This window comes from Erigeron canadensis, chromosome 6 (assembly GCF_010389155.1).
Source record: "Erigeron canadensis isolate Cc75 chromosome 6, C_canadensis_v1, whole genome shotgun sequence".
In the NCBI taxonomy this organism is placed as follows: domain Eukaryota; kingdom Viridiplantae; phylum Streptophyta; class Magnoliopsida; order Asterales; family Asteraceae; genus Erigeron; species Erigeron canadensis.
In genome coordinates this window covers 37,295,423-37,439,601 of record NC_057766.1, presented here as the reverse complement: position 1 = coordinate 37,439,601, position 144,179 = coordinate 37,295,423, and the positions used below count along the sequence as shown (strand labels likewise).

The 144,179-nt window shown below is 31.7% G+C and overlaps 11 protein-coding genes, 5 long non-coding RNA genes and 1 pseudogene across 19 annotated transcripts; 14 read left to right on the top strand and 3 right to left on the bottom strand.

The window, feature by feature from the left end:
- Positions 1-248: 248 nt before the first annotated feature.
- Positions 249-1,476, top strand: LOC122604816. Its single transcript, XM_043777681.1, has 3 exons — positions 249-366; positions 565-1,172; positions 1,279-1,476. The coding sequence occupies exons 1-3, from the start codon at positions 249-251 to the stop codon at positions 1,474-1,476; spliced, it is 924 nt and encodes a 307-aa protein (XP_043633616.1).
- Positions 1,477-34,446: 32,970 nt separating this feature from the next.
- On the top strand, positions 34,447-39,691 carry LOC122603808 (phosphoglycerate kinase, cytosolic-like). Its single transcript, XM_043776625.1, has 13 exons — positions 34,447-34,733; positions 34,824-34,891; positions 35,647-35,917; positions 36,036-36,379; positions 36,511-36,793; positions 36,945-37,012; positions 37,406-37,657; positions 37,834-37,909; positions 38,225-38,301; positions 38,394-38,443; positions 38,662-38,746; positions 38,842-38,940; positions 39,314-39,691. The coding sequence occupies exons 1-13, from the start codon at positions 34,598-34,600 to the stop codon at positions 39,515-39,517; spliced, it is 2,013 nt and encodes a 670-aa protein (XP_043632560.1). The 5' UTR covers positions 34,447-34,597; the 3' UTR covers positions 39,518-39,691.
- A 1,192-nt stretch (positions 39,692-40,883) lies between these two features.
- Positions 40,884-45,048, top strand: LOC122603639 (TSL-kinase interacting protein 1-like). The gene is made up of 13 exons (XM_043776403.1): positions 40,884-40,981; positions 41,553-41,763; positions 41,879-41,961; positions 42,068-42,225; positions 42,299-42,383; positions 42,455-42,734; positions 42,824-42,958; positions 43,047-43,198; positions 43,276-43,514; positions 43,600-43,678; positions 43,765-44,124; positions 44,241-44,372; positions 44,570-45,048. Exons 2-13 carry the CDS (start codon positions 41,652-41,654, stop codon positions 44,771-44,773), a joined length of 2,019 nt encoding a protein of 672 aa, XP_043632338.1. The 5' UTR covers positions 40,884-40,981; positions 41,553-41,651; the 3' UTR covers positions 44,774-45,048.
- An 821-nt stretch (positions 45,049-45,869) lies between these two features.
- Positions 45,870-48,203, bottom strand: LOC122603640 (protein ARV 2-like). Of its 2 annotated transcripts, none has more exons than XM_043776404.1 (10): positions 48,013-48,203; positions 47,433-47,642; positions 47,280-47,327; positions 47,085-47,174; positions 46,957-47,002; positions 46,781-46,863; positions 46,583-46,677; positions 46,384-46,450; positions 46,233-46,308; positions 45,870-46,159 (listed from the first exon to the last, which is right to left on the bottom strand). In XM_043776404.1, exons 2-10 carry the CDS (start codon positions 47,517-47,519, stop codon positions 46,032-46,034), a joined length of 720 nt encoding a protein of 239 aa, XP_043632339.1. In that variant the 5' UTR covers positions 47,520-47,642; positions 48,013-48,203; the 3' UTR covers positions 45,870-46,031. The 2 variants fall into 2 exon arrangements, with proteins under 2 accessions (XP_043632339.1, XP_043632340.1); XM_043776405.1 differs by having other exon boundaries at positions 47,433-47,569; positions 48,013-48,027.
- A 3,030-nt stretch (positions 48,204-51,233) lies between these two features.
- Positions 51,234-56,401, top strand: LOC122603329. 2 transcript variants are annotated; one of them, XR_006324445.1, is made up of 5 exons: positions 51,239-51,553; positions 52,283-52,506; positions 55,776-55,926; positions 56,002-56,077; positions 56,146-56,401. It is a non-coding gene; the product is annotated as an uncharacterized LOC122603329 (long non-coding RNA). The 2 variants fall into 2 exon arrangements; XR_006324444.1 differs by lacking the exons at positions 55,776-55,926; positions 56,002-56,077; positions 56,146-56,401 and having other exon boundaries at positions 51,234-51,553; positions 52,283-53,735.
- Positions 56,402-62,150: 5,749 nt separating this feature from the next.
- LOC122603330 lies at positions 62,151-62,873 on the top strand. Its single transcript, XR_006324446.1, has 2 exons — positions 62,151-62,190; positions 62,305-62,873. It is a non-coding gene; the product is annotated as an uncharacterized LOC122603330 (long non-coding RNA).
- A 3,334-nt stretch (positions 62,874-66,207) lies between these two features.
- On the top strand, positions 66,208-68,479 carry LOC122603889 (annotated as a pseudogene).
- Positions 68,480-72,445: 3,966 nt separating this feature from the next.
- On the top strand, positions 72,446-74,266 carry LOC122602948 (UDP-glycosyltransferase 86A1-like). The gene is made up of 2 exons (XM_043775561.1): positions 72,446-73,039; positions 73,211-74,266. The coding sequence occupies exons 1-2, from the start codon at positions 72,520-72,522 to the stop codon at positions 74,116-74,118; spliced, it is 1,428 nt and encodes a 475-aa protein (XP_043631496.1). The 5' UTR covers positions 72,446-72,519; the 3' UTR covers positions 74,119-74,266.
- Positions 74,267-75,576: 1,310 nt separating this feature from the next.
- Positions 75,577-78,023, top strand: LOC122602949 (UDP-glycosyltransferase 86A1-like). The gene is made up of 2 exons (XM_043775562.1): positions 75,577-76,237; positions 77,001-78,023. Exons 1-2 carry the CDS (start codon positions 75,706-75,708, stop codon positions 77,921-77,923), a joined length of 1,455 nt encoding a protein of 484 aa, XP_043631497.1. The 5' UTR covers positions 75,577-75,705; the 3' UTR covers positions 77,924-78,023.
- Positions 78,024-79,838: 1,815 nt separating this feature from the next.
- LOC122602947 (cell division cycle protein 48 homolog) lies at positions 79,839-83,038 on the top strand. The gene is made up of 7 exons (XM_043775560.1): positions 79,839-79,948; positions 80,053-80,218; positions 80,324-80,552; positions 80,664-81,724; positions 81,821-82,102; positions 82,199-82,558; positions 82,631-83,038. Exons 1-7 carry the CDS (start codon positions 79,914-79,916, stop codon positions 82,919-82,921), a joined length of 2,424 nt encoding a protein of 807 aa, XP_043631495.1. The 5' UTR covers positions 79,839-79,913; the 3' UTR covers positions 82,922-83,038.
- Positions 83,039-97,507: 14,469 nt separating this feature from the next.
- LOC122606311 (small polypeptide DEVIL 10-like) lies at positions 97,508-98,017 on the top strand. The gene has a single exon (XM_043779268.1). It carries the CDS (start codon positions 97,752-97,754, stop codon positions 97,956-97,958), a length of 207 nt encoding a protein of 68 aa, XP_043635203.1. The 5' UTR covers positions 97,508-97,751; the 3' UTR covers positions 97,959-98,017.
- A 4,171-nt stretch (positions 98,018-102,188) lies between these two features.
- LOC122602523 lies at positions 102,189-103,511 on the top strand. Its single transcript, XR_006324295.1, has 3 exons — positions 102,189-102,489; positions 102,703-102,748; positions 103,207-103,511. It is a non-coding gene; the product is annotated as an uncharacterized LOC122602523 (long non-coding RNA).
- Positions 103,512-106,119: 2,608 nt separating this feature from the next.
- Positions 106,120-108,145, top strand: LOC122605109 (pentatricopeptide repeat-containing protein At2g32630). Its single transcript, XM_043777989.1, has one exon. It carries the CDS (start codon positions 106,176-106,178, stop codon positions 108,018-108,020), a length of 1,845 nt encoding a protein of 614 aa, XP_043633924.1. The 5' UTR covers positions 106,120-106,175; the 3' UTR covers positions 108,021-108,145.
- Positions 108,146-109,354: 1,209 nt separating this feature from the next.
- On the top strand, positions 109,355-111,259 carry LOC122605784. 2 transcript variants are annotated; one of them, XR_006324718.1, is made up of 3 exons: positions 109,367-109,572; positions 110,307-110,858; positions 110,946-111,259. It is a non-coding gene; the product is annotated as an uncharacterized LOC122605784 (long non-coding RNA). The 2 variants fall into 2 exon arrangements; XR_006324717.1 differs by having other exon boundaries at positions 109,355-110,858.
- A 1,343-nt stretch (positions 111,260-112,602) lies between these two features.
- LOC122604815 (OVARIAN TUMOR DOMAIN-containing deubiquitinating enzyme 10-like) lies at positions 112,603-115,392 on the bottom strand. Its single transcript, XM_043777680.1, has 10 exons — positions 114,972-115,392; positions 114,723-114,886; positions 114,486-114,562; positions 114,323-114,377; positions 114,120-114,194; positions 113,924-113,997; positions 113,791-113,839; positions 113,610-113,694; positions 113,149-113,205; positions 112,603-112,688 (listed from the first exon to the last, which is right to left on the bottom strand). The coding sequence occupies exons 1-10, from the start codon at positions 115,390-115,392 to the stop codon at positions 112,603-112,605; spliced, it is 1,143 nt and encodes a 380-aa protein (XP_043633615.1).
- A 4,173-nt stretch (positions 115,393-119,565) lies between these two features.
- LOC122603695 (serine/threonine-protein kinase PCRK1-like) lies at positions 119,566-122,542 on the bottom strand. The gene is made up of 5 exons (XM_043776469.1): positions 122,433-122,542; positions 121,126-121,528; positions 120,760-121,020; positions 120,522-120,644; positions 119,566-120,424 (listed from the first exon to the last, which is right to left on the bottom strand). The coding sequence occupies exons 2-5, from the start codon at positions 121,501-121,503 to the stop codon at positions 119,897-119,899; spliced, it is 1,290 nt and encodes a 429-aa protein (XP_043632404.1). The 5' UTR covers positions 121,504-121,528; positions 122,433-122,542; the 3' UTR covers positions 119,566-119,896.
- Positions 122,543-136,608: 14,066 nt separating this feature from the next.
- LOC122602797 lies at positions 136,609-138,338 on the top strand. The gene is made up of 3 exons (XR_006324402.1): positions 136,609-136,658; positions 136,930-137,109; positions 138,294-138,338. It is a non-coding gene; the product is annotated as an uncharacterized LOC122602797 (long non-coding RNA).
- Positions 138,339-144,179: the final 5,841 nt, after the last annotated feature.

The window sequence follows — 144,179 nt, the reverse complement described above, 5'->3', positions numbered from 1 at the left end:
TTATAATATAGATATAGATATGTGGCATATCTCGACAACTTAGAAACAAAATATAATATAACAATAATCGAAACTTTACTAATCTAGTTTCCGTACATATTGGAACAGAGTGAATGATGGGTAAAAAGTAAATTCCATACATCATTGTAGGTAGCACAAACCTTTGACCAACATTCAAGGGTCGTAGTTGACCTTTTTATTTGTATAAGGGGGAGAGGAGTGGCAATGGCTTGCCCGGCAGGTTGAGCATGCCGTCGAAGAACACCACCGCCATCCAAACGGCTTGTAGGCGGGTTGAATGTGGGCGGGATAAAAGCCAGCGGAGGGATGGGTATTTTGGAACGTTAGGGGAGTGTGTGGAGTGGGGTCCATCCCTCTTTTGTGACCGTTGAACACCAATGAAAAAAATTAAATTTCCCAATCTCTATATCTATATATACACTTCATTTTTAACCAAAGAATTCACCAAACAAAAACATATCTTCACATTTTCACAAAAAGAAAAAACACCGCATTACTAAAAAATGGATTTCTCTTCCTCATCTTCTTCATTTTGTGTTCCAGCAGAGTTAGACGATTCGTTTACGGGGAGTACTTTTCAGTTTATTAATCAAGTGTACGTTGAGCTTGAAGATACCGACACCTCTTCCGACACTCGTAGGTATATTGATCGAGACCGAGAAGAAGCTCACGCGATACTAATGCGTGACTACTTCGTTGAAGACTCAAAGTCTGATGAACCATTTTTTCGTCATCGTTTTCGCATGAGCAAAAGGTTATTTTTGAAGATTGTTGGTGATATTGAAGCTAAATTTAGTTATTTTCAAGAGGGGTACGACGCACGGGGTAAAAAAAGTTGCACCGCTCTTCAAAAGTGCACATCGACGATCAAGCAACCGTCTACGGGTGAACCTCCAGACGCATATGACGAGTATTTATGTATGGCTGCAAGAACGGGACAGGAGAGCATGGAGTACTTTTGTGATGCGGTCATCAATTTATATCAAAAGGAGTTCTTACGTAGGCCGACATCTCATGACGTTGCTCTCATCAAACAAGCTCATGAAGAAAGACACCACATTCCAGGAATGCTTGGTCTTGATTGTACACACATCGAATGGAGGATGTGCCCTAAACACTTAAAAGGGCAATACACGATGGGTGATCACAAGGTACCTACTATTATGATTGAATGTGTTGCTTTCCTGTGACTTATGGATTTGGCATTCGTTTTTCGGTCCTGCTAGATCGAACAACGATGTCAACGTTTTGCAGTAGTCGCCGTTGTTTCAAAACGAGCGTCATGGATCCGCGCTAGACAGTTCATTTAGTGTAAATGGACATGATTACAAGCGCGGTTACTACCTTACCGATGGAATCTATCCAGTGGAACAAGATGAAAAGAAATTTAAAAGACTACAAAAGACTGCAAGAAAGGATGTTGAGCGGGCATTTGGTGTTCTCAAGGGAAAATGAAAGATTTTGGACCGTCCCCTCTGGCTATGGACAAAGGAGAAGATCGGAAATGTCGTCGCTGCGTGTACTATACTACACAACATGATCATCAAAGACAACGGACGTACAATATCACCGGTTCATATTATGGATCCAACAGTGCCAAATGTTTATAACCCGGAAGCAAACCGGGAGTTACAGGACGAGGACGTGCATCATCGGCTCCGATATAATCTCACGGCGCATGTATCGGCTTTAGACTTATCATACCTTGACGATCCAGCGATGCAGCCACCATCACTTGCGAGCTTGATTTAGTTGTCTTCATTAGAAATGTAGAATTTAAATTTATGTACTTTAATTTATGTTTATGTAATGTTTAGTTTAAGTTTAATGAAATATTTAAGTTTTTATTAAAATAGAAGAACTTTGATTAAGTTAAATGACAAGGAAAAAAATAAAATTTGGAAGGGTTGAGAAAGTCATGAATGCCATTGAAAATAGTTGGGAGAGTTGACAAAAAAAAAATTGAGTTTAAGGTATTTGATTCGTGAATTTTGAGAGGGATGGTACTCTCCCCTTAAGAGGATGTTTGGTACATATGAATGGTAGAGAATGAAATTAAAGTAAAGAATAAAAAAAGACTGGAATAAAAAAAATATAATGATTCACATGTTTGGTATAATTTAAAGAATCAATATTGGAAACAAAAATTAATTACTTCTCTTGTTTGGTTATGTTATATTATTATGGAATGGAAATGCCTTTTTTATATACATTTTTATTATTTATGATAATTAACTTGATTTATGTAAAATTATAGACTTTTACAATTTACCCAATAATTTTCTATTCTACCATCATCTTCTTTAAAACTGCAAATAAGGCATATAGTATTGATATGAACAAAAACCAACACTGGCTGTACACATAAAAAAGTTGAAACATCATAACTAATAAAGCGACGTGGATGCAAAAGATTATTTTCCATATGTTTTAAAGTTTGTTACTTTCAAGAAGAACAAGAACAAGCAACTATGATATACAATTATTAAACCAAAAAAATACATGATATTCTAATCATACTTTTTGCCTACATATATGCGTTATTTATATAATCCATATAAAGAGACGAAGTTGACTTCTAGCAATTTAAATATCTCATTGAGATCAATTAATTAGGAATGAAAATTTGGATTAAAGCAAACAACAAAAGAAATCGTTGGTGTGTTAATTAGGTTTAAAAACATGTATAGATGGCTCGAAAAAACCTGAAGACCGGGGTAATAAACTAAAGAAGCAGTAAAGATGATGACGAGAACAACTGAATGAAGAAATCTTTAAAACCATCAAAGAGAAATATGGTATTGGGGTTCAAACAATTTACAAATCTAAAAAACATGTGCAATGCACATGATAGTTTGTATTTATACCCCATTATTTATTGCCACCATCAAATTCCATGTGTGAATGAAAAAAACACACGGCCTCTTTTAGCTTTTCTTTCCCTCCATTCTTTAGGTTTTTAAATGGAAACAAAAAGGTGGAAAGAGAATGGCTTTTTGATTCTTTATATCGATCCATTCTATACTTGAAACAAACAAGGGATAAGGAAAGATTTCTCATTCTCACCTTTCCATTCACCTTTACCAAACACTCCTTAAGAGAAATGATAAATGTATCACATAAATGGATAAATCTACCACAATGTATAAATTATATTGCATTTTGTATAAATATATAATGCACAATTGTAATAGATTTATTAATTACTGAGTATTGTGGTATAAATATCAGAACGATCTTGGACATATATCAAGAGTACTGTTTGCTTGAAAAAAAATCAAAGCAACATACAAGAAGTGCAAACGATTTTCCAAGTGCATAGTATTTCTATCCGCACCTCCACGTGTAACGTGTTTACTTGGCTAACTTTCAACATTAAAGCGTATAGAGTAAGACATATCTACGTTTTAACTTTTAAGTTCTACAAATTTAAAAAGTTAACAACAGTTGCTAATGTGACGTCTTAAGGTAACTGGAAATAAAATTATTAGAAATTTTAGTGAACACGGGTATATCCAAGACTTAGGGATGAGTAAAAACTGAACCTGAAAAACCAATACCGAACCAAACGGATTGATTTGGTTTTAGTTTTTAAAAACTGAATGGATAGGTTCGGGTTTTGGTTACCGATCACTAAAACCGAACCGAACCGAAATAACATAAATGTATACATATTTACATAAATTAAGAATGTCTCAATTTAATAATGTGAGGTTTGGGAACTCATATAGATACGAGACTAGTTATATGGAGATAAGGAGATGTATACTTGATATAATCATGGTTTCTAAAATCAGATGGACAAAAGTTGCGTTATATTAGTCGGAGAATTACAATTTAACTATATTGGGGATACATAAGTCAAGTTATACAAGTATTACAATTTTATTTATATAAATATATATATATATATATATATAGACTAACCATGATTATCACTAGCTTTGTAAAATATTAATACCTTTGGGACTATAATAATAAGCATGGATGGAGTCAAAAATCAGATGACATTTCTTCTGAATCTAACTAAAAAAAAAACTTGAGTCAAACCGAAAACTAACCCAAACCGAATAAAAACCGAATTCAACGGTTCTTGGTTTTCGAAAACCGAAACATTCGGTTTGAGTTTCGGTTTTAGACAAAAACCGATCCAAAGACCCATACTCAGCCCTAATCCTAGTTACGTTGTGTATATCTGAATCAAAAAGATTTGTCCGCCTTAAAATAATCTACAACGCATCACCCATTTTGGAATGTGACACTCCATAACATATGTGAGTGGAATCAAGTAGCGGGAGTCTTCTTAAATACGCTCTAAAAGACTAAAGGAGGACATGACGTCATTAATTAGAAGAAAGCATGTTTATTATTGATCTTTAAACTGTACAAATTGAAATATAACCAGATTTTATCAAATCGACTATATAACCAGATTTTATCAAATCGACTATAAAAGCATGATCTAGTATCCAAAAATATATCTTCTTTTTAAGTTCGGATATGCAATTTCCAGATTCCCGACTTTGAACACCCTAGATGTGAAATTATATTTTCATTTAGAGATTTGTACGAACCAGCTAACCAATTTAGAAGGGGAAACCTACCATTCAAGTATTCAACTAATTAACCCGTGATTCTCTCGTGTTTGCCTAAAAAGTACTCCCTCCGTCCCATATTAAGTGTCCAATTTTAACTTATTGAGTCTTTTTCTTTCAACTTTGATCGTAAATATTTTTGTTTGTGTTATATAACACTTGATATAACATATATGAATTGATTGAGTTTCACATGTACTTTTCATTGATATAACTTTCATCAACTAATATATAACACAAACAAAGATATTTACGGTCAAAGTTGGAAGAAAAAGACTTAACTAGTCAAAATTGAACAATTAAATTGGGACGGAGAGTATAACATAAGGAGTGTTGTTTAGTGTCTAATGATCTGTATGTTTATGGAATATTCATTTCTTGACACGACACGATTTCAAAAAGTAAACTTATCTCGATAACGTACTTTTCCTAAATTATTGGATGCATACGTACATCATATTATACCTTTTGTATAAAATAACAAAAGTATTTTAAGTGATTGTTTGTGAAGAAGTAGAATTGAAGATGATGAGAGCTACAACTTAGAAGAAATTTCAATCATTGTATACAAAAGGCCAATAAAGAAGGACTACTTGTAATATCACTAACATATCTATCGGCCAATCTTATCCACATTATACATGTATGATTATTTATACTACTATACGTATCTAACAATTTGCAATGAAACAAATTATTGTAAAATAATGAAAACGATGATCATTGTTATATATCATGGTTTCTTTATGTAATTGATGCATGCTTTACGTACATTGATTAGATTGTCCTATCTATGTATTTTTAAGTAGAAATTGAAGAATATGATCAGATGACATTTAAAACATGCCCTATATATGCCAAATATGAACAGACACTACCCGATTAAGACAATGCATGCTAGACCTCTCGCTGTTGAATCGCGACACAAAGTTTTCAACGAAATTCACCTTTCAAAAAAAATATATACATAATTAACTACATCTTTATTGCAGGTGAGTTAATCGTTAATTAGCAATTGATCACTCATCGTATAATTGGCGATCTGTAAATGTCAAAATGTGAATATTATAGCTGGCTTTGAAATTAACAAAGAGAGTTAAAAAGAAGCAAATATTAATGATTGCCTAAGGCACAAGTAATAATTATCATGAAAAGACATGTAAACAAAACGTTAAATATTACTAGAAAGGTAATTACAAAATGCGGTTATGATGATAGTGTTAAAGTGATGCAAGTATTTGATGAATATATATTTAAAGGGGTAGTTGATATATTATAGATCGAAGATAGAGAATGTATGGTGATTGAAGAGTCTGATCAATTCGCATATTTCACAAGTATAATACTCCGTATTCAACAAAGAGGTGGCATATGATATTATAGATGGTACGAGTAATTTATTAAAAAAGACAGCTCAACGCTGGTAAATGCATCCATGATATTTCCTATAGATTTTGGGTTCTAACTTTTAGGAGTTCTGTATGGTTTTTTTCCTAAATCACCTATAACGGTTTATGGTCTAACATCTCGTAGTATGTGCAGAGTTTAACCATTATACGGTGAGGTGTTTTCTGAAATCGAATACCGACTAACTGTTTAAAAAAAAATCATAAATATCTAAATTTAATAGTCATGAATTCATAACCAAATAATTATTATTTGATAAAGTCACCCTCCCAACAATATGTCTATAGTTGCTATTAATTACAAATTCATTAATGGTTAGACTATTTTATAAAGGTTCTTGCCTTTTGAAATAAAAATAAACTTCAATCCTTGATATGTGATGATATAAACATTCCACATCGGTCTAGAGAGAAGAACGAAAGCTTCTTTATAAGGGCGGAAGGGCCTGACAACCTTTTCTATCAAACTCTTTTTGGGAGCAAAACCGTGAGCGGAGACCAAAGTAATCAATAATTGATACGGTGACTTGGAATGTTAGTTTACCATTCAAAATATAAAAAAAATTACAAAGTAATTAAGACACTATGGACACAAATCAAGAATTGATTTTGAATTATATATCTCCGAATCAAATCAAAGGGTTGATAGATACGTGCATGATGCAAGTCCTTTTAGTGAAACTTTAAAATCTATTGACAAAATTGCGAAGACTCGGTATATATGAACAGGATTTGTTGCGAAGATCCAAGACTTGTAAACAAAGGCAATATAATGTGTGGTAACAAGAGCATATATATTATTCAAACTTTCAAAGATGAAATGATGAATGTCCTAGGATGATGACTTATATAAAATTTGAGCTAGTAATGAATATTATTGATGGTCCAAGATGTTGCCTCCTTGAGCAATCGATCCGGGCCATTTTGTGATGACTTTTATTATCAAGGTTAGAGAGTGATTTTAAAAGATGATGGGAAATATATAGAAAATAAATGTATGCTTTATGATTATAAAATGTATAATCAAATACGAACTTTCTCTTGGTTTGATGTATTATTAGTACGGATCGTTATTCTAAAATTTGCTTATTTTCTTACTAGAACAAGATATCATTTTATTCACATTTTATTTCACATTTTTAAATGTATGAAATCTTATTTTATCTTAATTTATATTAAAAGGCAACTGACCTAACGTTAATTAACTGACCAATCACAGCCCTCAATTTTTCTCAAAATTAACTAAATCAACACTTGTCTAAATTAATTTACATTTTTTTGTTTTTCATCACCAATTTACACTTTAATCCAATTTAAAATAATTAATTTACATTTTTTGATTTTTCATCATCAATTTACACTTTAACCCAATCTAAAAATTACTCGTATTAATTTACATTTTTCGATTTTCCATCACCAATTTACACTTTAACCCAATTTAAAAATTACTAATTTACACCTTTTGTTTTTTTATCATCAATTTACACTTTAACCTAATTTAAAAATAATTAATACTAGTACCTTATTACATAAGAGAAATGATATTAGTACCATGATTTTTTATTATTCTACCATACAGTACTAGCATTACAGCATACTGTACAAGTTGATAATGCATAAATGTGGTGCATGAATAAAAAGTTATGGTACTAATGTCATTGCCTATTACATAATGTCTATATAATAACGAAATATTGTTAAAAGCTAGAGAGCTCACATCATTTGGATTAATACGAATTAATTATATTCATATTTTATTTTATATTATCTTTATTGTAACACTTATTGACAATAAGGATGTGAATAAGACCGGTTTCCATCCGTACTGGTTCCAGTACCGAAAATCTCAAAAAGTGGTACCGATAATCATTAAAACTAATCTCCTTTTGTATATGCGATTACGAATGCCTACATAAAAGAAAGTCTGTTACACCATCTAGCCTTGATATGAAACATTTACATTTGAATATATTTCAATTTTTCTTTAAGTATATTTTTACATTTTAACGTACAAGTATTCTTTTTGTTCATGTACTAATTATTATATTGATAATGTTGTAAAACCCGTGTATTTGTCACGGGTTTCAAATCTAATAACTTACCAATTTGTTCTCTCTTAAAATTGATTTCAGATTTTTTGTGTTTATAACATTATAATAAAGCAAACATAATTAATTACGACGTACACTTAAATATGTGATAAAAAAAAATTCACAACATATTTCGATTGTTTAAAAAAATATATTCATGTTAAAAATGTGTGAAAATCATCGATTGATAGCACAAAATTTTTTTACACTCGACATGAAAAAATTAAAGTTACAAACTAATGCTCTTATGCTCAAGTCATCAAGTGATATATAAATTTGATATTTATATATTTTTCTAACACATAAAATTTATAAGAAAAGATAATAATACCATCACTTTTTATTAGTTTACCACAAAATACAGGTTTTTTAACATATAATCTAAACTAGTATACCACTTCCCATAATTTATACTATACTTTGACTTTTTAAAAATGCATAACTTGTTGATATTTTTTTATTTATATGTTCTAAAATCAGTTGGTAATTAAAAAAAAAAGGTTCTTAATGCTTTTATATGCTCAGATCATTAAATATGTGGATAAATTTAATTTTTTTAACAATTAAAAGTGTAATTAATCATTACGCTTTTACAATTAATATTATAAATGTAAATTTGTTGTATGCTTTCAAAAAAAAGTTTTACATTAAGTTGTTATCGTTAGAAACTTTTTCTACGTTTTTAATTGTGAACGAATTAACAAAAATATTTTTGCTTATAAAAAATATAAATAAATAAATGTGACCTAGTCTTTTTACGAGTTTGGTCTCTACTTTGATGAATACTAGTCTAGATTCTGCAATTTGTATTTTATTTTGTCAAACGTAGTACAGTAAATACTATGAGGGGAGATTTTTCCAAGTTTCCTGACTAATCATATGTAAGAAAAATATAAATCCTTGAATTAATTTTAATATAAATCCTTGAATTAAAATCAAATATTAAGATTAAAATATTGTCTTTAAATATTCACATTTAATTTTAAGCCTAAGAGTCTAGATGTTTAATTTCACGGGATCCCCTCTCAAAAAAATATATATATCAACTAAGTGAAACTCGTGCTTTGCATCGGGATATTTTTTTTTTTTACATAATTCATCGTAAATGACATGCAATAAAAAAAATATAAACTTCAAGTAAAAAGTTATGCACATAATAAAATACATATTCATACGGAATCAAAAATAAAATATCAACAAAACTAAAGGTGTTAAAATTTAAAGCATTTTTAGATAAGAGACTGTTAAGAAGTAAAAAACGATCCTCATGAAATCTATCTTCATTACTTGATATTGACATAAATTACTGGATAAACATATAACCTTAAATAGTCTTCGATTTTCATTACTAAATGGCGTTTTTGCACCATACTAACTTTTTAGAATAAAGGGAGAAAATGATGTCTTTAGGTTTTGTAAAAAAGTATTGTCAAAATAGTTGTATATCCATGAACACTTTTTGCACTTTAGTTCCTACGCATATACATCATATGATATGGTTCTAATAACTAAGATATCGATAATCCATAAGTAACAAAAAAAAAGAGACAATAACTTAACCGTCGCCTTATCACGAAGATAATCAAATATGAATTAGAGTGACAAGCTAGAAGATATTTAAATGTTAATATTTTTTGGCATATAGAAACATAATAAATTAAATTATAATCAAAACTACATTGTATATGATAAGATATTTGTCATTTTTTACAAAACACTACATCGTTTAACACCTATAGGCCCTTGTTAAAAGTAAATTTTAGTTGCAACAAAAAATAAAATTTTTTATTATTATTTTATAAACACAACTCGTCATTTGTCTAACATTTTTCAGCCCATATTAATATGTCTACATGCCTCTACATATTGGACACGTATAAATACTTAACAACCGTTCACTAACCAACACTTGCTCCAAGGCTAGTCAAGGCTATATATTTATCTGGTAATTCAGGTCCATATCAAGTAATGAAGTAAATATAATGAGGTTTGTCTTAGACTAACTTTTTCCACTTACTATTAGTTTTAGAATAAATTGAGAAAATGATGTCTGTATGTTTTGCTAAAAGTCTCTTATCAAAGTATTTGTGTATCGATAAAAAAAAATGCATTTCAGTTCCTATGTGTATACCTCATTATGATATATGGTTCCAATAACTAACATATCAATAATCCATAAGTGACATGATAAATGAAGACAATAACTAATTAGTTGGCTCATTGCAAAGATAATTTGCATCAAATATGAATTAGAGTGACCTAGCTACACGATATTGAAATATTAAGTTTTTTTGACTTATATAAACATATGAAATTACATTACAATTAAATGTATATGTTAAAATAATTGTCCCCTTTCACTAAACACTACCTCGTTAAAACACATATAGGCCCTTGTTGAAAGCAAATTATAGCTGAAACAAATAATAAATCTTTTTTTTATGATTTTTTGAACACAAGCTCGTAATATGCCTAACCTTTTCCATCCCGTATTTATATGCCTACATGCATGAACATATTGGACACTTACACACGTACACTAACTAAAACCTACTCCAAATAGACATAGTGAATCACCATTATAAAAATACCACCACATTATTGTTTTGGTCAAAAATTTACCTAAGATAATCTACGTTGAAGACCTAGATTAATTATGTAACCAAACTTTTGTTTGTGAGGTTGTGTGCTTAAAGATCTTGAAGGGTCGGTACACTGAGATGTCAAAATAATTGTGAAAATGTAGCGTATTTGCTAGATATTGAATAATCATGTAAAATAATGCTTAAAGGAATGTTTTTATCAAGATAGGATTGTAAAAGTAAAGATCTACTTGTAAAATCTAAAAATGAACATTTAAAGTGCAAAGATCTTGAGTAAAAAACGTTAAAACGTGATCATTCTTAAGAATTCGTTAAGAAATAGTATAAAAGCATAAAATATGATTAATCAAAATACTTGAACGTAAATAAAAAGATTACTTTGTAAAAGTTGATCAGAAGTACTCAAAATGGTAAGATATTAGCGATAATCGTAAGTAAAACGTTATATAAAATAGAAATAAAGTAGAATGCATAAAAGGAGTAAGAACACCGTGATTTGTTGATGAGGAAAAGCCCTTAATCCTTCTGGATTGCCGGCATAAAAACCCCGGGAGGAAGCAATCGTCCCTGCCTTTGTTCTCTTATTAATTATGTTTAAAATGATTACAATGAGGAAGCAGGTTGATCGATCTTTCTAAGTGAATAAATGTAAAAGAATGAGAGTTGTGTGTGTTTTTTGTGAGTAGAAGTGATAATGAATACTTGATGCCTATTGATCGATCAGCCCCTTCGTTTATATAGAGTTAGGAGCTAACTAACTCTCCGAAAAATCTGGGATCTTGGAGCTGACTATCCTGAAAATCTGGGATCCTGAGCAGATTCTTCTCTTTGACTTGATTACTTGGTAAATGAACGTTGTGGAGTCATTTCTACACGTTTTCAACCATAAATTCCGACTTTGGGGGCAAGTCTTCCGTTTTACCTGTTCCTGTACTACTAAGTCAAAGTAATAACGGTCAGACATCTTAGAGCCCCAAGATCTTGGAACCTGAAGATCTTGGAGGTGAAAATCTCAGGCATAACAGTTATATGAACACGCAACTATGTTAGGATGCATAAAGCAATCAACTGGTTGACCTTATTCAAACACTTGATCGCTCATAACTCATTGATCTTATTACTATTTAGTCACAATTCTCACAGAAAAGTTGAACCAAAAATCTATATAAATGGAACCCGGGGGGGGGGGGGTTGCAAGTGAGTCAACAAAACAGGTTTAGGTATGTCTCATCTCATATGACTTTCTTTCAGAAAAGGCCATTAAATTGATTTTATAAAAATAATTTGTAGAATTTTTAAATATGCCTTCATGTGAAACGCATAAAGTGTACAATCAAAAAACTTAAAGTATAAAATATTGGATCTCATGACAAGTATCCAATATAGGGAAGGTACTTAATATTTATTACAAAGAAAGTGTTGCTTAGTTAATTTAAACTAAAAAAAAGATTAAATATAAAATAAATTATAGATAAAAAAAAAATCCTTGAAAATAACATATTTTCGAGGAATTTGTAGTTTTGTCATTATTGTCATCAAAAATCAAAACATTCAGTTCTTGCATTTTTTGTTTACTATTGAAACGACAATATAAAGCTGACTATAACTAAAGATGATATTTCTAAAGTAAAAACCAATTTGGGCAAACTCTATCTTTGACTTTTTTCAAATAGTCATTTCAAAACAAACAGATTCGGGAATTGGTTTCTTTGAATACAAAAAGGTATTTTTCTATCCGACGAAATAAGTTGAATGCTAGGTTATACCTCTTCTTTTGACAAAATAATATTAGATACTAATTAAAAAAAACTTAGTGCTATTGTTAACGATTGTAAGCTAAGAATATGATGAATTAATGTTAAAGTTAAATATTCAATGATTAATGAAGTATGTATATATCTTTTTATATGCACAATCATGTAAATAGAAAATTATGAATAAATTCATCACATACAAATGAGTTTTGAAATAGTAAAACTAAAACGATGAATGGTGTGTCGAGCAATCAAGGCTTAAAAAGTTTTAAAACTAACAATCTTATAGTTTTATAGTAGTTATTAAGTGTGAACAGTTTTATAGTAGTTATGATACACTAATCATAATTAAAGTATCATCTTTATTTTTTATTTGTATTAACGGAAAAAGGTTCTCAACTATTAATTTTAATAAAAGCTAACAAATATTAAATAAACAAGAAACCTACGGATTATATTCATTGTGAGTTATTATTTCATAAAATAAGAGTAAAATTATTTACGTGTGGATCCAAACACTATTTATTAATTTCATAGGACATTACAGGAGTTAAGGTTGTTTATTAATTATGGATCTCAAAAAATAAACAAAACATCATGTGGTTTAAATGGCAAATAAGCCTCCCTCCCAACTTGGAGGTTGTGGGTTCTGCTCTCACCTCTAACATTTTTGAACAAATTTTCATAAAATATGACTATAACTTTAAAATACTTATGTGGTAGCTGACTAAGCAAAATAGGTTATTACGTGGATACTGACATGTCTCTAGGATCGATTTGGTGATGCCACATAGGAAAATGCTGACGTGGCGTGCTCAAAGAGTGCCACGTGAGCACTTTCTGATAACCTTATATATATATATATATATATATAGAACCCTTTTTTTGAGAGAACCTTATATATATATATAGATAACCTTATATAGTGAAAAGTTATTTTGAGAACCCTTTTTTTTTGCAAGAACCTTTGAGAACTTTTCAAATTAATCCCAACCGATGATTATTCTTTACATGAAAATTGTTTTTTGATTGTTTTCTGAATAACTTATGTGTAATTTTGAAGTTTATAATTGTGTGAAGGCATGGATGATCATCCGTTATACAATTATGTGGAGATTTGGATTCTTGATCACATGTGCACGAATATTGCTATGATTACATGTGATCGACTTGCATACATGTGATCATAGCAATATTCGTGCGCATGTGATCAAGAATCCACATCTCCACATAATTGTATAACGAATAATAATCTATGCTCCACACAATTATAAACTTCAAAATTACACATAAGTTATTTAGAAAACAATCAAAAAATAATTTTCATGTAAAGAACAATCATCAGTTGGGCTTGATTTGAAAAGTTCTCGCAAAAAAAAAAGTTCTCAAAATAACTTTACCATATATATATATATATAGAGAGAGAGAGAGAAAGAGATAGAGATAGAAATTAGCTGATTAGGAACTTAGACATTTAGGTATGATTTTTTGTAAATAAGTTTAAAGTGATTTGACATATCTTGAAAAAGGGTTTAGGGAAAGTTTAATTTGACTTGAAAAGTACTCATGTACTGTGACATTATCTACTAGTCATGTATTGTGACATTATCTACTAGTCTACTATAGTACAGTAAATTGTTTTATTTTGTCATTTTAACATCAATGAAACAATTTATTGGGAAAATAACAGTATATAATTTTGTTAGAGAGACTATTTCTTATAAAAGAAATATTTATTCAGTATTTTTATTTCTACAACATTATAAAATATTTGTTTTCTGTATTTTTCAACCATGTAGTTGATAACAACAAAATACTTCTTTATTTTATTCACTAATTTTAACATTTTCATTTAAGATTTCTATAATAACTTTAAAAAAATTATTTACAATATACATTCCTCAAACTTTAAAATATCTATACATCAATCACTTTAACACTTATATCGCTACCACCACTGCTGCCACCACGGCACCACCACCACCTGTCGCCGCCGTCACCACCACCACCCGTTGTCACCGTCATCACACCGTCAAATTGCGTGAGAATTTGTCTAATTAATACTCGTATTAACGTACCTTGAACATTATATATAATAATAAAAAAAAATGTTTGAAAAACATAGTAAGATATGATTATTAAACAAACTACTTTAATGAAGTTAAACCATGCATATACGTTATATGTATATAGTGATATACTGCTTGGATTCTTGATTTTGTATCTTTCCTAGCTAGCTTGGATTCTTTTATCGAAAATTGTTTCGGGTTTCAAATACTACGTTACCAAACTTCGACCAATAAGATTGAATGTCAATTAGCGCGAGTACAGAAAATAAAATAAAATCGAACACCAAATCTTTTATCGTCTTCGAAACGATGAATTAAAGTACGCACAAACCGAGATAAAGAATTCTGGATTATATGCCTAACTAGTACAAATATTTACACTTGGTATAAACCACAAAACTACGCAGGATAGTACTTTATTTAGATGTAAAATTAGTGTATTAAAATCAAAGGTTGCTATATGGCTATATCTAATATCTAATACTCGTACTATATTATAAAGAAGACCCTTTTTTGAAATTCTCAAAAGATAAATTAAAGTACATAAATTGTCTCTCTTTTTTATTCATAAATTTAAAAATCTATATTTAATAATAATATCCTTAAATCTCAACTACTCATTTTTCTCTCTCTTCTCAAATCTCAACTACTCATTTTTTCTCTCTCCTGCATAAATCATTTTATTCCTCTAATTTATTCAAGATCTTTTATCTCAAAAACCGTATATCGATAATTTATAAAAATTGTATGGGTGTTCTTAAAATTTCGTACTCTTTCATTAGAAATGTCATTCGATATACTTTTGACGAATTTCCAAATTCGAGGGAGTACGACTAAGATATTTGGCTATCACACTCTATGTCTAATTATCACCTCCTATTACCTACCACCCTACCATTTTATCGATGTAACGCGCGAACACTATCTCTCGTAGGTTAAAAAAGAAGTTGTAGTCGCATGACATATGAATAAGTACAAAAAGTTATATCACCTCCTATTACCTACCACCCTACCATTTCGAAGATGATCGATCTTCGAAAGGTATATATAGCCATACTGATAATATTCTATATTCTATATATAAACATGTATTGACATTGGACCAAATACACAATCTACCAATATATATATAACAAGGTGCTAAATTCATTCATAAACAAACAAGAACCCTTGGATGAATTCCATCTTTATTTTGAAATCATTAGATCAAATTTAATTATTTCATCTTTATTAAATGACAATATTAGTACTTATACTTTTTATAACTATACAAAAAAATCCCTCTTTATATTTAATTTACACTTTTTGATTTTCTATCACAAATTTACACTTTTTACCCAATAATTTTAGTATAAAATATTCAATAGATTAATAGCTAATATATATTCTAATAATAGAATAATAGTTAATATCATATGAAAAAAATAAAACATATTTTAATTTGAAATATTTAATAAATGTTTCATATAAAATATATAGATCAGTTCTTTATTAATAAAAATAATAAGCTATATTTTAAACAATAGCAAAATAAAATTGAATATTAATAATGTCGTAACAATCTATATCTACAATATATATATATATATATATAATGTCGGGTTTAGAAATTATCAACGACAGTGTTGAGAAGACAGAGTTTAGCTTAGGTGAGTGACAACTTTAGAAACGTCAACCTTTAACATTGATCTGCAATTTTTGGAGCATGTGGTGACGGAAAAGTTGCTCTCTATTAAAAAACATAAAATAAATTATTGAAATTAATGATATATAATTTAGCTTCTAAATATGCATGACTATTGTGATTACTATTATAAAAAAATTTGAAAACCATTTCACGAAGTATGTGTCCGGATAGTCCAAAGTCTCGATAGTTAGCTCTTCGCCTTCCTGTTGAAAAACAACGTCGATGAAGGCGTGTAGGTGCACTATTCCGCGGTGGGGATTGTAACTTTCCAAAATATAACGTTTTTACATACAATTATATTATCAATGTAGTGTACATTTACCCAAACAAAAAAAACCTTTTTTCCAACCCTTTTTTTTCTATTCTATTAAAAATAAAAACAACTTAAAATTTTTACTCTACCAATAGAGGAGTTTATCTCAAAAATAATGTTTCCAACCAAGTGATGTACTTTCAAATGAGAGTCCTATGACAACAAAGTCAATGATTGTATGTATTCTTTATTTATTAATACTTTGTAGGAACAAATTACAAAAATACCCTTAAAAAAGTTTACATTGTACCAAAATTGGAGTGGGGACTCCATCCATGGTTATACTTCATAAATTTTGCAAAGTTATTATATAATAAAATCTAAACTCAATACCAATGCGTTGTTTATGATGAATTCTAACTCGGCAATTTAAAGTATTTAGGATATATTATTTTTCTGTATTTCGATTGATAAAGATCACAACTTCAATTTTTTTTTTTGGTAGAAGGGGTAAGGGAAGAGGGGGGGTCGAACTCGGAAAATGAAATGTAATAGATCTATTGGAAAGCGATTGTCAGGTAAAAAAGTGGGTGGTTTAGGTTTTGGTGGTTTAGATAATCTTAATTTGGCATTAATAAGTACAAATGGATATGACATGTGGTTCAAAATCTGAATTACGTTAGGTTTAAAATCATCAATGTGATTCATGGTTCTGAGTTTGCGTTCTTGTGTAAAACAAATAGTAATAATATGTAGGCAGATATATGTTCCTCATTCTCGGAGGCACACTCGATTGCTAGCCCCTTAAGATGTTATTAAAGAACAGTTGGGAGTGAAAATAAGACAATATTCACCAAATTGGAGTAGGGACTCCATCCATGGTTATATTTCATAAATTTTGCAAAGTTATTACAGAATAAAATCTAAACTCAATACTAATGCGTTGTCTATGATAGATTCTAACATGGTAATTCAAAGTATTTAGGATATATTATTTTTTCTCTATTTCCAATGATAAAGATCACAACTTCATTTTTTTTGGTTGAAGGGGTAAGGGAGGAGGAGGGGGGTCGAACTCGGAAAATGAAATGTAATGGATCTACTAGAAGACAATTATCAAGTAAAAAAGTGGGTGGTTTAGGTTTTCGTGGTCTGGATACTCTTAATTTAGCATTGATATTGTACAAATGGATATGACATGTGGTTCAAAATCTGAATTATGTTAGGTTTAAAATTATCGATGTGATTCATGGTTCTGAGTATGTGTTCTTGTGTAAACAAATGTTAATAATATATGGAACCTCATTCTCTGAGGCACACTCAATTGCTAGCACCCTTAATATGTTATTAAAGAACAGTTGGGAGTGAAAATAAGACAAGATTCACCAAATTGGAGTGGAGACTCCATCCATGGTTATATTTTATAAATTTTGTAAAGTTATTGTAGAATAAAATCTAATCTCAATACTAATGCGTTGTTTATGATGGATTCTAACTGCGTAATTCAAAGTATTTAGGATATATTATTATTCTCTATTTCGATCGATTGATAAAGATCACAACTTCATTTTTTTGGTGGAAGGGGTAAGGGAGGAGAAGGGGGCGTCGAACTCGTAAAATGAAATGTAACGGATCTACTAGAAGGCAATTGATATGTACAAATGAATATGACATGCTGGTTCAAAATATGAATTACATTAGGTTTAAAATCATCAATGTGATTCGTGGTTCTGAGTCTGTGTTCCTGTGTAAAACAAATGGTAATAATATATAAGCTAATATATGTTCCTCATTCTTTGAGACACACACTCAATTGCTAGCCTCCTTAAGATATTATTAAATAACAGTTAGGAGTGAAAATAAGACAAGATTTTGGAATAATCATTTGCTTGATGGTGGCAAGCTCGCAACTCGGTTTAGAAGGTTGTATGCCTTGGCACAATCTAAAGAATGTGTCATGATTGATATTTTTTATGATATGACATGAAAATCTGAATGACAACGAGATATTTGTGATGACATGGATAAACAATAACTTTTAGCATTGAAAAATTTGTTTAATCAGTAAGACTTAATGAGCAACACAACAAGTGTTGTGAAATTATCAAGGTCAAAAAAACAAATGTTAATAAAGTGAAATTGAATATTTTAATTTGTTAACTATTAATTAAGAAAATAGTATTTTAGATATATATAAGTATAAAAATATATTTACTCGCGTATTACGCGGGACAATAATCTAGTTTCATATATAATTAATAAATAATAATACTACTACAATACATTTGTTTACAAACTCTATGCATTTTTATGAAGATAAAACAGATATACGATGCCTAGCCTACCAATTAAACAAAAATATTGGTAAAATTCGATCTAAAACCTACCATTCACTAATCAATGAAGAGATATATATATATATATATATATAGAGAGAGGGGAATGGTTATTTAAGAACTCACAAATAAAAAAGAACGCGAGAACAATTCTAGACCACTCATTTTCTTATATTTTCCCTCTCTTCCATTAAATAAGAAAATTGACCAAAATCATTTAAAATGTTTTATTTCACAAACCGTAAATCGTTAGACGAAACAAAAAGCATGAGTAGTCTTAAAATTTCGTCCTCTTTCATTAGAGAACCAATTCGATATAATTTTGACGACTTTTTAATTTTCGTTTTTTTTTTCCCATCGCGTTCATCCTACACATGTGTAAGATCATTGTTTTCACATGTAAATTAGTAAATGAACATATGTACACAACAATGAAGGTCAAGGGTGAAGCCCGTCAATCCATGGCAGAGCCATGGTAGCCAAGGACGGAGCCTGTCAGTCCATGGCGGAGGAATAGCGGCTAAGGGCGGAGCCCGTTAGGTAGATCACCCTCACTGGTCACCCCCTATGACCTATCACCCTCTATGACCTATCACCCTATGACCTATCACCCTCTATGACCTATCACCCCCACTAGCTTTGGTTTATGAATATCCTTAAGGGCGAAGCCCGTTCCGAATCATAATTTTTGTTCAATCTACACATGTGTAAGTTCAACCTACACATGTGTAAGTTATGTGTAACTATCAAAAAGAAAACGAAAATTAAAAAGTCGTCAAAAGTATATCGAATTGTATCTCTAATGAAAGAGAACGAAATTTTAAGACTACTCATGTTTTTTGTTTCGTCTAACGATTTACGGTTTGTGAGTTAGAACATTTTGAATGATTTGGGTGAATTTTGTTATTTAATTGAAGAGAATTGAAGAGAGAGAAATAGGAAAAGAATGTGTGGTCCAAAATAGTTCTTGAGTTTTTTTTTTAGGATTTTCTCAAAATAACTTACCCCTATATATATATATATATATATATGATACGTACGTACAAAATTATACTATTACCAACATATATAAATGAAAGAAATCCAAATGTTTAATTATAGGTGGATTCATTCATATCCTACCATCTCATATATATGCATATTGCTTTATAGAGAATACATAACAAACGTGTGCTAACAATATTTAATCTTGATAGGAAAGGGCCAGAGGTTTCGGCTCGATTGAATTATACTAGAATACCAGATTCTTGAAGATCGAGAAATCGAATTCCACTTCTTTATCCATATATTAATGTTGTCTGCTAAAAGACTTGCAATGGTTCATATTGTTCAAACATCCAACAGCTACCTTGGCAAAATCTTCTTATCAATACCAATTCTTTGTCCCTTACATACGTAGAATAAATATATAATGTTCTACGGAGTAGTAGCTAGTGGAGATCATTTGGAAAAACCAAATTGCCTTCAACTTACAACCATAGAGCAATTAGGAGACAAAGTCAAAATATTACTTATCCTTTGGATATTACGATCGACTAGAGCCAGATGTGTACATTTAAAGTGTATAAATATATAGGATTTTCAATCTCAAATGCACAATTGACAAATGGATGTTAAGGGTGTTTGTTGTAAAATAAATTACCTATACCTGTATCTATCTATATCTATACTCCTCTATAAAGGATATTAGCTTTTTTATTTTTAGAAATTAAGCATTATATACCATATTTTCTCCTATTTTCTCTAATCATTATTCATTACACGCTCTCATCGATTTTTTATCACCTATGCCCCCCCCCCCTTATCCACTGCCTCCCTCAATCTCAACCACCGCCTCCCTTTTATATTGTCCTCACCTTTTAGCCGACACAACGTGCAGATACTATGCTCGTTCTTATAAAAGCATTTATAAAAAAACAAGTCCCAATTTTATTAATTATTCAAAACACATATAATTAATTGTTTTGTTAAATATTTCTTTATTATCTGCATTATGCAAGCAAAAGTAATAATCAGATCACAGTACCATCACAAAGATCATTTTTAACAATATTGGAGTTAAATAGTGTAGGGGTTGTGTATTATAAAACAATTGTATTAAAATAAAATAAATAAGACAAAATCTTGACCTTTAGATCATGCACGAAGATTCACGAAGCAATTGTTGTACGATAATGTTCATGATGCGCGGTGATCTTCAGTGAAAAAATCCTATATGTTTTATTTGTTTTGCTTTAATACTTGTTTTAATTTACCTAAAACTTATTTCTATATATATAGTTCATGAAATTTCTTTAGTAAACTTTAAACATATATGCAGTTAGAAAATAATTTAATGATCAACCAAAGAGATGTAGGATATATACGAATGTGTAAATTGTATATACTACGGAGTAATATAATAATTAGACTATATCCATATGTATGTTCATCATGGATGACTCATTTTTTTTTATACATGTCTGCCTGATTGCAGCATTTGACCGAACAAACAAAAGAGGTAGATGATGGTGTAGGGTATTCAGTTTGACCTTCGAGTTAATCTGACTCGGCTCTGACTATATATGAGGAGGAACTATGATATCCTCTATACTAGCATCTTTCATGTATATGTTTGTATATATATATGCATGTATGTATACATATGACATCCACACATCATACATGGCATGATACCCATCATACCTCTTTCCGTTAATAGCATGCATACATGAATATTCTACTCGTATTTTTAAAATATATACTACTAGTATTTTTTATCTTCTGTTTTTTGTGATGATGTATACATGAATAATGAATTGTTTTTTTTAATGAATTGACCAACATATTTCACATGAACTTTGTAATGATAAACTTTTGTGTCTCAACAGGTGGTATAATGCCCATTTCATTTTTGTGAATTTTATTTATTCTTGTTGGCAATGAAAAACTTACGTATATAACTTTATAAAATTATGATAAACTTCTAACTTCTCTTTTTTTAAATTACGAGTAACCTTTCAAATCCATCATCTAAGGCTAACGTCACTTAGCGCAGAGACGGTATCAGGCAAAAATTTTAAAAGGGGCAAACTTAGAAAACTTATGAAAAATAAATCTAAAAGGGACAAAATGTTAAAAACCTATTAAAATTTTTTTAAAAATTTATGAAAAATTTAAAAATACATGATAAAATTTAAATTTGAAGGGGGGCCCCCCTTTAGCACCGCCCTTGACTTAGCGTATGTACGTAGACCACATTGTATCAACACTACCCTCGGCCTTAAGCAAGTGCAATAGGCACATATATATGAGCGTATGTACGTAGACCACATTGTATCAACACTACCCTCAGCCTTAAGCAAGTGCAATAGGCACATATATATGAGCAGGGCACCAAATTTTTGAGAGGATAAGTTAATATCTGATATATGTACACAAGTCCAATTGTAGTCGAATTTAATAATTATATATATTATTTTAATTTGATTCGTTTTTTTTATTAAGTATTTATTTTTACCGTTTTATCTTTATATAAATATATTAGTACTGTATTATTTTAGATTAAGAAAGATTATAGTTAAAGAATTTTGCTAATTTTTTTTAATTTTAACAACTTTATTGCGATAGTTGTTTTGATACTTTTATAAATACCTACTATCTCTTATACTTTAGATTTTTTTTTTGTTGTTGTTTAGTGGGCACTATTTATATTATCGAACAAGGTATCTAAAATCTACGGGACGACCTGGTCTGTTTATCAACCGGAATTGCACTGGAATAGAATAGACTCAAAAAAGAAAAAAAACCTTTTTAGAATGCTTTAGCCAAGACTCGACCCCGAGTTTAGAAAGAAAACTTCAAAACTCAACCAGCCATTCTGAAATCATTGTGTGATAAACTTTCGAACTTGTGTTTTGTTTTCTATAATACTCAACCAGCCATTATAAGTTATTTGCATGTCGTATTGGTCTTAAATGGATATATTGAAAATACAAATTTTTGAGCAAAGATAATGTGATGAAGTAGTTTTCAATCCAGATTATCAATACCATTTAAAGAAAATTTAAACGAGTGTAAAGCACGTTCTAAAGTTTCTTTAGGTTATTTTTGGTGATAAAATTAAGTCAAAATCCGTCGACACTTTTTGGACAAAGTTAGGAATGCCTTAATTACCACTACTTTCATCAATATTGATTTAATTTGCTGAAAACTATTCATGACATTCAACTTATAAAATTTATTTAAGATAAAAATATCGCAACTAAAAATTATATACAATAAAATCAACCTAAAATTTATAAATGTTTAGAAAGGAAGTGGCACTTTGTAACTTTTTGGAAAGTATTATCATGTTTTTATATATTAACATGTTTTAATGGGTACATAAGCACACATTCATACAATTAAAATGACATGACATTCATTCGAGTCGTGATTAAACTTAATTAACATGAAATAGTTTATGTGGACACATGCTTTTATGGAAATAGTTACATGTTCCCATATATGTGTACTTCTATACTATATTATAAAAGCAAATAAGGTTTCAATTTTTAATTTTCAATCTCAACAATGTACATGATATATTATACATCAATGCTTCACGACTTTCAACTTTCATTTTTATCTCACTCCCTAAATCTCAACCACTCATTTTTTCTCTCCCATCCATAAATCATTTTATTCCTCTAATTCATTCAAAAACTTTTTATCTTAAAAACTATGCATCGATAAATTATAAAAATTATATAAATGTTCTTAAAATTTCGTTTTCTTTCATTAGAGATGTCACTCGATATACTTTCGACGAATTTTTAAATTTAAGGATGAAGCCCGTACGGCTAAGACATCTGGCTATCATATTCTATGACTTACTCTCGTACATTCTAATATATGGAAAGTGAGTCCACATGTTGCCATATATATATATGGGAAAAGGGAATATAAAGCTGTCCGGCACCTAAGCTTAGGTATGGAACCCCCTCACATACTAATATTTTATTATTTCTTGTTTAATGAATAAATGCATGGGCCCCCATGATTTTTATGGATTAGAAAAACAATATGTGAGTGTTCCACACCTAAGCTTAGATATCTGTCAGCCTTATATTTTCATCCCATATATATATATATATATATGTTGAGTTTATACCACGTCATACATGTCAAGTCATTTTACTTGTAAATCGTGTGCGTCTACTTAAGCGTATAAAAAACGATCGTATCTACAATCCCTTTTAAAATAACTTGGCTTATCAATTTTAAAAAATTCAGCAACTTTTTCAATATTCATAAACTACTTCTAAATAACCCTAATAAATATATTTAAAATGGTTAATTTTTGCACCTTAATATTTTTTCATCTAATCATCGATTTATATTTAGAATGATAACCCCGTTTAGATGTCTCATCACCGCATCTCATGAAAGTACCCTAAACAACTTGTATTACCGTTACGACGTCTCACGCGTTTTAAACCGTTGTCGCTGCAATGCGTGTGAACCAATCTAGTATGAAAAAATGATAATATTTGTCTGAAAGTTATAAATTGGATTTCAGATTATTTTTTTTTTAATTTTCTTTTTTCTAATATTTATAGGTTTTAAGTTATTTTTATTATCAAAAGTTGAATTTTTAATTTGACCAATGAGATTTGAACACATGACTTTTGAGTTAAAGGGAAAAATATGTACCAACTCTCTTAATTAAAAGTCAGATCAAAAGTTAAAATTTTAAGTTACCATAATCTTTAGTTTATTTATAATTAATTAACCACTCTAAAATTTAAACCTACTTATAGAAAGTAGAAACAATAATGGGCGGATATCGGGTATGAAATCGGTTTGGGTTTAGGAAGAAAAAATGGGCACCAAAAGCCCACCAAATGTACTACGTATCTCATTCAACTTGATATTGTGTACTGGATAGTTAGTGGACAAAGTTGGTGGGTACGGCATATTTGTCGTGTACCACGTCAGCACAGGATGGGGTCCTGTTCTTTTGTCGCATTAAACGTCATCGTGATGTGTTGGATGTTGAATCTATATGCCACCCGTGGGTATTGGGTATACGGATTTAACTTATCTAAAACGAGACGGGGTGCCCGCGCGATGCAGCGGTGATGGTGGTAACGACAAAGGTGTGGCTGCGGCAATTGTGGCGATGATGTGCGGCGGTAAGGGTTAATATGGTTATTTAAGAATTGGAGAATCTATATTGTAGTTTATTTTATTAAGAGTATTATAGGTATATAGGTAAAAATGTTTAAATTAGTGAATAAATAAGAAGGATAATATGGTCATTTCAGGTTCTTAATTACTTAAAGGGGAATGACAGTTTGCTTTATATAGTAGTATATATTTGTTTTTTTAATTGAATTCTCTGCTAATATAAATAGAGTACATTATTGGGTATTGGTGTGCATATTTTTTTTGTTGCTTTGGCATGAAGCATGACTTCATTGCTGCAAACAAAGTTCAAGAAGGCATCCAACCCCTGATGATTATTGGCTCAGATAATACCTACTTAACGTACTACTAAAAGTAATTGAGTTATTAAATAAGATAAAATTAATACTGTGCATATATAGTGTAATTAAACAATTAACTGGATATCTATAACATATGCTACAAATGATTTAGTTACTTCCAGTTTTGTTGTCTACGATTATGTAAACGTGTGTAATCTATATCCCTTTATAATGCATATTGGATTCCTATTTTAAGTAATTAAGCATTTTTCTTAATATTCCTAAAATACTCCTCCCTAACTCTTGTATATCTACCTACTTCTTTAGCCCCTTATAAAGGGAATTGAACTAAGACTTTAAGCATATTTTTTATTTCCAAAATACCCCTTTCAACATATTTATAGTTTTCAAAATGTCATCCACACACTACAACACTATTTAGTGTATGTATAAATATTATATTGGTTCGTTTTCTGTTTTATTATATTAGTTCACTATTTTTGTTATCAATTTGTAATTGATTATAATTTAATTAACATTAATCTTTTTAAATGGTTTGAAAACAATCGGCAAAATCTCATAATTTATATTTTTGATACACTCTGTAACTAACGCATTTATCAAAAAAATAATTATAAAATTTTGTCGCAACGCGCGGGTACTATGCTCGTATATATAAAGTATTTGTCTTTTGAAAAATTAATAATAGAAGTATCTATCATAAGTTCATAACAAGTGTTGTGTTGCATGTGATGGATAGTAATTTATTTCTTTTTAATTTTACCGCTGGGTGATGATAAATTCTAACAATCTAATGCCATATATATAATCAGTATGTTAATGTTAATACATAATATACAGCTGTTTAAAGTCACTATTAATTAAAGATTATATATCGCATAAAGTCTGTTATGAATTTATCAAAATCATTTACAGTTAATAATGTTACATATATACTCAGTTACTGATCACTACTTAATTATTTATATATAACAATTTTAGTAGTAAAAACTACAATAAAGTTTTTCTTTTTTTAAATGTTACCACAAAACTTTAAGGATATTCTTTTTTTCATTACAAACTTTAGCTTTGTTCATATTTGGCCCTTAAATATACAAATAGGGATACATAAGGTACAATAACAAAACTTGGACTGTTTCACAAATTTTTCACGAACTTTTAACCTTTTTACCTTTTATCACATAACTTTAATTTCGTTTGCTTTCAGCACGAAAGTTTTGTTTTATTTAGTTTTTAAACTTTCGTTTTTTTAACTTCTACCACGAAAGTTTTATTCTCTTTACTTTCTATCACAAAAACTTTTAACCTTTTACTTTTTGTCACATAATTCTAATTTCTTTTACTTTTGGCACGGGATTTTTGTTTTTTTTTTTACTTTTTAAACTTTCGTTTTTCAAACCTTTGCCACGGAAGTTTCATTCTCTTTACTTTTTATCACATAAATTTACTAAAGTTTTCGCCCTTCTACATTTTGCCACATCATTTTCATTTCTTATACTTTTCTCATGAAATTTTTGTTTTATTTAATTTTTATACTTTTATTTTTTTAAGTTTTGCCACGAAAGTTTCATTCTCTTACTTTTTACCACATATTTTTCTTCCTAACTTTTGTCAACAATTCTACCAAATAACTTTCGATTTTTAAATTTTTACCACATAACTTTTGTCAACAATTCACTTCTTTATATTTTTTCTTTTCTAACTTTCGACACGAATGTTTCATTTTCTTTAATTTTTCCCATATAACTTTTCGAATTTTAAATTTTGTCAACGACATTTCATTTTTTTAACTTTTTACCACATAGCTTTAAGTATTTCAAGTTCGGTCACCAAACTTTCATTTTCTTACTTTATATCATATAACTTTGAGTTTTCGCCACATAACTTTCAATTTTGTAACTTTTGTCACGAAAGTTTTATTTTCCTTACTTTTCACCACATAACTTTTGGATTTTTTTATTTTGTCAACAAAGTTTCATATTCTTACTCTATTACCACATGGCTTTAACTTTTAAACTTCAACTACCAAATTCATTTTCCTTACTTTTTACCTTATAACTTTTCACTTTTTTAACCTTTGCCCCGAAAGTATCGTTTTATATAATTTTTACCACATGTGTAGATGTTACGTTATATCTCGGGGCAACGCCCAGGAATAAAAACTAGTTATAAACATTCTAGTTATTGGGGGGGGGGGGGGAATGGTCATTCCGTTAAATACATTGGTGATCCTTAGTTTATACGTACATTTATAGAAAAAGAGTGAAAATTCAAGAGGGGCATGCATTTTTTTAAAGAGCAAACAATACGGAGAATGTTATGGATTAAAAAAAAACAATATGTGAGTTTCCTTATTTTATTATTTATTGTTTAATGAATAAATGCATATGTCTTCATGATTTTTATGGATTAAAAAAAACAATATGCGATTTTCCTTATTTTGATATATATATATATATATATATGAGAGAGATCAAATAAGAAGGTGTCTTAAGCAGAGAAGGGATAGAAGGTCTTATGAACCAATCAGAACGCGACATGTGGATTTAAAAAAAAAAGAACGCGGTGGCATTTTTGTAAATAAATCAAACTTTTGTCAGCTTGGTTTTGGGTCAGCTTGAGTTATGATCAGCTTGGTTGATCAGCTTGGTTGGGTCAGATTGGCCAGCTTGGGTTATGGGTCAGCTTGGTCAGTCTGGAATCTGGGTCAGCTTGGGATCTACATTTGTGTAGATTATGTGTAGTTTTGTTTCAAGCTGACCCAACCCACGCTAACCAAGCTGACCCAACCTGACCCAGACCCCAAGCGAACCCAACCCCAACCTGACCCAACCTGACCCCAAGCTGACCCAAAACTTATAATCTACATTTGTGTAGATTAATCTACATTTGTGTCAAGCAGACTCAACCCAAGTTAACCAAGCTCACCCAACCTGACCCAGACCCCAAGCTGACCCAACCCAACCCAAGTTGACCCAACCTAACCCCAAGCTGACCCAAAACCCATAATCTACATCTGTGTAGATTGTGTCAAGCTGACCCAACCTGACCCAGACCCCAAGCTGACCCAACCCAACCCCAAGCTGACCCAACCTGACCCTAAGCTGACCCAACCCCAAGCTAATCCAACCTGACCCCAAGCTGACCCAATCAGACCGTGACCCAAATCTGACCAAACTGATCATGCTGACCAACCAAGCTGATCAGCACCCAAGCTGACCCAGACCAAGCTGACCACCCAACCTGACCCAGAACTCATGCTGACCAAACCAAGCTGACCTACCAAGCTGATCATAACCGAAGCTAACCCAGACCCAAGCTGACCCAAAACCAGGCTGACAAAAGTTTGATTTATTTACAAAAATGTCACTGCGCATTTTTTTTCATTTTGACACATATCGCGTTCTAATTGGCCTATAGGACCTTCTTTCCTTAAGACACTTTCTTTCAGGATCTCTACCCTATATATATATATAGGGGAAAGATAATTTGAGACCAACTAAAAAAAGTCTAAAAAATGACCATTGATTTTCGTAACTTACACACCACCATCATCATCTACTACGATATACAAGACTTTTTTATAAAAACACTAAGACTTTTCGGCGACGGGCCCACCAGAAAATCATGTGTAAGTTAACTTACACATGCACAATGTGTAAGTTAACTTACACATGATTTTCTGGTGGGCCCGTCGCCGAAAAGTCTTAGTGTTTTTACAAAAAAGTCTTGTATATCGTAGTAGATGATGATGGTGTACAAAAATCAATGGTCCTAGTTGGTCCTAAAATAAGAGGTGGTCTCAAAATATCTCATATATATATATATATAGTGAAAAGTTATTTTGAGAACTTTTTTTTTTGCGAGAACCTTTGAGAACTTTTCAAATCAAGCCTAACCGATGATTATTCTTTACATGAAAATTATTTTAAAGTTTATAATTATGTGGAGGCATGGATTATCATCTGTTATACAATTATGTGGAAATTTGGATTCTTGATCACATATGCAAGAATATTGCTATGATTACATGTGATCGACTTGCATATTATAGCAATATTCGTGCACATGTGATCAAGAATGAAAATCTTCACATAATTGTATAACGGATGATAATCAATTCCTCCACACAAGTATAAACTTCAAAATTACACATAAGGTATTTAGAAAACAATAAAAAAACAATTTTCATGTAAAGAACAATCATCGGTTGGGTTTGATTTAAAAAGTCTTCAAAGGTTCTCGAAAAAAAAAAGTTCTCAAAATAACTTTACTTTATATATATATTATCTCGAGCCATTTATGTGTCAATTATAGAAATAATACCTATAAGTATCACTAAACTATATATATGCTGGGAAAACGTAAGTAATCAGATGAAAAGATGCTCATGGTTCATGAAAGTTTTAAGTAAGAATATTAATGATCATTCTTATATTCTTAAGAGATTTGGAGCAAACTTGTAAATTATTATTTATTGATATTGCACGAATCATGACACGTTAGATTTTTTTATTTTTTTTTAATGTATCTAATTTTAACCAAAGACATAATATATGATTTAGAATTGAAGTAACAAGTTAGTCGGTCCAGTAGAATTCAATGCCAACATTATTAAAAAAAGAAACTTTAGTACGAAATGACACAAGGTGACGTGGAGGATAAATATTTGTAGTTTTAGAGAAAGACAAAAAAATCTTAAAAAATACAGACAATCAAGTCAATGTTTTAAAAATGTCTTCTTAAAAAATTAAGGCAATATAATATAGCCAAACATTGTAGGGGTGAGAAAAAACGAACCGAAAACCGAAAAAACCATATAAACCGAAAAATCCGAACCGAAAACCATTGGTTTTGGTTTTTTAAAAACCGAAAATTATGATTCGGTTTTGGTTTCTAATAAAAAACTAAACCATAAAAATCGAACCGAACCAAAAATATATATTGTTTACTTTATTTTATATTTATATCATTTTATTATTAGTTTTTGGTGAATATGTTAAATTATTTGTATTTTTAGGTGTATATAATAATATCATTTATATGTTTAAGTAAAAATACACAACAAAACTGATTTAATTGCTTTAATAAATGTATAATTAAACAACGTATAAAAGATATAAATAGTTATATATAAAATTATTTTGAAGTCTGTACAATTTACTTTTATGGATTTGTTGTCATTGTTGTAGTGTTATTGTTGCTAATATTGTTTTGAAAACTTGTTGAAATTAATTATGGTATAATTATAGGGTATAAATTTTTTAAGCTCAATTTGACCCAAACCACAAGTGGTTAAAAACCGACTAAAACCGAAAAACCGAACCGAAATAAACTCAAACCGAAAAAACCGAAAACCAATGGTTTTAGTTTTTAAAAACTGAATTATAACGGTTCGATTTCGGTTTTAGTCAAAAACCGACCCAAACCAAATCGTACTCACCCCTGCCAGACAGCATGCCAAATGCCCAAACCCAAGCTGGTTTTGTTTTTCTTAATTCGTGCAATAAAAATTAGGTATACATTGCCTTTTGCCGTGGTGAATTTTTGGTTAAGCTCAAAGATATAAGAAATATACATTAATTTGGGGTTTTGAAAAGAAAGAAAAAGTTATATACTATTTTGGTAAAAGTTATATGCTGTTTTGGTATATAACTTATTTAGCGAATTAATTAGTAGAGGGTTTTTCCGACCGGGTAGACAATTCTACTTCGAGAGATCTTTCCAGCGCGGAACCAGTTAAGACAACGTATTTTAGACCTCCCGTTGTCAAATCGCGAAACGAAGTTTCAAACAAAATTCACCTTTAAAAATAAAAATAAAAAAGAGATAAGTTTGATTATAAACTCTCTCGACAATTATTCTAACTCAGATTCTATATTAATCTTCTAGCTAGCTAGCTCTCCGTTTTTATGGCCGGCAACAAAATTTACTAATACAATGCAAAAACATCTAACAAGATTCTAGAAGAAAAAAAATACTACAAATCTAGAATACATAGAAGAACACAATTTAGATATCCCAAAACTTTAACTGAAAACGTTAACAGTAAACGGGCCAAGTAAAGAAAGTCTTGCCATTTACGGAAGCTTTGGACAGAAGAACACATTCTAGCTAGCTAGCTAGCTCTCCTGTCATTTCAAGTATTCATTTGGTTTTGTGTTTTCGAATTATAAACTACAATAGAAAAATTATTGATCAAGTTGACAAGATTAGAGAAACTGTTCGTACGTAATAGATCGAATAGTAGATACTAAGATACACTAAAACATTCTAACGTCGACTTTCTCGAATTTTGACTTTGGGGCTTGTGGATAAGTATCTTTTATTTTTAAAATTTTATTATATATGTATATACAGTAAAATAAATTCAGATTTAAGTAAAATAAATTCAAGCCTGGGTGGTGGTGTACTCATAATATATATTACTGAATTTGTGTTGAATAACGATCTAGAATTGGCTTGGAATATTTCTCTTACGCACACAATTGATTAAAATTACCCAAACCTCATTTGTTAATTAAGCACCTAAATCATAATTTTTCTAGAAGCTGATAATATCAAATCTAATTTATAGCCATGTGAGAGATACCTTTATATTTTTTACATATATTTCTTCTAGAAAAATCAAAAGAAAAAAAAAATCAAGAATTCCAAAATTCAAATTTTGGGTTGGTTGTTAATAGCAAAAATTTATATTAATCATGCCTCACAAGAAACAAACAAATATAGTATGTCTATTGAATATCATATTCTCGAATTACAAATTTTTTTTTTTCCTATTGAACAATTATATAAAAATGCATGAAGTATAATAATCTCCTATCTCTCGAAGAACATATATACGTCCACAACAAGCCAAAGAAGAAAAGAACATACATGACATTAGCAACAAAAACAGTCCGGAAAACTTAAATCTATTTGACCAAGTAAACAAGGCCAGGTTCTGTCTTTTGTAAATAGTTAGACGGCTCCCAACGAGCTTTTAGGTTGAAATCAAAGAGCTAGCTCATCACTTTGTGACTCTGTTGGCACCATTTCATCAATGACCTTGTCAATTTGCATGGGTTTTTTTCGGTTTAAGCGTCAAGGAATTGAAGTGAAGAGACCGGTGTGGGCCATCGTGTAAAGTAAAGTGATGAAGAAAGTTAAAATGTGTTCTTGGCCGGCAAGCTAGTTGAAGTCCTGATGTGGTGTACCTGTTGGGAATTAATGCACGGTCTTAAAATCCAACAACAAAGTTGGATCTTTCTTGAACAAGTTATGAGGAATCAAGATAATTGATCGAATGGGATGAAAGCTACATATCACATGATCGACACATATATATATTCCCTTTACATTCGTAAAATATTGATGGCTTCCATGAGTACAAAATGCAAATGCAAGTGCTATGAAATGAAATGAAATAAACAACATATATGCACCAAAATCAACAAAAACAGATTGCTTGTAATTGAACCTTTTTATGAAATTAGTCACTATATACTACTCTTACTTATATATATATATATATATATATATATGGGTGAGTTATTTTGAGAACTCCTAAAAAAAAAAAACCTCAAGAATCATTCTGGACCACACATTCTTTTCCTCTTTCTCTCTCTTCAATTAAATAATAAAATTCATCCAAATCATTCAAAATGTTCTAACTCACAAATTGTAAATCGTTAGACAAAACAAAAAGCATGGGTAGTCTTAAAATTTCGATCTTTCATTAGAGATCCAATTCGATATACTTTTAACAACTTTTTAATTTTCGTTTTCTTTATGGTAGTTACACATAACTTACACATGTGTAGGTTGAACAAAAATTATGATTCGGAACGGGCTTCGCCCTTAAGGATATTCATAAAACAAAGCTAGTAGGGTGATAGGTAATAGAGGGTGATAGGTCATAGAGGGTGATAGGTCATAGGGGGTAACCAGTGAGGGTTGATCTACCTAACGGGCTCCACCCTTAGCCGCTATTCCTCCGCCATGGATTGACGGGCTCCGTCCTTGGCTACCATAGCTCTGCCATGGATTGACGGGCTCCACCTTTGACCTTCATTGTTGTGTACATATGTTCATTTACTAATTTACATGTGAAAACAATGATTTTACACATGTGTAGGATGAACGCAATGGGAAAAAAAACGAAAATTAAAAAGTCGTCAAAATTATATCAAATTGGATCTCTAATGAAAGAGGACGAAATTTTAAGACTACTCATGCTTTTTGTTTCGTCTAACGATTTACGGTTTGTGAGATAAAGCATTTTAAATGATTTGGGTGAATTTTCTTATTTAATGGAAGAGAGAGAAAATATAAGAAAATGAGTGGTCCAAAATTGTTCTCGCGTTTTTTATTTATTTGTGGGTTCTCAAATAACCCTTCCTCTATATATATATATATATATATATTGACATGCATTAAAGTGACGTGTGATCGATGATGCTATTTGGATCTTATTATGTGTTTTAATCTGTTTTCTTCTATCTAATACGATCGACTACTAACAAAAGTTAAAGGGGAAGTTTTAATAGCTGGTGCCTGGTGGGCATACATAGAAGTATATTGTTGTTAATAATTTCAATTAGGCCCAGTCAGTGGGCCTCAACCGGCCTTTTATACAAACGGACTAGTCTTATTTTTCTCAAGTGTGATTCAATTTAAATATGGGCTTAACTTGACATCAATATTTTAGTGAGAATGAAAATAAAATAGAGGAATTAAATACAAAGCAATTAAAGTAACTGAGAATTTTAATATTTTCAACTGTTTATTAATAAAAAAAGAAATTAACCTTAGAAATAATTAATCTTGACATTGGCATATATGGGGTAGCTTTTTGAGTGATATTTTAAAAGTTAAATTCATTATAAAAAAAAGTTAAGTTTAACTATATAAAAGTGATTAGATTTTATTATGTGTTTTTTTTTTCCTTTCTAAATTTTAATGAAGTATATAAAAGTGTATTTGGAATTACTTATCTATAAATGTTTTTCTCTGTTATCTTATTTTTCCAAATTCTATATTTAAGAATGGATTTGGGATTTACTTATTCTACAAATGTAAAAGTAAAATAAAACCACACCTATATTCCAGTAAAAATAAACAAATATAAAAGTGGAGAATTGTTTTGTCAGTGCTGGAATTCGATTGTTGCTCCTTTATCGTCTTTCCTCTTCCTCTTCTGTTGTATTTGTATCTATTCTTCACTATTTGAAGTGACGAGCTATACAGTATACACCCACACAACACCCGGTTGAATACTTGCCACGTCACCCTAATATATATCTTTGCAATATTCTTGCTGCTGCATATGAGCCGAATTGTTGATATTACACACAACTATTTTTATTCTTCTTCATTAACATTATTATTCAAATCAAAACCACCTTGTTATCACTATCCTCATGTTACATTTAACAATCCAGCACTTAAATCCTCATTACAAGGTCTGCTCTACTACCATACTTTTATTTCAATTTCATATTCATTTTTACTATTTCTTGGATTTCATATTGTTGAAATTGATTGAATTGCAGTTAATACTTCAGAGGTGGTGGGATTAAATCATGTAGTTACTGATACTACATGTTCACGTTCACTCAAGGTAACTTTAATCTACTTTTATGCTGATAATTTGTCCCTTTTTGTTTTTTGTTTTTTCATGTGTAATGTAAATTGTGCTGTTTTTTAAAGATTAATGGGAAATTCGGAAAACATGAATATATAACATAAAGTATTAATCTTGACAATGTAACAACAACAACAACAACTGTACCCAATCCTTGAGCGGGGTATGAGGGAGGTGAGCTGTAGACAGTCTTACCTCTACCCAGAGGTAGAGAGACTGCTTCCATAAGGACCTCCGGCCAAGAATATGTAAAAGCCATACAAGGGTAAAGTGTTTATACCCGTCTGTCGAGAAAATGCTAAGACGATATACCTGTCAGCTGTGTTCGCTGGATGTGGCTACCTGACGAGTAGGGAAGAGTAGCAAACGTACGGCCTAAAAAACCTTAGCATAGTACATAAGATCTAGCAACCATAATATGCAAATAACAACATAAAATGTAGGAGCATAATAAACCTTAGCAACCATTAATCTTGACAATGTGATCATGTAAATTTGCAGTTTTTTGGTCTATGTTTACTTAGATGTAAGAAACTGGAATGTTATTTATGATTGATAAAATTCGCACTTATGTTACTTTTTTAGCAAATTTACCAAGATTAGAGTAATAGTATTAATTTTGAAGTTGAAATGAAAACTTTTGATATTAGAATGACATTAAAGTATATCCCTCCACAACATTGAAGGATTTTTAGACATGTTTTTGTAGATTCAAATTTAGTATTTTTCAGGCGAAAGAAGACAATGTGAAGGGTTTTGATGCACTTCCATATGTGAGATGTCTTAGTGAATTTCAAAATGATGAACTTATGGGGAAAGTAGTCATGGTTAGGTTCGATTCGAACGTCTTACTTGCAGAAAAGCAGGACCAACATGCTCAAGTATTTGTGACCGCTGTTTCGACCATTAAGTACTTGCACGAAGCTGGTGCAAAGGTGGTTTTAGTGAGTAGTTGGTCTCTGAAAACCAATTCAAAGCTTCATTCGGTAGATTCTGTTTCAGGTATGCGGTATGCCACTGCTATTTAGAATATGCATGAAGCATGAATATATGTGACATTGTTATTTTTGTTTAACGATATGTTTAATGAAGATGATAATGATTATGTTTATGTTTCCAGCATATATATCATCCATTCTTAAACTAAGAGTTGTACCAATGAAGTTTATTCGTGAATGTGACCAGCATAAGATGGAAGACTCCTTGGAAGGAAGTATATTTCTTCTCGAAAATCTTTCCCAATTTAAAGGTGAGAAAGCAAATTGTTCAAGATTCGCAGAACAGTTATGCTCGGGGGTTGATATCTTCATAAACGATGCGTTTTTCCAGTCACATAAGGTTCTTGCATCAACTGTTGGTGTGACATCTTTCTGCTATGCATCTCTTGCTGGTTTCCAGTTTGAGGAGGGTCTGTTACAGCTCAAGAAAGCATTTGGGACACAAAAGAAGCCGTATATTATGATGGTACCATTTTATGACATTTAATTGTTTAAATTAAGCATTTGGGACACAAAAGAAGCGATATTTAATTGTTTAAATATAGTAAGTATTTTTATATTTTCAACTTAACATAATCTCACGGCATATTAGTGTAGGTTGGGGGAGGTAACCTTGTAGAAAAAGCAGCTGCTGTGCATTATTTAGTTTCTAGCGCTGATGGTTTGATATTTGTTGGAAATATGGCATTTCAAATAATGCATGCTCTTGGATTATCGGTACCTAGAAATTTGGTGGAGGCTGGAGCGTTTAAAGAAGCTATTAGGATAATACAATTTGCAAATTCCAGGAATATTCCAATCTTATTACCAAAAGATTTTTGGTGCCTCAATGATCATCTTAAGAAGCCGGAGATAGTTCCTGCTCATGGCATCCTTGAAGGTAAGATTTTACAAAGCATACCCAAATAAGTCACAGTCCACCTCAATGTTGACTAGTTAAAGATTTTTCTTGGAACTATATCATTTTGTTAAATTTTCTTCACAATGAAGAGTGCTTAGTGATGCTTACTTGTAATGTTTGGCTCTCTTAGGTTGGTCCCCTGTTGCTCTCGGGCCAAATTCATTGGATGAAATAACCACCTTCCTTTCAAAGTCCAAGGTGATCATTTCTACTTCTGAAGTTTAGTTTGATAGAAAAATTTCACTCCATGCATCCAATCAAAATAACTTTAGAATGATGGTGAAGTGTTTAATTGTTTGGTAACTATCTCAAGTATTCTTTATAAAGATAAAAATAAAGAAACTTTTTGGATCAAGATCACTAGAATCAGTTTTTTGTAACTCTAATAATAAAGAACTTTTAAGAAGGGAAACTGCTTCAGTTTCTATGGGATAGAGGGGAAAATGGTTACTGGACTATGAATCTTTCTAACTCACAAAGACACAAACACAACATGTTTTCAACATTTGCATGAATAAATTAGCTTTGACTTTTGATTTAATGTGCTTTGTCAACCTCTTTCTCAATTTATTTAATGGCAATGTACTACAGAAAATTTTGTGGATTGGTCCTGTTAAGTTTGGCTTGTCAATTCAAGATAGCAACGGGACCTCCATATTGGCAAAACTGCTTGGAAGATTGAGTGAAGGAAATTGCGATATTACAGTTGTTGGTAATATGGCATGTCAAGCTTTAACAGTGGAATCAATGGTTTCTTCATCTTGCAACATCATTGGTAATGCTTCGGTTGTATGGGAGTTTCTCAAGGGAAGAAAGCTTCCTGGGCTTATGGCTTTAGATAAAGTATGATTTGCTTCTTGTTCTTTTAGTTGTTTATTTCTATATATGGCTACATATACACACACATTGATAAATTTACAACATAGCTGATTTCAATTGCTAAGTAAAAAAAGTTCTAGTTTAGGAAGGATAAGGGCTGTGAAAGGATTGTAATTTTGATTGCATTTTATTGTGTGCAGGGATACCCATATAGTATTGATTGGCATGAAATTTATGATGATCCAACACGGCCTTTGCTAGTTGATATAGGAAGTGGTATAGACATTATCTTTCGATTTGAGGTGCAAGTGTGCAACTAAAAGAAATTTTCTGCACATAAAGCATTTTCTTGCAAAAATGAAAAGTGGAAAACAATGAAAAAAAAAAAAGAGATTATACATGGAGAGAATAGGTATTTTCAGCAAAAAAATGTGAAGTATGATGGTCGCCTTTTTCATTTACATTTTCGTAGTTAATCAATAATAACCCATAAACCCATTCAATAAACATGATTAAAAGTTTCTTAGCAACAAAAGTTTATGTACGACTGTTGAAAAGGCCAATCACTCTATTCAAAACTACAAATTCCAGGTAATGGATTGTTTCTCTTTGGAATGATGAGAAAGAAGAAAGATATGAATTTTCTTGGACTGGAGATGAATGGGAAGGTTGTCAGTTTTTTTCTTTTTTTGGTCTTTTTACTTTTTGATCTTCCAAGTGTTGAACTTGATCTGTTTTTCTGGATATTGTTACTATGCAGCTTGTAAAGCGTTGTCTGGATGCTGTTCACCAATCTGCCTTGAAAAACGGGTATAACTTTGGTTGCCTTTATATAACCTGCAGAGACTTGATAAAACATTATTAAGTTACGAGTAATTTAGTATTTAATCAGATGTGAAATCTTTTAGAATGGTCGTTAAATTATTCCTAGATAATAACGTGGAGTGTGGACTTCTTTATGAGACAATATAGTATCTGTGTCTTACCTCGTTAACGGTTGCTGTATTTTTGGAAAAATCAACTGCCAGCTACTTCATTGAAACAAATGCAACATCAACATTTCGTTCAATTGTTTCGGGTTATCCTGGGGAACTAGTTCTTGCATCAATACAGGTAATGGCATTTGCACGTTTAAAATAGTCTTTCGGTTGTATATTGAATGTGGTTCCTGTCCCGATGAACTAAAAATAAGACCTGTTAATATGCAGTGTCCAAACCCCGACTTCAATAAACCAGAACACAGGTGGAAAATGGTGCAACGTTCGCTTATTGAAGCTATCGAGGATCTTTTGTCCTCCGAGGGAAAGGTAACTGCTGTTATATGGGATAGTTCTATTTGGTGAATTGCTTAGTAGCTTTTCGGAAAATGACTTTCTGCTTTTTATATTTTTGGATAATGCCTAAATGATGAAATCTAAATCGTGGCCATGTGAACTTGGATGGTTGGTCTTGGATGATAGATGATATGATAGTATTTCAATGAAACAAATAGAGGCAAAGTAATAAACACAAATAGAGTACTGAAATTACAGGTTTATCATTAACATTAACATAGTTACACTATAATTTGAATTATCATCTTTCTCTACGGCTGTAATTATATATTATTAACATATATTATCAATGCAAGTTAAGAATTAGCCTCTATGTCAAATGATTTGTGTGTTATTGGAAATCCAGGTTTTTCTTCAATCTGATATAGAAGCTGTTGCATTGAGGATGAAACAACAATTTTTGATGTATGGCAATGGGAAGTTCACCATCGACCACCAAGAAGAATGGCTGATGGAAAACCCATTTGGGGTCGAGTCAGATTGGGAACAACATGTTCTGCGACGTGGAGTTACCATGTACAGATTAATGCTCTCGAAATCAATAAGATAATAGAAGTATCAAATGTGATACCCCCAATTCTAATTTAATTAGATTCATGTGGCGACCACTTCAATGTATTTAAGGTTATACTACTAACTAAACACGAGAGTATATGGCTAAGCCAAAAATATTGATCCAACACTTAAAGACTTAACATGAATCGATGCTTCACCCTGTTGACAAGTCACCTGCCTTTTGTTTGAAGCATATTTGAAATAGCTTTTTGATTACTATACGAGACTAGTGATGAGATTGTATCTTCAACAAAGCTCTTCTTTCAAAATAAGGTTGGACTGATCCCACATTTTAATACTTTATCTGCAAATGTCTTAATTTTGCAATATTACCCTTGTAAGCATTTGGTTGATGTCAAGTACGATATTAATCTAGCAATTGTATGGAGAATTTTTATTTAAGCATGATTACTCGTATTGTTTGAGGTCAACGAGATAAACGGGGCATATGCTTACACGTTAGACTTAGGTTGTAGATGGTGTATGTAGAGATAACCGTTAATGCTTGTCAACTCATTCCACATTCGCTAGGAGAATACCAACACGAAACACACAATGTTGCGCTATGCGGAAGCCGGAATGTTTAGCAAAAAAACTAATGGTTATGAAGTTCTACTATGATGTTACCCAACTTTCATATAATGATTGACAGATCAAATTTGGGTTTTATGAGGAGGCGTAATAAGGGCAGGTTGGCCCTGTTATAATTTTGACTCATACAAGTGGTCAATGGTCATGTGTGATATGATTCGACAATATATTAATTTAATTTAACTTTTAATTAAAGCTCGAAAAAGATTTAACTTTTAACTAAAAAAATATTTTTGTAAATAGTACTAGTAATTGATATTGATACTAGTGATAATAAAATGAACAAAAAAAAATATTAAAAAAATGGAAACTGAGAAAATTACTCGTATAAAGTTTGTTTAACATTCTTTTTTGAAAACTTGTTCAATATTGTTCGTCTCATATCCACAAACTAATAAAATTAACCGACATAAAATAATAATAATAAATATATTACATAAATTTAATCTTATACTCATTTAAAAACTTATAAGGGATTTGCTAACTAGTGTCCCTAGTACACTAGTTAAGAAACATTTAATGAACTTGTTATTTCCTTATTAATCAAAAATTTTATTTAATGTGTATTAATTTAACTCAATAATTTCTATTTTTAATTGAATAGTTAATACATATTTTTATATTTTAGGAAAGTTAGACTTCAATAAATACTTCATTAAATGCTTCTTAATTAGTGCACTAGGGCACTAGTTAGCAAATCCCAACTTATAATAATATAACTATAAATTCTAGAAAAGGAAAATAAAAAAAAAAAGAAGCAAAAACTGAAGTAAAAAAAAATACGTACATTATACGTAGAGTAAAATTCTTGGTCGGAATTTCATATCCTGCAGCATCACCGTCATCGCGCGCTCTCTCTCTCTCCCCGGTAAACAAATCTCCCAATTCATCTCAATTCAATTCAGTTTCCTATATATATATATATATATGTATGTATATTTGCATACATGTCTTTCCTGTATATTCATATATATCTATATTTTCTTGTGAGTATAATTTTAGGTTTAATTTTGTACTTGATTGAATTTACGAACGGATTTCCGTAGCTAGGGTTTATTTTCGATTATTGAATAGGTGCCTTTTTGTTGATCTCAATTATAATAACTAAGTTTGTGTACGTATATCCGATTTGTATATATGAGATGAATTTAGGTGCAAATTTGTGATTATGTATTCGTTTTTACCCCAATTTTGACCATCTTTATACTACCAAAGGTTTGTTGTGCTTTTACGGTTTATACGCGGCACTTAAAGAAACATTATGTTTGGCTATTAGTAGAAACAAGTTATATACACGATTCGTATAATGTCACATTGTCGGAATTTAGTTGTTTGGAGAAGTGATGTGTCTAGTGGTCATTCGTGTGATTAACTTGAACATTTTGATTCTTTGTTGTTGTTTGAATGCTAAATTATTTTCTCTTTGTGGTTTGAATTAGTTGTTGCTTCTGGATTCATATTTATTGAGATTGAAACGAAGCACTTTACGAGAATTGAAGGTTTTTATGAAATTTTCGGTATTTCATTGACAACTTTACATGAATATGGAATCGCTAGTGACGTTGCAAGAGGTGGCTGATGGACCTGAAAATGTGTTTATTAAGGATGTAATCACGTCTGAAACACACCATGTTGTACCTACCTCTCCTGGTACTTTTTATGGAAGATTTTGATATGGTGTTTTAATTGTTGGCTAGTTATTTGTAACTTATAGTTGGGTACCGAGGTTTAGCATTAATCTGATAGGGTTTTTAATTTAATTCAGCAAAGAAACAAACAAGACAATGGGCTGCTTGGACGCGTCAGGAAGAGGAAAGATTCTTTAATGCTCTACGTCAAGTTGGAAAGGCAAGTTTTCATGTTATGTATATGTCGCTTGACTTGTTAAGTTTTATGGTTCTTCCTACCTGTTGATATGAAAAACAAAATCTTATGAACGTAATGCGTGTTGCAGAATTTTGAGAAGATAACTTATCGTGTTCAGAGTAAAAATAAGGATCAAGTTCGGCACTATTATTATCGTCTCGTGAGGCGTATGAACAAGTTGCTGGGGCCTGAACTTTTTCTTGATGCCAAAAACTCCAAAGATACAAATGCTGCCATGCTTCGATGGTAGGTTATCATGAATAAAGTGAGTTTTATCTGGAAGTTTATATCTTCTTTCATTGACTCATTTCTTCTGCAGGTGGTCGTTACTTCAAAAGCATAGTTGTAAAGCCTCAAAGCTTCACTTGAAGCCTCGAAGATTCAAGATTTTTTTGGAGGCATTGGTGAGTTGATTCTCAAGGCTTGGCTTTTGGCTTTTCATTTACCAAACTGATTTTGTTTTTCTGTCATTCAGGAACATCAGCTATTGAAAGACCAAAAAAAGAAAAATAAAAAACGACCTCTTCAAGAGGAAAGCTGTTCTATGACACCATCAAATTCTGTCTCGAATCAGGGTAAAGCCTGCACACATGATGCTTGTGTCAACCCTGTTCTTGTTGACGGTCAAACCACACAAAATGTGGGTTCTGGAAAAGGAGCTTCGCTAAAGCGCAATGCAAGCACATGTATAGATCGGAACAACTGCAAAGGAGGCTCGTCATCTGTTAAACAAGCAAGGCAGAGGCGAAGATCAGGTGAATCTCTATTTTATATCTTCTTTTTTTATTTGTAATCTCATCTGTACCTTTACATTGAGATGCTTTTTATTTATTGTGCTATAAAGGTAGTGCATCTACTGCTGCATATAAAAAATGGGAGAAGGCTGCAATAGCCGGGGTGTCATTAGTTGCTGATGCTGCTGCACACTTGGAGCAGACAGCCTTGGATAGATTAGTTGATAGTGTACAATCTATGAACAGTGAGTTTCTGCCTTAGCAAAACCTGTAAGGTCTATTTCTGTTTTCTCTCGAATCTGACAAAAATCCGAGTAACTTTACTGCTTTCAGGAGACAAGGGTTCAAACACTGTTGCAAGAGATATACCCCCTGTGCCGTCTTTTCATCAAACAATATCTATTGTCAACAATGTACAACCTTTGACCAAACTGAAATTGCAGCTCTTTCCAATTAATGAAAGCATACGCAGAGCATTGGAAATGGTATGAATGTATGGACGAGCGTTGTTATCTCTTTATTGAGTTTCTTACTCTAATACGTGAGTTTAATAAATTGTCAGGACAATCACAACCCTCATTTGGAGCTCACATTAAGTTCTAGAAAGAAAATATCTTCAGTTTTGGAACGCCTGAATCATAAATGGGGAAGCTGTAAAATAGCATCTGGAGAACTAATGCTTCTGCCTTACTTTGCTGAAAGTTCAAATCTTGTGAAATGTCAGAGATGGACGCAACATTCAGTTTTAAGTGCAGCAGATGTATATACTGCAGTTGGAAGTCCTTCTGTTTTCCGCTTAAGGTCTTGATTCTCTCACATATATTTTAGCCTAATGCCTACTTCTATATGCTCCAGAAATCTCTAATGTTTCAGTTTGTGTTTGAAGGTATGGTTGGTTTGTGAGTACACCCCAAGAACCTCTATCAACTGGTGCTGCCCTAAGGTGCAACGTGAATGCTGTAGAGGTTCGTAATGTCAACCCTAAGAGTACTTTGAACGTATAAGTACTGATTAAAAAAATATTATGATGTTGGATTGATACTAATTGCAGGATAAGGGTTCTCATAAGAATACAGCTGTGTCGGTATTTGAATGGGCAGACAGCCTTACTAATGTAAGTGTTGGTGATCTGCTTGCGGATGCATCTCGTAGTGCAAATGGCAACTGCATTCCATCTGGCTCTCAGATTCCATTCAGCTGTGATTCTTTTGATGCTGCTATTGCGGCTCATATAAGAAAAAATCTTGGCAATAGTGTAGTCCAGCCTACTGTTGTATCATCTTCTATCTGGGATGCTGAAGATACGTGTGATGCATTCACGTTTCATAAGAATAATGCAGCACATACTCTTAAAAAAACCTGCAACCAAGACACTTCCATAAATCGACTTCCGCTAGGCTCTGCCATTGAGGTTTGAAATTTTCTTTTAGTAGATAGTGCTCTTACTTCTGGTCAGTTAGTTTATCTTCAGAATCAGATTACTGCCTGATATATATTGATATACTGTGCTTCCTTTATTCTCTTCAGAAACTAGCTGAAGCAGAGGAACCCATGGAGAATCATCCTGCAGAAGTAGAGTCAATAGACAGGGATCATTCTGAAAGGAATGTCGTGGATGGTTCTGCTAAAGATCTACGTGCTCTTACTGATATTTACTGGGTACGTCTGTTCTTTATTTGGGATTGATTAGAGTTTTCTTTATTTGATCCTGATTAATGGAATTTTTGCCATCTGTTCAATAATCAAACATATTTTGACAATTTTGCTAAAGCCAATGTTACATCCTTTTGGGATAAAGGAATTACTAGTTTTCATGAGGCGAGCTAACTTTTTTTTTTTTCTTTCTTTTTCTGCAGCCCGACTCCTTAGGACCTTTAGAAGTGGAAATGCTTCCTTGTAGATATCAAAGCAATGACCTTATATTGAGCGAGTCTCTTGGTGGATTGACTCGTATTCTAACTAGCAGCATTGATGCCTTCCAAAATTCTTCTTTCTTCTTGGAGCGAAGAGATCCGCCTGCAATAGGAGATAGGGAATCTGATCCTAAGATCGGTAGTTAAGTTGGAGCTGGTTTTTCACCCATTCCGGGCTCACGGGTATCCAGGCTATGACTGGGTGACGTTTCCGTGTGTATATACTTTTCCTAACACCACTATCTGACCTTACCACATCTTTGTACAACTTTTAGAGCTCCTTGTGTCAAATTCACAATTAAGGTACAACTTTTACTGCATCTAGTATAAGTTGTGACTGCTCCGGATGTTGCTCCTTTTGGCTCCTGGATAGTTTTACATGTAAAGTAATTCAATTCCATATTGACGTGGACCTTTTTTAATGATGTTTTTGTAATCTGCTGCATGTTCCAATAAAAGTTGAATGACAAGTGCAACATACTCAAAAAAACAGAAGAAATATGGCATTTGGATGTTTAAATGCTTAAATTCTTGTAATCGTAAGGTGCTTGTAATTAGTCGCTAATACTTGCAGGTTGAACTGAAAATCAAGGGAATTCTATTGCTTAGTAAATCGAAAGAAGTGGCATTGTTTTGTACTCTTTTTCAAACTTAAAGTTGCATTAAACATAACTGAAAAAACATTGATGTAGTTGCTAACGTAAATAAACGTATGCTGCAATCTGGCTCAGAGTATATGACCAAATGAACGATTATGGGAAAGTCCCCTAGAAAGCATTCCCTATGATAATGTAAGTGGGAGCTGAATGTTCTATTTGGCATGTTATTAAAAGTCAGACAAGGTTGAAAACTTGCAATCTACAGAAGAGTCAAACTGGAACAGACCAAACCAGTACCAGCTAGGCAGCTATATCTGGTTCTTGGTTCTGACTTGAGAGTTGGAACTGAGCCAGTGTTTTGTTTTGTTTTATTCCTTACAGAAATCTTTATATATTATAGTGAAAACTGACACCATTCTATCTATGCAATTTTAGAGTTTTAGGACCAAATCACTTTTAAACTGGAACAATTGTGGTTTAGATTCATCAACTTCAATTCTGGTTTGATCATGAGATATATTTTATCATTTGCTGAAATTAAAAGTTAAAGGCCCAGTCAATCACCATTTAGTCTTTTCTTCCAAGAATACAAGAGACACATTAAATATACTTAAAAATTGAAATTGTAATTTTGGGAAATGATAAAACAATAAAGCAAAGTTGATTATATCATTAAGGCAGAATTTATAGTAAGATGTGTTACAGTAAAAGAAAAGTATAATCTCAAATGTACAACAAATGATAGAAACAGTTAAAATACATTCATCACAGTTACATTAAGCACTTGTGATGTTGCATGTTCTAGTTTAGAGTACAAACAATCTAGTGATTAGGTTTGGAAGGTGAACATTGAGGGTTAAACTGAAGAGGAACTTGACAATATGTGCACACAAGCAAACTCCAAAGCATTTACCCATCGCTGACTCGCTCATCACTGAAAAAGTAAAGGCAGTTAGCTACAGAACTACCATTTATGAAACAAATTATAGGGGCAGTCCTTATATTACCTTTTAAAGCTAACGTGTTGGATGACAAAACAAATATGTCAATTATGAAAATCACCGATGAAGGAAACTCCCACACCTGAACAGATTATAGCCTAGTCTCAGAATAATATGGCCTGCATACAATCAGCAAAATATAGCATCAAAAACTTACCATCATTGCTATAAGAAACAATTTTAAGTAGCTTGAGGCAAGGATCCCGAGCCATATGTCTTTGTACCTGAAAATATTTTATAGGCATAGACTCTGTAGTAAGTAAAGGATCCCATCACCAGTATGAAGTTCAGACCCCATAGCTTAAAACGAATTCTTTATCAACAATAAAAATATAACAAAACGGAAATCTACTTACGAAGAGGCTTCAGAGGACACATTCAATAAAGATTTTGTTCCAAAAAGTAATATACCAGTGAATAAAATATTTCCGACAATGGTATCCAATAATATCTACAAGAACAATGCAATGCTTCATTACAACACGGATCTTGAATCCTATATATAATATATATAATAGATATGTAAGCAACAAACAGAAGTTTTATATATATACCTTTCCACCAGCCCAAATTAATGAATCTAAGCCTGGATTTGCACCCCATCCCTCTTCATTTGTGATTAATATAGAGATTCTGTCTAGTTAGGTAATTAAGGGTAACAATACAGAAACTGTGATTAATAGATTACTCAACGAATGAGATTGTAATGTAAATGTTACAAAATGGATACAAGCATCCAAGAGAAGAAACCCAAAAGTCAACTTCCACATCAGTCCCTAAAATAATTATGATAAGTTCAACCATTGATAAAACATTTAATGGAGTGTCATAGCAGTGAGTGTAAGAAACAGTGTGCACCTCAAAGTTCATAGCTTCCCGGTCAAACATGTTATAGAACAGATGTCTATACGCCTTTGCCTTGTGAAGAATCAAATCAATTAGAAGAATCTAAACAGCATCAAAATAAAATGTTTCAGAACTATAACGAAAACCAATTGATACGAGCATCATTAAGATCTAAAAGGTGTATTAATAAGTAAGGATTATTTATACCATGATCTCACATTCAATGTACTCATCAGCAACTGCTCTGCAATTTTGCTGTTTTCAAATTTTTAACAATTCTTAGTATATCTATATATTAGCTTTCGGAGAAAAATTAGTTGTGACATAAACCCTAAAACCCAAAAACAACAAGGAGCTTACACATTTCATGAGGCGGATATTTCCTGGCGAATATTGCACATAGAGAGTCTCTAGATAATGTCCACATTGGACACACCGGTACCTCATTTCTTTCAACCAATTGACCGCCGCCTACCGTTTTTGCAAAACCCCTATATCTAATAAGACTAACAACTGCTGGTAAAATCTTCTAACTAAGAGACTATCCAAATTATGTGGTTTCGGACGGTCCTACAAACAACTTTAAGTAATCAAGCACTATATCTAAAGCAAAATAAGATATAGCCACCTTATTACATATACGGATATACCAGTAATAATAACATACATTTTTTGTTTTCTTAGTTTCTTCAATATTATATGATATATTTTCAAGATCGCCAAATATAAAAAGGAAATCTATATGTATATCTCTATCAATCAGAATAGATTTAGGCTTATACTTCTAATTATTTCAATTATAAGGTTAAGCAATTTAATGTTTTATTTATATGATATACAAACAGAAAGTCGCCCTATAATAACAAAACTTTGTTCAGTTTGCACTCAACTATCATCATCTTTAACACATAGTTAAAGCACAAAATAACAACATACTTACTTTCTGTTTCTTTTTTTCTTTTTCTTCCTTCGTGTCAAATAATCATATGGCTTCCAGAAAACTAAACAATTGCACACGACAAAGACTCAGATGTCATGTAGCTTTGTGTTGGGCCAGACAGGATCCAAATTTAAAACCCATGTTATATGGTCGGCCCCAAGCCCATTTGCTTTTTTATATGGAATAACTTGAAATCTTTTGTGTAATTTCATTGAAGATTATCATTTGGTTATTTTTGAACCAATAATAATCATGTGGTTGAAAATCGATTTACATAATAAAAAACACGAATTATAATGAATGAGGGTGATTTTTAATAAATTTTTATTTATTTTTAAGTGTTTTAAACGAAATAATCTAGAATGAATGACTTGATTAATCACCCGAGAAAAAAGACAGAAACACAGGCCAATCAATATGTTCATTTCTTTAAAGTATGAAGAGAATCTATTTATTATTACGAGATGGCTACCCGTACAATGCAGCAGCGGTGACGGTAACGGGTGTTAGTGGTGATGGTGGTGGTAACGATGTGGTTATTAATCTAAAACTAATTGATGTAAATGGTAGTGTAGTTATTTTATGGTTAAGTTGTGTATCTTTTGTAAATAATTTTAATTAAAAGCATTATATGGATATTAGGTTGAAGTATTCAAATTAATGAATAAAAGAGAATAGTTTGGATAAATATAGTTGAAAAATATTTTAGAAATCTTTTAGGTAGATTTAGTGTGTGAGTTGAGAATGTTTTGAAAATTAAAGGTATTTTAGATATTTTAAAGATAAAATGTTAAAAAGATGGGAGAGTTAATTTGTTTTATAATGGTGTATAGATTATAATTTAAAAAAAGTGTACATATGCAAAATCAAGTTAGAATTTCATATATACCCAATATTAACACCCTAATTACATATATACCCAACTAAACTTAATAATTACAAATTTCCCTAATTTTAAGTAAGATTTTATCATATCTACTCAAATAATCAATTATGTTGTCTTTGAAACAGTTTGTTCTCCTTTCTTGATAACTTGGTAGAATTAGAGATGTACTTTAATAGTTGGGTTTTGTTTGCATAATAGACAGTTTGAAATAATGATAGTTGGTAAAGCTTCCATTGAAGATGTATTTTAGTGTTTATTTATTTATTTTTTTTCTTTTTGAACGGCAAAACATTGAAGATGTATAATAGCTGTAGTTTGTGAGTTTTACTTTTGTTTCAGAAACTTAAATCCAAAGTTATCTAAATTTGGTTTAACACATCATCGCGAACTTGCATTAACCCGTTTTAAGAGCACCCATCTTGTTTAATGATAGTTTATATGCTTTAATGTTTTATTCTTGTTTAATGTGTTTCATGGTCGATTACTCTGTTTGTGATTAATTTTATCTCCACCTGTTTATAGCTAATGTTGATCACTGAGTAGTGAGACACCATGAGGTTAGACTCAGATTTTGGAGCGTTGTTGAGTCTGTGTACTAATATAATGGTTTAGAGAACTTGTGGATAGATATGATAGAATCTTATTTAAAGTTGGAGAAATATGTAATTATACGTTTTGATTGGATATATATGTAATTAAGGTGTTAATATTGGGTATATATGAAATTCTCCCTAATTATAACCATGTGTAGAAGTTGATAAAAAATATTTATGGAAATGATATGTCACAAAGTCACAAATAAAGATGGTAAAATTGACAACCCGGTTACGTTATGGGTCAGAATGGATTATCACTCTGAATAATGTGGTATATGGAACTGTACAAGTTTTATACTCACTATCACATGTACACCTTATAATCTTATATGTGGCTAGTTGAACAGAGAATCGCAGGTTTGTATTAAAGTTTTGGTACAATTTCGACAGTCTCTCTATTTTAATGTTTGTTTTTTTGTTGACAATACATTAAATTCATTCGGTATAAATTGAGGACACTTTTTCATTTTGTTTATCTATACTTCTATACTAAATTATATACTTCTATAATAAATAATAAAACAAATTCATTTTTCAACTTTTAACTTTCAATTTCAACAATATATACATGATAATGTATGATGTACTATACATCAATGCCTACAATTTTCTCTCTCCTCCATAAATCATTTCATTCCTCTAATTTTTTCAAAATTTTTATTCTCAAAAACCGCACATCGATAAATTATAAAAATTATATGGATGTTCTTAAAGTTTCATGCTCTTTCATTAGAGATGTCATTTGATATACTTTCGACTAATTTTTAAATCCGAAGGCGGAGCCCATACGGCTAAGGCGTTTGGCTATGACACTCTATGACGTGTCACACTTTATGATCTATCACCCCCACCATCTCACCGCCGCAACGCGTGAGTACTTGCTCTCGTTATTCTTAATAAAAGAAAATTAACTTCAATTTCTTTGCTCCATGGTGTCATTGGAATACGTTGTATGCTTAATGAAAGAGCAATAATAGAATCGATACAATGGTACTCTATATCACAATTAAAGATTACTTATATGTTGTTTTTATGAAAACTAAAGCAAATATTTCAATGCACTGGCAAGCTAATCTCTTCACTACATTATTAAATAAAACAGTAATAACCAATTCAATAGAAAAAGAAATCTTGCAACATCGTTGTCTTCATTTCACAAAAGAGGCAGAACCCATCACAATATCCTTTTTTCCCGTCTTTATGACAACACCACTTTCTGAATTTGGAGAGACCACGAGTCATATTAATGATGTTTTTCAGAGAACACCACCATTAGGAGAGCCCTAAGCTCATATTGTTACAGTGATATAAACTTTGGACAACTTTTAAATAATTTGACTCATTCTTTATAAAGTTAAGATTTGAAACATAGATACTGCATTATCTTTACAAACCTTGTCAAATCGAACTGCATTCAAAATAGAGTGGTCATATTCCTGGATGTTAGTACCAAAAGTATTGATAAATTTACCACATAGCACAAATTACATAACATATTGTACAAGTGTTTAACGTATATAAATGGTATCTTTTTCAACTTTTTTGTACAAATATCACTGCCCTTTAAAATACTGTAGAACATACAAAATCAACCTTAAAATAGTATAATTTCTTTAATTTCAATTTTTATATATGTATATATTATAGATATATTATTGAATTCATTTTTGTCTTCCCCAACTACCTACATAAATAAGGGAGAATTCATTTTTGTCTTCCCTAACTACCGACATAAATAAGTGACTGGTCACACAAATTTAAAACACATAGTTTGATACAATTTAATTCATTTTTAAACCCCCAACTTCTTCTCCTTAGATACACTTCACATATATTCATAAAACATTTCCTTTTCATCTTCCTCGCAAAGATTTTAGAAAAACTTGTGAAAAACTTGTTTTTGGCTATAGATTTATCACCGTTATGCAGAGGTGGAGGTGGTGTTGAAGCGGTGGTAGTGACGGAAGCGGTAGCCGGTGTAAAGGTTATGCGGTGTAAAGGTTATGCGACAGAGTAAAAGTTGTAGTGTTGTAGAAGCATTACAATAAATAAAGTACAGGTGAAAAAGACTCTTTTTTCCCTGGGTTTGTTTATGTCTTTGGCTTGGAATTTTTTCTTCATTCGTAAACTACAGTTATTTATTTTTTTGTTTATACTTCTTTAAAAAATAAGAGACTTTAAGGGGTTTTTGGTCTAGTTTTTAAATTTTTGTTAAGTTTATACTTCTTTTGATAATATCTTTTCAGTATAATAAGGCTTCTAGCTTTAGCTTAACATAAGCTTGTATGCTCACTCAAACACTTTACTCTAAAATGTTATAAGCACCTAATATAAAAGCTAAAAGAAACACCCCTAATTATAATCATCATCTTCATCACTAGTAAAGTATGTTGAAGTTAAGCTATCAGCTGATTATTTTTCTTTTTTTAGAACGACATAAAGTATATTATAACTACTATAACAACTAATTATATTTTAAGTTATAACGAAAAGTTAATATGTAAACATCCTAACTCGCCATGGGCAAAACTGCCTTGAGTTTGGGAACGTTAACACTAGAGATGACATTGGGTAATAAGTAATCGGCTATTTACGATTACAACAACTCTATTGACTGTATACATTTGAAAAATTTGAATTAAGTGATTTAGGATGTTGTATTCATTAAAATTATATTTGGGGAGTGTTCAACCCATTATCCCCAAGTTCTTGTGTAACCATAAAATGACGTCTTTTATACTTTAACAACGGCTTTGTTTTCATTCATCAAATTAACTGTATTGTGCAGGCTGAGAAGACTACGGTTAAGGAGAAAAAACAGCCCGAAGATGTAGAATTAGATGCACCAAGGAATGTGAACGAGAAATGTAGTTAGAAATTTCAGAATTAAACAAAAATTGGAAGTCACTAAACCGTTGTCAAAAGCTTGAAACACTTGCTACAGAAATTAAATCTAAGCTAGAGAAGAAGATGCAGGATCTTGAGAATCTACTCGCTGATTCAAGGAAGAAGGTAAAAGAACATGAAAAGTCAAGAAATACATCTCTAAGTTGTGCACAATGAGTGGATCATGTTTAGGCTAAAATGGGTAATAATTTTTGTCAAAACTAGAATGAAATAACCTAAATCTTTAGATCTTAAGTATTGGTATGTATTAACAAAGAAATTAAATAACTTTCACCATTTCACTTATTCCCTGTTTAGCAAACTTTTATTTGACCCATTCAACCTAAGTATACAGTCTTAATCATCGTTCATAACTAATTGAACAAAAATTGCCACCTCTAAGTCATATGGTTATCTAAGAAATAATACACAACATGTATAAGAAACCAATGGGGTTAAAGAAAGCTAGAGTTAAGAGATATTTTTTTTGAGAAATAGTTCTTGATTTTAAATCACGAACTTGCTCGTTATATATCTCAACCATTTGCACACCAAGTTCATACTTAAAAGAGCTTCTTCGGATTTGGGAGAGAAGAAATAGATTGTTAAACGCCCGATAGTTGATCCCCCAGCCCTCTGGAGATGATACATTGGGACCAGTCTAATAAAAACACATAAAATAAGTATACGATGAAATCAACATTCTAATGTTTGAATATACTTGTGTGAACCACAATGCTTACCATAGTAAGTCTTACCAGACGTCGTTGGACAATATGCAAATATGCATACATTATAGTGGTTGAGTGTCAACAAACATGTCCTCTACAACCACAATATGTTAAAATAAATGAATAATACGGAGTAAATCTTAACAAAAGTTTATACATAGCAACACAAAAATGAGGATAGAGGAAACACCTTGTGTTGCTGTAGGGCTAAACACTTTATTGAATTTGAAAACTTGAACTTTAATTTTTTTTTTACTATTTTCGAGGGGTTTGTAACAACCAATTTACCATTATCATCAATATCAACAATGTATACATATTTGCATATGGTCTAACGGGTTCATGTAAAACTTACACAATGGTAAGCATTGTGGTTCGCACAAGTATATTCAAATATAGATTGTTGATTTGAGTGTGTACTTATGTGTTTTTATTAGACTGGTCTCTATCTTGTCCAGAGGACTTGGGGGGTCAACTATCGGGCATTAAATGATCTATTTCTTCTCTCCCAAATCAGGATGAGCTCTTTTAAGTATAAAATTGGTGTGCAGGTGGTTTGATCTATAACGAGCAAGTTAATAATTTATTATCAAGCAATAGTACTCAAAAAAAGATATCCTTTAACTTTATCTTTTTTTTAACCCTATTTGTTTCTTCTACATATTGAGTATTATTTCTTAGATAACCATATCAATTAGAGGTGGCAATCTTTATTCAATTAGTTATGAACGATGATTCAGACTGTGTACTTAAGCTGAACGGGTCACATAGAAGTTTGCTAAAAAGGGAATAAGTGAAATGGAGGTGAAAGTTATTTAATTTCTTCGTTAATACATACGACCACCTAAGATCGAAAGATTTAGGCAATTTCATACTAATAAAGCTTTCTTAATCATTTTTAACACATCTTTATCTATGCTATATTATAAAGCAGATCTCTCATGTCTATATTTTAAGTTTCAACATTTACTTCCTTAAAATGTCCATATATCAACTCTATATTTACTTAACTCTCATCAAATCTCAACCAATCAAATTTTTTTCTTTCTCATCCATAAATCATTTATTCTTCCAATTCATTCAAAATCTTTTATCTCAAAAACCATACATCGATAAATTCTAAAAATTATATGGGTGTTCTTAAAATTTCATGCTCTTTCATTAGAGACGTCATTCGATATACTTTCGACGACTTTTTTAAATCTGAGGGCAGAGCCCGTACAGCTAAGTCATTTGGTATCACACTCTATAACCTATCACCCCCACCATCTCACCGCCGTAACGCGCGGGTACTTGCTCTTGTTAATTCAAAAATGAATGAACAGACTTTGTTGGTCAACCGAACCCAACTTGTCTAGTTTTGACAAAAGTTATTACCCATTTCAGCCCGAACCTGATCCACTCATTTTACTCGCCTTAGAGATGTATTTCTTGACTTTTACACTCTTAAGACATGGAATTCTACCCAACCGAATGAGTTAGTTGTCCCTGATGCTAGCATGCATCATGTTACATCAACTAGAGATGTCCAGTGTTAATATAACAAATTATCTAATTAAATCACAAAGTACGTAGCGGAAAATTAAACTATGTAGTTAATTAATTAACCAAGAGAGAAAACATATACCTTTAATCGAAGATGATAAAGTAAGAAACTTTATGATAAGGTTTAAAGTAAAACCTCTCTACGTTTGCACACACAACACTCGAATGTATGCGTGTTAGCACTTGATCACGAACCGACAACGATTGGCTTCTCCTTTTGCTTGCTTTGGTCGAAACCACCAAGAACCCTAAAAGGGTTTATGATTTTCGGCCTATGACCGAAAATAAGAGAGAGAGAGAGAGAGAGATTTAGGGTTTTAGAAAACCTTTAGAATTGAATTGAATAAAACAATTAGCTTAGGCCTCTATTTATAGGATTAGGTATCTTGATGACCAAGTTAAGGGTTTTGCAAAACCCTTTTCCTACTTGTGGCCGTCCCCCTCTAGAGAACATTCTAGAGGGTTTCCTAATTGTTTTCTTAATTACAATTATCTCCTCCGTTAAGTTCGTCAGTTAAGTAACGTTAACCATTTAACATTTAACGAACGACCGTTAGATTCTCGTGATCTTTAATTAACTAATAAATTACATTGAAGATATTAATTAATTATAATTACATTTGTGTCGAGACGTGTGACCCCGTAGGTTTAAATAATTTCCGGACATACGTTCATTTTACGTGATCATATACTAACAGCTCCCACTTGAGCATGTAATAATGAAGGTAATAACATTGGTTAGCATCTAGCAACACGCCAATGTTCCCGGAAAAATTTAAGTATAGTTTCTTAAAGTATATTTAAATGGTTTAAGACATTTATTTATCCCTTTGTTTTAGATACCTTGTTAAATATGAATATAGATCAATATCATTTCATAATTTAACAATTCTGTTTCTCATTCCATAACTAATTAATGATTACCAAATATAATTGAGAACCATTTGGATTTATTTGGGCACAATCATGCAAACATCTAAATTAGTCCTAATGAGGGCGCCAATGGTATCATACTTCAACTTTCAAGTCGAAGGAACAAATCCTGTATTGACTACACGTGTCCAGTCATATACTTCACTACACTTACTGAAAATAGCCCTTTTGTACTACTTTATTCAGGATAGTTAGAACTATATCAAGCAAATGCAATTCGTACATCATGACCTGCAGAGTATACGCTCATGGCGCATAATATCTTTCCAAGTGCAAAAACATATGGCTCGGGATCCTTGCCTCAAGCTACTTAAAATTGTTTCTTATAGCAATGATGGTAGGTTTTGGTGTTTATATTTTGCTGATTAACTATGCAGGCCATTATTCTGAAACTAAGCTATAAGCTGTTCAGGTGCGAGAGTTTCCTTCATCGGTGATTTTCATAATTGACATATTTGTTTTGTCATCCAACACGTTAGCTTTAAAAGGTAAGGACCGCAGCTATAATTTGTTTCATAAATATTAGCTCTGTCGCTAACTAGCTTTACGTTTTCAGTGATGAGTGAGTCAGCAATGGGTAACCCTCAATATTCAGTTTAACCCTCAATATTCACCTTCCAAACCTAATCACTGGATTGTTCGTAATCTAAACTAAAACGTGCAAAATCACAAGTGCTTAATTAATGGAATTGTGATGGTGTAATTGTTTCTATTGTTTGTTGTACATTTGAGATTATACTTTTCTCTGGTTGTAACACATTTTACTATAAATTTTTCCTTCTATGATATAATCAACTATGATTTTTAGTAAATTAGAGTGATTTTTAGTGAGTTTTTACTTATTTCAAGTGTTTTATATGCAATAACTTACAATTATTTTATGTCACTTTACTGAATATTATCATCTAGAAGGTATATTGGGCCTATTCTTGAACTAATAACAATCATGTGGTCGAAAATCGATATATGTAATATAAAACGTGGAATTAGAGTGATTTTTAGTTGTTTTTTTACTTATTTTTAAATGTTTTATATGCAATAACTTGAAATTTTTTGGGTCAATTCATTATATATAACAAAATTAATATGGTGACTACCTAAAGAACTTTACAAAACCTAAGTTTACTGTTCCTATATGGCACATGTTTACTCTTTTGTGCATGTCCACTCTATCTTCTGTGCATATCCACCCTTTTTTACAAGTAATAACTTGAAATGTTTTACGGCACGGTTCATTAACCCAACATTCATTAACTCTAGGACATCTCTAGTTGATGTAACATGATGCATGCTAGCATCAGGGACAACTAACCCATTCGGTTGGGTAGAATTCCATGTCTTAAGAGTGTAAAAGTCAAGACATACATCTCCTAAAATACTCAATATAATAGTCCTAATATCCATACGATATACGGTAAATATATAGATTATATCATAAAGAAATTCGAATATGACTCATACATGATTCATGAGTATGAAATACTTTGTGGTTAAAGTAAACCGATGATCGAAGCTAAATTATAAAAAAAACACTAATGATATATAATATATGTTTAGTAAGAGTTTTAGATTTACCTTAAATTTTTACAATCACATCAAAATCAGAACTTATAAGCATAGTGGATATATAACAGCAAATAGCCTTGTGATTTCGGATCGTAAAGTCAATAACTAAACAACTATAATTCCGAGACTATGATTAACAACACTAAATTTAAAAATCATCATGTATTAACTAGTCTTCCAAATAGTTTGGGCCTCAACATGTATTATAAAGTTATAGATGATATTGCAAATTGGACCTTGGTTCATACACGGATTCTGGTCCAATTTCAAATACATCACGATATGTAAGTAATTTTTTCACTTTTTTATCTAGTTCAGAATCTAAAAAATGGAATGGTGTCAATGATGTCTAACCTAGCTGGTCAGAGGCATTCCCGGTTTTACCCAATGTCTCGAGTTCGATCCTTAAGGATGACAAACTTTGGGGTTTTTTCCCTCTAAATACTTGTAACGGCTCATAGTCAATGTCTCGTTCTTTAGGTACGTGCAAGACTTCATAATTATACGGTGAGGTTTCCCTGATGTCGTATACCGGCTGAATGTTCTGAAAAAAGAAAAATGGAATGGTGAAGAAATCGAATTTTTAAATTTGAACAAGCTTTGTGATCGTAAACGGCAATAGGTTAAAGTTGTTAGTTAAACCGAGATAATCAGAAACATTAAACTTATACATACAATTGTCATATCAAACAATTATCGTCTAATTTTTACATATCCACATTATATTAAACAAATGAATAAAAACACTAGTATAATCTATGTTTAATAATACAAACAATAATATAGATAAGATTAAAACTCAGCATATACCCTTTATAGAAAATATTTAGATACAAAAATCATTTATAAAACCCATTCTATTGAAAAGCCTGAAAATACCGGCCAACATGTTTGAACCATAGCTTCTCTACTAGAGAACTACTTAAAAATTAAACCGGTCGATCACCCTTAGACCGGTTTTACTAGAAAACCACTTACAATTAAACCGATCGACCAATCGAAACGTTTAGACATGCTGCTCTTTAAATCAATTTAAAAACTACTTGTGTTGTTAAGTTTTAAATATATTCCTTCCAAATCACTTCAATTTTGAAAGAAAAAAAAGACAAAAAATACCTATCTATACTGTCTTATAATAATTATCACTTTCTCTCTTATAAAAGTATTAGATGTAAAATTACCACTTTACCCTTGATAAATTAATTTACATCAATTACATTAAATCAATTACTTACACCCGCCACCAACATGTCGTCACCACCACGACCGCCATCACCACCACCAGTCGTCGTCACCACCAAACGGCCGTCGAATCGCGCGAGTACAATGCTAGTTACAGTATAACTTTTCCTTCTTATTATCTCTCCTTTCATTGTCTTGTTTTACTTAAAAATATATTTTATAATTTTTTCTTTTCCGTTCCTCTCTTTTCTCTTTATAAAAAAACTTATACCGAAGAGAATGAAATGAATAACTAAAGGGCTAAAATACGAAAACAACATTCAAAAGTGTAATGAATATAAATACAGATGATGACAGAGATGAGATGAAGAAAACAAATTAAATGCAACTACTAATAAAGTAATAAGGATAAGATATCGGGTATACTATAGTCGATAGATTGGTTTTCATTCCGATGCATGTATGTTAATTAGTTCTGCTGCTATATCAACAAGGACACACTTTACAATGGCGACACCTATTAACATAGCATGTGACGATCGAGTTATATAAGTCAACCTAAACCCACTCACTCCATGTAAAGATTCAATGATTCGATCCCTTTTGTATATAAAACTAGTTTTAATACCTTTATATAAGTTTTAGGTAAAATAAAAATAAATATTAAGTAAAAAGGATTAATCACGGGAAGACCAACGTACTTTCTCATTTGTACACGGTTGCCTATTATACTGTTTTATTGAGTAGGTTTATCAACATACTTTTCTTTTTTGTACACGGTTGACCAATATTACCGACTATCACTGGTAAACCGGTCAACTTTGGGTTAACCATGTACAAAAAAAAAAGTATGTGGGTAAACCTCATCAATAAAAAGTATGATGGGAAACCGTGTACAAATGGAAAAATACGTTGGTCTTTTCGTGATTAATCAAAAAAAAAAAGTAGTGATGTATGGCTAAAAAAAATATCTTATGGATGATCCGCATACTTAATACATGCGAATCTTTCTTACTAAAAAAGGAATAACAACCAAATATTTCATACGAAACCCAAAATACAAAAATTTTGAACATTTTGACGTTGTATATGTTGCATATCATTGCAACTCAATAATAATGAATGTTGGTGCCCAACCTCAAACTTGTTTTTTCTTTGTAACGAGGTCTTAAGACCCATGCGTTGTACGTCCGAGATGAATTATATTATTTTCATTTTTAACGTGTGGTTTAAAAATGATCTATATTAGAACGATGTTGAGTTGTGTGTAAGAGTATAGTTATAATATGGACATAATTATGAAGATAGAATGTAAAGAAACAATTGACAATATAATATATAATTATGTTGATTAAAAAGTACATGTTTACAAATGTTGATTAAAATTGGATTAATCACGAGAAGACCGACGTACTTTCCCATTTGTACACGGTTGCCCATTATACTTTTTTATTGATAAGGTTTACCCACATACTTTTTTTTTGTACACGATTGACCCAAAGTTGACCGGTTTACCTGTGATAGTCGGTAATATTGGTCAACAGTGTACAAAAAAAAAATATGTGGGTAAACCTTATTAATAAAAAAGTATAATGGGCAACCGTGTACAAATAAGAAAGTACGTTGGTCTTCCCGTGATTATTCCCTAAGTAAAACAAATAAAATAATAGGTTTTTCTTCATTAAAAATCACTGTGCATCATGAAAATCATCGTGCATCAATTGGTTTGTAAATATTCGTGCATCAGTTTAACCATAATCTAAGGGTCAAGATCTTGTCCAATTTGTTTTATCTTAATACTTTTTTTACAATAATCAACCTCCCATTATATATTGTCATTGGATTTATATGTGGGGAAGAGAATATGAGGCTTATAGGCATCGAAGTTAAGTGAAAAACCCCACATACCATTTTCTAAGGAAGCAGCTATATACACACATCAACTATTCTCAGAAAACAAATCCGAAACGCCCTGTTTTATGTAAAATGTCGCGTTTATTGCCCTGTTTTATATAAAATGCAGCGTTTGGTCGGTGTGTAAATTGTAAAAGTTATAGGAGAACTACACGTGGTCTGACACACATGTCAGTCATTCCCTCGTTTTAGGTACCGTTTAACCTAATACGCAGCGTTTTATTTAAAACGGTACCTAAAACGGTGGAATGACTGACATGTGTGTCAGACCACGTGTAATTCTCCTTATAGCTTTTACATTCTACACACCGGTCAAATGTGGAATTTTATATAAAACGGGGCGATAAACGTGACGTTTTACATAAAATGGGACGTTTCAGATGTGTTTATATGAGCAGTTGACGGTGTATCTATAGTATTACCCTTTTATAAAACATAAAAAACATGAGGGCCCAAACATTTATTCAACATATTAAAAAATTGTGATGTGAGAGGTTTTTCACCCAAGTTAGATGCATAACAGTTGCATACTCACTTTTACCTCTATATATTATGCATAAACACTCCGGTGAGAACACTTTTAAAATAAGAACGGTGAAAACACTTAAAACATCATTTTGATGCATTAAAAATCCATAAAACTAACATAGTCCAGAACTAATTATCATTATTAAAGTGTTTAACAACACATTGAGCCGTCAAAATCGAAAAAATCAAGTTTTTTGTTGGATGCATCATTTTAAAGAATATGCATCCAAGATGGATGCACAAAAAAAAACCCATGATTTTCTTGATTTTGATATGCCAATGTGCTGTTAAACAATTAAATAATGATAATTAGTTATACACTATGTTAGTTTTATGGACTATTAATGAATCAAAATGTAGTTTTTAAGTGTTATTATTTGTTCTTATTTTAATTTAGTTCTCATTTGACGATCACCATATATATATAGGGGAAGGGAATATGAGGCTGTTAGGCACATAAGTTGGGTGAAAAACCTCTCACATACCTTTTTTTAAAGCATAAAAATCATGGGGGGACAAGCATTTATTCAAAATATTAAAATATTGGTATGTGAGAGGTTTTTCATCCAAGTTGGGTGCATAACAGCCCCATACTTACTTTTTTTTCTCTCTCTCTATATATATATATATATTGTTTGATCAGATTACCCTTTATTAGAACATGAACGTATAGTCGTATATATATATCGTATAAATTTTATTTTATAGATTGGCTTCAGAAAAAAATAAAATAAATTATGGGATCAAAAATTTTAATTTCATTAAAATAAATTCTGGGCTCAAAATTTTTAATTTCGTTATTATCTAGTGGGTTTATATCTATAATGGTGTTCGTAGATGGTAACCTATAACCGGTCAACCATTTACTGTTTAATTAAATTTTAGACCCGTGTTAAATACACGAGATTTAAAATATTATTATTATAAGAATTAATATATGAAAAAAATATACTTATACGTTAAAAGTAAAAATATACTTAAAAAAAGAATTGATATATTAAAATTTAATACTGAATGTTAAATAGAAGATTTTGTATCCTAGATATAGTTTGATTCCAATTACTAATAACAACAATGATTATCCTAATTATAGTTTGATTATAATTGTTAATAACAACCATGATTATCCTAATTATAGTTTGTTTACAATTAATAATAACAACAACGGTTATCCTAATTATAGTTTGATTACAATTATTAATAGGGATAATGGCATGTGATTGTACCCAACTATTACCAAAAGATTATGTAATGTACCCAACTACAAGATTAGCTATGTAATGTAACCACGTTTGTTTTTCCGGTTATGTAATGTGTGTTACCGGTAATATCAGGTAACCTCTAGATGGTAACCTGTAAGAGCCATGTCAATTGACTCCACTATCCACATTTAATGCCACGTGGCCCATAAGTACGTATTTTTCATTTTTTGTTTACTTGTTTGATTTACATTCTCTTTCTTTAGTTTTTGCATATTACGATAAATATCCAAAATAATTTCACATTGGAAAAATGGTTTTTGCAGACGAAGGATTGGAAGAATAAATAATACCACCACCACCATCAGTTAATTATTTATTTCTCATCTCAACTACCATCAATCAATTATACAAGATCTATGTTTAGATCGATATGTAGATCTAAAGATACATGGTTTATATGTACATATATGTGAAAAGAGGTTTTTGTGGTGATGGTATGATGTTGTTGTCGGCGGAATGGAAGGAGGTGGGGAGAGAGTGAGAGAGAAAAAAAAAAACTGAGTGTCGCCGGAATCTACAGTGGCTGCTGCCGTTGAAGCCCACCCCTAAATTCAACCACCGTCCACCACTACTTGAAACTTAGAAAAAGAAAATTGGAAATCTTGTGATATAGCGCTCGCTTGCTCTTTATTTTTCTGTCAGCAACAATTTCTTTTGTTATCATTTCCCTACAATCTTGTGATCTCCTTTTTTTTCTCAGATTGTTCCTCACCACATATATGTATATTAGTATATCTTTACTTATATTTGTTTGTGTATCTGGTTGTTAATTTTGTTGTTGTAAAAGAATGGTAAAAAAAATCATTTATAGATCTTGATGTAATTACTTGAATTATCTGCCTTATATATATATATATATATATATTTTTTGTAACACGTGGCCACTCTTTAATTTAAAAAAAAATCGTGTTGATAACCGGCAACTTGTTTCATAGCCGATTGCTTGCATTACATAACCGAAAAAACAAACTTGGTTACATTACATAGCTAATCGTGTAGTTGGGTACATTCCCATGCCATTATCCCTTATTAATAACAACAATATTACACTTAATTTGATTACAATTAACAATATAAAGTAAAATACTGATATAAGTATTAATTAAATGTTAGGTAAAACATGCAGTACCTATCTTAGGTAAAGCAGGGAGGAATTATGTAAAATTCAAGGGGAGATTATGTAAAATTCAGGGGAAGCTATGTATATTTTTCAAATTCAAAGGTTTAATTTGTAATTTTTTTAAAAGTGACAAAACCTAAGCTTAAGTAAAGTTTGCAGTACGGATCATTTTCCCATGTTGTAACCTCTCTAACTTATAGTTATATTTTATTATTAGAAAAACATTATGCAAGAAAATATTAATTATTTTTGAATTGGGTTAAGTAATGGAAATCAAAAAGTGTAAATTAATTTAGACATGTATTAATTTAATTAATTTTGAAAAATTAAAGGCTGTGATTTGTTTAGTATATATTAAGATTAAGATTGAATACGAACATAAGCCTAACACAAATTTTTATTTTAAACCTTAGATAATTATCATGTTTATAAATAGTTATATTGATTTGATGTATATTGTTAATAACTTTTTAACGTACCTACATAAACGTAGTTATAATACTTCTAATTATTAACCAAGAGTTACATATGAATTAATAAAACGATGTACTATTGTGCAATTATTCAAGACTTAGAAGACTTGTAAAAAAAGTTGGAAAATTAATTATTACTCCGGGCTGACAATGGGTCGGGTATAGGCTAAGTTTAAATGATCTCGAACCCAGAACAAATTATATATCCTCGTCCTTTACCCGGACCTGACAGCCCCTATTTTTTATTAACCGTCGAGTAATGAGTTTTTCTCACGGGCAATTGGAGAACCATTAACTTAATTTATTAATTTTTAAGTTTGTTTAAAAGCGACTTAGTCAAAAAGGTTGGGATGCATCATTTTGATAATAACATCCTGATCTCCTAAACATGACATGTATATGCTAGTATGCTATTACATTGTATCATGCGCAATATGGTAGAGTCCGCAAAATTGAATAACTTGGGTAGCTATAAGTTTAAGAATAAAGAAAGAATATATGCAATGATCCTTACACAATCAATTTTAATCATACACAACATTGTATATATTATACAGTTGTACAGTACAATCATATAATACATACATTGTTGTGTATGGCAAAAACATGTTGTGCAAACTCTATGCCAGATTGTACACAAAATCAAAGACATTCAAGCTAAAACAAAATAAGGAATGATAAATAGTTTTGATCGCTATTACTAACATATGAGAAATGATATTCATACCACATAACTTGATTAATTTACCACAACTATGCATTAACTGTCTGTACAGTCTGTTGTAATACTTGTATCGTATGGCAATTTAATCAAATTATGTGGTACAAATATCACTTCCCCTAACATATATTAACACAATTATCATTTTATACTTTTAAATATATATTGCTAATTAAACCTCCTAAAAATCCTTCTAATTATAAGATCATGACATGTGGCAAGAGTTGAGATTGGGAAAGAGAGCTAGTGAAATCCAATTGTCATGATTTGGAGGTTTTAGGAGGATTATTAGAAGGATCTTTAAGAGGATTAATCATTTTCCTTTATGTTTTGCAAATATATATGAGTCAGGTAATTGGGTTCAAGATGGGTTTCGGGTATACGGGTCGTGACCTACAAAAATTAAATATTATCCCCATATCTGGCCCGATACCCGCATACCCAAGCATAAACCCGGCCCAAAAACGTTGGATTTCAGATTCCTCATCGGCTACGGGTTCTTTTGTCATTCCTACTCCGCATTTTAGTGCATCGACTTTACAAGATGTGATATGTTTTGCAGAGCAACAACTGCCATCGATACTGCAAGAATCTGATCCTTTTGATATATCTGGAGTTGTAGCATGTTCACCAATACCTTTAACGGTGACAATAAGCCAATAAACCTACCAAAACCAGCTAAGTACCATCTATATATAAATTTGAAAGTTTGGTAGACATATAAGGCAATAGAAGAAAGGGGATTATTACCTGTGAATGTAACTAAGTATGACAAAATGTCTATGTTATGTAAAGATCTTGTAAAATGTCTATGTAATGTAATGAACTTTTGAATCTCAATTATTGAATGTAATCAACTTCCAGATCTCGATTATTGGATGTACCTGACCAATTAAAAAAGTTACACGTGGCTAGGGATGGCAACGGACGAGAAAAAAACTGTAACCTGCGGATACCCATCCGTCATGGATGGGTAATTTCAAAATTTTTTTACCGTGGATACATAACGGATATAAATATGTACCCGTTTGCGGATTGCATATGGATAATGGATATATCATATCCGTCATGGATATATCCGTTTGGTGAACCCGCCATACTTATAAGTAAAACCCACATATTTATTCATAATATAACCCGTCAAACCCGCATGATATTATTTATATATGATAAATATTAATATTTAAATCAAATTTGTTCCACTTATAAAAGTTTGTTCAAAATTCCGATTATTATGTTAAAGATATGTTTTCAAATTCTAATTCCAATCTACATAACATTATCATTAACACATAACATTCTCACAACCTAAATGTGATGGTTATTATATATTAGATTTCTAATGACAACCGTGGATCTATCCGCGAGCTTTTATACCCGCAGATGATGGACGTGAATTAAATATTTAATCCGTTTGCGGATACCTGTGAATTAGCGGATAAAAAAAAAACCCACGTGGATGGTAACGGGAAAAGGATATCCGCATCCGTTACCCGCGGGTGCCATCCCTACACGTGACAGCTTATATGTTGCCACGTGGCAGCTTATATGGTTGCCACATTTTATAAGATCTTTACATAACATAGACATTTTGTCATAGTTACTTAATAATCTTTAGAAGAATTTATGATGCAACTTATGTATATGTAGAATATAATTTGGTATTTCGGTTTATTCTACAATTTGAAACATTCTTTCAGCTAACTTTCTTATCTGCTTTTCAAAGCAAAATAGTAATAAAAAAGAGATAAAAGCCTCAAATACAATACTCCGTAGACGATTGTCTATCTTATGGGAGTAGCTCGCAAACTACTCTATGTATACGTAGCCAGACCCCTATAAAACACTCGTACAACCAGCTTCTAGCTTCAGTGTCCAAGAAAAACCATTCTTCCGAAACAACATGTCAACCACCAAAAATCCACATCATGCCATATTCATACCAATTCCTCTCCAAGGTCACTTGATCCCTTCAGTAGCCCTTGCCATGAAACTAGCATCAAATGGATTCACCATCACTTTCATCAACACTCAAGTTATTCACCACAGCATCATGAAATCGTCGTCTACTCCCAATGATGACATTTTTGAGAAAGCACGCGAATCCGGTCTAGATATTAGGTACACCACTGTGAATGATGGTCTTCCAATAAGCTTTGATAGATCCTTGAATCAAGAACAGTTCGAGGAGTGTGTTCTCCATGTGTTTTCAGCCCATGTGAATGAACTGGTAGGAAATTTGGTGAAAGATGATCCGTCTATCAGCTGTTTGATCGCGGATAGTTTTCATGTGTGGACATTCATGATCTCAAACAAGTATAATTTGGTCAATATTTCATTTTGGACTGAACCTGCTTTGGTGTTGAATTTGTATTATCACTTGGATTTGCTCAAGAAAAATGGACACTATGGTCTACTTGGTATGGACATATATTACCTTCAATCCCTATCTCCCTGTTTTAACAAATTAACTAGATAATTAAGTTGAGTCTTCTATACACTAGTAATAAAGTATCAAATCACACAATATATATATATATATATATATAGTACGAGTATATATTTTTTTTAACCTACTCACGATGGAGTAGTTTTTTCTTTTTTTTATATTTTTTTTATCTATATTATGATATATTGTTTATACATACTATATGTTACCCTTTATAGCAGGGGAAGCCTATAGGGGGCAACCCAGATTCCCGGTCAGGCATTATTTTGAAGGCGACATAAATTTTCAAAAATTTTTATACATATCTTATACATATAATGTATAATACACTAAAAAGATGTGTTACTCGTATAATATAAATTTATCTTTCAATTCATTTTAATTAAATGTCTATTATGGTTTGTATTTATAAAATTATGATCTTAGTAAACATATATAATATCTTTGTCATAATGTTAGTTATTATTTATAAAAAGTTGTTTATATATTTGAATTATATAGGAATTAGGGACAATTTTTTCTGCTCGGTTGGGGTGTTTGAATTCTCAGGGATGCCGCTGCTTTATAGCGACATTCAGTTTTCTAGCGATATGACACATTTCTTTAATGATTATCAGATAAATATGACGATGTAATAGATTATATACCAGGCGTTGAGTCAATCAAACCAAGAGACTTGACATCATATCTCCAAGCCCCCAATACAAACACTGTATCACATCGCATCATACACAAGGCATTGTTCGAGGATGCCAAGAAAGCTGATTTTGTCTTATGTAACACAATACAAGAGCTTGAACCTCACACACTTTTAACACTCAACCAAACACAACCATTCTATGCCATCGGTCCTATCTTCCCTGATAAGTTTACTCAAAATCTCGTGTCCACAAGCTTATGGTCTGAGCTAGATTGTACTCATTGGCTCGATAAAAAGCTCCCAAATCAGTCTTGTATGTCTCATTTGGTAGCTATGCTCACATTAACAAACATGATCTTGGAGAGATAGCTTACGGGCTCTTACAAAGCGGGGTCAGTTTTGTTTGGGCACTTCGCCCTGGTATGGTAAGCTCTGATGAACCGGACGCTTTGCCTTTTGGATTTGAAGACCAAGCTAAAGATCAAGGGTTGATTGTGCCATGGTGTAATCAAAAGACCGTTATTTCTCACAAGTCTACAGCGGGGTTTCTTACACATTGTGGATGGAACTCGATTTTGGAAAGTATATGGTGTGAGATACCCTTGATTTGTTTTCCTCTATATACCGATCAATTCACTAATAGGAAATTAGTGGTAGATGATTGGAAAATCGGGATTAATCTATGTGAGCGGAATTTGGTTGAAAGAGCGGAAGTTGCGAGGAACATAAAGTATTTGATGATGGGAGAAACCCCAAATGAAGTAAGGCTTAACACCAAGAAACTTAAAAGGACACTAGAAGATGCATTGGCCGTTGGTGGATCATCTCAAAGGAATTTTGACAAATTCCTTGGTGAGGTTAACGTAAAAATTGACCAAATGAAAGGAACCATTTGATGGTTGGGGAAGTCCTCAATGTTACAACAATATGTATAAAATCTGAAAATATATGAAAGGCTGTTGTTATTATAGCTCTATGAAATCAAATAAATGGCTAGGTTCAAAAAATTGCAATAGCAAGTTATTGATTTATTCAGTTGATCCATATAACTTTTATAATTTATCGATGTATGGTTTTTGAGATATAAAATTTTGAATTATTTAGGATAATAGAATGATTTATGGAAAAGAGAGATTAAAATAAGTAGTTGAGATTCAGAAGAGAAAAAGAGTATTATAATTATTTTAGATAAATATTGAATAGATATGAGAGATATTTTGAAAAAATAAATGTTAGAAAGTTAAAATTTTAGACAAGGCCGACTATTTGCTTTATAATATAATATAGATATATTGATTTTATCACTTAATCTCATATTTTCATTCATCCAAATTAATACTTGTTTATAACATCTATTTATTACAATATAAACCTTAATTATAATTTCTTAAAGAATTTACATTTTTAATTTAAATCAACAATTTACCCTTTTTAATTTTCATAAAAAATATCACAAACTGATTAATTTTATAATATACTTATTACGCTTTGTAGCTCTTAATTTTGAGAATAATTTTTATTATATATCTTAGTTATGTTGAAATGACATTGTCAGTATATTTAATTTTGGTTTTCTTCTTGACATGTTTATTATCTATCAAACATATTCAATTATTTAATTTCTTTTTTAATTATCCAAAATCCAAATACCTTGAAGTATAAAGAACAAGTTGTGTATAACATACTATCAACTATATTGATCCTGGATGAATTTTGTTACGAAAACTTAAGTTTGAAGTGAAAGCTGGTTCATCAAACCGGTTCAGGATCCAACCTGCAGATATTGAATTAGAAATCATAAAAATATTGGTTCAACCGTGATCCGACTAGTTGGACCAGCCGGTTCAAAAACAATTCCAAAATATTGAAAACCAAAAAAATTAGTTTAAATATAATTTTCCCTAACTTTACTTTAAACTATTTGTGTATAAAAACGTTAATCTTAGTAAAGATATTACATTGACAAAATTATAGACCTTTTCAAATAATTCACGCCGACAATATTCTAATAATGCAAGAGATACAAGTAAATTAAAAGGAAAGAAATGAAAATGTAATTTAAAGAAGATTTAAATGAATAAAAAAAAATTAAACAAATATTGTCATTTTTTAATGGGTTTTATGTTACCATATTATTTACATGGTACATATAGAGGTTGAAATATTTACCACTTAATTCATCTTGATAAGTTAAGATGAATAAGTGAAGAGTTAAAATAGAAGATAGTAAATATAAATGACTTGATCCAGTTGATGTAAGTAGACATTTCAAAAATAAATAAAACGAGGATAACAGGATCATTAAAAGTGGTATAGATAAGGTGGAAAATTATGTGGTGGTGTTAATTATTAGATAGATTGGTGTGGTGGTGGGCTGCGGGGTGGACAAGATGAGTGTGTCCACTTTAGGAAGGTTTGGTATGGGTTGGTTTTTATTGTTTTTTATAAATTTTTGATTGATTATCGAGATATTATGGGTTTAATTTTTGAGATTATTCTTATGAAGACGATGGTTATAATCTGGTGATAATATGACACTACAATCTTAATGTAATATTACTACTGTAAGGGTGGATGGAGCGCCGTGAGGAGAAGACCGGTACCCATCTGGTATCGAATTGAACACCGCGCCGACCTCCCGGTACCGGTAGGATGGGGAGCGAATTGGTGACCATGGTGCCGGTTGTGGTGCCTATTGATTCGGCCGTTTGAGAATTTAAAAAAAAAAAAAAAGAAACCAATGGGACCCACATCAACGGTTACATCTCCCCTCCTTCTTTTCTTTCTTTCTATCTTTCTTTTCTTCCTTTCTTTCCTGTGTTCTTTTCGGCCGATTCTTTCTACTTTTTTTTCTTTTTTTTTTTCATTCAAACAATCAAAACAATCACAAAACTGAATAGAGGAAAGGGTAATTCAAAACAAAAAAGATACACTTTACTCTCAACTACCAAAACGTCGCAAAAACCAACTACCTCCAAACAATCGCGAAGTTATGCCACATCCTCCTTCGCAAAAAAACACCAACGAAGATGCTTATAGACCACAGTCTGTTGATGAATTCTTGAGTGGGATGGATCCCTTGTTTTTCGAACCCAACCCGGGTTTGAATAAAAGATTATGTGTTTTAGTTTATGTTGTTTAAGTTGTATTTTTAATTTTAAATAAAATAAATAGAAACTAAATAAAATAGAAAACGTGAGGAGGGATAGTGAGGCATTCCTAACATTAAGCAGCGGACGGAAAGGAGAAGCAAAACTGAGGAGAGGAAGGAAGGGGTGGCGAGGCGCTTTCCCCACCCTAAATGCTCTAGATATGAGGCTAAAGTTTTGGTCCATGTTTTTGGCACTATGGTTTTGTCGTTATTAATTATATGCAAATTATATGTTCGTCAGTCGTCATTTTCATTACTTTTTTCTTTTACTTTTACGGCTCTCTTTTATTCCTTGGTCTTTTAAGGGAAGACATTTATCATATGGAGTAACACTTAACGTCAAAAACATGAGATAATGAAAGTTTCATGTGGGTTGATTACCTGATTTATATATAGAAGTGTCTTGTTTGCAGATTTCTGTAAGAGTATATATGAGACACTTAACCCATATTGATTGAAAATTGCCAAAATTTAAGTAGGTAAGTTGGCTCGTAAATATTATGTACAAGATGGATCGGTGGAAAAAAAAGGAATATAAATATTTTACATATCTTAAATCATGCATACTTTTCTGTTCAAATTTAACTTGTTGAGTCTTTTTTCTTTAACTTTGATCATAAGTATATATGTTTGTATAATATAATATCTAGTGAAAGTTATATGAATAAAAAATACATCCAAAACTCAATCTATCCATATATTTTATATCAATTATTGTATAACACATTCAAAACATTTTATGTTAAAGTTGTGAAAAAAAACTTTAAAAATTAAAATAAACCATTTAAAATGGAACGAGTGCGGTAATTAATTACGACCGGTTGATATAGATAGAATTTAGTAGCCATCCATCTTTGACGACTATTTTTCCTTTTAGATTATAAAACTTTTTTTTCTTTTTTCTTTTTCCTTTCTCCAGTCACAACAAACAACGTCACACATATTGACAAAACTTGTCTAGCCGTCACTTTCAATTAGGTTCCCACTAACTGATTCAGTTTCATTAACTAAGTTTTAAGGAGTTTCCGTAATACTAGTAATTAATTACATAAAAGTTTGGGGTTTGCTAAGCTATGTTTAAGATGTATAAATTGTTTATACATTTATCATGAAAATCAAGGACATGCTTTTAATACGAAAGTTACAAGGTTTTTTATATACGCATTTCCCTAAAAGTTTTTATAGTTTGGGATATATCGTTTTAAACGACCATATCATTTATCACATTCATATGAACATGTAAACTACGAGTACTAAACTAGCTAGCTTCATGTAAGGCGGGTATTTGGCCTAGAGTTAAGGATTATAGCCTTTACGTTCGTGTTTATCACCCAGAAAAAGAAAAAAAAAAATTCTAAAACAAAACAATCTAGCATCTTTGAGAACTACCACAAATTGTATGATAAATTCTTACAACAATATTTTCTCTGTATATTTGGTATATCTATCATGATCGAAAATAATCGAGTTCTAGAAACATTACTCATTCATCGACTTTCATGTATATTAATGGACTTTCAACTTTTATTAGTTGATCGACATGCACACACTACAAGAAAATAATTAAGCCTTAACTAACGACGCCAAAAGCTCAAAAATTCGCCCCTAAAACATACCTTTGGCGACGTCAGACAATTTACGACCACAAATATCGTCGACATAAAGCTTTGCATCCTTACGTATTTAACGACGATGTTTGCAGGACCCACCGTAAGCTAAAAAAAAAAAAAGAAGAGATAAATGAAATTCTTACCATTTTAATAGCTAGGAATATATATATATACTACAAGTACTATTTTAACTACTATTTTTAAGTTAAAGATTTTATAGATATTCTTATCAGCTCTAGCTATATATGAGCTCCTATATAACTAAGGAGCTCGAAAAATCATCAAAATCTTAGAAACATTGTCTTCGAGCCACAATGGCTGCTCGAAGAAGTGAAAATCCTCACGCGATATTCATACCGTTCCCTCTCCAAGGCCACCTCATTCCTTCGGTTCTTCTAGCAACCAAACTAGCATCAAAGGGATTCACTATCACCTTCGTTAACACCGAATCCATCCACCATAGCATCGCCAAATCCTTAGCCACCCCCGACGATGATATCTTTACCAAGGCACGAAAAGCCGGGTTGGATATAAGGTACACCACAGTGAGTGATGGACTTCCAGTAGGTTTTGATAGATCCTTGAATCATGACCAATTCATGGAGTGCCTTCTCCATGTATCTTCAGCTCATGTTGATGAACTTGTTGGGAATTTAATAAAGCATGATCCCTCGATTAGCTGTTTAATCACGGATAGTTTTCATGTGTGGCCATTGATGATCTCAGAGAAGTATAAGTTGGTTAATATTTCGTTCTGGACTGAACCGGCTTTGATTCTGAATTTATATTATCACTTGGACTTGCTCAAGAAAAATGGACACTATGATCCACTTGGTACACATATATATATCTTTCCCTATATATCCTACTTGATATATACACACAACATTTGCTAATATGATGGTTCTGTTTTTGTGTATTTTATTGCATACATATTGTCTTAATTACTATTAAGACAAAAAACATCTTTCACTAATCATATTAACTGATTTTTATGATTATCAGATAAATGTGACGACATCATCGACTACATACCAGGGGTAAAATCAATCAAACCAAAAGACACGATGTCATATATTCAAGCCACTGACACAGACACCGTGTCTCATCGCATCATACACAAGGCATTGTTTGGGGGTACAAAGAGTGCTGATTTCGTGGTATGTAACACGATACAAGAGCTTGAACCTCATACACTTTTATCACTCAATCAAACCCAACCATTCTATGCCATCGGTCCTATCTTCCCTAACGAGTTTACTCAAGAACTAGTGTCCACAAGCCTGTGGTCTCAGCAAGATTGTAGTAGTTGGCTTGATAATAAACCTATCAAGTCGGTCTTGTATGTCTCTTTTGGTAGCTATGCTCACACTACTAAACATGTTCTCTCGGAAATTGCTTGTGGGCTTTTAGAAAGTGGGATTAGTTTCGTTTGGGCACTTCGTCCTGATATAGTAAGTTCTAATGACACTGCTCTGCCTCTTGGGTTTGAAGAGCAAGTAAAGGATCAAGGGTTGATTGTGCCTTGGTGTAATCAAAAGGCCGTTCTTTCACACCCGTCGATAGGAGGGTTTCTGACACATTGTGGATGGAACTCGGTTTTGGAAAGTATATGGTGTGAGGTACCAATGATTTGTTTTCCGCTTTTGACCGATCAATTCACTAACAGGAAGTTAGTAGTTGATGATTGGAAAATTGGGATTAACTTATGTGAGGGGGATTTAGTTAAAAGAGAGGAAGTGACAAACAAATTTAAAGATTTGATGAACGGAGAAAAGTCACAGGAAATGAGGATTGAGATAAAAAAAACTAAAAGAACATTAGAAAATGCTCTGGCTAAGGGTGGATCATCTCAAAGAAATTTTGATCAGTTCGTGGATGAAGTTAAAGTAAAAATTGATCAAATGAAATGAATTAGTCATTTCATGGTATCCCTTTCTAGCCCCCACCCCCCACTAGGTGTGTTTATATTTTCTACTATATCTTTGTATCTATATCTATGTCTGTAATACATAAAGTAGTACTCGTAATAATAATAATGGATGTGGAAAGTTAAACTTATGTTGGGCAGAAGATACATTATTGTTTAAAAGTTCTGAGTCTCGTGACTTTCGGCCCCCTTGATTATTTTTCTCAGTGTTTTATTTTGTTCGTGTGAATTTTGGCCCCAGCTGTTTATTACCTCAAGCTTTGTCAATGTCCACATACAATTGTGTGCTCTATGTACGAGAATAAACAGCTGATCATAGTCCTCACGATTCATTCCACGCTAAGCGGTTTTAAAAGGCCAAATAAAAACGAAGTCAAAGAGTAATTAAAAAGGAAATAAGCAAATATTGGAACGTCAAAATGAAAAAAAATTCAAATGAGTGAGGAGTGAGGACCTAAATTAATCTCTTCGATCTTGTGGATACTTTTCGTAGTGCAAATGGAGACTGAATTCTACTTGGCTTTAAGATTCCATTCAGCTGTGATTCTTTTGATGCTGCTATTGCGGCTCATATAAGGAAGTGTGATGCATTCACGTTCCGAAAGAATAATGCAGCACATTATCTTATTAGAGACCTGAAAAGAAGACACTTCCATGAATCGAGTTCTGCCAGGCTCTGCCTTGAGGTTTGAAATTTTCATTTTAGTAATGTTTTCATTTGGTCATAGATCCAGTGACCATCTAGGGCCCTCTTTGGGGGAACTGGCCTAGGGGATGTTGGTTTGGAGACCCAGAATCGAATTGTGATTCCCCCGGTTTCAGGCATTTACCTCTTGAGCGTGTGGGCATTCGTGTTATCACTCCTGTTTTGCAGGAGTGCGCGGGTTCCAACTTAGATGTCAGTGTTGGGGGTTCAAATCATTAACATAACTTGTCATTCTAGAAAAAAAAAGATGGTGCTCTTGCTTTCACATTACTGCCATGTACATATTGATATGACGTGCTACATTATTCTCTGCAGAAACTAGCTGAAGCAGAGGAACCCATGGAGGAGGATCATCCTGCAGAAGTAGAGTCAATGGACTAGGATCATTCTGATTGCAATGCCTAGGATGGTTCTTTATCTGGGATTGGTCAGAGTTTTCTTTATTTTATCCTAATTATTAATGGAATTCTTGTCATCTGCACAATAATCAAATACTAGTATTACTATTCCAACGAATAAATATAATTACTAGTTGGCTAAATGAACTGACAAGGACTAACGTTTAACAGAGTATATAATAGAAAACAAGTATATACAATTCATTAACCTTAAACATGTAAAAAGTCAGTAATAGTTTATTCTACAAACTGAAACTTTCTTTCAGCTAACTTTCTTATCTGCTTTTCAAAGCAAATAAAGAAGGGATAAAAGGTTCAAATATATGATTGTCATCATGTAGATTAATCTTAAATTACTCGTATACTACTGTATGTATACGTATGTAGCCAGACCCCTATAAATTAAACACTTGTAAAACAGCCTCTTGATCAGTGTCCAAGAAAAACCATTCTATCCAAAACAATCATGTCCAACCCTAGCCCGATAAAAGTGGTCGATGGGACAACCAAAAATCCACATGCCATATTCATACCAATCCCTCTCCAAGGTCACTTGATTCCTTCAGTTGCCCTCACCATGAAACTAGCATCAAATGGATTCACCATCACTTTCATCAACACTCAAGTAATTCACCATAGCATCATGAAATCGTCATCTACACCTAATGATGACATTTTTGAGAAAGCACGAGAGTCCGGTCTAGATATAAGGTACACCACTGTGAGTGATGGTCTTCCAATAAGCTTTGATAGATCATTGAATCAAGAACAATTCGAGGAATGTGTTTTCCATGTGTTCTCAGCCCATGTGGATGAGCTTGTAGGGAATTTGGTGAAAGGTGACCCATCTATTAGCTGTTTGATCGCGGATAGTTGTCATGTGTGGCCATCGATGATCTCAAAGAAGTATAAGTTGGTTAATATATCATTTTGGACTGAATCTGCTTTGGTCTTAAATTTGTATTATCACTGGGATTTGCTCAAGAAAAATGGACATTGTGGTCTACTTGGTATGTATTCCTCAAGCGCCTATTTATTCTTTTTGAATCAGTCGTGAATGTCGGGAGATATAACATATGTAATCTTAACCAAGTTCGCGCTAGAAAGCCTATGTGACGAGCAAAAACCCATATAAACCCCCAAGGAAGAAAATACCAAGGCTCAAATGACCTTGGAGAATAAAACTTATCTCCCTGACGTAGAAGCCAAACTACCTAAGTGAGTTAATTGGTTCACTCTCTGATTTAATGAACTAAAAAAAGTTGAGTCTTTTATACATCAGTAAAAAAGTATTCAATCTCACAATATATGTTTTTTAGTGTTTTCTTGATTTTGGGTTATGCTAAACTAAATATTTGTCAAAACTAGTACTCCGTAATATATAAACTAAACACTTTTGGACTCGACTCGATTGGCTAATACATTAAACTCAAGGAAATAGAAAAAGTTCAAGGATACAAATATAAAATAGCACAAGCTCGATTAAGCTGGCGAGCTTTTCATGTCATGCTTTATTATGCTCAAGCTTGACTAATTCGTTAGTAGTCTTGACTCAATTACAACCTTCTTCAATAGATGGTTTTCTTATGTAATGAACATTAGCAATGCACTATCAATAACCTACATATTTAACCTACTCAAAATATTTAGTTTTGCTTGCCTTATGTATATCAAGGTATTGTGTATGCATACTATGTTAACGTTTATAGGCATTTACTTTTTACTAGCGATCTGATACACTGCTTTTTCTATGATCACCAGATACTACTTGTGACGATGTAATAGATTACATACCAGGCATCAAATCAATCAAACCAAAAGACTTGACGTCATATCTCCAAGCCACCAATACAAACACTGTATCAAATCGCATCATGTACAAGGCATTGTTCGAGGATGCAAAGCATGCTGATATTGTCATATGTAACACAATACAAGAGCTTGAACCTCGTACACTTTTAATGCTCAACAAAACACAACCATTCTATGCAATTGGTCCTCTTTTCCATAATAAGTTTACTCAAAGTCTTGTATCCACAAACTTATGGTCCGAGTTAGAATGTAGTCACTGGCTTGATAAAAAAGCTCCCAAATCAGTCTTGTATGTCTCATTTGGTAGCTATGCTCACATTAACAAACATGATCTTGGAGAGATAGCTTACGGGCTCTTACAAAGCGGGGTCAGTTTTGTTTGGGCACTTCGCCCTGGTATGGTAAGTTCTAATGAACCGGACGCTTTGCCTCTCGGATTTGAAGACCAAACTAAAGATCAAGGCTTGATTGTGCCATGGTGTAATCAAAAGGCTGTTATTTCACACGCGTCCATAGGGGGGTTTCTTACACATTGTGGATGGAACTCGATTTTGGAAAGTATATGGTGTGAGTTACCCTTGATTTGTTTTCCCCTCTATACCGATCAATTCACTAATAGGAAATTAGTGGTTGATGATTGGAAAACTGGGGTTAATCTATGTGAGCGAAATTTGGTTGAAAGAGCGGAAGTTGCCAAGAACATAAAGTATTTGATGATGGGAGAGACCTCCAATGAACTAAGGCTTAACACCAAGAAACTTAAAAGGACACTAGAAGATGCATTGGCCGTTGGTGGATCATCTCAAAGGAATTTTGACAAATTCCTTGGTGAGGTTAACGTAAAAATTGACCAAATGAAAGGAGCCATTTGATGCATGGTTGGGAAAGTCCTCAATGTTACAACTATATGTATAAAATCTGAAAATGTATGAAAGGCTGTTGTTATTATATCTCTATGAAATCAAATAAATGGTTAGGTTAAAAAAATTGCAATAACAAGTTATTGAAATTTTTTTTTTTTTTTTTAACAGGAGTTGTGATTGCAATAGCAAGTTATTAATTTATTCGGATTGTTTTATTCAAATATAAATACATGGTAATGGTAATTGGGTACTTATTAAACCAGTAATCTTGATTTATTCGGATTTTTTTTAGAATATTATAATATAAACAACTTTACACAAATTATTATAGTATGTATTTAACTTCAATACTATGCATTGTATGAATAAACTTTTAAAACTTGTACATTGCATGTATTTGAGTATATGTGTCAATCATATTATCTGTCACTTGTAAGTTTTTGATTGGCCGAATACATACAATACATAGAATTTGAAAGTTCATTACATACAATGCACAAGATTGAAGTTCAATATACACTATGACAATTCATGTAAAGTTGTTTGCATTATGAGGTACTAATCCCTTGATTATATGGCATTTTCACTTAGTTTATGTGTCATTTTAGTGATGAGGTAATAATATTTTCTATACAATAGTATATATGCATTATATGGCTATATGTGATGTATATATTTTTGTATAGGACTAAAATATTTTGTGTGAAAATCACCTCTTCTTAGTTTTTGACCTAAAAAATTTTAATTATTTTTCTGAAATAATCATTTTATTTAAAAATATTTATTTTTCAATATACTAAGAGCATTAGTAAAAGTAGGTGAAACCTATTAGTGAAATGACTAAACAAGAAGGTTAATGGTTATGAGGATATGTGAAAGCTTAATGTAAAAGGAGGTAGGATAAACTCTTCGCCTAGGTAAAAAGGAGAGTGTGAGTCCATTTCTTTTGTTTGTATATTAGATTAGATATTTTATTTTGATTGGATATTTTGTATTGTATTATGGGGTATAGTTGGGTATTCAATTTAAAAGTGAATGGTTAAAGGAAAAAAAAATGAAGATAATGAGAAGTTGTTGATGTGGCGGAAAAAGTGTAGGTGAAAGGTGAATGATTAAGGATGGTCAAATGTTATTGACATAGAAAATAAACTTCAATGATAACTGATAAGTTTTAGTTTTTTTTTTTTTGTAACGTGAGTTTCGATTCAGACATGTTGGAAGCAATTTTAATCAGTGATTTTCTAGACCTCCAACTCCCTCTTCATGCAAAATTCTTTTGAGATAAGAACCCCAAAACTCAAACCTGATACCTTGGGTAAACTCACCTCGGAACCCACATAGTAGATTTAGAAAATAACCTTGACCACTGAGGTTTGAGTAAGTGGTTTGATAAATTATAGTTATAGATGTACATAAACGTTTATAGTTTATAATCTACAATTGTATCAAATAATAAATACTGATACGTTAAATACAGATTTTAAATTTAATAGTTTTAAAAAGATTAAAATCTAAACAAATTAGAATCTATCGGTTGTTAAAAAAATGAACGATAAATACTTTTTTTTTTTTTTTAATGGAAACAAATATAATCGTTTGGGTATTGTATACAGAGTAATTTATAGACGAAACGTTATCACTTAATTGGTTAGTATAGTTGTACGGTGCCTTAAGGCGTCGCAAGTTTAAATTGTTGATAAAATATATATATGCCTAACCCGAAAAATGTCAATCGACAGCCCATTAAGTTAAGCACAATTAAGTTAAACAAATTGATATCTTCCTCTATAGCCGATTTTGTGCGAGATTATTCTAGAATTTTCTTTTTAGTATTCTAGAAGATTAACACATAAAAATCCAATATTTCACACCTTAAACATAAAGCTTTCTTTGGAAACAAGAAAAGCATTATATATACAATCGCACCGTCATTCCCAATTTATAAAACCCTCTCTCTCCATATACTACCCCCAAATCGATTTCTTTCTTTTACACAAATATGACTGATCAACCCGAATCATCATCGTCCGATCCGTAAGTAACCATCTTTATTTCTTCCAATTAACCATCAATTACTATTATTTAGTTTTTTAATTAATTGTAAAATTAATCATGTGATTTTATTTATGTGGGTGCAGTAAGGGAACTAAACGTGATTTTAGTACTGCAATCTTGGAACGAAAAAAAGCTGCAAATCGTCTTGTTGTTGATGAAGCAATCAACGATGACAACTCCGTTGTTTCTATGCACCCTGAAACCATGGAAAAACTTCAACTTTTTAGAGGCGATACTATCTTACTCAAGGTTCTCCCTTTTTTTTCCATTAATATCTCTATATCTATATATCGTTATTTGATGATTTATTAGTATTGTTTGTGTTATAATATGTATCTATATGAATTTATTTAGGGTAAGAAAAGAAAAGATACCATATGTATAGCACTTGCTGATGATACATGTGAAGAACCTAAGATTAGGATGAATAAGGTTGTCCGGTCTAACCTACGTGTTCGCCTTGGTGACGTCATCTCTGTTCATCAATGTGCTGATGTTAAATATGGTAAACGTGTTCATATTTTACCAATTGATGATACCATTGAAGGCGTTACCGGGAATCTTTTCGACGCCTACCTTAAACGTAATTTAGTCTTTTCCCCCTTTTTTTTAGTTCATACTTTTTTGTTTTTTTAGTAAATAGTTAAAATGGGTAATTTTGTGGATTGAGGTGTGTTATTTGTTTGATCTGCAGCGTATTTTCTTGAAGCGTATCGTCCTGTTAGGAAAGGTGATTTCTTTTTAGTGAGGGGAGGGATGAGGAGTGTTGAGTTTAAGGTTATTGAGACCGAACCCGCGGAGTATTGTGTGGTGGCCCCTGATACTGAGATATTTTGTGAGGGTGAGCCTGTGAAGAGGGAGGATGAGGATAAGTTAGATGAGATTGGTTATGATGACGTTGGTGGTGTTCGTAAACAAATGGCGCAGATTCGTGAGTTGGTGGAGTTGCCTTTAAGGCACCCACAGTTGTTTAAGTCTATTGGTGTTAAGCCGCCAAAGGGTATTCTGCTTTACGGGCCTCCTGGTTCCGGAAAGACTTTGATTGCTCGGGCTGTTGCCAACGAGACTGGTGCTTTCTTCTTTTGTATTAATGGGCCAGAGATTATGTCTAAGATGGCCGGTGAGAGTGAGAGCAACCTTAGGAAAGCTTTTGAGGAAGCAGAGAAAAACGCACCGTCGATTATCTTTATTGATGAGATTGATTCAATTGCTCCCAAGCGTGAAAAGACACATGGTGAGGTTGAGAGGAGGATTGTTTCCCAGCTGTTGACTCTTATGGATGGGCTGAAATCGCGTGCCCATGTTATAGTTATGGGTGCAACTAATCGTCCGAATAGTATTGATGCTGCCCTGAGGAGGTTTGGTAGGTTTGACAGGGAAATTGATATCGGTGTTCCTGATGAAGTAGGCCGTCTCGAGGTTCTTAGAATACATACTAGGAACATGAAGCTCGCTGAGAATGTTAATTTGGAGAAGGTTGGTAAAGAGACACATGGATATGTTGGTGCTGATTTGGCTGCTTTATGTACTGAGGCTGCACTTCAGTGCATTAGAGAGAAGATGGATGTGATTGATTTGGAAGATGAATCAATTGATGCTGAGATTCTGAATTCCATGGCAGTGACGGATGAGCACTTTCAGACCGCCCTTGGCACTAGCAATCCATCTGCTCTTCGTGAGACCGTTGTGGAAGTGCCCAATGTCAGCTGGGAAGACATTGGTGGTCTCGATAATGTCAAAAGAGAGCTGCAGGAGGTATTAATTTTAGTAGATTTCATTTTTTTTTATTCGCCACTATATGATATAGATATATTAGATTGTTTGGTTTACCCACATTAAATTGTTATGCAGACTGTTCAATATCCAGTGGAACATCCCGAGAAATTTGAGAAGTTTGGCATGGCCCCATCCAAAGGGGTTTTGTTCTATGGTCCACCTGGATGTGGTAAAACTCTTCTTGCCAAGGCTATCGCTAGTGAATGCCAGGCCAACTTCATCAGCATCAAGGGTCCAGAGTTGCTCACTATGTGGTTCGGTGAAAGTGAAGCCAATGTTCGTGAAATATTTGACAAGGCTCGTGGATCTGCTCCATGCGTCCTCTTTTTCGATGAATTGGATTCCATTGCTACCCAGGTCTGTTTTGTTACTTGACTGTACTAGTTGCTTGACTTGTTGCTATTGTATGGTTACTTTACAGTTAGCACTTACTTTTCCTTAATATTTGCACAGAGAGGAAGCAGTCAGGGTGATGCTGGAGGTGCAGCTGATAGAGTTCTGAACCAACTTTTGACTGAAATGGACGGAATGTCTGCCAAGAAAACCGTCTTCATCATTGGTGCAACCAACAGGCCTGATATAATTGATCCTGCACTTTTAAGGCCTGGCCGTCTTGACCAGTTGATATACATTCCTCTCCCAGATGAGGAGTCCCGCTATCAGATCTTCAAATCTGCTTTAAGGAAGTCCCCTGTATCTAAAGATGTTGACCTACGAGCTCTTGCTCAGTACACCCAGGGTTTCAGTGGGGCTGATATCACTGAAATCTGCCAGCGGGCTTGCAAGTATGCTATTCGTGAGAACATAGAGAAGGTGAGTATTTTTCTATTGATAATTCCTAATTCATGAATGTCACAGATGCTAATCTGGGATTTCTTTCTGCAGGATATTGAGAAGGAAAAGAGAATCAGTGAGAATCCGGAGGCAATGGAGGAGGATGTGGAAGATGAGGTAGCCGAGATCAAGGCTGCTCACTTCGAAGAATCCATGAAATTTGCTCGAAGGAGTGTTAGTGATGCTGACATCCGCAAATACCAGGCGTTTGCTCAAACACTACAGCAGTCGAGGGGGATCGGTTCTGAGTTCAGGTTCTCTGAGACTAGCGGTCAAGCTGCTGCAAGTGATCCTTTTGCTGCCCCTGCTGGTGCAGCTGACGAAGATGACCTTTATAGTTGAGCTTTTATTTTTTTGTACCTGAATAAGTCTGTCGTCTCGTTCTTGTTAATGGATGTTCTTAGTGTAATATATTAAATTGATGGTTTTTTTTTTATATGAAAGCATGGACTTATGTTACTGGTTAGTCTAATTTCATTTTGGTGCATTGCTTGAGAAATTTGATATGTTGATGTATAATTAGATGAATAAATGACAAGGTTTTCGGCTTTTCGCTGCATAGGTTACATTTGAAAGGAGAGTCCTTTACTCTGATTCGCGCAGTTTAACGTGGGTATCCCGTGACTCATTTTGCTAACATTTTTGTAGCTGGTTGTAGGCTTGTAGCTTAGATCTCTTGTGGTTGATGTATGAAATGGTGAAAAGGGAAGTTATAAGCTGGCCTGCGCTGACTTGAGGTTTTTTGTAAAATTTGGTTTACTATATGGTTTCAACTTTTAATTGCGACAATGGGCTACTTTACATGTTCGTAAAAAGTTTACCTTTGACATGTCACATCGAAGTTTCATAGGAGGCCCTTTTAAGTATAAAAATGTATTAATACCATAGAGGTTGTTTAACAGGGAAGTTTAATAAAAAAAAATAAATGAACCAAAAAATGTAGAGTAGTATAAAAGAATTGGAAATTGAACGCTTTAAAAGATATGAATTTCATTGTTCGGCAATGTATAAGTGAAAAAATAAAGTGAATTCCAATTTCTTAAAATGCGGTCAATTTATTCTCATTTGATAACGTTTTAGGCTTTTTTATTATTATTATTTAATTTATCTCATTTTTATGCTTCTTTAATTTAAAGGTTTTGTCTAATGTTAGACTTTTTAAAAAAATTAAGGTAATGTTTTTATTTTTATTGATGTATCTGTATTATCTTTTTTAGTAATAAAATGTATTTTTTTTTTAGTTTATTAAAATGTATTTTTTTTAATCAACTAACGATGATGTGGTGGTTTAAAATTTAGTTATATTGTGAACGATTGATCAAGATAAAATGATCGGGGGACATTGGTCTCTCTTATCCCTTTGATATCGCCCATTCGTACAGGCTCACCGTTCACATAAGAAGATTTTGTAGTTTCATTTGTAAATGAGAATAACATTTAGAAATAAAAAGGTACTGTTGCTACTTTTTAAGAAGTATGTCTCGTTATAGAACAGCCACATCAAGTTTAGACTAGAACATGTAGTCTATCAACATATTCACTGCTGCAGCATTTGACTGTAGATACAGCACAATTGAGTCATTTGACATTATATCGACGTACAGTTTTGTATGTATTCATTAAAGAAAACAATCCATATGGACATTTGCTTTTTTGTATTTTTATTTTAAGGGAAAATTACACTTTTGGTCCCTGAACTTAACACATTTTTCACTTTTAGTCACTAAACTTCAAAAATTGCAAATTATACACTGAACTTGTCACTTTTTTTCACTTTTGGTCACTGCGTCAACTTTGTTAGTTTTTCCCCGTTAACTTGCCCAAATTCGTTAATTTTCATTCACTTTTCATCCTTCCCATTATTCCATAACTAAAATCGATAATCGGTCCTACTTCAGGTTTTATATATTGTTTTGGCCGATTAGTGAAAATACATATTCATTTATTATGTTTTGAAACAAATTTTTTATGTTTACAGTTACTATCTATTTGTTATACAGTAGTTTGATTAGATGAAATAATTGTTTTTTTTTAACGACGATGAAATAATTGTTATTGAAATTTTTATTTATAAAGATAGATTTATTTAGTGACTATGTTTGAATTTCAAGTCTTCTTATGTCTACTTTAACCGTAATTTTTTTTTGTGTTATATAAACTTATATAGTTTTTGTTAATTCATTTTATTAATTATTAATAAACGAAAATAAAAATAAGATATTGTAATGTTTATCTGAAGTAACGTGTTGTAGGTTTTTCTAATAATCTATAACGCCTTATGATTTAACCATAAATATTTTTGTCTATGTTATATAAATTTGTTATAAAACATATAACAATGAACTAATTTTTAAATATATTTTTCATTGATAAAATTTACACCAACTACTATATGTTATGAATAAAAATATTTAGAGTCAAAGTTAAAAGTAAAAATATTAAGAAAAAATCAAAATAATAACATTTAAAATTGGACGAATGAGGTATATATATATAAAAAAATTAGGTAAATTACACTTTTCATCACTGAAGTTTGTCGACTATCGATTTTAGTTATGGAATAACTGGAAAGACGAAAAGTGAAAAAAAAACTAACGAATCTGTGCAACTTAACGGAGCAAAACTAACAAAACTGGGCGCAGTGACCAAAAGTGAAAAAAAGTGACAAGTTCAGCGTATAATTTGCAATTTTTGAAGTTTAGTGACTAAAAGTAAAAAACGTGTCAAGTTCAATGACCAAAAGTGTAATTTTCCCTTATTTTAAAGTAAACCATGAGCAATTGCAACAAGCAGATACGTGCGGTATATGTTACACCCGCTACAACATAAGAACCACACCATATTATTATATATTTTAAAAACCATGAATCGTTTTGTGTGTTTTTTTTATTTTAACTTCTATTGTTTCACACTTTTACACCAAACTTTCATATTTTCTATTGCTAACACAAACTTAGTTTATTTAAAAAATTAGGTTTTTTAATTTTTGCCACATAACTTTAACCTTTTAACTTTTTGTCGCATAACTTTAATTTCTTTTACTTTTGGAACGAAAGTTTTGTTTTATTTAGTTTTTAAAGTTTAGTTTTTTTAAGTTTTGCCACAAAAGTTTCAATATCCTTACTTTTTATCACATAAACTTTTAACCTTTTATTTTTTGTCATATAACTTTAGTTTCACTTACTTTTAGCATGAAAGTTTTGTTTTATTTTGTTTTTAAACTTTTGTTTTTCTAACTTTTGCCACAAAATTTTCATTATTTTTACTTTTTATCACATAAAATTTTAAACTTTTAGTTTTTGTCTCATAAGTTTTATTTCTTTTACTTTTGGCACGAGATTTTCGTTTTATTTACTTTTTAAACTTTCATTTTTCTAACTTTTGCCATGAAAGTTCCATTATCTTTAATTTTTATCACATAAATGTACTAAAGTTTTCACCCTTTTACTTTTTGTCAAATCACTTTTCGTTTCTTCTACTTTCCGCACAAAAGTTTTGTTTTATTTACTTTTTATACTTTTAATTTTTCAACTTTTGCCGCGAAAGTTTCGTCCTCTTACTTTTTACAAAAGTTTATTTCTTTACTTTTTTTTTGAACGGCAAAATATATTAAAATAACAAGCAACTAACAAAACACTAGCCGGCAAACGAGTACAAGAAAGTACAATTACAATATCTAAGATCAAATAAGAACAAAAAATCCTAGATACAATACCATTTAAGTGACAAGCAACGGACATTTAAGCCAGTCCACCTAAGAAATCCGGTTCTTTTTGCCTCTAATGGAGTACCAACCATACGACTGAGCAATGATAATGTCAAACAATGGTTCTTTAGGGCGGTTTCCATTACTAAAAACGACATCATTACGATATTTCTAAATCGACCACCACCCACACCACATAATAGCTTCGATAATATGTTTTTTCTCCAACGAGATATGCATGTTATCAATTGAGTTTAAAATACCAGAAAGAGTATGCATGGGAAAAGGAGCAATTTGAAGCCATTTAGTAATACTTGAGAGAACTTTGGCAGCAAACTCACATGATCCAAAGACATGATCACACGACTCCTCTAAAGTATTACATAAAGGGCAAATAGTTGATGGAATGTCGACCCCTCTGTTCACTAAATTCACACGAGTTGGAATTCTGTCAAGAAGAATTCTCCATACGAGAATATTAACTTTACGAGGAACAATATTGTTCCATCGAGTAGGCAAAAGAGCATTCGGAAGATGAACATTATCAACCAACATTCGAATGCCTTTAACCGAGAAATGATTCAAAGAAGAAAAGGAAAACGACCACTACTTATCCGTTTCATCGCGAAGCTCCACAGAATTCAGCAAACTCTTCAATTGATCCAAATTACAATTTTCAACGCCATCTCTTAGAGGTCTTCTCCAGTTAGTAACCAAAGTCTGATTTCTCCAACGGTCAGAAAGACGAGAATTTTTAGACATCTCAAGGTTATAAATACGAGGAAATTTAGAAGCCAAACTCACCTCACCAAACCAAACATGCATACAACTTTATGTTTTCACCACATAACTTTCAACTTTGTAACTTTTTCCACGAAAGTTTCATTTTCTATAACTTTTCACTTTTTAACTTTTGCCACGAAAGTTTCATTTTATATAATTTTCGCCACATGTGTAGATATTACAAAATGTCTCTCGGAGCAACGCCCGGGAACAAAAACTAGCTATATCAAAAATAACAACAATCACACGAAATGAAAAGACATCTAGAAATGTTTCCATTGATATATTATGCTTCCATTAAATTTAAATAAAATAATAAAAAACTTTTTATTAATATCTTAAGAAAAACACTAAAATTTAGAAATGAAAAAACATTAAATTAGTTTTAAATCTTCGCGTAAAGCACAAACTCAAGGAACATTACAAATCCAGACCAATCCGATTGTTGAATTGAAGATTAATCAAGTTTGGAGTTTTCAATATTAATTTTATGAGTATGCTTGTCGCAAACCAATTGAAGAAGACTGATGATATGAAAGTATATATATATTTTGTTGAAATATGTATTGGATGGATTGGTATGAGGAATTTTTGGTACAAAAATGCTGTGGATCTTTGGTGTGATCATATAGTTGTGTTAGACTGTTAGTGGTGTATCTCTGGTTTAGAAATTAAGGAAAAGCCCTATCTTTTTTGTTTGTTTATTTCTAAAAAAATTATAATATAGTTGTTTTAAGTTTAAATGCTTGGTATGACAATTAGTGAAAAAGAGGATCTACCTTATTTTTACTTCTATATATAAAATTTATAAATTTTTTGGAAAAACAAAGTTACAAAATTACATGTTTAACTTTAATGAACTAATTTACATTAGCAGTTATTTATTTTTTAAATTATTTTTACTACTCTTTAGATCAATTATATAATTTTTTAAATTAGTGTATAAAAGTGTATTTGGAATTACTTATCTATATTATATATTATAATAATATATATTATATATTATAATAATATTTTCCTTGTATTTTTATATATTTATATTTTTTTTTTGAAAGTTAATTTTTATTCTTTATATATTTATATATGTAATTCAGTATTTGATTTGGTTTTCAATTCCATTCAACAAAATTTTTTTTTTTTTTATCTAAAATCATGTTAATAATATAATTAGGAATTCTCACATAATTTCTTAATGTTGTTGTTGACAGTTAAAGCATAGCCGAAACGAGAACCATAATGAGATATTGTACTGTAGTCAAACCATTATTACGAAAACCATAACAACACTTGAAAAACCATGAGATATTTGTGGTTATTCGGGTTACGGGTTGGCTCACAAAAAATCCAAGCCCGCATGTTAACCCGGACCAGACCAACCCAATGAAACATGGGCCGATTCTTGGTCCACATATTTCGTATTTTTTAGGTCACAGACCGAACCAGGTTGAGCCCATGATCACCCCTACATTAAACTATCATAACTGACACATTGAAAATTCAATTTGTTTGTGTCATATCATCATTATGTTATTATTAAATTACCAAAAGCATAGTCTAGAAAAAGTTTATAAATAAGAACAATTAATGAACTAAATACAAAACTTTATAAAATATAAAATACATTAAAGAATAAAGTTTTAATTTTTTGTTGAACTGACGTTGGAGATCTAGATAGCTAAGAAAACTATTAAACTAATAATGTGGTGATATGTAAAATGATGGACGGCCAAATAAAAAGGGCCCCGATATATGCTTTTACACATTCACAAATCGTTGATGTATTATTGTGCCACCAATAATAACATTTCATCTTATATAGACGTCAAAGTTATTAAATCGAGATAAAGTCTTATATTTTTCAAGAAAAATGTTTTAAACGTTGCATTTAATATGTATAAAAAATTATATCTTCATATAAAAAGCTTACCCTTTAAATTTTATGATAAATTTACAACTATTTAATGCACTTTACCTGTAATCTTAAGAGTTGCGTCTTTATAGGATTTTGCAAACAAAACCTTAAAAACTGTAATTAAAATGCATTAAATAGTTATATCTAATCATAAAATCCAATTAAAGATAAAATTTGATATAAAAAATATTTTTATTCACATTAACAGCATCCCTTACGGGTTCAAGTCTGAATGAGCATAGTTTACCCCTATTAATCGTTATGCCTTCGGGTAGATTAATAGGAAGTATTCCCTCATCAGGAATTTGAAATGGACATTTCTACTTCAAGGGAGGCTGTCTAACATAGACCTTGTTAAAATAATATATGTTAAACCTCTCGTTGTTAAATCGTGACGATATTTTCAGCGAATTGAAATTCATTTAAAAAAAAAAATCCCTTACGAGTATATGTGAGCATGCACAGATGGAGCAAATGACGGGTTAAGCCCATTTAACATTTTTCTTATAAATATATTCTTGAAAACATATTTGTCCCACACATGTGGTCCTCTACGTGGAAACAACATATAATGGTAGTACTATCTGCCTTAAATATTGCACGCCAACTTATCGTTTGTCAGAAACGCACGTGTTACCTCTTCTGAAAATTTGACTGGACTTTTGTGTCTCCAATTTCGAGTTTACTTCTACCTAACTAAATGGTGTTAGATTTGTATCAATCAAATACTCTGTATAATTTTGCAGTAGATACAAACACATATCAATTTCTCCTCTCTCACATGACACATGACAACTTTTGAATTCTGTTATGCCACATGACAATTTTTGAAATAATAGCTTCGATTAAAAGATACTCTTATATATATATAGTGGTTGGGTATTATAAAACAAGTATTAATGTAAAACAAAAAAGACAAGATCTTAATCCTTGGATCATGGTTAAATTGATGCACGAAGATTTACAAAATAAATGATACACAATGATTTTAGTGATGCACGATGATTATCAATGAAGAGAAATATCATTTATCAATGAATTGAGATTCTTTAAAGTTACAAACAACTTTATTAGTAAGGTTGTTTTTCCTTTAACTATATTCATACATAGATTACAAGATACATAATGTATTTAATAGATCTTTTAAACCTCTTTTAATTATATTCGTACATTTTAAAGTTAGTCATTTTTACATCTTATATGTAATTTTTGTTTACTTCTTATATATATATATGTGTGTGTTTTATGGGATTAATAATATGAAGTGTACTCTTGAATCATATTATTATAATCATCATTAAATTTAGAAACGTAGGTTACCCATCCAATACAAACAATTTAAAAAAAAGAACATGTAAGAACCAATCCTAAACACCCACATCATCACTCATAAAAAAGGGCAAGTTAGACAATTCAAAAATACATTTAATATATTTTACACCAATTAGTTATTAGTAAATTAAACTAACTGCCTTTTTAAATTATATTTGATCTATACGGCTTTTATTATGTTTCAATTCTTGGTATATTTATAATTCACCATTAGTGTATCTAATTGATTTGCATGAATTCGAATAAATTTTTTTATAAAATGGATGCACAAATTTTCTAAACATTTGATTCATCATTGGATGCACAAGACATCTTAAAACATGGATGCAAAACTCTTATATAAAGAGTATGCACAACTCTTTTAGAATAGATTTATAAATCTTCTTAAATTTGGATGCAGAAAACCTCTATAAAAAAGATGCAAAAACTCCTTTTCTCCTTTCTAGTGTGGATGCACATTTTACGGTTGCTGCAAAACATTTTTAATTTGTTTATGATAATCATAAAAATCACAGAATAATGATTTTTGATATAATAATAAAGTTTTAGTAAAATTCTCATGTATTTTGAAGATTATTATTTTATAGAAATAGTCATCCAAATTTTATTGTACAATTCAATCATGAAAGTGTCTAACTTCTTTATTAATTTGAAACCGCCATGAACGTGTGATGACTATTCGGCATACATTTTTTTTTTACTGTTTTGTCCTTCAAAATACATGTAAAAAGACATTCACCATCAACTCCATTAAATATTTCAAAATTACCCTCAATCATCTTAGCCATCAATTTATTTTATCTAATGATCAGAAATTATTCTCACTGTTCTTGTTTTTAACCTGTTCTCACCGGAAAGCTACCCTTCCTATATTCATAATATTATATATATATATATAATATATATATAAGTTGTGCTTTGTTCCCGGCCAACGAGGCGGGCAGTAACCGGCAATCAATTATGTTCATTTCTAAATTCCTATTCCGAGAGACCTTATCAAAACGTCAGGCGGCCGGTAACATCGGTACAAAAACCGAAGTTGAAGTTGTAATTTGGATGGATGATTGAATTGCTTCGATCCTGGAGGTCGACTATGCTCTCGATACACAAGCTAGCCGCATTGAACGTAAGCCCTGGAGGTTAATTAACTTTGGAGCATATATAGCACATAAGTGGAATGGTACGGATTGATTGTTTTTAGTCTTGGAGGAGATCTATCATATCGAATAATAAGAAGTGGTATATATGGAGGAAAGCCAACGTACTTAATTTCGATCAACAGTTTACTGTCACTTTTCGACTCCCCGGCCTATCTATCCTTCCGATAGTGCCTAGCTAGCTAATCCTACGTACGTACTGTTTGGAACAAGCTAGTTAGTCCCAATTAAAAAGGTAAACATATATCTTCGTGTGGATGCTAGCTACGTACTAAAGGACCGATTGCCAACCAGGTTTAATCTAATAACAAGAGTTATACAAGCTTCATCATCAATTGATTGTATTCCAGTGGATTGGAAAATATCCATCATGCATGTATACACGTGAAACTACTATAATTAATTCCCTCCATTGTCAGCTTTAAGATTTATCGACGGTTTTAAGCGAGATTAAATTTTGAGACATATTTCATTATCATATATACTCATCAAAGTAAGCAAGAATAAAAGGAAAAAGAAAAAGTACCTCAACTTATGTTGTTGAATTTCTATTACAGGTGTGGAGTTTGATGTAAAAACCAATAAGGTTGTTAGTACAATGCAAATTGTGTACTACTTATGCTAGTCAAAAGTCCACTACAAATAATGTTGCATTTGTTCACACTAAAGTGTGAACAAATTAAAAATTTTATCACGCTTTTATCTGTATAAAAATATATAGAACTAAAAGTGTGTAGAAATTTTTTCAAACAAAAAAAGTGTGTAAAATTAAGTGTGAACTTTCATAATTATTTTGTAATATTTGAGAACTTAGATTTTGTTGGTTCCAAAATGATTGATCAGCACCGAATAGCAATTAACCCAGCTGTGCAAATTTGCATTGAATTACGGAAGATATATATTGAACCGAATCCAGCTAGAAGACTGCAAATCCCGAATCGATAAAAAGTCTTAACGTTGCATCGACTTAATACAAGCATCCCGTCCTAGTAGCGATAATATATATATATATATTTCTTTCCGATTGTTTCGTTTTATTTGTAGGTCGATATCTAGTCGTCGCAATTAGCAACTGTCATTTTGTTGACCTTTATATAACAGACTAATAATAATATTGTTTTTTCGATATATGTAATGTTTCGTTCAATATATGTATCTCCTCAAATTAAGTTTCTCAATAAAATTCCGCTGTTAAAAAGAACAAAAATAAAGTTTCTAACTGTTCCAATTTAGCCTTTTCTTGATCTATATATGTAGGTGATAGTCAATGAAAACAGAAGTTCCGCTTTATGTCCTGGCCCAAACTAGACTTCAATTCCTAGCTATAATTAATTGCCACGTACATCCTATCCTATATATATTTTTACTTTTTTGACCACAGTAGTGATTAATTTTTTACGTACTATACGTCTATACCACGTACACCACCTGAAATTGCAGATCTAAATATCATTTCTTTTCAATTTTAGCGTGTGAGACAATATACAAAAAAAATAAATAAAAGAATGAACTTTCTAGCTACTTTCTACACTATGTTGGGTTATATAACATTTTATCAAATTAAATCACAAAGCACGCAGCGGAATATAAAGTCTATGTAGTTTATTAATTAACCAAGAGAGAATATGTGTACCTTAAATTGGAGAGAATAAAGCAAGAAACCTTTATAATAAGGTTTAAATTAAACTTCTCTACGATTGCACACACAATGTTGGAATGTATGTATGCTAGTACTTGATCACGAACTCACAAACCCGTTGTGTATCTTCCTTTAAATGAGCACCCATGAACCGTAACCCTTTGTTGTTTAATAACAAACAAAACTATAATTAATGCTAGAAGCATTAATATGATTCATGTAAGTTGTCGAATGAAACAAAACAAATATATTTGTTTGTAGTTTCGGTCGAATGGAAAAGGCACAAAACCGAAACCCATTAAAGGGTGTTTGGCCGAACCAAATAAGATGGAGAGAAAAGAAGTTTTTCTTATGTGAATTGATATAAAAACCCTTTGAATTAAGCCCTCTATATATAAAGATATATTTAGGGTTTTAATGACTTGGTGATCAAGTTAATCAAGGCCCTAAAAGGCTTCTCAAAACCGGCCCCCTTTACGGAATTAGGGTCCAACACTAATTTCCTAATTTTACATTTAATCCTTCTTCTAATTAATTTAAATACAATTAATCCTTTAACTTATTTAAATTAATTATTTCGTGATCAAATTAATCAATAAATTACATTTAATATATTAATTAATTATAGTTACATTCACGTTGAGGTGTAACCCCGTAGGCTTAAATACTTTTCGAACATACGTTCATTTTACGTGATCATATTCTAACATACTAAACACACTTGGTTAATATGAAAAAATATCTAAATTTTACTTTGCATGCAGTAACTGACTAAATTAATTAGCTAAGCTGTATTACTCCTTAGACCTTAGGTTGATGCTTTTTTGCGGTTTTTTTTTTTATTAAACATATATATATGTTGTAGTTTTTTTTTCGAACATTCAGTTGGTATGCGAAATCAGAAAATCCTCACCGTATATACTATACGTTGTAGTTTAATCCTTTCATTAATATTATTCTCCGATAATTAAATTCCACAATTACTGGTTGTTAATTATTAGATAGATCCTGACAATGAAAGAAGAATAGAATAGCATGTTATGTATTTCCAGGTTCCTACACGTACGTACTACAACATATTTATTTTTTCTAGTATAATTTGGAATTATGTGTTATTAACTAAACTTGGAAAATTAAGATAAGAGGTGTGAAGTACTCGTATATATTTCAATAAGTCACTAATTAATTAACCACATTCGTACATGATTCAAATAATATATGAACCGATCGAGATTGATCAAGCTGAGCTCAGCTCGATGCAACCCTTTTCCAACCCTAATAGAACATTTCTATTATATAATTAGGATTTGCTAACTCGATACGGTGCATTTAATGAAGTCAAATTTTCCCTAAATTATCAGAAATTACATTTAATGCTCATCAATTCAATTTGATAATTGTTATTTTTATATAAAACATAAATACATGATTATATATATATTTAAAGAAAATTTGACTTCATTAAATGCACCGTAACTAATGCCACTAGTTAGCAAATCAGATCCTTGTTAATTAAGATAAGAAAAATGATTAAACATGCGTCTTAAGATTTATGCCTACTAATCATCCTACTAATAGGGAAATGACACTTGTCAACATTTTTTAATTTACCAAAAATCATATTTCCATCTAATTTGTTATTCTTCATTTGCCCTTCTAGAGATAACTACTATAAATAATTATTAATATTTAATCATTTACAGATCGTATTCCAGTATATTTACAAAGTCGTATTCCAATATAATACCAAAATATTGAATCTTGATGGGAAGACTGAATATCAAAAAGCCCTAAAAATATATCTTTGCACATTCTATTGCAGATAGATGGTTCAATTCCTTGTGTGTTATAGGTATGCTCCATTCACATTTTGTTTTGCATGACTTTTGTTTATTGGGGATGTCTAATGCGTTTTTCGTTTATACTTTCAAATATTTTTTTAATTGATTAATTAATATCTAATAAGTCTTGCATCAAATAGAAGCGTATTTGCGTTTTTGATTAATATCTAATAAGTCTTGCATCAAAAATGGGGACTGGCCACTATTTTAATTGATATATAAATTCATGTACATCTATATATACAACTCCTTAATTATGCATGATATGTGCATTACATAATATTCAGAGATATATATTAGCATGCATCCAAAAATCACCAATATGTGAAGATGTCCAATGTGGTCCAAACCCAGCAGCAAAGTTGTTGTCTCCCTCAAAAGTACGCGATAAAGGTCGTCCGCCATCGAAGAGAAAGGAATCAACGATGGAGAAGACTATAAAGAAAAAACAGAAGACGAAAAATGTACAATTGCATCCCCCTATTTATTATCTTTAATGGTATCATTGATATAGTTTCCGCTTAACTTATGTATTGTAGGTGTGTGATGGAAAAAAGACAAAGTACAAGATCAAAGGAGTTCATTTTTGCCAAGCACAAGAGCTGATAAGGTAATAAGTTTGCATCCCACAATATAAGAATTTGTTTTGTATATAATTCACCCCTTTCATAAAGATTATAATGATTAACAGGGTATAAGCTCAAGCAGTAAAGATGGAACAAGTTTCATAAATGATACCTTTCCATCTACCTACAGTTTCGATCTTAATCATTGAGCAAAGATGTGAGTTTGCATTGTAATTATGGTTTACAACATTTTGCGCTTATATATATATTATTGTGATACTTGGTAGAGCACTTTTAACGTATTCGTTTATATATGTATGCAACCTTATTTTCATGATGATGATCGCAAAGGTAAGCATAAGTGAAGTCATGGTGCAATGTTTCTAGGATAGTAGCAATCTTTTTTGGCAAATAAATTATAACATTTCAGTGCGATGTTTATTTCTTCAGTCGAATTTTTCTATGATTTTTTCTTGGACATGTTATGTTTTATATTTAGAATTTTGTTTGTAAGTTACTTCATATATACCTAAGCCCATCGTTATTATTTTTATCTTTGTGTTTGTTTGTTATGGAATAACTTTCAATACATACACATAATGAATCTGAAAGTTACATGGAATAGTTTGAGAGTAGATATGGTTTTCAATTTTATAATCACTGATATGATGATATTTTAATTCACTAATCAATCGAAGTGTGATATATATAACAAAATGCCGTGTAAATGTATGAAAGCCTGATGATACTGATATTAATCTTAGGCATAACTAATGTAAGGGCAAATTAGGAATAACAGATTAGATAGAAATATGATTATTAGTAATTAAAAAATGTTGACAAGCGTCATTTCCCTATTAGTAGGATGATTAGTAGGCATAAATCTTAAGATGTTTAATCATTTTTTTAAGATAAAGATTTAAAAAGTATTTATAAAAATTAATTAGCATTAATTACTTAAAATACATTATTATTATACTTAATTTTTTTCAAGCAAATTAAATCAAACTAATTCAAAAAACATCTTCAGTAGTAGTTATATATTTTATATACGAGTACTAAATTAATTTCAACCAATTAGCACATCAAGTAGCTAGTGTTTCACAATTTTCACTTTTCTAATATCTTTTTTGTATGCCAATTAACTTCCTTTTTTTTTTCAAAGGAAGTTTCAATTCAGATATGTTGAAGACAATTTTAACCAGGGATTTTTTGGATCTCCAACCGGCTCCCTCATCATAGAAAATACCTTTGGGATGAGAACCCGAAGGTTCGAACCTGAGACCTTGGGTAATAATGTTATTTTATTGTTAATGAGATACTTTTGTTCATTATATATATATATATATAAACACTCCGGTGAGAACAGTTTTAAAATAAGAACGGTGAGAACACCTTAAAAACATCATTTTGATGCATTAAAAGTCTACAAAACTAACATATTGCATAACTAATTATCATTATTTAAGTGTTTAACAACACATTCATCCGTCAAAATCGAAATAATCATGTTTTTTGTTTTGTGCATCCATCTTGGATGCATATTCATCAAAATGATGCATCCAACAAAAACATGATTTTTTCAATTTTGATGAATCAATGTGTTGTTAAACACTTAAATAATGATAATTAGTTATGCACTATGTCAGTTTTATGGACTTTTAATGCATCAAAATGATGATTTTAAGGTAATCTCACCGTTCTTATTTTAAAACTGTTCTTATTTTATTGTCCTCCTATATATATATAAATCGAAGGTTTTCTAAAAATGTACGTTCTTGGATTGTATTTTTATGAATTGAGCACTAAAAGAGAAAAGGGTTAATTAGTATAAGTAGTGTGTATGATGTACTTTTTTAGTTTTTACCAATAAAAGGGTTGGTAACTTGTGTCATATAATAACACTTTTGTGAATATATATGTTAGTGGACAAGGCAAGTATATATTTCATCATAGGACGGACTCTATAAGTGTCGACAACTTTCTCTTTGGAATACAAAAGGGTAAACAATCGTACACATTCACACATTCTCATATTCAAACACACCTTTACCCACACCCACCACAAGAGATAGAAATTATAAGTTCTTACATTTATCTCCATAAAAACCTATGACCACCATTGCCATAAAAAATCTATCCTTTTCCTTCACTTTTTCTCTCTGTTTAAACACTAGAGAGAGGGGGAGAGACAAAACATTCTTAGTAAAAGTTAAGGTAATTGATAAATATAGAAATGGAGGTGGAGGCCGAAAGCAACATTATTCGAAGAAACAAAAACAACAACAGCCGTGGTGGTGCCGATGATCATGAGCAAGATCCGGCGGGCAACATAACATTTGGAAAGAAATGTAGCCATATAGCTAAGAAACAAAGAGCTAAATTCTATATAGTAAGGCGTTGCATAGCCATGCTTGTATGTTGGCACGAGAAAGAAAAATAATACACCTTTCTTCCGCTACCTTAATTTATTAATATTCCGAGGTTAAGTAATTATTATCACATTTTTTGCACATTTATCTTTAGATTTCCCTTCTTTTTGTTTTATTTTATTGACTATAAACTATTTGGAATTTCGAATTTGTCCCACCATGTTGTTTTACTATTCACAAACTAAATTAAAAAAAAAAGGAAAAATATATATATACCCCCATCAACTATTAAATTTGAAATGTGTTCAATTAAATTTTTGTATCTTATGTTAATTATGCTTTAGGGTTTATCTCTTGTTTTCTACATTATATATATATATATATATATAAAGACTTAACTTTTAACCTAATATTTAGTTAAAAGAAAACTCTATATATAAGGACCTAACTGTCACAATTATTTAGAGTTCTATCATTTCATCATTAAAAGAATGAAATGATTAATAACAATATATATTATTGACCATTGAGCATATTACTAGCTAGATTCCAGATTTAATTTGGATTCATTTAGGGTTTCCTACATTAGATTAATATTTTGGGCCAAAATCATTCAACAATAACTTTTCAGAACAAATTAGTGCCTTTTTGTTTTTTATCCTTGGTAAATTTTAGGGTTGTGCCCAGAATTAAATCATGGAACTTGTTTGTGACAATATTTTTATCTTACCTTTTAAAAGCTATTATTAGATCGATCATGATTCGATCTGTGACCATTTTATATATAGGGGTATGAATTATCAAAAACAGGATTAACTTGCCTTTGGTGGTGCTTTAATATTTGTTGATTTTTGTAAGGTATCTGATTTTATTAACTTGTATTATATATCAGTCAATTAATTATTTGTCAACCCCATTCAAATAGATGTGAGTATTAAAGTCTAGTGAGATATACTAAAGTCGACACTTCTAATAGCGAGTTTGGTTGATAGAATGTTTTTGGAATGAATTGAATCTTTCAAAGTAATTGTAATTTGAAGGAATGGAATCCTTCAAAGGAATTGGAATTTAAAGGAATGAAATTTGACGGAATGTTTTTGATTTTTTGAAAATTCAAGTGATTGAAAGAATGAAATTCCTTCCTCCATCTCCAAGGAATAGAGATTTCATCAAATGATGGAATGTTTACATTCCTACGGAATGAGATTCCTTCTTCTTTGAACAACCAAACGCATTAAGGAATGAAATTCAATTCCAATTTTATCAAATTCCATCAGATTCTGTAAACCAAACGCGACCTAAGATTCTTATGAATCATATATACTATTGAAACAAATTTTCTGGTCAACTATATATATAATTAATTATTAGTATATACATTCGAGTTATTTTTTAATTATTTATTTATTAGTATATATCGATTTTTTTGGAAGGTAAAAATAGCAGACTTTAGATAGCTAACATGAGTATACTCATTGTTATGATATCATTGATGTTATCTTTCTTATAAGGGTACGTAGTAGTTGTAGTAATTCTTGTTTTCTTTCTTTGCTTAAAATTTTGATGGAAATTAATCCGGTGGATGTATAAGTTAGTAAGTTATTTAATTAACTATTTTTATCTGGTATCTCTTTAATTTACAAGTTAAACAATCTGTGATATATAGGTACATACTGATCGATCGATGAAGTTACCTTTTAATTGTAATGTCATGAAGTGATTGCATAAGAGACTATATTTATTTACTGTACTATATATATATCAATAGTGAAAAGTTATTTTGAGAATCTTTTTTTTTAGAACCTTTGAAAACTTTTTAAATCAAGGCCAACCGATGATTATTTTTTACATGAAAATTATTTTTTGATTATTTTCTGAATAACTTATGTGTAATTTTGAAGTTTATAATTGTATGGAGGCATGGATTATCATCCGTTATACAATTATGTGGAGATTTGGATTCTTGATCACATGTGCATGAATATTGCTATGATTATATATGATCGACTTGCATACATGTGATGATAGCAATATTCGTGCACATGTGATTAAGAATCTAAAATCTCCACATAATTGTATAACGGATGATAATCCATGCTCCACACAATTATAAACTTCAAAATTACACATAAGTTATTCAGAAAACAATCAAAAAACAATTTTCATGTAAAGAACAATCATCGGTTACGCTTGATTTGAAAAGTTCTCAGTAGTGGCTCAAGGGTATGGCAAATGAAGCAAGGGTTTTAGGCCCCAAAATTTTAAAAGCCGCATATTTTAATAATTATACATAGAATCCGACACAAACAAGAATTTAAATAGTTTAGGAAAATAAGAAATATAAAAGTTTATGTGCTACATGATATGTGACCATATTCACTACATGTATATATTGTGTGAATAAATCAATTGTACTAAGTTGAAAACATGTTACTGGAATCATAAAATCAATTATATAATTCAATTGTGGTATCGGGGCTAAGATTCCCTACATTACTCTTCTTTTTAACAATTTTATTAATATGAAAGGTCTCGTAATAAAAATTCGCTTCAGGCCCCCTATTTAGTTGAGCCGCCTCTGAAAGTTCTCAAAAGTTCTCGTAAAAAAAAAAATTCTCAAAATAACTTTACCCTATCACAATAAGGTTACAAATCTAATTTTGATGATCCACATCAAGTTCAGGATCCAATTAAACTCTTTTAATATATTGATTAGCCTCAAGGTATATACCGGCCATATACATAGTCTAGAACTACTAGCTAGCCATTGACACTTTTCAATGACACTTTCAGATCGATAAGGTATAGTATGCATATATTTATAACATCCTACAAACGTATCTGGCCGGTTAAAGGCCGAGTACTATAGCACAAACTTAGTTTTCGAATTAATATATATGTCCTTCACGTTAATTTACGAACACCAAATTAATTAAGCTAGCATTACGACTATTAGTTGATCATCATCAGGTCGGTCGATCTTCTAAATGAGAGTGATCGATGGTGCATAACGATTGGACGATTAATGTCGGTCAACGGCTACTAGCTAGCTATAGGCCTTCCATCCATTTTCTAAGACGTACATTAATTATAACTCCTCTATACTTGTACACATGTTTATTAGAGGCTAGGTTGCACCGAGACGGATACGGCGAAGGGGTACGGGGACGATACGAGTACGGGAAACGACAAAAATAAAAAAATCAAGATACGGTGACGATAAGGATACGGCAATATAAATAATATAAAATAAAAAATATATTAAAAAAAAAAACTCAAAATAGATAGATATTGGTGTAAAGTGTAAATTCAAAACATACTACATGTTATTGTTTGCCTGTTCCTTGTTCGACAGTATATGTAATCATGTATATAATATACGCAGATACGCCATAATAAGTCGGTTTGGGGTTTAGGTTGTACATGAGCCGGTTAGAATACAAACTTTAAATCCTAAATGAGCTAGGAAACGTCCCCCAATTCCCCGAAACATCCCCAACACCCTTCTCGCGCCGTTCCCCAAATCCGAAACGTCCCCAGGGCGAATCCTAGCCGTCCCCGTCCCCCAAACGTTCCCGGGACGGGTACTCCTACCAATCAGGCGTCCCCGTGCATCATAGATTAGAGTCATAGAGCTAGCTAGCTCTAATAACTAATAAGCTAGATATATTTGATTGATTAGCAGCTAGTTAGGAGATGTAGAATATATATACTTCCTAGCTTGATGAACTAAAAACAACATAACAAACAACGTGTGTCAATATTATTTGGGTACGTGTAGGGATTAAATAATAAATACGTACTAAACCCCTATCTACGGTTTCTTTATTTCGATCTAAAAATGTCATATATATTTTAAAGATGAAAATAATTAACTTATAATAATACATCAATGTGATTCTTTAAGGGGACAACGTACATTATTTTTACTTTTTCTATATCAAACACTCAATATGACATTGAGTGGGCTTAATTGATGGCCGGCAGAAAATAAGATACGATCAGTACTATTAATTGCACGTACAGTATATATATGTAGTAGTAAAAACTTTTCTTTAAACGATAGATGAATTGAATTATATTAGAGTTATTTTACAACTTACAATAAAAATTACGAGTACCACTACTGTTTTTCTTTACATACAATGGATAGATATATAGAGTACGTAGAGGCTGGGAGGACGATTGGAATTGAAGCAAACATTTTTGAAAGATACATGATGTTCCGGCCTGCCATATCTCTCTTTCTATTAAAGGAATCTACCCTTTTTTTCAATTCACTACGTGACACTCATCTATTGAAATTCAATCTACCCATTTTTCTTCTATTTACAAAATCATCCTTCATTATTTATTATCAGATCCTTTTGTGTCACAAACACTAAAATACCAATCCCTCCTAATCAAAAAGATATAGCTGCCCCATCTTCATCACTCTTATTTTTTTCTCGCAACACTAACATAATAATTGACATTTAAAAAATAATACTGAAGAGAAGCTATATGAGATGTCACCGTCAATGGATCATGGAGAGAATCAACGACCATAAATTGGAAAATAAGCTAGGACTTTTCATCACGAAAGGCTTTAAACTGAATATGGTATGATCAATTGCAACATTTAATAATCTTTTTATCTCATTATCTATATAAAAAACAATATAAAAAGCAAATTCATCTATTTATTTTATTCTTTTCCCGAAAAAATAAATTGACATTTTATATACATCAATATCAATTGATACTTCCATCTATGTTAGTTGTATTGTATTATTTTTTAATCCCATTAGTGTAACATGTTTGTTTGTTGTGTAGAACTTCCAATTGTGAAGTGTGTTATGGATAACTCTGAAATTAAGGGGTGAGTTTATATTTATCTCAAATATTGGTTTAGATTTATTTACTTTAAGGAGGGTTGCATTGCCCTTAATTAGATTTCTGGACGATGACATCGAGTACATCAAAGCTACCAAACAGGCCAATACTTGGGCGACGAGTGCTTTTGTAGATCTCTAATTATTATGTTATTTTTGTCTAGAATCTATATCACGTCCGGGACATGTGTGGGCTGTGTGCACAAACGTGTGACGTTATCCGATGACATCTCCCACATAAGAAGCAATGAGCTACACCAACCAGACACACTAATATGTTTTTGACAAAAGACACTTATAATTTAAATCTTTTATACTTTAAAGTTCAAACACACCATAGTCATTAATCTGACTTGGTTACTTTTTGACATAACATAAATTCAAATATGACTCATTTATTGTTAACCATTTCAACTATAATTTATATATCCGTTTGTGATTTTAGGAATAATAGTATAATACTACAAGCAGATGATAAAGATATCAAACATGCCAGATCCAAATTACAATGAGCAAGTGAATCAAGCAATATGTTCATGACGAGCTCAATTATGAAAGGAAAGCTTTGAAAAAAGAACATGGCCGCCTATTCAGATTATTGACAGATGAACAAAGAAAAGTGTATGAAACCATAATTTATATTCGAAATTTATCTGTAATAATTTTGAGTGCAAATATTTGTTGCTACAATGAGAGCTGTACAAGGTCCGCATAAACTAGCCTGGAATGTTCAGATTATATTGATATTTAGATCTATTGGTTTGTTACCTTATGGTAGAATAAAAACAAATGATTTCTTTATTTTTGGGTTACAAACAAAACAAATAAACAGTGGCAAGAAGTAGTGTTTACCGGTCAGTAAGTGTTTGAGTTTCTTATATTGAGTTAGAATAGTAGCTCACTAGCTCTAACAGGATATATTGGTTTGCAAAAATAGTAAAAGAACACCGCCCATTGTTTGGGTTTCTTATTTGACTCAATATTGAAAAACCTCCCACTGAAACTTTGCAAATATTGAAATAATTCATAGGTCATCTACATCTACATATATATATATATACAAAACTTCCAAAGTAAAAAATAATATATATACAAAACTTCCAAAGTAAAAAATCTTATGAAACCCGTGTGTTAACACGGGTCAACATCTAGTAATTTATAAATTAAGAACATGCGCCATGCAATAGTTCTTGTCGATCAATCTGATTTATGAAAAACTGGCTTATGTTTTATATATAACATGACATTAAACTGTCAAGCTTGTCTTGCGACTTGCGCTATATATAGTTAGTTAATGCATATCACCAGCAAGTTACATACTTAGATAAATCGGTGACATGCACATTTAATTATATATCACCAATTTTGAAATATATTAACCCAATTTACTTTTACAAATAGATCGAAAATGCAACATACAGTCACACACTTGATGCAAATGTTACGAATGGAAGTTTTCATACACTTTAAAGTAGGTATACCTTAAATGAAAACAAGAATACTACTCGTAATTACTTAGTACAAGAAAAAGGTATCCGCGCGTTGCGGCGGTGGTGCAGTGGAGATGTAATGACGGCGGCGGTGGTGGCGGAGACGGGCGGTGGCGGCAGTGACGCCGGTAAGTAGTGGAAGTTATTGATGTAATGTCGGGCGGTACTAAAGGGGGGGCAAGGGGGTCCAATGTCCCCCTCCAAATTTAAATTTTGTCATGTATTTTTTAATTTTTCATAAAATTTAAAAAAAATTTTTTATAGGTTTTTAACATTTTGCCCTCTTTTAGATTTATTGTTCATAAGTTTTCTAAGTTTGCCCCCTTTGAAATTTTTTTCTAGTACCGCCTCTCAATGTGCTATGATGTATGGTACATTATACCTTAGAATATATACATTGTTGAAACTTAAAATCAATAGTGAAAATTTAAATTCAATGTTGAAAATCAAAATCAAATTTGTTTTATAATATAGTATAGATATAAGGGGAAGCATGATATATTTTATTGATTAAAAGACAATTTGAAGGGAAATAAGCAAAGTAATAATTAAACAATGAAGAAAATAACAATAGTTAGAGAATCGGTATAAGTTTCATCATTGGTACAAGTCCCTTAGTGGCCATCAAGGTTCACCCGTTATAACTTCGAGCTCGTAAGATGAATTGATGTCAAGAGCTCGTAAGACGAATTGCCTTGAAGTCAGTTTACTTGTAAAGTAAGTGAGAATGTAATAGGATCGATATCATTCAAACTCGTAAAACAAATTAATAATAACAAAAATGGAGGGATCCACTTTGAAAATGGATTCTCTAACACCAATATTAACTACATATATGTGATTATAAATCTTGAATAAAAGGCTGAATTTGAGGTTATATCACTACTAAGTTTCTTAATTGCTCACATACATAATATTTCATATGTAATTGAGTTTATTTATAAAATAAAAATAAAAAATGTTATAATTATTTGTGTTTTTGAGTTTTTTATTTAAGAAATAAAATGAAAAATAGTAGATAGATTTTAATTAATTTAGTTGAAAATCAATCGCGTCATTTTTGAAGTGATTTGAGAAGAAAAAAAAAAAAAGTTGAAACCCCTTTTTATTTTATTCTGTTTTTTTTTTCTTATCTAATCATTTATTTCTCTTTCTTTTCTTCAAAATATAAATTCAAGAAAGAGGCAAAAAGTTGATGGTAGCTATATATCGGTTTGGCAAGAATTGTAGTTGTATACCTGTATGTCTAAAAACTAGTCTCAATTTAAATCATCTGTAGTTGTAAAAGAAAGATTTTAAAAATCAAAATAAACTTTTTTTAAAAGACGGAAGAAGTAATAAGAAAAAGTACTTAACCCATTAAGTTAATCCATATTGTTTGTTCCGTACTTAATTTAAAAAAATAACTATATTAACTTAACACATATTAACATTATTTAATCATTATGTTATTTATTGGTTAAAAAATATCCACCAATTAAAACCTGTTTATTAGTTCATTATATAAAATTTATAGGGATGGTGTTGAAAGTTTAGAATTTTTAGGACATAAAAAATTATCAACTAACCATTCCCTTAAAACAAAACATAAATATCTCCATTCTCTCTGCCAAAACAACACACACCACATTTATTTCCGTCAATAACCACTGTCGTCGTCCATCATCACCAATACCTTGACCACCATCGTCTATGGTATCCGGCACAACACACCGGTACCATGTTTGTTAGTTCATTATATACATTTGATTAATTTATCTAAATTTCTTAAGATAATAAAACTTTACAGTCTCTACGTTGTTACTGGACTATCACATTTTCTTAAAATCGATATTAATCCGACCCGACCCAGCTCAACCCACCGTTAATGCTTCATGGGACGCAAGTATGCATCTCTCTATTCATGTCTGCTAAACCCTAAATCATGGCAAGCAAACCCCTTTTATCAGCAGCTTTCAAAAAATCCATCTCTAAAACCCTAAATCCACCAAACCCAGATCAAATAACAGCCAATCTCATCTCTAAAACCCTAAAGTCTCAATCTTTCAATCACACTCAATTTCCTTTAAGCCCTAAAATCATAAATCTTGTTTTATCAAACACACAAAACCCACCTGAATTATGTTTACATTTCTTCAATTCCATTCAAACCAACAATAATTTTACTCTCATTGACCCATATATATCACTTTCTTGTCGTCTGTATAAATGTAAAGATTTTGCATTAGCTAAAGAAATATTGAATCAATTGGCTATAAATAGTAATATTGAATACCCTGTTAAAAAGATTACATCTTTTGTTGATGAGAATTATGGAAATGGGTTTCTTGGATATGGTAAAGTTGTTTATGGGAAGTTGTTTGATACTCTGTTTCGTGTTTACGCCGAAAACAAGAGGTTTGATGAGAGTTTGGAAGTGTTTGAGTATATGAAAAATAATGGGTTTTGTAAGATTGATGATAGGTCTTGTATGGTGTTTTTACTTGCAGCTAAAAGATGTGAAAAGTTTGAGCTTTTATCGGATTTCTTTCGTAATATGGTTGATTCGGGAGTTAGGATAACGGTTTATTCGTTGACTATGGCGGTTTCTGCATTGTGTAAGGTTGGGGAGAATAGTAAAGCTAGGGAATTGATTGATGAAATGAGTAGTATAGGGGTTAAACCGAATGCAAATACTTATAATAGTTTGATTGATTCTTATCTAATGAAATCGGAGTTTGGGGAAGTAGAGATGACTTTTGATTTGATGAAGAGGGAGGGAGTTTGTTTTACGGTAGCAACTTATACGCTTTTAATTGAGTTTTATTCGTTGTTGGGTAAGGTTGAGGAAGCAGAGAGAGCGTTCCGTGAAATGCTTGAGAAAGATATAGTGGCTGATGTTTATGTGTATACTTCGTTAATTAGTTGTAATATTAAGGTAGGAAAGATGAAAAGGGCATTCGAGTTGTTTGACGAGTTGACTGATAGAGGGCTTGTCCCAAGTGTTCATACTTATGGAGTGTTGATTAACGGTGTATGCAAAGCAGGGGAGATGAAAGCTGCAGAAGTTTTGTTGCTTGAAATGCAAAGTAAAGACGTTGATGTGAATGATTATATAGTGAACACGTTGATGGACGGTTATTGTAGAAAAGGAAATGTTGATGACGCTATTAAGTTGCAGAGTTTGATGGAGACGAAAGGTTTTGAGCCTAGTGTCATTTCGTATAATATTATTGCTAGTGGTTTGAGTAAAGCGAACCGACTTGAGGAAGCTAAGACTTTGTTGTTTACAATGGTAGAGAAAGGTGTGGCTTTAAATAGGCTTACTTATACTACATTGATTGATATATTTTGTAAGCAAGGGGAATTTGTAGAAGCTAGACGGGCTTTTAGAGAGATGGAGAGCAAGGGAGTGAAACCGAATGTTGTGACATACAACGCTTTTATTGACGGCTATTGCAAAAAAGGGTTGTTGAAAGAAGCTTACAGGATAAAAAAGGAAATGGAAGGGAAAGGGGTGATGCCTGATGTTTACACATTCACTTGTTTAATACATGGGGAATGTATTGCTGGTAGACTAGATGATGCGATGAAGCTGTTCAATGAGATTCCTCAAAGAGGTTTTGTCCGAAATGTGATAACTTATACTGCTATGATTTTTGGCTTGTCAAAAGAAGGAAGGTCAGAAGAGGCATTTAAGTTGTATGATGAGATGAAAAGTGCAGGTATTAAACCTGATGATACCATGTATGCTTCCCTTGCCGAGAGTCTTCATAGCGTTACAGCTTAAAAATACCAAAAGAAGCACATATATTGTAAGGTCGTTTGTCTTTAATCCTTAATATAAATATTCCCATATTTGTTTGATGAATAATTCCTATAAATTCTTGACAAGAAATCTGGTGTTAGGTATTCTGTATTCATATTATATTAGAGCTTGTCACCTACTATCAAAATCAACATTTCAGCTTACAATCACTAGAAAATGTATATACACGAGAAAAATAGTTGAACAAACACCAAGCCAGTTATTAGGTGAGTATTTAGGTATACAGTAGTATCTATCTCTAGACAGACTTATTGTGCGATTTCAAGAGTTGATGTTGATAGGGTGTGTACATTTTGTTTTGTCTAATGCCCGCCCAAAAAACTAAGTTATGGTTGGAAATCATCAATTTTGTTATGCACACACATACGTACATACTAAAGTATCATATTTGGAAGCACAAGAAGCTGCCACATGGCACTCTGGACTTACCAAAGTTGCATAACCTATCACAGCCTTCATGGCAGTTGTGAGAATCGATTTGGGTGGGTGGGTGGGGGTTGGGGGGGGGGGGGGGGTTAGAGGTTAAATTAGCTGAAAGGCAATGTAGGGAATAAGGGATTTATGTACAAATGAGGATACAGGTTGCAAGAAGGATTGGGAGAATCTTTGGGTTTATGTGGCCTGGAACCGGAGAACACAACATAGCGAAACTGTTCTATTGGATTGATTTAAAAGCTGTGTATACCTGTCCAGTTCTGGTTTTGGTTTGCATTAAAAATACACTTTGGGTGATGTTGGACCAATCCGATCGTGTCCTCTTAATCAAGTTTTCAACTCTGCCTCTTTGAGCCATTGAAGATAACTCATAACCCGAATCGACGGTACTTAGGTAGATAGTAGGTGGGCCAACTTACGATGCTAAATATTTCAAGGGTTGGTAACTAAGTCAACTTACTCCAGGAGCAGAATAGATGTTTTGGACAACTCTGGTATTTTTCAGTGTTGTAAATAAAGGTTTTAAAGACCGTTATAAAGGTGTTATAATGCTTAAAGGTGGTCTGCCATTACGTTATGTGTCTTGTAGGGTAGATTTAAAGGTTGCATTTAAAAAGAGTCAAATAACGAACTTAACAAGGCTGAGGTCATGGATAATAGATAGATACATATATTTAACTTAATGATTTTGTGTTTATTAGGCTAATTTTGGTTTTGAAACCAATACCAATAACTTATGAAATAGAACGATAACTTGGTTTACATAAAACCATCAACATTTTTGGGTAGGTACTTATTATTGTAAATTTTAAAAAAATAAAAAAATCATATAAAAATAAGTATAGGTATTATATGTTATACTTTTTAGTTTTTTATGGTCTATTGAATTATTTTGTAGAGATATTGTTAATATATATCCTTTAAAAAAGAAATTCCTTTGTAATTTATAGTCTCCGTTATAACGCCGATATATCTCCGCGAAATGAGATTTATCCTTAAAGGTGGTTGGCCGCCGAGTGACCGCCGACCGTTATTTACAACCTTGGTATTTCTGGCCTCTAAAGACAAATTATGAGAGGTAAGCTATTCTTCTATAGTTCTATCCAAGTAGAGGGGGTATTTTAACCTTCAAATGGGCCAATTTGGTTTGTATTTTAACCGATCAAACTTGTTCGAAGGAAACAAATGTATGGGTTAAGCTAAATATTTTACCTGAAAAGGGAACAGATCAAACTCGTTGAAAGCTACCCGAAGAAAATCTACCAGCACAAGACCTCCTAAATGCTTTATGTTAAAAAAGTTTGATTATAATGATCAGGTTTTGGTATTCATACATAACGGGTAAGCTTCATGTGAGAACTATTCATATATGAACATAGGTAATATTAAGTATAACTTGATCCGTTCATATGTGAACGAATTTGTTCACTTATACCATTCACATATGAACATCAAGTTATAATTTAAAGGTTCTCATGGTTCTTTCCATTTCAAATGGTTGTTACATGAACCTTTTCCCATACATAACACATCAAGTATTTATAATCCCAATAAAAGGGTAAAAAAGGGTGGTTGTGTCAGTCCTGCCCTAGTCCATTTTGGCTAACGCTAAATTTACCAGATTTAACCGGTTCTGGCCCACTAGCCAACCCGTGTAACCCTATGATATGCAACCTCTATCTACAACCATCTATGGTTTAGCAGATAAATTGCAACTGGAACAGTTAATACGTTGACCATTTATACTTGGCTTTCAGGATGAGTTTATCATTATGGTGATCAATCATATTACTCTTTGATTTTTTGATGCAGAACAAGATGAAGGTCTAGAAAAAGTGAAAAACTGGGAAGTACCAAACATATTATGCTGGCTGTATGGCAGTCTGTGAGGAACTTGATTTGCATACTAGTAGACTCATTTGAACTTTTGAAGTCATTCCCTTGCTTTAACAGCTTTTAATATGCTGCTTTTTAGCTACTTACCAAATTTTCTAGATCAATAAGTCACAACGAAATTGATTAAAATATGATCTACTTTGCTGTTTCCAGATATGTAGGCTGAATTGGACAAACTATGTAAAAGCTACATATTCTGGGCTTAAGGTTTCACTCTTACTAAAATGTACCTTAGTGATCAAATGGAGCATTCATATTTTTTAAATTTCCACCAAAGGGATTTTGGCCTAGCGGTATTGGGTGTAACTCATCAACAAAAAGATTGTGGGTTCAAGTTTTACTTGAGACGATTGCTGATACTGATCAAGGTTTCTCACCAACAATCTATTATTTGCTGAATCCTTGTGCTTGACACCATCTCAATTCCATGACAATGTTATGGCTTTGGAGTTTGTATGCTTTTTTTGGGTGAGTTATGTGAATCAATATCTTGATATTTTGTGCATGTGTTCATTTTATGATCAAATTACGAGAAGTTTTATAACTGGTTTTTAGATAAACTGATATCTTGAAGATGATTGCAATGGAGACTAAATATGAAGGATCCGACATTTGATTTGCAGTTTTCTACAAAGCCATACACTAAAGATGGTAACAGCAGTTGGAAGACTAATCACTGATGCAAATGCCAATTTATTCGGATGCTAATCATCGAGCAGATAGTTGAAAGTTTTGATGATTTTACCGCTCTGTGTTCTTATTTTATTACTCCGAATTGAATCTGTTGTTGTGTTTTCCGGTTTTTTATTTGATGTCATTGATACTTGTTTATACAGAATAGTCAAAGTTCAGTTGTGTTCATTGTTATATATGAAACGATTGCAGTATAGTTTTATCATTCTCAATGGTTAACTTAGATATATCTTCCTTAATAATTGATCAAATAACGCTAGTAAGTTAATATTACGTCAACAGTTGCTCTATATTGCAATGCATAGTGCAGGTTCTAAACCTGGTACGGGTATATACATTTAATCCTTTTAAGCTTCCAGAAAAATATATCTGTTTATTACAGCTGGTCACTGTAATAAATTTCCAGTGAGAGTGCATATTTACTTTTCTTTATGTTCGAGTATAAACTCAAACAAGGAACAAAAATGCTTTCTGAATGTATTCCTGGTGCACCCACTTGCTAGAAGTTTGTTATAACCGTCATTTGTGCATTATAAGCAAACATTTGGAATATATATTAGTACTTATCAATGATGGGTTGGCGTTCAGTTACACTCCATGGGTACAAGATTTAAAAGAATGCATTGGATGGATGCTCGGGCATTGAGAAGGAAGGATGCTTTCTGTCATCTTTGGTTCTGTATACTAGAGATTTAATGTTGAAATTTGTCTCTGAGGTACTTACCACTTGGTAATGTCAGTCGACCATGGGAGCATCCTCCATATCATCGTTGTCAACGTCCTCCGACCTTAATGACAACCTATGATGATCATATAGTGGTGTCTTGAAAGCAAAATCTGAAGTAAGTTGCTTATTTGGTGAAAGTTTTTTTCACTACATTCAATTAGACGTCCACCCTTGCACCCGATCTAAGTGTTTGGCACATTGAATATCATTTGATTTTCATATATGGTTTTCTTAAATGTTACAACTTGAGTCACTAGCAGCCTGAAGAATGCAGGTGAGAACATCTAACTGTTGTCCAAAATCCAGATATTTGCATGTGCAATCTCAGTTTCTCTAAGGGTTTACTTTCGCATACGAGAGAAAAATAGACTAGGAAAATAGGAATAGAGCTTAACTAAGAGAACCTCTGTCTGATTCGGAAGCAGAGTTAGCAGTGATACGGTCTGCTATGGGGGAGTGACACGTGCACTTTGCGGAGATATTAATATGTATTAACTGTTTTTCTTTTTTGCAAACACTTTAAACATTGCTCATGTTTAGATTTTCACAGTAAATATTGCACTCGCGTAATTCAATTAGGATATTTCAAAATCGTGCAACAAAATAAATGTTGAATAAGAAACCCTGAATTAATTAATTGGTCTAGAATGTCATAAGCATGCCATTGGAGATCAAACCATCATCATTGTTACAGATAAATCTAAGAAAAGCACAGCTTTATCCGTTGTAGATTAAAGAGCGGATAGTCTTGAAATATAGAGATCAAACAACATGAGTCGCACATACATCTTTTCAGTACAGGCACGACTGGGGCATGCTAAATTTCCACCACTTTTTCTTGCTCTCCTTTTTCTTCTCATTTTTGGATGAAGGCATTTCTGTGGAAGTCAAAGTTTAAAAGTATCATTAGATCTATGAGGTTAATTATTGTGTACAGCTTAATATACTAAAATTTATTTGATCTATCACCTTCTCAAACTTTCTTTATTAATAATTTAATATATAGAGCTTAGAAAAATAGAAGCAACAAGTGATCTCTTGATGCAATATCTATCACAATTCACTGGCATCTCAGATGCAATTACAACTTACAGATGCTGGTCATTTAAGTAGCTAGCCTGTTAATTTCACTATTCTTATATATAGCCATCGAACTTTTGGTAGTTTTTCTTCTATGTTGCGATAAATTTGTTTCCATATTCTTATGTCAACGCTAAATAGAATCTCAACACGCTAAATCCTTTAATTAGAATAACTTTAAGCGCCACGATCATAGACAATTAATTGCAGTACCACTTTTTTTGACATAAGGCTAGAATAATAGCTGAGTATGCATACCTCCTTTAGGATACATTGAGTTGTAGTGTACTTCAGCCCAATAACTCAACATAATGACTGCATAATAGTGAAAAATGGCCAGTTTGGTAGTTATTCAAGTTGATTATAGTAAAAGAATGGAAATAATCACACACGATTAACGTGGTTATACATGTATATAAGGTAGTAGCATATAAGCACTAGAAAATCTATGCATATACGTATATCATCTGAAATGAGATAGCATTTTAAAATAGCTATAACATAGTTCATACTTAGTAGGTGAATCATTGGAAGACGTCGCCCTAAAGACCTAATAGTTATGATCAACTGATCGATTAATAACTATTATGAGTTGAGGACTTTCTTTTCATCTGGTAAGAGTGTAAACTTAGATATAGGGCACGTGATAACTAGGTTATATACGTAATATATACTTGACTTCGAAATGTCTAAACACACAGTGATTAATTGAAGGTTACCTCTTTTAGACTTCAGGACCTTGGGTAGAATCTCAATGAAAATAGTATCTTTGAAAGAGGTTAGCACTAGGATTTTGACACCGTACTGCACAAAAACATAAAGGCGTAAATGCTTTGAATGTCATGAACTCTATCTTCTACTGTGTATATTATTCATTGGCAAAAACGGGAACATATATACTGAATCTGCAGCTGCCTGCAAGGTGACATGATCTCCCCACTCTCCTATCCTGCTCAAAATATTGACATGACATAATTAAAGAAGACGCTAGATAAGAAAAGTGATTGTAGAAAGGCAAAAAGGTGCAACTTACATAGAAATCCGCTTCAAGTACTCAGGGTACGGCATTGGGATGTATTCCTCGTACATATTTTGATGTATCTTAAGCTGTATGTTTATGTAAGATATAGCATATCAGCACTCATACCCAAGGAACAAAATAATACAGAACGGATCAACTATTTAAGAATAGGCATGTGTCACAGTAATATTCTAGGATGTTTAGGTACCTGCATTACAACCCTATCTCTTACGAACTTGTGATCCTCTGGTGTGTGATATAATTGTTCTGATAACGCTCTAAACTGAAGAAAAAGAGTTGAAGTTTCAGATCGACGTTATTATACATTGTAAGCAAACCAATTCTGTTTTATAATCTGCTGAAGCTGTAATCAAGTATAACGCGATGTACTATTTGGAGGACAATACTAACCTGACAGTTACCATCTCCTTCAACTTTGGATTCAACGAGTCCATGTAAATCCAATCTAATAACACCACAGTTCAAGAATAAGTCTAAATATATGGAAGTTTCTTGTTTTGCAAATATATGCATATTCATATAAAAAGCAGACGATCAGAAGAAGCGTTTATACCTATCTTGCAGCCTCTGATGATCAGAAGATACTTCATCAACCGAAGGTATATCTCCATTGATTTTGGGGCTAATAAGCTGAAACATATAGATGACAATACCACAATCATTAAGTACTCATATAACTTGCAAACAAAATAGTCGCGGTATGCACATGAAACCACAAACCAATAATCTTAAAAGGAATGAATTTAAAAATCGAATGGCTATTACTGAACAACATAAACTTTGCACTTACACTGACGGGGTTAACTTTATGTAGTCTGTTTCTTACTTCTCCATTAAACTCCAGTGCATCTGTAATCTCTAGAAAGGTCTCTTTCCCATTACATGATTGGTTTTCCGGGATATAGCATGGAGTAGTTGGTCTATCTATCTTTATTCTTTCATTCCCTTCGCTACCTGCAGCTAATGGAGAATATGTAGCAAGTAAGCTAAACTACTACTTTTAATTTAAAGGGTTTCAACAATGAAAAACAAGCTTTACCATAATGGTAATTCAATGATGATGGACCATAATTCCAATCTTGATTAGTAGTGAACGTTTCGAGTTGCCCCACTGGAGAAGATACTTGTGGGTGATCCGGTTCTGCATCTGTTGGTACCTGCAGGTGCTCTACCAGATACAGATCCTGTTGGTGCTCTTCTGCTGCTGCATGTGATGATTGATTTTCATCTGCAATTGAGAGTTCCGATATTCCATTTTGAAGAGAGACTAGTATCTCATTATTGACACCGGGATACTGGTCCTCTTGATAACAACTTGCGTTATATGCATGTTGTTGATTATAGTCGTGATTCGTATGATATTGATAACCATAATCTCCATAATAACCATAACTGAAGAATTGCTCAATATCATATAAACTAAGACCCCATTTACCATCAGATGTTGATGAGTCCCACATTTTGATTGAAGATTGGTAATTAAGCTTAATTAAAATTAAGCTAAGTCAAAGCAGGACAAGAAGTGCAACATCCCTGAAATTCAAAACAAAGTTCATGAATCATTAACTAATTGATAAGAAGGTTTATATAATTAGACTCTAGTTGAAAATGATAGTCAAAAAGCTCAAAACCACATAAAGAGCGTCTTAGCGCTATGCATCACATTAACATATGATAATTAACCGAAAAACATGGAGTTTGATTCCACATATAAATTTATAAAGGGGATCCAAATCCCTAAATGGATCACCCTTGTAGGTGTGTAGTTATCATGTGTATGTTTTTATCAAAGAACATATATATATGCGTTTGACAATAAACGCGCGCACATACTAAGCTAATATACGTATTAATTACCACTAGCTATTATAACTTATTGACATCCAAGATTAGAACAGTTAGCTAGAATCAAAGTAACCGTGGATCCATATATGTTTTTCAACATTAATTTGAAATAAGTTATCAAGGTGAGTTCAGTAATTAAACTGAAAAATCTCAGAATCAAAATCTTAAAAAATTTAAGGCTTAAAGAATCAACACAAATATTTGAATAACACCACTTTTTAAAAACTAGCTAGCTAGATGGAACGTAAATGCTTATTTAATCTTAAAGATTAATCACCCACCATTTCAGATTAAACTTCACAACATACAGAAATCTACATGTAGGCATATATATATACTTGTAAATAAATATGTAAATGTTATTGTATGACACAATAGATATGTACAAGCTAGTATAGAGACAAAGAAAATACAGCTTGTGTGTGTGTGTGACAAATGTGATGAGAGGGAAGAAAACGTGAAAATTAAGTTGAGATGATGATGATGATGAATTTTTGATGATATATAGAAAGATTTTATTCGAGCGTTACAAATTAAATAGTTGGCGGGTTTTCAAACAAAACAAAAATATCTCATCATTTCAAATTTTATTGAAGATTATTGCTACCTAAGTTTCATCAGAGGAGTTCATGAAACATAACTGGGTCTACGTGACATATATTATTGGTTTCTCTTTTTAACAGCAATGTGTACATTGAACTAATCTTATTCTTATGACATGGATTAATTGGGCTTAATTTTTTTACTAAATTGGACACATATGATTAGTACGAGTAGAATATATAAAAGGTATAATTATTACGAGTAATTATTTAACTATTTGAGAAATGATATTAAGTCTTTTAGCCGTTGGGCTTTTATTTATGGAATAATATGGATTGTGTAGATTTGATCATTAATCATTTAATTTTGTTCCCATGTAAAAATAAAAGATTCTCTCAAGTTGATTCCTCAATTTGAATCAAGTTGGAAAGATTTTGACCCTTTAATGAAAATCAATGGTCAAAATTTAAAAATCATCTTTGAATTTTGGCTCTTAATTTTCATCCAAAAGTCAAAATTACTCTAACATGACTAGTCATGTTAAAGTTAACTTGAGAGATTCCCTTTTGTAAAAATAGGTCCATTTACCTATCTTAAATTATCATTTGTTGCTCGCAAGTAATAAATTTACAAATTAATTAATGCAAATTTTCTTTATACTAATTGTACCTTCGATTACATGTTGAGAATTTGACTATCTTGAAATTTTGCAAAATTAACGATCGAAACAAGTAATTAAATTATTAATGTGTGAATTGCAAGTTATAAGACGATCTAGTGATTGATTAGTAGTGTGTTGAATATGTTATGTAGGTCTCTAGGATTAGTAAAGGTGTATAAAAATACCCGTAAAGCTAAAAACCGAATCAAACCATTTGATCCGAAAACCCAAAAACCAAAAAAAGAAACTGAAACACGAAAAAAAATTGAAAACCGAGAAACCGTCATAAAACAATTCAGTTACGCTTTTCATTTCTAAACGTGCAGTTAATTGAACTGGGCCGAATTTTGATGTACGGCTACATATGTATATCTATATACATATTAAAACAGTAGGAATCCTAGCTTTTTAAAGGCATCTTCAATTTAAAGTTATTTTTTAAAATTGACACATGGGATAAAAGCTTATGTGTCATCTTTATAATTTTTTTACAATATTATTTAATAATAAATATCTCTAATATATGTTTTCAATTGTAAAACTCGATCACTTTCAAATCACAATATATATTCATAATAAATTTCTTAAAATTCTCTTCCTACCAAAAGATTCATTTTCCAAAACACAAAAAGAATTTGTTTTCGATCCTAAGATTCGTTTATATTATCTAAGTTATTTTAGAATTTTTTATTGTCTTGCATAGTATATTTTGATTTTCTATTTCGTCATGTTTTAGTAAGATGGAGACATCCATAAGACCATAACCATGTTTTCTTAATATTGTTATTTAATTTTTTGTTTTGCTTTTTACTTTATTTATGATGTTATTTTTAATGTTAGCTTAAGAACATTATCTTCTTGAGTTAACTTGTCATTCAAATAGCAATTAAGTACATCATATCAGTTCTTTGACAATTAAATAAAATTATTTATCTTATAAAATTATAAAAGAAATCGTAAACTTCAATGACAATTATTTTTAGGCAAAGATAAAAAGATATTTAAAAGGTAGTTTTTGATTATTAGACATATTTCTTTTTAACAACAATTACCAGTCATATTAAATGTCAAATCTTCTTTTTAACTAAAAACAAGCACCATTTTATTTAGTTAATAAAATCACAACCGCAACAGAATATCAATTGATTTGTTAAAATTTATATGATTTCAAGTAACAAATGTTATAGTTAACATGATAAAATCTTAAAGGGTTTTAAGATTGTGAAAACTTTCTTTAAACTGATAAATTATCATCAAAAACTACAAGTTAAATGTATGAATACATGATATGAATACATGATGCCACCACATAATATTTAGATGAGTTTTTATCAGTGTATATAAAACGCAAAAACAAATTACTAATAGTTGTTGACATTCTAAACTTTTAACCGACTTAATTCAACTATACATTTAAGCAACCGCACATCGTGCGGGTAAAAGACCTAGTATATATATATATATATGTGTGTTAAATAAATATATTGGTTAAGTATCTATAGCTATGTCTACATCTGATGTCTAATACGCCAGCAATTTAACTTGTTTTATTTTTAGAATTATAATAAATAGCTTCAAACATTTTAAGTAACTTTTCTTATATATGTAACATTCTTTAATGAAATTTGTTAACTTTATCTCTAATATATATAAAAATATTATATTAATATCATAGGTTAAGCTTTTAATATGAAAATATAAATTTTTTTTATGCACGTTAAATAAAGTTTTAATGGCTTTTTTTAGCATTTTTCATATTATATAAGGGACTTTTGTAGTAAATCACGAGTAGGTAGAAACTTAAATTGTATAGACATCTATCAATAAATTAAAATAGGATTGTAACATTGTTTAAATGACATTTGACACGAACCTTACATGACATGTTTCTCTTAATCAATATTAATATTATATATAATTAAAACTTTAATTAATTATATAGATGTAAATTTAGAGTTTTAATATGACTAAAACTCTTACATTAAACTATTAATAAAAACTTTAATTAATTATGTAGATGTAGATATAGATTTTTAATATGACTAAAACTCTTACATTATACTATAAATATTAATATTATTTATTATATGAAAATTATTATAATATAATAATATGGTATATATGTTACGTCCAAAACAAAGTAGAATTGATACGTATATGATAACTTCGAAAGTTTGAATGCTAAGTCGGGAGCTTGTGATGTTTATTTTTCAAGTCAGATAATTTAATGTAAACATATGATTGTTATTGACTATTACAACTTTTTTATATTAGTATTAACATATGGTTTTTCGAAACCGAACCAAAATTAAACAATTTTTTGTGGCTGATTTGATGGTAACCGCCTTGTAGGTTCGGTTTCGGATAGTTAGACAAGATGAACGAATTCAATGATTCAAAATTTGTAGCTAATCGTTTGAGTCTTAAATAGTTGATGAATGATCACTGATCAGAGGAGGTTTTTATTCCTCTTTATGTGACGCTTGACCGGTGGTGGCGTGACCACGCTGAATGGTCAAAGACTCAAAGTCAAAGTATATATATTTTATATGACATGTGCAAATAAAAATACCTGCAAGGCTAATTAACCAAAAACATGAAATTATTTATTTATTCCATATATAGTTGAATATAGGCATATAGCCGTCAATCTTCAACTGGGAATGTTGTCAAAGAAAGCAAGCTGACACTTGCAAACACTAATGCAAGTGAAATTTCTACAATGCCACTTAAAGTTCTCCCATGAATCCCGCATTTGTAAAATGACTAAAATACCCTTTACGCTCACTATGCCAACACTATCATTTCTGCAGCAATAACTACAAGGAGAAAAAAAAAAAACTTGCTACCCGTTGATCGTAATCGACATACAGGCAATTCACGACCATTGTATGTACTTTTGTGACTTCTCAAAATCAACAAGTTAACGAGGGCTTCCAAAACCAGATTCGAGAAAACCAAGCAGAATCTTCAAGTTTTACATCATTTCCAACGCTATTAAACCTCCTTTCATCCTCATCTGCCTTCATAGCTACTTCAATAGCATCAAATGGGACAGCAACTGCAAGAGGTGACCTAGGAACGGTTTCTGGTTCAACCATTAAGAGACGGCTAACCATTTCCACAACCTCACTCATCTTTGGTCTTGATTTGGGGTCTCTAGACAAACACTTGTTTGCAATCAATGACAGCTTTAGTGCAGATTTAAGTGGATATTTACCTTCTAGTTTACTATCCACTATGAGACGGAAGTTCTTGTCATCTAGGTATGGTCTTACCCACTCTAGAAGTTTCTGCTCCCCTGTTGGTCTGTTTCGGTCCATTGGACGCCTACCGGTTATGAGTTCATAAAGAAAGACCCCATAGCTCCATACATCATTCTTGGATGTAAGACGACCTGTTTGAATGTATTCTGGAGCCGAATACCCCATGGTTCCTACTACCTGATCCATTGTTTTTGCCAAATTTAGAAACTTTAAAATGAAAACAATGTTATAGTAATGTTATGATACCCAAATATGAATAAAAATGTTCACATACGGCTGTTGTGACATGGGTATGTCCATCTTTAGGACCTAACCGAGCCAATCCAAAATCTGACAGCTTAGCATTCCATTGATCGTCTAGAAGAATATTTGAAGATTTGAAATCTCGAAAGATAATCTGTGAAACAACATCAAAACAGACCAGATTAGTAATGTTGTACATTGATGCCTGTTTTAAGCACCAGAGGACATAGTTTTAAGTTGAAAAAAAAAAAAAAAATACAAACAACTACCTGGAAGGGCATTCCTTCATGTAGGTACGCCAAGCCACGAGCAGTGTCTTGAGCTACTTTCAATCTTGTGGACCATGAGAGTGGTGTCCCAGATCTACTAGATAAATGATATTCTACACACCTATTATGCATATATTCGTATACTAGAAGGCGTTGAATTCCCTTTTCATGATCTTCCGCACAATAGCCAATTAATTTAACAAGATTTGGGTGCTGAACAATTCCAAGAACATTCACCTCTGCAATCCACTCCTTGTGCCCCTGTCCCGTCACATAAACAAAACTATGAGCATTGTACACAAAGCTGGTATTTGTTGATCAGAATTACATGAAATAATCAGTGAGAACACAAAAACAGATAGTTGCCTGAAATCCTCTGTTCCCCAACTGTTTCACAGCCACTTTGAGATTTTTATCTGAATCCCGAGTGTTCTTGATTGTACCGATGTAGACAGAGCCGAATCCACCCTCTCCAAGCTTTGAGGCCAGGCTAAAGTTCTTGGTAGCAGCTTTGAGCTCGGAAAGTTTGAACTCTTTTAGATTACTTGGCATTCTTGAGAAACTTGGATGTTTGGATTTTTTTAATTTTGTGGTTCGATCAGGAACACTTTGGTAGTCTGTCTCTGACCCAGATGCATTAAAATGGGAAGAACCAGAATCTAAAGACTGGATTGTGCTCAGTTGCGTTGGACTTATTGGTGTCTCCTCCTTACCTTCGCAGGAAGAGAACGGAAAGCACATCATATTGTCTCAAAATTTCCTCTCTTGACTGTGAATATCAGTATCAAACTTAAGTCAGAAAAATTAAATTTGTTACCTCCTAGGTTGCACAACCGATAATAAAGATATGGTAAACAATATGTTAGCAGCAAGGATCATGTGCTCAGCAATATGGTTGGTCTGTAGGCGGTTTTTGATTGTACATATATCAGGGGAAATGATCCGCCCACAGGCATAGTATATTGCTAAACACAAATAATAATTATCAAATACTTAAAAATACCATGTGAGCAAAAACTATAGTCTTCAATATCTTGTGATAATCTAATGCCTAAATAGGTGAATATGTAATTATCTCCTACAGTCATCCTACACTTACAATGAATACAATCTCGACTTTCCAATCACTTCAATTTTGTTAAGGGCTTTTCATTTTTCTTGAATTTGAACCTAACTTATATTCTACGAGTATTAAAATAGCTTGGGTGGGGAGAGTATTTGACTCAAATGTTTGAGGCATAACCAAAGTTCCAAGTGACCATATTAGAACTCTTTCTCCGACCACCCCAAGATGTTACTCAGAGAATGAGGTAACTTGACCACTAGGTCACCTTGAAGGTGGTCAACTTATTCATTTACTTCGTATAACCTCCGTCCCATATTCAATTTTGACTTGTTTAAGGTTTTTTTTTTTTTTTCAACTTTCACCATAAATATTTTTGTATGTGTTTACTCTAAGACCATACCTACAAACAGGCAACATCATATGACCAGGGCTCACAAAAATACAAATGTTAATGAACTATTGAACTCAGATCAGATACAAATACATAATCATTCACAAGTTTTGAACTTGCAGGTAAAAACCTCATAAACCAAAAAGAAAAGGACAGAACATAAAAAGCAAACAAGTCAGATAGAATATTAATCACTCAGAATTATAAAAATCTTACCTTGAATCAGCTGAAGATTGCAAAAGATCAAAACTTTATTGCAAATAACTGAAGCAAATGAGATTTAGAGATGAATAAGCAAATGGGTCAGAGCTAGAGGAAGAGAATGCAAATGGACAAATGGAGGTTGGGAAAAAAATATATAAACAAACATAATTTATTGTCCTCTGTATTCCGTTGTGCTGTGCAAGTTTTTTATTTCATTTTAAATTATCTTACTTTTAATCCTAAATTACCATAACTTCCAAAAAAAAAAATCAAATAATTCACCCCAATGAAAAAAGATTCGAATCCGAATGAAATACTCAGTAAAACACTTTACCCGTAGACTCCCAGCCCCGTTTGTAATAAATGGGCAAAATGTCCTTCTCACGTGTTAATTATAAGCTTAATAAATAATTAGTACATAAAATATTTTAGTAATAACAGTGAATCAAGGGGAAAAAACCACTAAAACTGGCTAAAGACATAATTTGTTTCGCTAATTTAAAAAGAAAAAAACTAATAAAAGACAAAAGTGGTTGAATATATGTTGGATTCGTTTAGTAGCTAGATAGATATATACCTACTTGTATATCTTATTATTGAAAAATAATTGATAGGATTTCACCGAGCTAATCTTTTCTTAGCTCAAACTTGCTTATCCTGAAGGCACAATATTTTCAAAAGAACAAGTGTTAGCTAAAATTAGCTAAGTAAGATAACATGATTTGAAAACATTTGCCGTCTCATAATATATTAACAAAAACGTGACATAAGAGTTGATATCACATACATAGCATTGCAAACAATAAACATAACACAATAGGATCGTCATATACCTAATGTGCCTAACTTTTCTTTCATGTGTTTCTTTCTTTACTTTATATCTTTGCCTAGTCATAGACTAAGTGACTTATGTCACTTGCATAGGGATGTGGGGTTGTGTGTAGGAGGTCACAGACCATACATGAAGTCCTCACACCCGACATGATGGGTAAACCATAAGGTGGTCCATTGGCGTCGTTAAGGAAAGACAATGTCAATCCAACTGAATAAACCGTTTATGCCTTTACGCATTGGTGGTTAGTTACTCCACCGGAATACTCAAACATAACTATGTCACGGGTTACTCCACCGGAATACTCAAACATAACTATGCCACGGAAGGTATCATGATTCCCGGACCGCGTGACCACGTACGCTCTAGCTCCGAGGAACTAGCACGGGTTAAGCTTAACACAAGACTTTACATATGCTCGAGACTTCTTAATTATATTAGCTTAGGCTGACTTTCACCTAAACTAATCACATATAATTATCTTTCGTTTTTTATTGAATTCGTATATAGCACCCCAATAGCTATGGTTATACACCAATTATCTATTCAAAAAGACGGATCTCCTAATCTACTTAACTTCACATTTTGAGAAAAACCTACTCATCTGTTAGCCTATAGATAGAACAATGGAGTAATGGTAAATTCGATGCAACCTTAAACTTAAACTCCGATCTCCTCAAACAAAACCTACGTTGATTGAAAAGTTTAGTCAGTAGTGATTCGGGTTACATATTCGGTACATGGGATCATAGGGTAACATATGAATTTTTATGAAAAAAGTTTTCAATTGAATTTAATAAAACTAATAACTTATGAGTTATGAATTAATGACCAAAATTGGTTTTACATTCATTAATTAAAGAATCACAGATTATAAACGTAAAATTATCCCACTCAAAGTGCGGGTAAAAACCGGGAGGTTACTCTAACCAAAATATGTCACCGTCATTGTCAGATAGATAGTCATCTTAATTTCCCGGCCGCTCCTTCATAATTATTTGTTTTTAATAGACACGTGCTTAGCAAATTAAAAACACATTTCATGTTACAACTTACAACAAACTACGAGTAGATTTTAAGAAATGCCCAAATGTTTCAATTATATTAATTGATTACTATTAATATTTTAAAGGTGTTGCTAATTATATAACCCTATACTTATCGTAGTTAAAAGGTACAAAAAAGATTGTGTTCACTAAATACATACTAAATAATGTCTCAAAACAATGGCTAGAAAATCCCTAATCAATCTGATAAGCTATTAATATGCAACAAAATAATACAGTAATCATTTTACTAATATGAAAATCATACTCATACGGAGTATTTTTTAAAGTTATAAACCTTTACTCCCCCGTCCCATTAAACTTGTCAACTTTTAAATTTTTAAAGTCAAACTTTACGAACTTTGACTATAAATATTTTTGTTTGTGTTATATAATATTTGATGAAAATTATATGAATTGATTGTGTTTTAGATGTATGTTTCATTAGTATAACTTTCATCAACTATTACATAACACAGCTAAACATATATATGGTCAAAATTCGTAGAATTTGACTTTAAAAATTTAAAAATGGACAATTTTAATGGGGCGAAAGGAATATTAAATAACCCATGATTATCTACTATAGGTGAAGTCAAACATATCTTTAATTAGTCGTGTCTATGTTTAAATTAACTCTATGCATCGTGTAATTAGTAATTACGCTTTTCAACTTTGTCGGAGAGGATTTTCAACGACTCTTTTCTCAATAATGCAATTTCATATATGAATTTCTGTTTTTATTTGAATTGGTTTCGATAAAGTTTTGGACCTTTCTTGATTTTTCTATTACACCAAATTCAAACATGTCCACCGGATGCATATTATGTTTATCGTTAATTCGGTACTACGGCATATTAAAAGGCCAAGTTGGTTGCTTAAGAGTTCGAAGATTTCCTTTCTTTCTTTTTAAAAGGTTTATTACTTTATCTATATCTATCTATATCTATATCTATATCTATACTATTATATCAAGGGGGAAGTGAGTATAGGGTTGTCCCCCATCTAAGCTTAGATGAGGAACCCCTCATATTTGATCTTTATAACCATAAAAATCATGGGAGGCCCATGTATATATTTAAAATTCAAACAAATAATAAAATATTTGTATGTGAGGGGTTCCTCATCTAAGCTTAGATGGGGAACAACCCCATACTCACTTTTTCCTTATATAAAACATTTTGTCCTTTTTAAAAATCTCAATTCATGATCTGAAGTACCTAAAATACCCTTCTTCTTTATTCACTAATTTACACACTCTTAGCTAATACACCTATAATACTCTTAAATCTCAACCACTTATTTTCTTCCTCTCCTCAAACCTCAACCACTCATTTTTTTTTCTCTTTTCCATAAATCATTTTATTTATTTAATTCATGCAAAATCTTTTATTTAAAAAACCGTATATCGATAAATTATAAAAATTGTATGGGTGTTCTTAAAATTTCATGCTCTTTCAATAGAGATGTCCTTCGATATACTTTCGACGGATTTCTAAATGCGAGGGCGGAGCCCGTACGGATAAAGCATTTGGCTATGACACTCTATGACTTATCACCTCTTATGACCTGTCACCCCTACCATCCCATCGCCGCAATGCGCGTGCACTTTCCCTCGTTATAATAAGGAATAGACTCCATTTTAAGATTGAAAGGTCATGGTTCCGAAGTTTGTGTCTCACTTGCCTTCACAATTCTTTGTTTATTTATTTTGTATATTTTAGAAATTACATTTTGCACCTTATTTTTTTTTGTTCTTAAACGCACAACCCCTTTCTTTTTTGTTGTTTTTGGGTTTCAGATTAAAAAAATGCATTTTTGTTCCTTATTTTTTTGTTATTTATTTTAGTCTTATATTTCTTTATTTTGTTTTGCTTTACATATACTTTTTTTGTAAATTTTATTTAAAAAAATTGTGTTGTATTTTTATTCATATGGTGTTTTTGTGTATATTTTGTAACATTTTGTTTTTCTTTAAGCATTATTTTGTAATTTTTTGGTGTTATGTGTGTGTATTATAGTAATGATATATATTTGGTAGATTTTTTTAAACAGTTTTCTCCTTTTTCAAATTTTGCTATAGTTAAGATTTCTTTTTTTTTATCTTTTCACTTTTCACTTTAAAATTTATATATTTCTTAGTTAATGTGCAGTTTTGGGAACTTTTTTATTTTTCAAAAAAATTAATTTGGCATATATCTTTTTGACTTATTTTGTATTGCTCTTTCATTTATTTTTACTTTAGCTTGACATTCGGGTTCTTTTGTTACCATTTTCTTTTTTTCTATTTTTATCTTGAGTAAATATAGTTATTATATCACGGTTGTGGTATTGTTACTAATAAAAAATCGTCCAAAATGATAATTGCGACTCGCAACGTGAGACATTATGAACCATAATTATGGGTAGAATAATTTTTATACCGGGGGTACTTAGTGTTAAACTTTTGTCAGAAACAGAAGCTGTCAAAATTAAGGCTACATGTTTATATTTAGATTTTCCTTGACACGTAACAACCCACCCCGCCCCATATCTCTTTTTCAATTAGGTCACTTGGTACGAATTTTAAAAACAACACACTTTTATGACTTATATCGTATTAAAACAATACTTATTAAGTTAATTAGACAACTGAACTAATAACTTATTAACCAGTCATATCTCTCAATTTTATTTAATTGAAAATTGATGATGTCATAATTATAATAAATAAATTATAATTTACAATTTACGGATATCTATACAATTGATCAATTTATATCTAAAACATGCGATATATATAATTTATGGATGCTTTAAATACTCTTTGGTTCCATGTCAATTTACAGATTATAATATATATTTAAAACATGCAACGTATTATATAATTTAGGGACACATCATATGTATATATATATATATATATATATTATGCAAGTTAGCCTTTTGAACAGGAGATTATAATTGAGAGGATACAATATAGAATTGAAGTTAAAAAACTTCTATGAATGTATGACTATATCGGTAAATATAGTACAAGCCAAAAAGAACCATGATGGATCGACCTTTTCTATTAAAATAACTTATGAGGCTTTTTATTAAAATGAAGGTGAAAGTTTGATACATTAAAAGTTATAGCCATGAGTTTATTACTTTACATAACTTTTAATCAGTTTTTTGTGTTTTGATATCTAAAGATGAGTTCCTTTTATATGTAATAGGCATACGCAATCCAAATTACAAAGGTATCTGTTTTTACTATATTTTGAGTTTTGGATAGTAGCACAATATAATCCTAATGATATTTACAAAACTACACTCAAGAAGCAAACATGCTATTTAATGATTCGGTTCAACAGTATGACTAATAAAAACATGTCGTTTACGTATCGAGCTACATTCAAACACTTTATAATCCAACCAAGTTTAACGTTTTATCTAATCCAACCAACTATATTAGCTATATACGTACATATAGTTGGTACAAAACTTGCGATAAAGCGATCGAGGACACTTGCGAAGGCCAACGATGAGTACAAACGGAATGATGCAAGGGACCTCGACAACTCCCAACACCGACGGGTGGCGAATGGGACGTGGTCATAACATTTTCAATTACGTTTTTACGATCTTTCAGGATTGCTTTTTAGATATTTTCTTTTGAATTAATAACACTTTTTAGATTGTATATAGTTAAACTTTGATAATAATCTAATCTTTATAACAAAATAAACCCGTGTATTTGACACGGGTCTAGAATCTAGTATCGTATTAAAACAATACTTATTAAGTTAATTAAGTAACCCGTTTATGACGAAATATCTAGGCGATATAACAATTTAACAAGTCCAATTGTATCGTGCTAAAAGTAGTGTTGGTCTTGGTCAAGTATGAACAACTTTGATTTTTATATATATCAGTTCTATGAATTCGGGTTAAAGTATATCGTGAAATTGGTGTCAAAACTTGAAGTTAATAAAAGTACAATTGTGCACGTCCAGCTGAGTCCGTCTTCAGGATTTAATTTGTTGGCTTGTTTAATATTTAAAGGTTTAAAAGTTTCTAGTTTGATTTCTGATGTCAAATGAGTTTTCTACTTTACAAAAGGGAATACATAAATATTGTTTTGTGTAAACTAGCACGGTATTCTTGCAATGTGATGCAGGTGGTGGTGACGATGCTTTGATGGTGAAGGCAACGGATGTTGATGACGATGACTATTGGTGTTGGTGACAATGTCGGATGGTGTAGGTTGAAATATTTATAAAAAAAAACTTAGATTGTAATTTAGTAAAATAAAAGCTTATAGTTTAAATTATATCATTAAGAGTAAATTGATTAATTTCTAATAATGCGGTAGTCATTTTTATTTTATAAATTATTATTGTGTTAGCTGATTTATTAAATATATAATTATTGTTTTAGTTGAATTATTAGATTCATATCAAGTTATAATGTTTTAATAACAAACGTTATATATATATATTTTTTAATTTATTTTATAATTTTAAAATTTTAATTAATATGCCTCGGGATGAACCTGGGTTGATTAACTAGTTTAAAGTTAAAAAGAATGGGTAAATATTGAGATAAAATATAATATATATATATATATATGTAAAAAGATATTACGAGAACCAAATATTTTTCAAGAACTGCGATAACCATTCATTTCATTAATCAATTAAGGGCAATATTGTATTTTACTAATTGTTATTCCATTTTATTAGTCAGTCGTCCATAATTATCTCAACAACTATATTCAAACACACAATTAACCGAGTAGCTTTCCTGTTTCTAAAATATAGCCCGTTTATTCTTTATCTTTCAACGAGTAATCATTGACTTTATTTACCCTCTATTTTCTATCTATAAAAAATTAAATTACTACATTCGGTTCAACATGATCGTTCGGGGAACAATAATAATGTTTGGCTTGTGTATTTACAAATCAAAAATAAATATTTATTTCACATGTGTTTTACAAGGACACATAATCACACAGTATATATGTTTCAAAATATATGAGTAATTTTTTTTTCATTTACACTTGGTTTGAAAACTCACATTTTGTCAATTTTCTTATCTATGGAAACATGTTAATTGGGTATTGATAAATGTGTTTTTCTCTGTTGTTAATAAGAACCAATTTCACATACATCTTATAAAATAAAAAAATATAATATGTACATATGTTCTTCATGTTGTACACATGTATTCTTTGTGTTATATGTATGTGTTTATATGTACATATGTGTGTTTCGCGTTGTATACATGTAGTTTGTGTATCTGTGTTAAATAATATTTATACAAGACTAGCACGGTACCTGCGTTATGCGGCGGTATTTGTGGCTGTGACGGTATTAGTGGGTGCGACTATTGGTGGTAGAGGCGGCGAGTGATATAGATAATTGATGTAAAAGTCTTTAATATAAAGAGTTAATTGATATATTTTAAAAAAGTAAGGACTAATAGTGTAATATATATCATTAAGGGTATTTTATACATTTTTCCCCATGTAACTTTTAACATGAGGGCTATTCTTTTTATAATATAGTATAAATTAAATTATAATTGAATATTTTATAAATGAGTAATTATAATACATTGATTGTTAAATTAATAATTAACTTCAATATGTATGATTTTTAAATAAGACTTTTCTTTTGTTGATTAATTTAATTAATACAGTAGTTTATAAAACGGTGAAAAGTGGATTTGGAAAAAAAGGAAATATAAGCATCAGTTATTGTTTAAGTTGATAAATTAATAATTAATGAAAGTTTGACAAAATTTTATAAATCTAGATCCATGATTTTCGAACATACGTGTTCCCCATTTTTCTTTTTAATTTCAAATATTCCAGTTATACCCTTTATCAATTGTTAATTAGGGGGAGGGAGCCGGAGCGAGATGGAGGAGAGAGTTGGCGGCGAGCTCGCGAGATGGAGCGAGCTTCGGTTGCCGGTGAGGGGAGCTGGGTGCGAGAAGGAGCCGGCAAGTATGTATCTCGCGGAGAGTTTGAGAAGACAGGGACCATTTGTGAAACTTTTCAAACGGTCATTTGACCGTTAAAGGGACTGTCGGTGCAAATTAGGACGCTCCAGGGACCATTTGTGACAAGTCTGGCAAACTTTTTTTTTTTTTAATTTCTATATAAAGGGCCGAACCTATTACACCAAAATCACAACCAAACACCATTTTTACTCTATATTTCTCATTTCAAACACAAATATATATTTTCATCATATGATCCATAATCTTCATCATCATCGTCGTCCGAAGCAATTTCTTCGACTTCAGAATTTTTAATTCCTTTACCGTTTCCAAATTTATCCGCGGGTAGTAGCCTACCTTTTTTGCAAAGTGTTCTTGACGCGGTTGAAGACGACACGGCAAGCTCAACTGAAACCCGCGCCTACATCGAGCGGTTTCGGGAACGAACTCACGAAACGCTTATGCGTGACTACTTTGTTGAAAACCCAAAGTTTGGCCCGGCTTGGTTTCGTGAAAGATTTCGAATGAGTCAAAGGTTGTTTTTTATATTTCGTAATAAAATGTATGTGGTTTTATTTTATTTTATGTTTTGTATCTTTAAATTTTTAATATCTAAATGAAATGTATGTGTTTTCCTTATATATTTGATTAGTTTATATTAAAAAAGGTTAGTTATGTAAAGTTTATAAAGTTAAGGATAAATTATTAAAAAGTGAAGAAAAGGTTGGGAGTTTCAGATGCTACTAAAAAAAGGTTGAAAGGTTGAAATGAGGTGGAGTAATTTGATTGGATAAAATTGAGGGTTGAGAGGGTTGAGCTCTCCGGCTCTCTCCCCCCTTATTAATAAATTATTTTGTATTCAATTTTATTACATAAATGCCATCAAATCATTTTAACCATTGATTTAGTTAATCTAATGGTCATAAATAGTTTTGGTAGTTCTCGATAATTTATTGGTTCTCATAATATCTCAACTCTATATATATATATAACATCCATGATGTCATGATTTTATAAAAGGCAATTAAGATTGACTTTTAGATTGGCACATTGGTTTTATCTATATAAAAACAATTTTGTTTTATTAATATGTAAGAGATTGAGTTATGAATAATATTTATTTGGGTTAATCCTAATCCTAATATAATATATATAATAACATTTATCTTTTATCAATGTAATATTTACGAAATCATAATATCATAAATATTACATTGTTAAAAATAAAATATTACATTGATAAAAAAAAATTAAAGTTACTTCTAAATAAATATAAAAGATAAACCTTAATACATAATTATAGAAGTATGGACATTTAGATGAATTCTGTTAGGTCCAGTTTTGGCTATAAACTGGAGCTTTCCAGTTGCATCTGGAGAGCATGAAGAATTGTCCGAAATATTAGAAGTCCAGTTGCAACGTACAGAATATGCAACTGATGACTTCCTCCAGTTGAGATATGAAGACATACATCTAAAGACCTTCCAGTTGAAGTCGAAGACAACAAGTGGAAGAAAGAGAATGGCAATGGCAACGAAGCCCAGTTGACATTCTACCAGATCAATCAACTGGAGAATCCTCTAGTGTAAATGCCTTTACAAAGCTTTACACTGATTACGAGGAGGACCTTTTACACTACATCATTTTACCCGGACAATAATCTTGTATGTGGATAAAAGTGCAAAGATGTAGAGTGGTTGAATAAAGTAACCTTTTGTCTTACTTTATTTAGCACATACAAATAATTATTTACTAATACTTTTATGTGCTGTCAACCATATTTGTACGTCGAAGTTGAGATCCCAATGCTCATACTTCGACTATAAATAGAGGTCCTTGCACAAGCATTTTCACAACTTTGCAAATACATACATTCTGCAATATTTGTGAACTTGTGCAATATTCTCTCAATCGCAAAAAGGAACATTTCACAACTCTAAGTGTTTCGATTGTTAGGAGAATTTCCAAGTAAAGATCAATTGTATTTCATAGGTTGTTAGGATATTTACATCTTTGTATTATCTTGGTTCCGCAACAACCTTGTATTTTATTTAACAATCAATAAATAAAATACACTTGAAAAATACATGTTGTCTCACCAATCTACTTACTTGTCATTTACATTATTGCATTGTATTTACTTATTCAAACTTGTCACCTTTAATAAGTAACCTTCCAGTTAACCTGGTACGCTACTCACTCTAAACTGGTCACATCCAGATTAAGTGATAGTGTTGCAAAGTTCACTCACCATTGACATAGAGGTGTCTTCAGCACCCATCTAGTAATAGTTGGGACTTACAAATTCAATTTTTAGTTAGAGTCATTAGATCAAAACGATAATGTCATGTACCTTTTTTAATATTTTTAGATATAATTTTACTTTTATAAATTTAAATGATTTCTTTATTTAAGTTTGTAGACACTAGACATTAATAATTAATGTCATTTAATGACAAAACTATGAAAACTAATATTTTTACATTATACATTATTTTTCATCTTTAATATCAATCTTTGATTTTTTTTATAAAACTTTTGATTTTAATGTAATACATGTTTATTAAATAATTTTTTTGTATAGTTTTTTTTAATCAAATAACGTAATAAATATTGGTTATACACATATAGTTTTATATCGTTAATATTTTATTATTTTTAAATCAATGTTTTGAAAACTGAACTTGATGTCAAGTCGACCTTTATGAGTTTATTGATCGGAACGGTTGAGTCGGATTAAATAACCTGATAATATCATAAAACATAATATATAATATTGGTTTCAACTGCTGTAAGTATATATAGATTGTAACTTTAATGAAAAATATAAATATAGAGACAGAACATACAAATACAAGTTACATGTAAGTAAAGATTTACGATGGGCGACGGAAAGTGACGATGGCTTCGAAAGAGGGAACCACAGGGTTGTATATAGTGTATAAGCATAACGGATATGGCAAAGATATCACAATTCACAAGTATTACATGTAGTCATGTACCAACATGTTAATTCACACTTCTCACAAAAAGAAAAAATAGATACTCTATAAAGCATTGTACAATCTTGTAAACAAACATATAATTTATTGTTTAAAATATAAATAGATTTAATGAAAAAAATAAAATAAATTACAATTTTTGTTTCTCATTTCACTTTTCATCCTTAAAATAAACAAAAAATAACATAACAAAAAAATAATATATGAATCTCCCTACAAATTTTTTCACGGTTATAAGAGATCCGAATAAATCTTTTCCAGTTATGTTTATCGTTGCAGTAAGTATCTGGTCAGGGCACGAGCTGCGTAATTTAACCCCTATATTATGTAAACTCTTCCAAATAGAATATATACTAAATATTAAACCTAAATTTTCAAACTTTCTACCAATATATCTATTTAAATTTCAAAGTCGTAATATAAAGTTCATGATAATGCATGTATATCTATCTATATAAATTTTAAAACAGTAAGAATTCTAGTATTTTAAAGCATTCTTCAATTTAAAGTTATTTTTAAAAATTGTCACATAAGTTTTTATCCTATGTGGCATCTTTATATTTTTATACAATATATAAATCCACAAAGTTATACTATCTAAATATATTTATTTAAATAAAAATAAAATCTATATATACACAAAATTTTAACAAAGCAAAAGTGAAAGTTCAAATCCTACATTATAATAGAAACCGTATGAATTGAAAATCTATATATAAAATTAGAAAATATTTAGTTTTCAAAAAATTTATATCTTATTTTTTTATCCACTATAACCAAAATAGTATATATCATATTGTGATTTAGTTTTTTTTTTCTTTTATCATTTTCTTGGTAGTGATTTATGTTTTTAAAGCATTAGTTTGTTCTTTGTAATCTATTTGTAATTTTAATTTGGTTTCTAACTATATTTAAAGCTTTTCGCTTTTTATAAATTTTATTATTTTATAAAGTAAGTTTCATGAAACTATTTCATTTGAGTGAGTGTGATGAAATTCTAATAAATCACATATCACTTTGCAAGAAATAACATATCGTTATGATTTTACATTACATTTACATTTTAACTTAATTTTATGTTAATTAGTATTGCATGAAGTATAATAAATGATAGAGTATTTAATATGAATATTTGATAATGTTTGACTACAAGTTTTAAATCTTAATGCAGACGTTCCTCCCTCACATGCTTTTGCAACAGATTCTTACTAAGACCGGTTATCCTCATATTTTTTTTGGAAATGCAAAGATTTTCATAAATATTAAGAGATATATCTTAGATTTATCTATTTCAATAAATATAAAGAATTTTATTTAACAATAATATAGATTTATGTGTACATGCTTAAATAATTTATAGTTGTTAAAAATTACAATATTATAAATATCCATATAACTAAACAACTTTTTAAAATAGCCGCACATTGTGTGGGTAAAAGACATATATATATACACACAACAGTAGTTAACCAGACGATTTTAAAGGCTTTTCAACTCAAAACTAACTTATAATATTGCCACATAGGATAAAGTCATATGTGACATCTCCATACTCTTTTACAATACTTTATCTTATATTTATATAAAATAAAAATAAATAAATTATAAAAAAATATGTAAAAGAAACTGACGGACATTATAATATATATTTTTGGTACATCTTGAAAATATGCACCAAATCTTTTAATTTGATAAACCGTGTAATAGCATCTTTAAAATATGTACCAAATCTTCTAAGTTCATAAGTAATATCCTATACTAAATTAAAAACATAAACGTAATCAAGTTTAAGAAAAAGATCACACAAGTATATTTTAGTTTTTTTTTTAGTTCCGTTAGACTCAATATATAATGAAAAGACAACATGAAATATGAATCACAAACATTTTTCCACCAATTTGTTGTTTAACCTTTTCGTAATCTTCTACTTTGATTGCATAATTGCGTATTGAAAGCAAAAACATTAGATAACCGCGCATCGCGCGGGATATAATACCTAGTATATATATATATATTTCTCTATCATTTTATGCAAATCTTTTCGTACGTACAGATACGTTATATGCAATCACTATCAACCATTTCTAGATGTTTGTTGGTTTCATGATAAAATAAATAGAAATTATAGTATTTGTATAGAGCCTGAATTTATTCCAAAAAGATAGTTGAGGTTTAACATAATTCAAAGTTTCTTTATATTTGCTTTCAAAGTAAAAAAATATGCATTAAGAGCCTAATTCATATTATTGCACTAGGACTTTAAAATTCATTGGTCGAGCCTAATATTATTATGCTGACTAGTTTCATTAGTTTTTACATGTATTTTTTTTTTATTATATATGATAATATTTTTAATGGTATTGGTAAAGTATGCATTATTAACAATAGTAAAACAGTTATCGCATTATATGTATGCATTTATGACGTGATAGGTTGCTCCCATGCATTTAATTTTTTTATCCGTCTCAATTAAGTTGTGAGTTGTCACCTCAGAAACAAAGACCTACGTAAGTTAAAATCCTAAATCTATCACTCGATATATATACACTCTATGCAGCGCCGAAACGGATACATTTAAGATATGGGTACGGCAAAGATATGACAATAAAAAAATTAAAAAATAAAAATATATTTATTTTATATAGAGAAAGATTTGAGACTTCAGAGATTATATATAATTATTTATGTATAGTTCTATAACATATGCTTAATGGTAACCGGTGATCACGGATTAAATTTGTAATAATCAATTTTGGAATAGAAAAAGCTTGATGGTTATCTTAATTGTATAATGTAGTTGGTTTGTGTTAGGGGGTATGCATAGTCGCAAAACGACAATTGTTTTTGGAATAGAAAAAGCTTATTGAAATGCTAATATTAATTAGAAACGGTATGGAAGCTTCATATAAACGTTTCGGTATATATGGAAACTTCAAAGAAACATTTCATACGAGTTTCCGTTCCCATGGAGTTTCTGAAACAGGTACACCTACCTGGAGTTTCGATGCATCATAGTATATACTCAATAAGTTTTATGTACCTACTCGCCATTTGTTTATGCAAACTCTCGTCTCTCATCAAAATGAAGAATTAAATGTTTTTCATTTATTTTTAAACTCGAATTGAGATAAACCAATTTTTTCCCGAATTATAAGTAAAGTTATACAGTGAATTTTTAGAACCAAAATACCTCATTAACTCGACGAGGGCAATGCTTGTAATTAACTAGAAACTAAGGGGCATGAGAGAGTATTGATGATGGGAGGGGGTACCTATAAAAACACGGCCGTATGTATGTACTCCTGTTTTGTAAAGTTTCATATATCGCCACAGTCACAAGGAAGGAAAAAACCGAAAATCTTCTCTCTCTCTCTCTCTCAAGGTATGTTATTTTTCTTCCCCCTTTTATTATTTGTTGTTGAATTTTATTTTTTTTGTTTGTTACGAATTAGTCTGTGTTCTTTATATTCTATTATTCAACATCTGATCTGAAACTCTATCAATCTTGTTAATTTGTGTGCGTGCCTTTTTTTTTTCTAGTTGATTTATCATGTCTTATTTGTTATGTATAATGGTCATACTCGGTTCCTTGCCAAACGCCATATTCAAAAGGAACTTTATGTTAATAGTTTTCGTTGCATCATGTTATATAGATGCATCACATCAAAATTGGTAGTATTGATAACGGCTTGAGTCTCGAGGTGGATGGGTCTTACACATTTGGGACAATTGTGGCCAACATCTTAGAAAAGGAGAAAACATTGACCTCCAACGCAAAGCAGCAGCCACCACAACAGCCAAAACACACAAAGCAACAACCATTGCCGCAAAAGGTAATGCACATAACTCAATATCCATTGATGTTGCTACCATCTAATTAAAGATCACTTACTTAGCATCCTAACAGTTTTTATTTAGATATGGAAGCCTATTGCTTATCTAAATTGGTATATATATATATATATATATATCATATGGGTAACACTCCAGTAAGAACACTCTTAAAAGAATGACGGTGAGAACACTTAAAAACATCATTTTGATGCATTAAAAGTCCATAAAACTAACATAGTTCATAACTAATTATCATTATTTAAGTGTTTAACAACACATTGATCCGTTAAAATCGAAAAATTCACGTTTTTTGTTGGATACATCATTTTGATGAATATGCATCCAATATGGACGCACAAAACAAAAAAACATGATTTTTTCGATTTTGACAGACAAATATGTTGTTAAACACTTAAATAATGATAATTAGTTATACACTATATTAGTTTTGTGGACTTTTAATGCATGAGGATACTTAAAAACTTCATTTTTTAAACACTTAAGGATATATGTTTTACTTTGTATTTTAAATTTTTTATCTATTTTTTTCACTTTCAATTTAAAATTCTTCTTTTTAATATACGGGCTTCACCCTTAAGGATATATATAAGGGGTAGCTACTGGGGGTTATAGGTCATAAGGGGTGATCTGTGATGGATGATCTATTTGACGGACTCCGCCTTTTGAATTTTTTTTGTTTTTGGAATTGGTCTTTATCAAAAAAAAGAAAAAAATTAACTAATAAAGAAAAAAACGAGGTAAAAGAAATAAAAGGGAGAGAAGGGGAATAAAAGGAAGTAAATGTGTGGTTGAAACCTGTCTTCGCATCCCCTTTGAAATTAGGTGTTCTCAAATTAACTTTCTCTATATATGTTGGTCTATAAGAGTCATCAGTACCATGTTTTTGCAACCAAGAGACTTTTTGATTCTTCAAGCTTAGGTAAAATATGCATATCTAGATACTAGGTTGCACCGAGACGGGTACCACGAAGGGGTACGGAAAATGGCAAAAAAAAAAAAGATACGGGGACGACAAAGATACAACAATAAAAAAATATAAAAAATAAAAAATATATAAAAGAAACTCAAAACAGATAGATATTGATGTAAAGTGTAAACTCAAAACATACTACATGTTCCAAAAATACGTAATATTGAGATTTCATAATGTTATTTATTTTAGATCGACCTGCTGATGCCCTGATGTGATGAAAGATTAACTGATGGCTGATGAGATGATTGATGAATTTTGTTCGATATTTATATATCGATGTATATGATATTAATTGAGATTTGTAAGCTGTATATGTATATATGAACATCCCGTATAAGTTCATAATAAGTCGGTTATCTATATTGAATGGAATACAAAGACTAAACCCTAGGAAACGTCCCCAGCACCCTTCCCTCTCCGTCCCGCAAATCCGAAACGTCCCCATGCCGATTCCTAGCCGTCCCCGTCCCCCAAACGTCCCCGGGACGGGTACCCTGACCAATCAGGCGTCCCCGTGCATCATAGTCTAGATAACCTGTTTATAATTATTACAATAAACTTGGTGGTGAATTTTCTTGTTGGGATGACCTTTTCCTTTTACTTTATTTTATACAGATACCGATAAGAGTTTTTACCATTTCTCAAATCTTTGATCTCGATGTTGAATCTTTTGACACATTGGACACAATTTTGAGCATGATTCAAGACAAAGAAGGAATTCCTACATCCCTGCGAACAGTCACCTTCCCCAAACTGCTTTCGCCTCCACCTCAAGGCCACAATGGCCCTTTGTATTACATGGATTGGATAACAGTCGACCCTGCACCCGCGACCAAGTTGATACAGATAAATGTGCATATAGTCAATCAAGACCATACATTCTCTCTGGAAGTCAAAAGGTCCGACACTATTGGCGATGTCAAAGACAAGATTTTTATAAACAAAACGTATTAAGCCTTCCATGCAGAGGCTGTACTTTGCCGGAATGCTTCTTGAGAAGGATGACGCTAGCCTTTCTGACTACAGTATTCATAGGGACTCCACCCTTGATCTTGCACTTGAATATAGGGACTCCGTGTAAAAATGCATTCTTCACGTCCATTTGCCACAAACTCCACTTTTTGTTTGCTGCAAGTGCTAGTAAGACGCGTACAGTTGTGATTTTTGCAACTGGACTAAAAGTCTCCTCATAATCTAGTCCATATTGCTGAGAGAACTCTCGAGCTACCAAACGAGCTTTATATCTCTCTATTGATCCATCAGTGTTACGCTTGATCTTGTACACCCATTTGCATGAAATAGGTTTCACATCCTTCGGCTTTGGTAGAAGTTCCCAAGTCTGATTTTTCTTTAGTGCATCAATTTCCTCCTTCATGGCCTAAACCCATTCAGAATATGCAACTGCTTCCTCGAACGACTCTGGTTCTTTTGCACCTTCTTCTCTTACAACAGCAGCATTGGCATACTTTGGATTTGACTTTTTGATTCTTTTTGATCTTCTCAACGTTTGTGACCCTACTGTTTCATTTGGACCACCTTCTTTAGATGGCCTTTGATACACACCTGTTTGCCATGGGCTTGGATCTCCGCCCTCCTCGAGTCTTAGAACATCTTCAGAAACTTTTGATTCTTCTAAATGCAATTGAGTTTCAGGAGTTTCAGAGGTTTCTACTACGCCTTTGAGAACATCAGAATCTGGCAGAACCTCATTGTTCGAAGACCACCATGAGGAAGCTTCATCAAACACCACATTTCATGATGTGTGACAGGTCCCTGTTGTTGGATCACAACATCGTCACCCTTTTCTTTGACTATCATATCCTACAAATATGCACCTCATAGCTTTCTTCTCCAATTTGCTACGCAACTCATCAGGAACGAACACATAGCATACACATCCAAAAACACGAAAATAGCCAACAGAAGCCTTTTTATTCCAAATTTTCTCAAAAGGTGAGTGAAAATCTAACCTTTGTTGCGGAAGCCTATTGATTACATAGGCCGCTGTTTTCATTGCTTCTGCCCAAAACCGACCAGGAACATTCTTAGAATGGAGCAAACATCGACAAGCTTCTGCTAGATGTCTATTCTTTCGTTCAGCTACACCGTTTTGCTGAGGAGTATTGGGACATGTGAACTGATGACGTATTTTGCACTTTTGAAGGTAATCTGAAAACTCATGTGAAGTGTATTCTCCCCCATTGTCGGTACGAATGCACAAAATATTCTTTTTCATTTTTGCTTCAGCTTCTCTCTTAAATTCCTTAAACTTTGATAGAGTTTTAGATTTATTTTTCAGGAAGTATACCCAAACATACCTCGAAAAATCATCAATAAAAGTCACCATGTACTTTAGCCCGCGAACAGAAGCTTGCTTAACTGGCCAAAATAAGTCAGAATGCACCAACTCTAATGCTTGCTTTGCTTTGAACTGGGAATCTTCATAAGGAAGCTGATGTGCTTTTCCATATTGACACCCTGCACATATGGTTTCTTTTCTCACTTCAAGTTGTGGGAGTCCTTTAAGCATCGACTTATTCATCATCAAATCAAGCTTGTCATACCCAACATGACTTAGCCGCATGTGCCATAAGTCTGTTGTATCACTCTTTCTTGTCTTGTCAACATACGCAGTCTCGGCTGACATTACATAAACTGACTCCACTTTTCTTCCCTTCATCACCGACTTATCTGGAATCTCAAGATGTTCATACACTCTCACGTCTTCTGGACCAAATAGAACATACTGGCCAGAGGATGTTAATTGGGGTACTGAAAGAAGATTTTTCTTCATACCGGGAACATGATAAACATCTTCCAACAACACTTCTTGATCACCATCTTGAACAGAGACTATTGTACTACCAACATGGGCTATTGGTAATTTCGAGTCATTTGCAATCACCACCACCGACTTCCTTTGTACTTTGACAATTTTTGAAGCTTATCCTTGTCACCCGTTATATGGTTTGAACACCCCGAGTCGACAATCTAATCACTCTGGTGATCAATGGTTGTAGCCGTAAAGGCCGACTCTACTTCTTCTCGAGCATAGTATGCCTCAGCATCCCATTCATCTTCACTCTTGGAAGTGGCAACATTACCTTCAATTACTTTCTTTTGCTTGCAATTCCTTACTAAATGTCACGGTTTCCCACAAGTGTAGCATTTAAATGGAACCTTTTTCCCACTGAAACGATTCTTTGAGCCTGCTGTTACACGAGAGCTACTACTACCCTTGTAGCTTTTGGCTTCGTCACCATTTTTCTTAGATCCACCTGCCCTTTGCTGCTTTGAATTCCACCTACCTTTATCGGCATAGAGGGCCTCTTCATCATTCTTAATGGAGACTCCTTCCATTTGTTTAGCTAATGCTTCTTGACTAGCTAACAAATTCTCAAGTTCTACAAGTGACGGTTGTGTTTGCCATCCTTGTACAGCAGCAATAAAGTTTCCTGTATTCTGGTCTTATACCATGGATGATAATTCTTTTCATCCTGGCTTCACCAATTGGAGCCTCTGGATCTAACTCGGAGATTTCTCGGCATATCGACTTCACTTTGAAGAAGTATTGTGCGATCGTCATGTCGCGCTGTGCCACCGACAACTACTCACTTTCTAAGAGTTGTAATTTTGTGTCGTTCTTCTTGGAGAACAGCTTGGCCAATGTATCCCAAGCTTCTTTCGGTGTTTGTACATCTCGGATATGCTCCAGCACATCATCTTCAACCATTGTCTTTAAGACAAACATTGCTTTACCCGCTTTAATCTTCCATTTTCGCAATACCCCATTAGCATCTTCTTCAGGTTGCGTTGCTTCATTCCCGTTTATCGCCTCCCACAAGTCTTGGCCTTGCATGTAAGACATGATACATGTAGACCAAGAGTTGTAGTTTTGGTTGTTGAGTTTCTTGATTCCACCAACGACTTGAAGATCACCCATCTTAGAATCGAAAATAAATCGACGTACTTTCGAGTAACCTAGCTCTGATACCAAATTGTTGAACAAAGAATCAAACCCAGAAGGTGTTTGATATATTGTTTGAATGAAAAACACAATACACAAGAAACACACACAATTGATTGATATAAAATGAAAGACGAGTTTGCACTAAAGATGTGTTTTTCAGGTGCTCAATTATTCAATGAAAATAGATGCCTTTATATAGGCGTACAAATGAAAAAAAATAGGAACCCATGAACCCATGACTCCACTACTAACTGCCATGACTCAACTAATGCTAAAAAATAGGACAACTCCATAAGACTAGGCTAACATGCTAACAGCTATATGTCACTAACAATTTGACTAAATAAAAGATAATATTTTAATAAAATAAATAAAGACTTGATCAATTATTTTCTCACATGAGAATGGTGTTGTACTTTTAACACAGTCCTCGTCTCCTCGAAGTAGAAATAAGGTTCACTTTCCGTGTCAAAACTCGTACTCAGTCCCTAAAGGAATACAAACATACCAAAAATAAGAGATTTGTATAGTTATTTGTTGACTATCCTAGAACTAATATTCTATTATTCTGTCAAAATTAAAAAATTGGGTGGTACCTACTCAATATTGGACACAATCTCTTGGAAATTACCTCTAATTCAGATCGGCCAAGAAGGAAGCAAGATACTGTGGTACGGGGATTGAGTAACTGCAATGGAAGCTTCACTTTAGTAGTGGCGTTGGGAACACTAGAATTCGGTTGGAGCACGTTGGTGCCAAGTAGGAAGAGAAAAACCGGGGGTAGGAGACCCTCCATTAGTAGCGGAAAATACACGAATAGTTTTACACCGTTTTACAATCTAACAAAACCCCCCATCTAACACTGGTGGTAGAGGTTGATACGGCGATTTTGGAGGACAGAGACGGCAAGGGTGGATACGGCGATGACGGAGTGGTGAAGATGGCGGTTCCGGGCTGCGGTTGACACATCTTCAATTAATTACAAATATGCAATATCAAAAACATGCTAAGACGACATCTACAATCTAGGTGTATGAATCGTACTATTATTGAATGGAAGCCAAAAACATGTTAATAACTAATTTCTAATATGGCGCTTTTTGATTTCGAATGGAACCCAAAACATGTGTTGTACATGAATGGCCAAGCAATCTATTAACTGGGTACTCAAAAGATTCTTACAGAAAGCCATCATCACAAAAAGTGATATTCTTTTGATTCGAATCAGACAAGTTAATGTCATGCATAAGTAAATGCAAATTTGAGTTAAGCGCGAGAAAGCAAAACAATACAAAAGAGATAGAAAACTTATAGTAAGACCAGTCACAAATTTCTAGTTCATGAAAATCTGGATACAACAGTTACTATTTATAACTCGACAATAGACTTGGTGTGGAATAGTTAATGACGCAAACTAACAACTTGGTCACAACTTAAATTAGAAAAAAAATTGTACAGGACTACAGGGTAGTACTTATATAAAGTTATAAAAATCGTATGAGTTCAATGGACTATTTCATTCACTTCACATAGGAGCAAAATAACTTCACCGTTGTTTGTTGCAAAAATGAGTTCCAACACCAAAATTTCATAGTCCCAACTGTCAATTTCAAAATAACAAGTAAACGGAACACACAAACACCAAATAAGTAATTGTTACCACTCCAAAGGCAGCCTAAGATTATAAAATCTCATATACCTTTTGAGACAACAATTGCCATATTAGACGACTCGGCAGACGGCAGCAGCTTTATCATAATGAAGATAAAACCTCGTATTCTAGATCAACCGAAATCATATTAAAATATTCATCGCAAATAAAATAACCAAATCACAAGATAAACAAAATACTCAAATATATTGTGAAAGTGTTAACACTGCTAAAACTCAGTTAATGTGTACCTGGTATTGCCCCTTCTTGTTATTTCTATCCAACACATTTACAAATCCATCACAGCCACCTGTTGCAAATGTCACACATGTTTATAGGGCCATGGCAACCACCTGTTGCAAATGTCACAAATTTCGATTATCCTTAACGAAGGTATAAGAACTCCATTATCACAAACCTCATAGAGAGAGTTAAATAAAGGATTAGGGAACTT

Coding starts and splice junctions, on each gene's coding strand:
- LOC122604816 (XM_043777681.1), top strand. CDS start 249: ATGCCGTCGAAGAACACCACCGCCATCCAAACGGCTTGTAGGCGGGTT. Junction 367..564: donor AGGGGAGTGTGTGGAGTGGG/GTCCATCCCTCT, acceptor TTTGTGTTCCAG/CAGAGTTAGACGATTCGTTT. Junction 1,173..1,278: donor ACACGATGGGTGATCACAAG/GTACCTACTATT, acceptor GTTTTGCAGTAG/TCGCCGTTGTTTCAAAACGA.
- LOC122603808 (XM_043776625.1), top strand. CDS start 34,598: ATGAGCCGAATTGTTGATATTACACACAACTATTTTTATTCTTCTTCA. Junction 36,794..36,944: donor TGCTCATGGCATCCTTGAAG/GTAAGATTTTAC, acceptor TGGCTCTCTTAG/GTTGGTCCCCTGTTGCTCTC. Junction 37,013..37,405: donor CCTTCCTTTCAAAGTCCAAG/GTGATCATTTCT, acceptor AATGTACTACAG/AAAATTTTGTGGATTGGTCC.
- LOC122603639 (XM_043776403.1), top strand. CDS start 41,652: ATGAATATGGAATCGCTAGTGACGTTGCAAGAGGTGGCTGATGGACCT. Junction 42,959..43,046: donor TAGTGTACAATCTATGAACA/GTGAGTTTCTGC, acceptor TACTGCTTTCAG/GAGACAAGGGTTCAAACACT. Junction 43,199..43,275: donor TACGCAGAGCATTGGAAATG/GTATGAATGTAT, acceptor ATAAATTGTCAG/GACAATCACAACCCTCATTT.
- LOC122603640 (XM_043776404.1), bottom strand. CDS start 47,519: ATGAGGTACCGGTGTGTCCAATGTGGACATTATCTAGAGACTCTCTAT. Junction 47,328..47,432: donor ATATCCGCCTCATGAAATGT/GTAAGCTCCTTG, acceptor ATTTGAAAACAG/CAAAATTGCAGAGCAGTTGC. Junction 46,864..46,956: donor GTTTCTTCTCTTGGATGCTT/GTATCCATTTTG, acceptor TTACCTAACTAG/ACAGAATCTCTATATTAATC.
- LOC122602948 (XM_043775561.1), top strand. CDS start 72,520: ATGGCTGCTCGAAGAAGTGAAAATCCTCACGCGATATTCATACCGTTC. Junction 73,040..73,210: donor TGGACACTATGATCCACTTG/GTACACATATAT, acceptor TATGATTATCAG/ATAAATGTGACGACATCATC.
- LOC122602949 (XM_043775562.1), top strand. CDS start 75,706: ATGTCCAACCCTAGCCCGATAAAAGTGGTCGATGGGACAACCAAAAAT. Junction 76,238..77,000: donor GCTCAAGAAAAATGGACATT/GTGGTCTACTTG, acceptor TATGATCACCAG/ATACTACTTGTGACGATGTA.
- LOC122602947 (XM_043775560.1), top strand. CDS start 79,914: ATGACTGATCAACCCGAATCATCATCGTCCGATCC. Junction 82,103..82,198: donor TGGATTCCATTGCTACCCAG/GTCTGTTTTGTT, acceptor ATATTTGCACAG/AGAGGAAGCAGTCAGGGTGA. Junction 82,559..82,630: donor TTCGTGAGAACATAGAGAAG/GTGAGTATTTTT, acceptor TTCTTTCTGCAG/GATATTGAGAAGGAAAAGAG.
- LOC122606311 (XM_043779268.1), top strand. CDS start 97,752: ATGGAGGTGGAGGCCGAAAGCAACATTATTCGAAGAAACAAAAACAAC.
- LOC122605109 (XM_043777989.1), top strand. CDS start 106,176: ATGGCAAGCAAACCCCTTTTATCAGCAGCTTTCAAAAAATCCATCTCT.
- LOC122604815 (XM_043777680.1), bottom strand. CDS start 115,392: ATGTGGGACTCATCAACATCTGATGGTAAATGGGGTCTTAGTTTATAT. Junction 114,195..114,322: donor AAGGAGATGGTAACTGTCAG/GTTAGTATTGTC, acceptor CTTTTTCTTCAG/TTTAGAGCGTTATCAGAACA. Junction 113,840..113,923: donor TACTTGAAGCGGATTTCTAT/GTAAGTTGCACC, acceptor TATTTTGAGCAG/GATAGGAGAGTGGGGAGATC.
- LOC122603695 (XM_043776469.1), bottom strand. CDS start 121,503: ATGATGTGCTTTCCGTTCTCTTCCTGCGAAGGTAAGGAGGAGACACCA. Junction 121,021..121,125: donor TGGGGAACAGAGGATTTCAG/GCAACTATCTGT, acceptor GTGACGGGACAG/GGGCACAAGGAGTGGATTGC. Junction 120,645..120,759: donor ATGAAGGAATGCCCTTCCAG/GTAGTTGTTTGT, acceptor GTTGTTTCACAG/ATTATCTTTCGAGATTTCAA.